Source organism: Delphinus delphis, chromosome 11 (genome assembly GCF_949987515.2).
Source record: "Delphinus delphis chromosome 11, mDelDel1.2, whole genome shotgun sequence".
Lineage (NCBI taxonomy): Eukaryota > Metazoa > Chordata > Mammalia > Artiodactyla > Delphinidae > Delphinus > Delphinus delphis.
The window spans coordinates 69,808,439-69,952,617 of record NC_082693.1 but is presented as its reverse complement, the minus strand read 5'-3'; the positions used below and the strand labels follow the sequence as shown (position 1 = coordinate 69,952,617).

The 144,179-nt window shown below is 35.1% G+C and overlaps 1 long non-coding RNA gene across 1 annotated transcript; it reads left to right on the top strand.

The window, feature by feature from the left end:
• Nucleotides 1-25,299: 25,299 nt before the first annotated feature.
• LOC132433266 (uncharacterized) lies at nt 25,300-128,156 on the top strand. Its single transcript, XR_009521102.1, has 3 exons — nt 25,300-25,355; nt 119,436-119,600; nt 128,134-128,156. It is a non-coding gene; the product is annotated as an uncharacterized lncRNA (long non-coding RNA).
• Nucleotides 128,157-144,179: the final 16,023 nt, after the last annotated feature.

The window sequence follows — 144,179 nt, the reverse complement described above, 5'->3', positions numbered from 1 at the left end:
CAGTTAATGATAGAATAGTAAATGTATTTAAAATAGTTGATATTTAGGATTCAATTTTTCTGTTTTCAAATTAATTTCTGCAGTTTTACATAATATTTGTTAACAGCTTCTCTGGTATCATTTTAAAACAAAAACAAAAAAAAATCTTTAAAGGCATTCCAATATCTATCTATTAAGGTCTATGGTGACTATATACTATGTCAGCTTGGCTGGACTGAACTACTTCCCAGAGTTCCCTTCCTTCTATGCATTCTTAGAAGATTTTGGAGGGTGGAAAGGAGGTAGCAATCATTTTGTACCATTGTTGCTCATCTGCTGACTCACCTTGTTGTGAAGGAGCATTTGGACCAGATATGTGTATTTAGCTCTGAGGCGTCTACAGGATGCCCTCATCACCGAGATAAGAGGCAGCCAAAATGGACACAGGACTCAGACAGCCTTTGGGGGATTGCAGCTCATGCTCATGAGAGTCCAGTCTGTTGCTGAGCTTCCCTTCCTGACTGCTGTCCTGTGGGCTTAAGGCTCCAGCTCACAGACTTAGAGAACAAACTTATGGTTACCACAGGGGATGTGTGGGGGGGAAGGGATAGTTAGGGAGTTTGGGGTTGACATGTACACACTGGTATATTTAAAATGGATAACCAACAAGAGCCTACTGTGTAGCACAGGGAACTCTGCTCAATATTACATAACAACCTAAATTGGAAGAGAATTTGAAAAAGAATCGATACATGTATGTGTATAACTGAATCACTTTTCTGTATACCTGAAACTATCACAACACTGTTAATCAACTATACTCCAATATAAAATAATAAGTTAAAAAAAGAGAGAGAAAGAAAAAAGAAAAGTGGAGAAACCCTTGCAGGGACTGTTGAAGCAGGTCCCTCTGCTGTGGAATGTATAGGCCAATTCCCTGCAATAATCCTTTAGCGTGTGTGTCTGTGTTTCCTAGTGGTTGACTTCCGACAGGGAGTCCGAAACCTCTTTTCTTGGCCATTAAGCATTTCTTGATCTATCCTAAATTGCCTTTTAAGTCTCATACCCATGTACAGTTCTCCACATAATATAAAATTAAACCATGATCATCTACTTATTACAGAAACAGACCAAGATCTCCTGGAACTTTATTAGCCTGGGTGCTTCTTTAACCCCATACTTCCCATTTGGTACCTATGAAAATATAATTCTTTGGTGATGGTGCTGGTTGTTTTTTGTTTGTTTTTTCATTTGTTTTTTGGTGTTGGTTTATTTTTTGTTGTTTGTTTTTTGATATTTTGTCAGCGTAAAGAATTTCTTCCTTTGAATTACATTATTCTAGGTGTTGCTTACTTCCCCACTCTACTTCTAATGGTAAATACCTTTGGAGTATGGCTCACATAATCTCTTTGTATTTCTTTCCATGCAACATTGAACACAGTCACTTGCCCATTAAGTTCTCAATAAATAACTGTTGGATCAAAATGACCCTGTCAAAAACGGTGAAGGGTCTGAGATTTTACCTGACTTCTAAGCTAATGAGTTACCCTGCCACAGTTTCATAGGTTCTGGCAGAAGGCAAGAGACCCACGGGAGAGAAACAAAGGCCTTTATGACTCACTATACAGCAGACAACATGAGCTTCATGTTTTCATCAGGTACCCTTGCCTCCAAAGTCCTATGGGGACCAGGTGGATGCTGCACAATGAGTCTGCATCATAGATTTGGAATCCTGAGCTTAGGTTTTCCCCAATCTTATTACGGAGGGAGGAAGATACTATCTGTATTTTCCTGGTCAAAACACAAATGTGTCCACTGACTCACAGGGAGCCTATTTCTATCCTCTCAGGTTGCTTACTATACAAACATTCTTGAAAAATAGCCTAGACAAAAATTGTCATAATGTGTGGAAACACTATGGAGAATCACCACCCCACCCTCCCCAAACAGAATCATCTACTGGAAAATAGTAACTATTTCTTAAACTCAGTGAAATGACATTTTGAATATCCTTTATATTTAAAATGTAGCTAGGTTTTCTTATAATACAATTTTTGTCTTTTATAGATTTCATCCCCAAATATTTACAGCTTGGGACAAAAATTGACTCATACTTTATAATTTAAGTACCATTGAATCTAGCTTGTTATCCTACTTTAAAAGCATATTGCAAATCACATACTATTAATCTCCATGGAGATAGCTGAGCTGCCGATCACCTCTTAAGTCCACACACACACACACAGAAAAATCAGTGGACTGTGTGAAAGAAATTGGAGCATTTGGGAGTGTACAAAAAGATTCATTTAGCTGAATTGACTTGTATATTTCCAACAACACTGAATGGGAATAGAAGTTCATATGCCAGTAATATATATTTTGGTCCAGTATACAAAAGTTTGTTTCTTTGAAGCAGTACAAATCAGACAGAATACCAATTCTTTCCTTCTTTGTCTTTATTTCCTCTAAGCTAGCCTTCTATATTCAATTTGGATATTTAAATCATGTTAAAGTTTCAGTGCCTAAATATTTCATTTCCATTCCAGTCCCTAAGGTTCATCCATTTTAAAGATGGATGATAAATCTATATCAAGTTGTTCCTGGGAGATATGGTGACCAAAATAGCTTACTTGAGGTTTGAGATGTACATCCGATTTCACTCTTTTTCTATGCTAAATTTTATAACGAGGGTATTCCAAAGGGATGAAAGAAATACGGCACTTGTAGTGAATGGTTGCAGAAATAAACCATTTTGGATTTTTTGGTTTTTTTGAATACATGGTTGATAGTTAACTGTTAGGAATGAGGTAAAATAGCAATGGAAAACACATTTCTAAAAAAGCCAAACCATGGAAAATATTGATATACATGCAAAGTCTGCATATAATTGCCAGCAGTTTGAGTTTTCTTTTTTTTTTTCCAAATATGGATTTATATAGAAAACATCAACTGATTTCATGATTTTAGAGGAAATTTGTGTGTGAAGGAAGATAATAAAATGAATAAACTCTTAAATAAAAGTTCATCTGACTGTATGGCATAATCATATATGTTACCTTATTTTATCATTATGTCAGTTTTATTTGATACACAAGGAATTATGAAAACCTTTATTTTATGGCTATTAAAATGGATTCAGAGAGTTTATGTGTTTTTCCCAAGGTTACAGAGCTATTAAGTAATAGTGTTTTTACTAGAGCTCAGCATTTCCTGTCCAATGTTATTTTCACTATATTATAAATTAACTTTTCATTGATAATATCCATCATTCTTAAACTTTCAATATGTGTCTGGCACTGTGTAAGGAGGTTGCTTGGTCTATCTCATTTAATTTTCCATAATATCTCTATCAGACAAGGTCAATTATTTTCTTATATTATATCTAATAGGCATTAATTAATTTTACAAGGCCACAAAGAGAGTAAAAGCTTAATCCCAGGCTTAAACCCTACATATTTCAGAATCAGGAATCTTCACTGAAATGCAACCGTAGAAATTTAATAGATTCATCAACCTCCCAATCACACATACCTATATCATGCACTAGGGATTTTGAAATACTCTTCTGTCAATAATAAAATATATTTTTAAGATTCCATGAACTACATATACTTTAAGAGAAACTTATTAAAAATGTAAGTTCAAGCATGCTCTTTTAGCCAAAGGTTAAACCTTGGAGGAAAATATCAACAAAAAAATCCTGTCGATAAATAACAATTTCTGTAGTGCATAGTGACTGAAGTATCATCAACCAAAGCAAGGCATCTCTTTCAAAAGTCATTTTGAAATATGTTAGCCGGTGAAATATTTTTATTTCAACTGCAGAGAGTTAACATTACATTCACTTTGTACAGCATCCAATACTTATTTGATCTGGCTGATGATTCAGAGGCAGGAGCTAAGCCTAGGTTCTTTGTATTATTCTCTGCAAATTTCAAATTACTCTGTGATGCTCTGGAAACAACACAATTATTATTCATCTCCCACAGGGAAAGCCAAGCTGTATATAAAGCTGTAGCCAGTTAGCTCTGTTTCTACAGCAGTGTTTTATAAGGAGAAGAGTTTCCTTGCAATTTGTTAAGGAAAGAAAATTAATCAGAATGCATTCAAGTTCAGAATCCTTCAAATCTGTGCCACGTCCACCTAGTAGATCTTGACATCACATTTTAATGCAGTAGGAATTCAGAGAAAATTAGTCTGTCCTGCTAAAACAAACAAACAAACAAAAAAGCCTACAGAAAGATTCTTTGTGTTGGCTTTGCCTTTTCAGAAATAGATAAGACATAATACAGTATTTACAAAGAGCTGCATCACAGAGACTGAGACATTAGATCAAATTCATGGTTAGAGAAATAGAGAAAAATGGATTTTTCTAGTTTTCTATTTGAATGTTAAAATTTGTATTATTGAATTATACTTACGATACTCTTAATTATACCTGTGGTATTCTTTTACATTTTCATGATAAATAATTTACATTTTATGGGAAAAGGAAAAGAAACACTCCAATGGCCCTTTTCCCAATTTATTCTTTGGACCAAACTTTTACCAAATCTTTTACACCGAAGTCATTACACGCTCTTACTTAATGTTTAAATCTACATGTTGAATGAGTTTAGTGATAATTTTCACAGTATTCTTTAACAGATGTGATATAGGTAGAAACATTTCTCATTCTACTCTGTGAATGAACTTATGGGGAAATATTAAGTAAATAAATTTTATTTATTTTTCTTCTTTCTTGTATTCCTAGGTGACAAACAGAATGTCTTTTTTTTTAACATTTGTATTGGAGTATAATTGCTTTACAATAGTATGTTAGTTTCTGCTTTATAACAAAGTGAATCAGCTATATATATACATATATCCCCATATCTCCTCCCTCTTGCGTCTCCCTCCCACCCTCCCTATCCCACCCCTCTAGGTGGTCACAAAGCACTGAGCTGATCTCCCTGTGCTATGTGGCTGCTTCCCACTAGCTATTTTACATTCAGTAGTATATATAAGTCCATGCCACTCTCTCACTTCGTCCCAGCTTACCCTTCCCCCTCCCCGTGTCCTCAAGTCCATTCTCTATGTCTGCGTCTTTATTCCTGTCCTGCCCCTAGGTTCTTCATACCCACAGAATAAGTCTCTTAAGTTAACTTTTATTTATAATAAGATGCTAAATGAATTATTTTATAGTGCTATTAAAACATTCTAATTTTCTAGTGTTGCCAATTTTAAGTTTCACCTGGTTTAGTGATACCTAGTTTTAGTTAGGATTATTTGAATGTGTAGCTTAGTGGAACTAATAGATCCAACTGGAATAATTATGTGTTTTGTTAAGAAATGAAGCAATATTTTAAAAATATGACTGTAGATGGAGCATTCATGATAAACTTCCATTTATTAGGCCACAAAAATCCTCCCAACCCCCAATATATTCTAAAAATAGTAATAGTTAACCATGTTCTCTGATCACAATGTTGTAAAACTATACATCTGAAAAATACAGAAAAAACTTTTCCCCTTCATCTACATCGAAACAAATCACAAAACTGCCTCTTAAGCAACTCAGTAGTTATAAAGAATGTTCAGTCACAAAATGCAAACTCTTTAAAATTATGGCAATTGAAGCCTGACATAAAAAATGCATGGGGCAGCTAAATAGGTCTCAGAGGAAACATAAACTTAATACATACACACGTGAAAAAGAAAAGAAGGAAAAATAACTCAGGCATTTAAGACACAATGATAGGAAAGGAAAAGTAAAGATAATGACAGGAAAGCATAATGAGGAAAATGGCCAATGCTAAAGCAAGAATTAATGAGTTAGACAAATGCAAAGGAGAAGCAAGAGGGAATACTCCTTGTGCTTATTCAGTACCCAGTTTGAAGAGATGTCTGCTGCCTTATCTTGCAAACATAAGAGAAAAATCTGAAGACCAATGAGGTTGGCAGAGCAGAAAGATAAAAGGCTCTGGTTTCTTCATTCATCGAATCCACATTTATTGAGTAGTTCCTCTGCTCTAGGCATGATTCAAAGCCTTGGAAATGCATTGGAAAAAAAGCTGTAAAAAGTTTTGTTCTCATGGTGTTTGTATTCCAGTAACCTTCGGGAAGATCAACCAACAAAGAAAAACTTGATAAAGCAAATTTTACAGTATACAGAGATCTCTGGAAAAAATAAAAGCAGAGTAAGGCACATCACGAAAGCTGTGGATGATATTTATTTTAAATAGGTTGACCAAGGTAAGCCTCATTGGGAAGGTGATTTTTGAGGAGACTTGAAGGAGGTGAGGACATTATCCATCCAAAGGCCTCAGAGGAGTATTTACTATGAAGCTAGCTAGCAGTATGATCATATGGTCACAAGTTTTTGTAAAAATTTCAGAAATTAGATTTTTGTTAGCTTCAGTTGGGTAAGGTCACTCACTGTCAACTTCAAATTCCCCTCCATTATACTCCTATTCTTGTAGGGATGTATCCAAGTGCCATAGTCATTTTTGGAAAACGAGCTAAATAGAAGTTGAACAGAAGGTAATTTAAAATGATTACATATGATATAATTTTGGTGAGATACACATATATAATTCTCAGTCACTTCCATTTATTATTATGTTATGGCTAGCCATCCCTTCATAGGAATAACTTCTAGTAAATAATTCTATTGCTCAAGGAATGATACTTCACATGTTGTGACCTAAAGGTGAAGGGCCAGAGACAATATAATGTTATGAATTATGGTACCCATAGTATCATGTTATTACTCTAGTGCCTAGAGTTTTTCATGTTTGTGGTATTTTTCAGCTTTTTTTTAAGAATTATAATTTGTTGTAAATTCTTTTTTATTCTAAGAAATATTTACTTTTACTTTATTTTATGGTAATAATATTAAATTGTTTTCCTTAAGAAGATTCCAAATTTTATTTGTTTGCACAAAGCTTAAAATTGCCCCTAAAAGTTACCAAGGAGGTGCATGTCTAGTGTTTCTGTGAAAGCAGGAGGGTCACAAAAGTGTATTACAAGAGTTTTTGGTGCACAATGAACAAAAAGGAGGGGCTTAGTAAGAGATTAACTCAGAGTAGTTTTACAGGCCCAGTCATATAGGACAGTCCAATAGAAATATACTGCAAGAGACATATAGTTTTAAAGTTTCTAATAGCCACACAAAAAAATAAAAAGCAAATTAATTTAGCAATATATTTTATTTAACCCAACACATGCGAAATATTATCTTATAAAATACCTTAAATTATCTTAATGTAATCAACATATAAGCTATTAATGAGATATTTTGCATTCTTTTTTGTCATACTAAGTCTCTCAAATCCAAAGTATATTTTATTCTTAAAGCATACCATCATTTGAATCAGGCACGCACCAAATCATCAATAGTTGTATATGGCTGGTGGCTACTGACATGGACAACACAACATTAGAACATTGTAACTTTTAATTAAATGGACAGAGAGTGGAGGGCTGTCAGTAGAGATGTGGCATGATCTGATTTACAGTATAAAGAACAGACTATATAGATATAAGGTTTGAAGTAGAGAGACTGATTAGGAGGCTATTGCAATAGTTCAGCAGGAGAGGTTGGTGCTTTAGATCAAGATGGTAATGGATCTAGTAAAATATAGCCAGATTCTGTGTGTATTTCATAGGTTAAGACATCAGAATTTGCTGATGAATAAAATGAGAGAAAGGGAAAAAATATTATGAGACATGGACAGATGATAATGCCATTATTGAGATAAGGAAGATTATAATAAAAACAGGTTGAGAGGTTTTTTTGTTTGTTTATGTTTTATGGGATTTTTTTCTTTTTCTTTTTTTTAGTGATATTGTTGTCAGTAAACCAACCAACCTTAACTCTTTATGTGAGATTATAAATGTCTGTATTTTGTAAGTCATTTTGAGTTGTACTTCTTTACAGCTGAAAGATGAATGCATATATTATTAAAGGTGGAGATAAGTTTACATTTCGTTTTTCTAGATTTTTCATAACCCTATACCCCAATAAACAAAATGTAAACCTTGTAAATTAAAAAAAAAAAAACAAAATTTTGGATAATGACTGATATTGAATGCTCTATAAATAAGATGACTATATGCCTGATTATACTTGGGCAGAGCCAACTTATACCTGCTTTCTCAGTATAATTATTCATAGTAGCCCCTTTCATTCTCAGAACTCCTCGTTTGTATGATAAATTACATACTTGCTGTATATTATCTATTACAACAATATTGTCATGTTACAAACCACCCCCAAACTTAGTGGCTTAAAATAACAACTATTTATTACTTTTCATGAATACAACATTAGTTGAGTGGATCTGCTATTTGAGCCAGTCTGGATGCTCTTGGCTGGACTTGCTTATGCTTCAGTGGTCAGCTAGCAGCTTGGCTGGTACCTGGCTGGTCTAGCATGAGCTCAGCTGAGATGACTTGTCTGTTTCACTTGATCTTTTCTCCTCCAGAAATACATCCCTAAGCTTGTTCTCATGGTAGATTCAGTTTCAAGAGGAGAAATAGAAGTGTACAAGCTCAAATCTAGCATGCCATCACTTTCACACTAGTATACTAGCATATTCTGTTAGCTAAACAAAACCACAAGGCCAGCTCAGAGTCAATGAAGGAGAGAACAGCTAAGTTACATGGCAAAGGTTGTTAGATATGGTCTAGTCATTAATTGGGTGAATCGATGCAATCAATCAGTTATACGTATGTGGGTGTGTATGTGTGTGTATATATATACATATATATGTATATATATAAAATATTTGATATTTGCCTCTTCCTTAAGTTTCCTCATTTTTCTGTAGTCAACTACACATGCCTTTTCAAAAACACATTTTTAAATAATTATTTAGAATTTTATGTATTTCATGACACTTTATATTCTGCGGTCTCTATGATAGACTCACAGAGATGCACTTGACACACTACTTGTAATATTCATTTCCTTTACATTTGTCTCCAAGATATATTTCCATGAAAACTTACAAATTCCCCTAAATTGTTTTTTATTTTGATAAAGATGGAATTAGATTTCTGCCTGTTCCTTCTTAAAATGTGTTCTTCCTTCCTTTATAAGCAAGTCTTCTGGGAAAATATCAGACACAATCATCTGACAAAACTTGCCAGAGAGGTAGTTTGTATTTTAAGATTTGAATGATTATTATAACCCAATAAGCATTTCTTTGAAAACTACTATATGCCCTTGATTGCAAAGAATAGTAAGACTATTCAGGAAGGCCATATATTGATTTGCATCCCTTCAATAACAGATATAGTATTTTCTTTTATTACCTAGTTTCTGTTCTCATCACTGTTCTTCAACAGCATTGTTCTCTATAATTTTATACTATATAATACCACCTGTTAAAATAGTGCTTAAGGGGCTTCCCTGGTGGCGCAGTAGTTGAGAGTCCACCTGCCGATGCAGGGGACACGGGTTCGTGCCCCGGTCCGGGAAGATCCCACATGCCGCGGAGCGGCTGGGCCCGTGAGCCATGGCCGCTGAGCCTGCGCGTCCGGAGCCTGTGCTCCGCAACGGGAGAGGCCACAACAGTGAGAGGCCCGCGTACCGCAAAAAAAAAAAAAAAAAAAAAAGTGCTTAAGGATCTTGAAATATATTCAGGATCTTGAAATATATTCAATATTAAAACTGTCTACTAAATAAAATGATTCAGTACAATACATATTTATAATACAGTCTTCTAGAGTTGCAATATCACTTTATTGGGAAATTTTTCTACACGGACAAACTTTTTTCCAAAGTATTCTGCTCCTTTAAAAATAGATTTCTCATTTTTTGCTTATTACATTGATGCCACTGGAGCCTCAGAAACACAAAGTCTCCTACGTATACGGATAGATAATCCTAAAATAAAATTTTAAATATTCAGAAAATTGGAACTGAGCACAGGATCACATAAATTATCAGCTGAAGCCAGAACCCTTCTCCCTCCTTGCTCAATGGAAGAATTTTCTCTTCATATTTTTGCAGTGTATTTTGTCATTAAGGGATCCTCATGAACAAACAGTCTCCATGTCAAAAAGTACCTTGAATAAATAGAGATGGTAATTTTTAATTTTCTTCATGAAATGTAATTTAGTAAACTTTCCCAAAGTAAATATGGAAGAAAAAAAAATGAGGCTTCCCTTTATTTCTTTTCAGCTGTAACAATGTCACAGTAAAACAGAGTATAATTATTTTCTTCGATTTTGAATATTAATAATTATTTCTTTACATTTTGATTTTTTTAGAGTAAATGATCCACTAAGCTATCATATAGTTGTGGAAAACCCATAAAAACACTTACATACATGCACACCCAGGTGGAAATAGCTATTTTGTATGTGCCAGTAACCCTTCAGTATAGTAAATGGAGGAATGGAACAAACATATACTTGGTTTGTTTGTTTTTTCATGTGTAAGAGGTGCATACAAGGGAATGTCTATATTGTTTGTGTATTCTTCTATAATGAAGCCATTTGTAACAAAAACAAAAAACTGGGTTAAAATGAATAACTTATTGCTAATACCCTAGTCATCCAATCCATGTTACAAAAATGTATCTGATGGAAGATCACAGTTGCCAAGTAACAATATGACATTCTTATAAGGAATTTGATATTTCCCAGAAATATGATATAATGATATTTAGTAACAAGTGTAATTTTCCTCTCAAGAGCAAAAGAGGTACCTACTCAACATTGTTGAAATTTTATACTTATGACATTCTAGTTATGCAATTACTTTTCACCTCTTACAAACCTAATTATTGAAACTACAAAATATTTTGTTAGTGTAATTGATTCCAGAAACAAGCTATTTGGTTGTGATATTCAAGTGAGAAAAAACATAGAGCTCTAAGTAGCAAAGTATCTATAAAATCAAAATACAGTGATTTACAAATATTTGCTATTACATGAACTTTTCTAGAATGATTGGCATGGCCCAGGATTTTTGGAATTAATATTTCATGAAAATAATCATAATCATTCTCTTAGGTCTTAGAAAAGCCATCCATGGTAATATTAAATCATTTGTTCTCTTATTCTCTTTCCATTATTTTGTGTGTGTGTGTGTGTGTGTGTGTGTTTCTCCTTTTGTGTGGGAATGAACAACCTCTTAGATCATTTGAAATAATTGCAAACACAAGTTTTCGTATTGCTATGTTGTCCTATAATGAACTTAAATTTTTTGTTACACTCTAAGTTTTAACTCTGGTAGCTGATTTGGCAGTTACTTTAAATATCTTGATTCTCTCTGTGGTTTTGTTTGTTTGTTTTAATATTAGGGAATTACTGTTCATTTTTTTGAGGTATGTAATGGTATTGTGGTTATTTTTATGAGATGCATGCCTAAGTGTTTAGGGGTGAAACATCATGTCTGTAAGTTACTTTCCAATTGTTCAGTAAAAAATATGACAAAATGTTAATTTTTAAATCTAGGTGGTAGATATATAATTTGTTTCATTTTTCTTTAACTTTTCTGTATATTTGAACATTTTCATAATGGAAAGTTGTGGAAAATAAGGCTATCTGTTAAAATACTTGAAAGCATGGTTCAGACAACTGTACAAATGGGAAACAGAAAGAATAAAGATATTTAACAGTGTACCATGTCCCTACACTCTTTCCCCTGGACTTGAATTATAAATCTGCCTCAGCATCTATTGGAAGAATATTTTTCTCAGCAATTCTGTGACTTCCAGTTCTAGCAGAACAGCCACCCAGCTGAGTTCAGGCCAAATTATGTAAAATAAGCAAATAAATACTTGTTTTAATGCCCCACATTTTAAGGTGGTTTGTCCTACAACACTAGATAATTGCTAGCTCCCCTCCCCCAAAATATTTGAATTCAGTTTGGCACAAGCATTTTTAAAGCTCTTTAAATTATTCTAATGTGAAGTAAATGTTGAGATGAATAGCCTTATAAAATTGAGATATTTATCCATAGAAATGCTAAATAAAAATATTTGAACAAGTTTTCAATACTAGGAAATACAGAGCTTATATAAAATAAATGGCTTTGGGACTTATTTCTGAACAAAAGGCTTTATATTAAATATAGATTTTTGAATTAAAAAATAGAGTTGTCACTGGTATGTAAGCAATTTTAGAAAAGGATTTAGTGAGTTGACTAAGAACAAACTTGAGGGACTTCCCTGATGTTCCAGTGGTTAAAATTCCGAGGTTCCAATGCAGGGGGGCATGGGTTTGATCCCTGGTTAGGGAGCTAAGATCCCACCTGCGGCATGGCCCAAAATAAATAGATAGATAGGGAAAAAATTCATAGCACAGTCCTTTAAAAAAATAAAAGAACAAACGATCAAAATGAGCTAAGTTGCTTATTTGATGTTTCAGATAGTTAAATTAGCAGGTAATGCTTTTATTAAATTATTGGATATGGTAATATTTTGTTAAATTATTAGGAGATTTTGAACAGGTAGTTTGTGTTTCTTTTTTTGGGGTGAGAGGAGGTTGAATGTCATTCATTTATTACCAATTCAATCCTTGGTTATATTTTCCTAAGATTTTTTTGTTTGTTTGGTTTTTTTGTGTGTTTTTCTTATCTTTGTTTTCATTTATTTTTTAACTTTTTAAAATTGAAATATAGTTAATTTACAATGTTGTGTTAGTTTAAGGTATTCAACAAAGTGATTCAGTTATACAGACACACACACACATTCTTTTTCAGATTTTTTCCCATTATAGGTTATTACAATACATTGAAAATAGTTTCCTGTACTATACAGTAGGTCCTTGTTGTTTATCTATTTTATATATAGTAGTGTGTATATGATAGTCCCAAACTCCTAATTTATTCCCCTCGCTCCGTATCCCTTTTGGTAACCATAAGTTTTTTTGCTGTGTCTGTGAGTCCATTTCTGTTTTATAAATAAGTTCATTTATATCATTTTTTTTAGATTCCACAGATAAGTGATATCATGATATTTGTCTTTCTCTATCTGACTTACTTCACTTAATATGATAATCTCCAGGTCAATCTATTTTGCTGCAAATGGCATCATTTCATTTTTTATGACTGAGTAATATTCCATTGTGTTTATGTACCACATCTTCTTTATTCGTTCATTGTTGATGGACACTTAGGTTGCTTTCATGTCCTGGCTATCATAAATAGTGCTCCTATGAACACTGGGGTGCATGTATTTTTTCAAATTAGGGCTTTCTCTGGATATATGCCCAGGAGTGGAATTGATGGATCATATAGTAACTCTATTTTTAGTTTTTTAGGGAACCTTCATACTGTTCTCCATAGTGGCTGCACCAATTTACATTCCCAACAGTGTAGTACAGGGGTCCCCAACCACTGGGCCTTGAACCAGTACTGGTCTGTGGCCTGTTAGGAACCAGGCCTCACAGCAGGAGATGAGCGGTGGGAGAGCAAGCAAAGCTTCATCTGTATTTACAGCCGCTCCCCATTGCCCACATTACCACCTGAGCTCCACCTCCTGTCAGATCAGTGGCAGCATTAGATTCTCATAGTAGCGCAAACCCTACTATGAACTGCACATGTGAGGGATCTAGGGTGTGTGCTTCTTACGAGAATCTAATGCCTGATGACCTGAGGTGGAGCTGAGATTGTGATGCTAACACTGGGGAGTGGCTGCAAATACAGATTATCATTAGCAGAGAGGTTTGCTGCACAGAGACCATAATAAATCAATTGCTTGCAGACTCATATCAAAACCCTATCAGTAAGTGGCAAGTGACAATTAAGCTGCATCTGGTGTCAGGCTTCATAGTGGCAAGTGAGTTGATGTACTTCAATAGTACAGCTGCATCTGGTGGCAGGCTTTAAGTCAGAATCTGACACCTATTTTGGTCTGTGTGTGGCCCACCCATTATTTTATTTACCACTTCCGTCAGCGCCTCTTTCCCACACTTTGCACTTGTCTCAGTCACAGTTTTGGTAAGGCCGCAAGCTAACCCTAGCCAAAATGAGTGAAAAACAAATGTCGCCAGAGAGCTTCTTTGAAAAGGGGGAAAGACCCAATGATGAGACAGCAGAAGCCTCTAAGACTGCCAACAAAAAGAAAGCTGCATTTAAAAGAATATACCGAGAGACCTACTTAAATTACGGGTTCATTGCAACAGGTGATGCACATTCTCCAAGCCCACTTTGTATAATACGTGGCAACCAGCTATTCAGCGAAGCCATGAAACCTTCAAAATGGCTTTGCCACATGGAGACCAAGCATCCTGCATTAAAAGACAAGCCTTTGGAGTTTTTCAAAAGAAAAAAACATGAGCATGAAGAACAGAAGCAATTATTGAAGGCCACCACTTCATCAAATGTGTCTGCACTGAGAGCATCATTCTTAGTGGCTAACTGCATTGCTAAAGCTAAGAAGCCCTTTGCTATTGGTGAAGAGTTGATCCTACCTGCTACTAAGGACATTTGTCATTAACTTTTAGGGGAGGCTGCAGTTTAAAAGGTAGCACGTGTTCCTCTTATGGCTAGCACCATAACTAGATGAATTGTTGAAATAGCAGGGGATGTTGAGACACAATTGTTAGAAAGCATTAATGAGTCACCATGGTATGCAATCCAGGTTGACAAGTCTACTGATGTTGACAACAAGGCAACAATGCTTTTTTTTGTGCAATGTATTTTTCAGGAGGATGTGAATGTGCATGTGCAAGCAACTCTATGCCAATAAAATGGACAACCTGGAAGAAATGGACAAATTCTTAGAAATGCACAACCTTCCAGGACTGAACCAGGAAGAAATAGAAAATATGAACAGACCAATCACAAGCACTGAAATTAAAACTGTGATTAAAATCTTCCAACAATCAAAAGCCCAGGACCAGATGTCTTCACGGGCCAATTCTATCAAACATTTAGAGAAGAGCTAACACCTACCTTTCTCAAACTGTTCCAAAATATAGCAGATGGAGAAACACTCCCAAACTCCTTCTACGAGGCCACCATCACTCTGATACCAAAACCAGACAAAGATGTCACAAAAAAAGAAAACTGCAGGCCAATATCACTGATGAACATAGATGCAAAAATCCTCAACAAAATACTAGCAAACAGAATCCAACAGCACATTAAAAGGATCATGCACTATGATCAAGTGGGGTTTATCCCGGAAGTGCAAGGATTCTTCAATATACGCAAATCAATCAACGGGATACACCATGTTAACAAATTGATGGAGAAAAACCATATGATCATCTCAATAGATGCAGAGAAAGCTTTTGACAAAATTCAACACCGATTTATGATAAAAACCCTTCAAAAAGTAGGCATAGAGGGAACTTTCCTCAACATAAGAAGAGCCATATAACAAACCCACAGCCAACATCATCCTCAATGGTGAAAAACTGAAACCATTTCCACCAAGATCAGGAATAAGACAAGGTTGCCCACTCTCACCACTCTTATTCAACATAGTTTTGGAAGTTTTAGCCACAGCAATCAGAGAAGAAAAGGAAATAAAAGGAATCCAAATCGGAAAAGAAGAAGTAAAGCTGTCACTGTTTGCAGATGACATGATACTATACATAGAGAATCCTAAAGATGCTACCAGAAAACTACTAGACCTAATCAATAAATTTGGTAAAGTAGCAGGATACAAAATTAATGCACAGAAATCTCTTGCATTCCTAGAAACATGAAAAATCTGAAATTGAAATTAAGAAAACCTTCCCATTTACCATTGCAACAAAAAGAATAAAATATCTTGGAATAAACCTACCTTTGGAGACAAAAGATCTGTATGCAGAAAATTATGACACTGATGAAAGAAATTAAGGATGATACAAACAGACGGAGAGATATACCATGTTCTTGGATTGGAAGCATCAACATTGTGAAAATAATTCTATTACCCAAAGCAATCTATAGATTCAATGCAATCCCTGTCAAACTGCCACTGGCATTTTTGACAGAACTAGAACAAAAAATTTCACAATTTGTATGGAAACACAAAAGACCCTGAATAGCCAAAGCAATCTTGAGAACGAAAAATGGAGCTGGAGGAATCAGGCTCCATGACTTCAGACTATAGTACAAACCTACAATAATCAAGACAGTATGGTACTGGCACAAAAACAGAAATATAGATCAATGGAACAGGTTAGAAAGCCCAGAGATAAATCCACGCACATATGGTCACCTTATCTTTGATAAAGGAGGCCAGAATATACAGTGGAGAAAAGACAGCCTCTTCAAAAAGTGGTGCTGGGAAATTGGACAGCTACATGTTAAAGTATGAAATTAGAACACTGCCTAACTCCATACACAAAAATAAACTCAAAATGGATTAAAGACCTTAATGTAAGGCCAGACACCATCAAACTCTTAGAGGAAAACATAGGCAGAACACTCTATGACATAAATCACAGCAAGTCCTTTTTGACCCACCTCCTAGAGAAATGGAAATAAAAACAAAAATAAACAAATGGGACCTAATGAAACTTACAAGCTTTTGCACAGCAAAGGAAACCATAAACAAGACGAAAAGACAACCCTGAGAATGGGAAAAATACTTGCAAATGAGGCAACTGACAAAGGATTAATCTCCAAAAAATACAAGCAACTCATGCAGCTCAATATCAAAAAAACAAACAACCCAAACCAGAAATGGGCAGAAGACCTAAATAGACATTTCTCCAAAGAAGATATACAGATCACCAACAAACACATGAAAGAATGCTCAACATCATTAATCATTAGAGAAATGCAAATCAAAACTACAATGAGATATCCTCTCACACCGGTCGTATGGCCATCATCAAAAAATCTAGAAACAATAAATGCTGGAAAGGGTGTGGAGAAAAGGGAACCCTCTGGCACTGTTGGTGGGAATGTAAATTGATACAGCCACTATGGAGAACAGTATGGAGGTTCCTTAAAAAACTAAAAATAGAACCACCATACGACCCAGCAATCCCACTACTGGGCATAAACCCTGAGAAAACCATAATTCAAAAAGAGTCATATACCAAAATGTTCATTGCAGCTCTGTTTACAATTGCCAGGACATGGAAGCCACCTAAGTGTCCATCAACAGTTGAATGGATAAAGAAGATGTGGCACATATATACAATGGAATATTGCTCAGCCATAAAACGGAACGAAACTGGTTTATTTGTAGTGAGGTGGATGGACCTAGAATTTGTCATAAAGAGTGACGTAAGTCAGAAAGAGAAAAACAAATACTGTATGCCTATATATATATATATATATATATATATATATATATATATATATATATATATATATAAATATATGGAATCTAAAAAAAGCGAAAAAAAAAAAAAAGGTCAGAATAACCTAGGGGCAAGTCGGGAATAAAGATGCAGACATTTTAGAGAGTGGACTTGAGGATATGGGGAGAGGGAAGGGTAAGGTGGGCCAAAGTGAGAGAGTGACATGGACATATATACACTACCAAACGTAAAGTAGATAGCTAGTGGGAAGCAGCCGCATAGCACAGGGAGGTCAGCTCGGTGCTTTGTGACCACCTAGAGGGGTGGAATAGGGAGGGTGGGAGGGAGGGAGTTGCAAGAGGGAAGAGATATGGGGACATATGTATATGTATAACTTATTCACTTTGTTATAAAGCAGAAACTAACACACCATTGTAAAGCAATTATACTCTAATAAAGATGTTAAAAAAACTTGCTTACTTGTGTGACATATTCAACCTGATCAACGAACTCAATCTGTCACTTCAGTGGAGAATGACAATTGTGTTCAAGTTGGCAGTTAAAGTGGCTGCATTCAAATCCAAATTGGAATTATGGGGGCGATGAGTGAACATTGGGATTTTTGACATGTTTCAAACATTAGCAGAGATTTTTGAAAGAGACTGAGCTAGGGCCTTCTTTCTCCCAGCTAGTGCATTATCACCTATATCAGCTTTCAAAAGAGTTTGAGCATTACTTCCTAACCATAAAAGACCCCCAAACTGGGAAGGAATGGATCCGTGACCCATTTGTGAATAAGTCTGGTGATCGACTTGTCCATGCTAGAAGAGGATCAACTGCTTGAGATTGCAAATGACGGTGACCCTAAAAGTATGTTTGAGACAACTTGATATCTCCGTATATTCTGGATTAAAGTCAAGGCGGAATATCCTGAGATTGCCACAAAAGCACTGAAAAGCCTACTTCCATTTCCAACATCCTATCTTTGTGAAGCAAGATTTTCTGCAGTGACAGCACCAAAACGAGATTACAGAGTAGACTGGACATAAGAAACTCACTTCAGGTATCACTGTCTCCCATCATCCCCAGATGGGACCATGTAGTTGCAGGAGAAACAAGCTCAGGGCTCCCATTGAATTTGCATTGTGTTGAGTTGTATAATTATTTCATTATATATTACAATGTAAAAATAATAGAAATAAAGTGCACAATAAATGTAATGAGCTTGAATCATCCGAAACCATCCCCCACCCCTGCTGGTCCTTGGAAAAATTGTCTTCCACAAAACTGGTCCCTGTTTCCAAAACTTTGGGGACCACTGGTGTAGTAGGGTTCCTTTTTTTCCACACCCTCTCCAGTATTTATTATTTATAGACTTTTTAATGATGGACATTCTGACTGGTGTAAGGTGACACCTCATTATAGTTTTGATTTGCATTTCTCTAATAATTAGCAATATTGAACAACTTTTCATGTGACTGTTGGCCATCTGTATGTCTTCTTTGGAGAAATGTCTATTTAGGTCTTCTGCCTATTTTTTGATTGGGTTGTTTGTTTTCTGGATATTAAGCTGTATGAGCTGTTTGTGTATTTTGGAAATTAATCCCTTGACTGTAGCATTTTTTGCAAATATTTTCTCCCAGTCCATAGGTTGTCTTTTTGTTTTGTTTATAGTTTCCTTTGCCATGCAAAAGCTTTTAAGTTTAATTAGGTCCCATTTTTAAATTTTTGTTTTTATTTCCATTATGCTAGGAGACAGATCCAAAAAAATAGTGCTGCAATTTATGTCAAAGAATATTCTGACTATGTTTTCCACTAGGAGTTTTATAGTATCTGGTTTTACATTTTGGTCTTTAATCAATTTTGAGTTTATTTTTGTATATGGTGTTAGAGAATGTTCTAATTTTATTCTTTCACGTGTAGCTGTATAGCTGACCCAAGCCTACTTATTGAAGAGACTGTCTTTATCCATTGTGCATTCTTGCTTTCTTTGTCATAGATTAATTAACAATTAATTTATGAGTTTATTTTTGGGCTTTCTATCCTGTTCTATTGAACTATATGTTTGTTTTTGTGCCAGTGCCATACACTTTTATTGCTATAGCTTTGTAGTATAGTTTAAAGTTTGGGAGCATGGTTCTTCCAACTCCCTTCTTCTTTCTCAAGATTGTTTTGGCTATTCAGGGTATTTTGTGTTTCCATACAAATTTTAAAATTTTTTGTTCTAGTTCTGTGAAAAATACCGTTGGTAATTTGATAGGAATTGCATTGACTTTGTAGATTGCCTTGGGTAGTATGGCCATTTCAACAGTATTGATTCTTCCAATCTGAGAACATGGTATACCTTTCCATCTGTTTATGTTGTGTTCAGTGTCTTTCATCAGTGTCTTATAGTTTTGAGAGTACAGGTATTTTGCCTCCTTAGGTAGGCTTATTCCTAGGTATTTTATTCTTTTTGATGTGTTGGAAAATGGGATTGTTTCCTTAGTTTCTCTTTCTGATATCTTGTTGTTAGCATATAGAAATGCAACAGATTTCTGTATATTAATTTTGCACCCTGGATCTTTACCTTATTCATTGATGAGCTCTAGTTGTTTTCTGGTAGCATCTTTAGGATTTTCTATGTATAGCCTCATATCATATGCAAACAGAGACAATTTTACTTCTTCTTTTTCAGTTTGTATTCTTTTTATTTCTTCTTCTTCTCTGATTGCTGTGGCTAGGACTTCCAAAACTGTGTTGAATAAATGTGGCAAGAGTGGGCATCCTTGTTTTGTTCCTGATCTTAGAGAAAATGGTTTTTCACCATTGAGTGTGATGTTAACAGTGGGTTTGTCTATAAGGCCTTTATTATGTTGAGGTAGGTTCCCTCTTTGAAGAGTTTTTATTATAAATTGATGTTGAATTTTATCAAAAGCTTTTTCTGCATCTATTGAGATGATCATATGGTTTTTATTCTTCAATTTGTTAATGTTGTGTCACATTGATTGATTTGCAGATATTGGAAAATCTTTGTATCCCTGGGATAAATCCCACTTGCACATGATGTATGATCCTTTTAATGTATTGTTGCATTCAGTTTACTAGTATTTTGTTAAGGATTTTTGCATCTATGTTCATCAGTTGATATTGGCCTGTAATTTTCTTTTTTGTGTGCTTTTTTTTTTTTTTTTTTTTTTTTGCAGTACGTGGGCCTCTCACTGTTGTGGCCTCTCCCGTTATGGACCACAGGCTCCAGATGTGCAGGCTCAGCGGCCATGGCTCACAGGCCCAGCCACTCCACGGCATGTGGGATTTTCCCGGACTGGGGCACGAACCCATGTCCCCTGCATTGGCAGGCAGACTCTCAACCAGTGCACCACCAGGGAAGCCCTGTGTGCTATCTTTGACCGGTTTTGGTATCAGGGTGAAAGTGGCTTCATACAATGAATAAGGAAGTATTTCTTCCTCTGCATTTTTTTGGAATAATTTCAGAAAGATAGGTATTAACTCTTCTCTAAATGTTTTACCTGTGAAGCCCTCAGGTCCTGGACCTTTGTTTTTTGGGAGTTTTTAAATTACTGATTCAATTTCAGTACTGGTAATTGGTCTGTTCACATTTTTTATTTCTTCCTGGTTCAGTCTTGGGAGATTGTGCCTTTCTAAGAATTTGTCACTTTCTTCTAGGTTGTCCATTTTATTGGTGTATAGTTGCTCATAGTATTCTCTTATGATCCTTTGTATTTCTGTGTGTTTGTTGTAACGTTTTCTTTTTCATTTCTGATTTTATTGATTTGGGCCCTTCCCCTTTTTTTCATGATAAGTCAGGATAAAGGTTTATCTATTTTGTTTATCTTTTCAAAGAACAAGCTTCTTTTAGTTTCATTGATCTTTTCTATTTTTTTTAAGTCTCTACTTCATTTATCTCTGCTCTGATCTTTATATTTCTTTCCTTCTATTAGCTTTGGGTTTTGTTGGCTCTTCTTTTTCTAGTTGTTTTAGGTGTAAAGTTAAGTGATTTTTTTGAGATTTTTCTTGTTTCTTGAGGTAAGCTTGTATTGCTATAAAATTCCCTCTTAGAACTGCTTTTGCTGCATCTCATAGGTTTTGAATCATCATGTTTTTATTTTCTTTTTTCTCTAGGTATTTTTTGATTGCCTCTTTGATTTTTTCAGTGATCCATTGGTTGTTTAGGACCATATTGATTAACCTCCCTGTGTTTGTGTTTTTTGCAGTTTTTCCTTGTAATTAATTTCTAGCCTCATGGCACTGTGGTTTGGAAAGATGCTTGACATGACTTCAATTTTCTTAAAATTACCAAGGCTTGTTTTGCGGCCTACCATGTGATCTATCCTGGAGAGGTTCCATGTGCACTTGAAAACGATGTGCATTCTGATGTTTTCAGATGAAACACTCTCTATATATATCAATTAAGTTCATTTGGTCTAATGTGTTATTTAAAGCCTGTGTTTCCTAGTTGATTTTCTGTCAGGGTGATCTGTCCACTGATCTAAGTGGGGTGTTAAAGTTCCCTGCTGTTATTGTGTTATTATTGATTTCTCCTTTTATGTCTGTTAACATTTGCCTTATATATTGAGGTGCTCCCATGTTGGGTGAATATATATTTATAATTGCTATATCTTCTTGGATTGATCCCTTGATCATTATGTAGTGTCCTTATGTCTGTCTCTTGTGACAGTCTCTATTTTAAAGTCTAATTTTGTCTGATATAAGTATTGCTACTCCAGCTTTCTTTCAATTTCCATTTGCATGGAATACATTTTCCACCCCCTCACTTTGTCTGTACATGTCTCTAAATCCAAAGTGAGTCTCTTGTAGGCAGCATATATACATGTCCTGATTTTATATCCATTCATCCAGTCTGTGTCTTTTGGGTGGAGCATTTAGTCCACTTATATTTAAGGAAATTATTGATATGTATGTTCTTATCATTTTATTAATTGTTTTGGATTTGTTTTTGTAGGTCTTTTACCCCTTTCTTCTTTTGTTCTCATCTCTTGTGATTTGATGACTATCTTTAGTGTTGTGTTTGGATTCCTTTTCTTTTTTCTTTGTATATCTATTGTAGATTTTCATTTTGCAGTGACCATGGGGTTTTTGTACAGAAGTGTATATATATATATATATATATATATATACTTAAGTTGCTGATCTCTTAATTTCATATACATTTTAGATACCCTGTATTTGTACCCTCCTCCCCTCCTGATTACTGTTTTGATATATGTTTTACATCTAATTGTTTTGTGTATCCCTTAACTGCTTATTGTGGATACAAATGATCTTATTACTTTTGTCTTTCACCCTTCCTACTAGCTTTTGTGTGGATGATTTCCTCCCTTTATTGTACGTTTGCTTTTACCAGTGAGCTTTTCCATTTTGTAATTTTCTTGTTTCTAGTTGTGGCCTTTTCTTTTCTCCCTGGAAAAGTTCTTTTAGCATTTGCTGCAAAACTGATTTGGTGGTACTGAATTCTTTTAGCTTTTGCTTGTCTGTAAAGCTTTTGATTTCCCAATATCTGAATGAGAGGCTTGCTGGGTACAGTATTCTTGGTTGTAGGTTTTTCTCTTTCATCATTTACGTATATTGTGCCACTCCTTTCTGGCCTGCAGAGTTTCTGCTGAAAAATGAGCTGACAGCCTTATGAGAGTTCCCTTGTATGTTATTTGTTGCTTTTCCCTTAATATTGTCTCTTCATCTTTAATTTTTGTCATTTTGATTACAGTGTGTCTCAATGTGTTCATCTGTGTGTTAATCCAGTATGGGACTCTCTGTGCTTTTTGGACTTGAGTGACTGTTTCCTTTCCAAGTTTAGGGCAGTTTTCAGCTATTATCACTTCAAATATTTTCTCAGGCCCTTTCTCTCTCTCTTCTCCTTCTGGGACCCTTATATGTGAATATTAATATGCTTGATTTTTTTTTTCCCAGAGGTCTCTTAAACTGTCCTCATTTCTTTTCATTCTTTTTTCTTTTTTCTGTTCATCATCAGTGATTTCCACTATTCTGTCTTCAAGCTCACTGATCCATTCCTCTAACTTATTTAGGCTACTATTTATTCATTCTAGTGTATTTTTCAGTTTAGTATTTTAGTCTTCAATTCTGTTCAGTTGTTCTTTATATTTTCTAATTCTTTGTTTAAAATTTCTAATTTCTCACTCTGTGCATACATTCTCCTCCTGAATTCTTTGATCATCTTTACAATCATTGCTCTGAACTCTTTCTCAGGTAGATTGCCTATCTCTGTGTCAGTTAGTTCTTCTGGAGTTTTATTTTGTTCCATCATCTGAAATATATTCCTCTGTCACCTCATTGTATCTAAATTTCTATTTGTATTTTTATGTATGTAGTAGGTTAGTTACATTTCTTGACCTTGGAGAAGTGGCCCTCTATAGAATATGTCCCATGCATCCCAGGAGTTCACTCCCTTCTCATCACCCAAGGGCCAGGGGCCAGCTGGTCCTAGGGTAGTGTCTGGCATGTGTTTGCAGATTTGGCCTGCAGGCTGTCGGACCATAGTTTTCTTGCTTTTAGTGTCTGCCCCCTGATGGGTGAGACTGGTCTAGAGGCTTGTGCAGATTTCCTGGTGGGTGAGGCTGGTGCTTACTGAATGGTGGTTGGAATTGTGTCTCGGCCCTCTAATATGCGGGGCCATGTTTTGGGGCATGTAAAGAGGAATCTGTGGGCTCAGGAAGTCTTTAGACAGCCTGTCTGCTAATGGGTGGGAATGTTTCCCTACCCAGTTAGTTGTTTGACCTGAAGTATCCCAGCACTTGAGGCTACAGGCTGTTGGGTGGGCCAGGTCTTGATGCTAATGATGCAAGCAAGATGTCAGCTTCCAGGAAAGTTCCTGTAGATTAATATTCCCTGATATGTCTTCCACCAATGTCTATGTCCCCAGAATGAGCTACAGCCACTCCCTGCCTCCCCAGGAGATCCCCTAAGACAAGCAGGTAGGTCTGGCACAAGCTCCTATGAAATTACTGCTTTTGTCCTTGGTCCTGCTGAGCATGAGATTTTGTGTGTGCCCTTTGAGAGTAAAGTTTCTATTTCCCCCAATCCTCTGGAGCTCTTGCATCCAACTCCCACTGGCCTTCAAAGCCAAATGCTCTGGGGGCTCCTCTTCCTGTTGCTGGGCCCCCAGGCTGGGAATGTCTGACCTGAGGCTCAGAACTCTCACTCCTGTGGGAGAAACTCTGTAATATAATTATTCACCAGTTTGTGGGTCGCTCACCCAGGGGGTATGAGATCTGATTATTTCACAAGTCCGCCCCTCCTACCGGTCTTGTGTTTCTTTCTTTATGTCTTTAGTTGTGGAAGATCTTTTCTGATAGTTTTCAGGCTTTTTTAACAATGGTTGCTCTTCAGATTGTTATGATTTTGGTGAGCTTGTGAGCAGAGGTCAGCTTAGGGTCCTTTTCTGCCATCTTGGCTGCTCTCCTGTCTGTCTTTAATAAAACATTTTCTTAGAGTTTCTTAGTCTATCCCAGTGGACAAGATATAGAAAATTTACAGTAAAATGGAAAGGGCTTATAATTAGTCTGTGGAATTATTATCAATTGAGACATTGCATAAGTTTCTTATCATTGATCCTATCCTATTCAATAAGTTTATTAAGAACCATGTTAAAGACAAGTAATAGCTTATTAAATTTTCTTAACACTGATAAGAAATAATAGACATATTTGGAAGAGGAATCAAAATTTTAAAGTTTCTTCACTGAATATATATATATACGTGTGTGTGCATACACACACACACACACACACATCTCTACTTGAATATGTTTGTCTTGCACTCTCTTTTTAATTCTGCACAGTGGGGCTAGTTCTTCCAGTGCCTCAGGTAAAACCTTGAGCAAGTGTTACAAATTTTGTCATCTTTCTCTTAGTGAATGTGTCTATAGTCCCTCACTTTATTAATTAAAATGCCCAATATTGGATCAAAATTAGAATTCCAAACTTGATTCAAAGCTAAGGCTTTTGCCTTCCCTGGTTTCAGCCTGCACCAGGTAAGAAGCCAGCAGTTGAATAAGGAGAGTGTAATCACTTCTTTCTTTCCTTATTTAGGCTCTTCCTCTGCTCCCATTGAACACCTTCCTAACTTCTGTTTCTGGTCCTTTCAGGTTTGCAAATTTTGAAAGGAAAGAGAAGAAGGAGAGAAAAAAGAAGAATCCTTCTGACTTGGTAAGTACACTCAGAGTGATCCTGCATTGTCCTGCACTGTTTGCCATTGACTCATTCTCCAATGAGTATCTATCGTATATAGGTCAGAAGACTCCCATGCCCCCAGCAAAGGGAATCTCTCATCTGCTGTTCACTAAGCAAGGGCCAAGAGTTTCTATTTTGTTTGTTACTCCTTCTGTTATTTCTTGTATCCTGGTGATACCTTCATTTTCTTTCTACTAAGGTTTTATGCCTCCCCATGAAATCCCCTGTTTGACAGGACTTGACAAACATAGCTTTTCTTTTATGTGTATGGCTCACATCAGGTCCATGAGAAGCATTTATAATCCCTATTGGGAGAATATTTTCAAGCCACCCCCCAAAAAAATAGTTACTGCTCTTTTGTTCCATGATAAAAACAGCTAACACACCTATCTTTTACTTAGACCTCCCTGATAGGAATAAAACACTAGTTTACTACGTCAGTACAGGGGGCACATATAAAGCTCTCCAAAAATCCAATTAAACCCTCTGTCCCTAGGATAGATCCTCTGATCCTCCTCTCAGTATCAACTTTTGATTCTTCAATAACTTTGATGCTGCCAAGTGGGAGTCATCCTTGACTTCTCCTTTCTCAATTTTTATTATCATATGGTTATAATATCCTATTAGTTTTTCCTTATACATTTTTCTAGATTTGGGCCACTGTTGCTCATTTTCACAGCTCCCCAAATCATCCAAACCATTATCTCCTACTAAGATCTCCTAGCACCAACTCAAAACCTTGCCAGTTGCTCTCTATCCCCTTTTCCTGCTTTCTTTTTCTCTATAGCTTATTACCCATCTATTTTTCTCTTGCCACTAAGATGTAAGCCCCATGATAGTAGGAACTATTTTGTTCACAAATTTCATCTAGCTAATAGTGCCTGGCACATAGCTGGTCTTCAGTAACTATTTGTTGAGTGAATAACTGAACCAATTTTAATTATCAATAAGTGGTTATTACTTTCTGGTCATTTTGATTAGTTTTTATGTGGAATAGTCTTATTCTTGTGAGACTCTAATAAGTCAGTTTGGTCAACTCTGGCTAATACAAATGTGTCCATTATCATGTATCCATTTAAAGCAAAACAAACCCTTGCAGGTATTCCATTATTTTAACGTAAATATTACAAAAGAGTTTGTACTAAGTGATACCTAATAACCTGAGTGGTTAGTGGTGCTATTGCAAGACATATTTCTTTACATCTACAGTCTGTAGTAATTTCCATAAATGCTAGTGACTGATGCTCTTTTTAGCATATATTTTTCATTCCTTTTAAGGTCTGTTACTAAGGTGTAATAAGTATTAGCATGATAAGATGTCCTCCTAACTGCTCAGTCTTACTTGTTAGTCATGGTATTTTTCTTACAGTGTCCAAAAAGGTCTTAGGAAAACTGGTCTGTTTCATGTTTGAGTATTTATTTCTTCATGAGCTGGTGGAGGATGGAGTTGGAGAAAGAGGCAGTGAAACTAGGAGAATGTCATCCTTTGGCTGTATTTCCAATTTCAGATAAATATACAGAGAAATTTAAAGTAGATGTGAGTTTATTTCTGAAGGAGAGACACTAGTAATACAAATTCTCACACTAAACAAAACAGTAACACAGCTGTGTGTATTGGCTTATTTAGCTGTGCTTACCATAGCACTTTGTGTATCTGCCTGTAACGCCATGTCGCACAGTGTCTGACTTTTCTCCCACACTGTGAGTTTCTCAGTTATAGACAGGCTCTCCTTCCTCTTTGTTTCACCATCAAAAAGAAGAGCCCATAGTAGCCATTATGTTAAAGTTTGTAATTATGTTTTCTTGTTATATTCCTATAAATGATTTATACTTTTTAAAATTTGCCATGATGATTTTGAAAAATCATCTGGGGATTTTCTCTTCGGAATTATCTTGTATAATATTTTGTTGCCCTAGAAACTAAGGTATTTTTATTTTACCCATTTTGCTTTTCTGTGTGTTTTTTATTTTTTTATACTAGGCATGAATTACTTTTGTAATTCAAATACAGATTTTAAAAGTCTAAAAAGCATTCTTTATTACTTCATTGTCTTAATATTTGCTCCTAAATGGCATTACACAGCAAATATTTACTGAGTGCCTAGTAGGTTTAAGGTTCGATATTATGTATTTTGAGAAGTACTAAAAGAACATATATGCTATCTTTAGCAGAACCTCTGAAAATATGGTCTGGAACTCATCTGGAATATGTTTGTGTGAGTGTGTGTGGAAGATGGGGACAGGGGCTGGGGGGACAGTTGAAGACATAAAAGAAATGCTATTCAGACCTTTTTTAATAATGTTTATCATGGTAGAAATAGTGACCCCATTGTGATCTTCTGTTACAGTTCGTATGTTATTTGGCATGTTGATGAACAAGTCCTTTTATATTTGTAGAAGTAAAATGGAAAGAAGAAAAGAGCCATCATGGTTTCTAGGCAAAATGTTTTAAACAGAGGATTTGTAGATATAACTTGTAGATGTGTGCAAGTCTCTAGAACTGGCAGATACCTTGGCATACTTTGCTTAAGAACAATACAAAACGGTCACAATCTGCTTATTCCATCTGTTGTCCGTGAGAAAATAATCCATTACACATAGTGATCAGGATTATCAGGTTACATGTTGAGGATTTTATGATGCTTTCCCATGATGTTAAGAAATGTAAAACAGGGCTTCCCTGGTGGCACAGTGGTTGAGAGTCCGCCTGCTAATGCAGGGGGCATGGGTTCGTGACCCGGTCTGGGAGGATCCCACATGCTGTGGAGCAGCTGGGCCCGTGAGCCATGGCCGCTGAGCCTGCACGTCCGGAGCCTGTGCTCCGCAATGGGAGAGACCACAGCGGTGAGAGGCCCGCATACCGCAAAAAAAAAAAAAAAAAAAACAAAGAAAGAAATGTAAAACAAATCAAGCTGAAAGAAAATATGCTTAATGAGAACTAATGTAGTGGGCAGTCAAGTCTGAGATGTTTTTAAATTGCTATTATTCTTTATGGGCCATCAGTGCAGCTTGAAATGAATTATAAGAATGGGAACGACTCCCATGGACCATTGAGCATTGAAAGCAAGGTTGACATGAGTAAACAAGTTAAATAATTAAAACACCTAAGAAAGTTGATGGTTTGGGGCTCAATAATTTGAATTAATAGCAGAAGAGTATAATTTTGGAGGGGAAGACATCATTAAAATGCCAAAGAGTGAGATTAGCTAAATTTAGTCTGGGTATTTGGTTCTGAGGATTTAGAAACCAGGGCAAATCCTAGAAATGCCAGTAAAAAAGGGGCCAATTAAACTGATCTTATAAACTGACTACAGTCATTTCAGATTAAGGGAGTTAATTATTACATCATGCTTGGCTTTAAAGCCAGCTGCCTATGAAAATGTGTACTGTTTTAAACAGCACATTTATGAAGCTTTTGTGAGAGTGGATTCTCAGTCAATTCCCCTTCTCTGTTCTGGAAGTTTATTTACTATGCTCACTGATATTGCTACTTCTTCAGAAAAGTATCATATCTCTGTGCCCATAGTAGATCAATTTGAGGTATTTCACTGTGTTTTATTTTAATCTGAAGAGAAAACATTCCTTTTTTCCTGACCTTCTCAAATACATTTTCTTCCTTGTTAAAAGTCTAAAGGCAATAGAAATTAAAGCACAACAAACTGAGAACTTACCCTGAAATTCCACTATAATACATTATTGTTTTAATAGAGAGAGAGATTTCCCTGAATCTGGAGATTTCTTAGTTTTATTTTTGCTTCTTCTGCTTTTGGTTTTCATACTCTTTCCAATTTTATGTTATGTATATGTATATATTTATATATGTGTATATATATATATGTATAAAATGATTCTGATATTTAAAAGCATTTCTTTAGTGAATCTTTGTTTTTCATTTCACTTAGTTTCCTTCATTTAATTTTTAGAATGAAATAATCTTTAATTTTGATTTGGCAGAACAATGGGTCAATTGTAAAATTATGTATTATTCTATTTTAGTATAAATGTTATTATATTGTGGGGTCACATTGTGCTTTATTTTTGTTTAACATTAAATTTCATACAACATGAATTATATATACATATATATGTTTAATGCTACTGTTTAAAAAACTTTTTTTAAATGCCTTTTAGTGTTTCTAAGTATCTCGTATTAGTCACTTAACTTTTGTTTATTAATCATATGCAATTGCTTTCAACTATTGGCTATAATTCTTAAAAAATAAAAGTAAAATACTTAAAATGAATGAGAAATCAACTATAAATTATGAGACTGAACACCTGCTATTTAAGCCAATGATAATCCCAGGTTGTGCAACCACTGTATTAATGTCTGATTGCTGCTATAACAAATTACCATTAATTTAGTGGCTTAAAACAGCACAGTTACCTTAAAGTTCTGGTAGTCAGAGGTCCTAATGAGTGAAATGGGGGCAACATCAAGGTGTTGGCAGACCTCGTTCCTTCTGGAGGCTGTAGAGGAAAATCCCTTCCTTTGCCTTTTCCAGTTTTTAGAGGTTACCCGTGCTTGGCTTTTGGCCCTCTTCCATCTCAACCTCTCTTCTGTTGTGACTTCTCCTTCTCTGACTCTAACCCTCCTGCCTTCTTCTTGTAAGAACGCTTATGATTACATTGGACCCACCTGGATAATCCAATATAATTTCTCCATCTCTACATCCTTTCATTCAATCACATCTACAAAGCCCCCTTTACCACGTAAGGTAATATATTCACAGGTTCTGGGGATTAGCCACACACTAAGTTCATTATTCTGTCTAACATAGTAACTTAAAAACTTGGTGATAGTGACCAATCAGTTTCTAGACTCAGGTTTTGCAAAACTAATTTCAGAGTCTGTCTGTTTCAGAGTCTGCCTGCCTCACCTTATCTTATTAACTGTATTTTTACTCCTAACCTCTTTCAGTGGCTGGTAACCTAGACAGCCTTGTACTATTAATTGTGTCTGGTTTTGGCTTCTTACATTTTGGGGGTCATGATGGCTAAAGTGGCAGGAAGAGACAGACACTATCGCCAAACAGTAAATCTGCACATAAATGTCACAATATAAATATGAAGGCATAGTTATGAGTCTATTCAGTTGTGGCCCAAAGAACTCCAGAGGAGACAAAAGGACCCTCAGTGTCCGTGTGATCACTGGTTTATTCGGTGTGCCCCTGATTCAGTATCTTTCCCTGCCTAATCTCTCATAGTGTGTATTTGGCCCTGTATCTCTGGTCCCCTGATTACTAGTCTCACACAGAAATCCAGATATCTCTTAACAGATTCTTATAAATTTCTTCACTTGCATAACTTGGGACAGTCATGAGTCTGTGCTGGCCCTGAGGATTATGTTTACATGCCATCACTTTAGTCACAGAATATTCCAGGGCTGCCCTACAGATGCTGCTGCACCTGACCCCTGCTTAGAGAGAAAGGCCCACCGCTGACAGTGATGGACAAATGGCAAAAACTTTTGACAGTCCATGTCCAAGGTATGTTCTGAATGACAGGTACAGCACCCACTCATTTCAGTTATTTTTGCTTTCCCAAAAAGTCCATAGTTGCTGAGGAAGCCCTGCAAACTGCAAAGAGAGAAGAGTTCAAATCTTATAAGGATATGAAGTCTATATACCTTCTCCTGGAATAATTGGAAGTGATTATCTTAATTTACAAATTCATGGACTGTGTCCACAGGAAGATACAATTTGAGGATGACTAAAGTTTATACAATAGGGCGAAGGGAAGTTGCTATTAAAAAGAAGAATACAAAATACTTCTGAAAATTTTACAAAAATATAGGATCATATCCAGTATTGGTAGAGCCTTTCTAAGAAGGACTGTACAGAAAATGAGGGGCTGTGACACACCCCATTAGTTTGACAGTCAATTTACCCCTAGATATTCATCTCCTATTTACATAAAGTTAGCACCTTGCTTTCTCAGTATATAGTAGAAACTAATAACTCTTTACCAAATACGTTCTATGATCTTCCTTATTTTTTTTCTAGAGATGCCATCCATTACACCAGCATTACACTATTGCCTGAGGGTGCTATCACTTCATGTTGCTACTAGCAGCAAAAGCAGACTCTTCCCTGCTCTTATCCCCCAAAATATACAAGCCAAAATAATTGTCAGCACCTCACCCAGAGAAATAAGCAAAGGGTGATTTCTTTAGGCACTAAGATAGCCAATGTTCACTGACATTTAAGCTAAATATTAGGCTCCACTCCCTAGCAAATGCGTACAATGTATAATTTCATGCTGACCTCAGAGTCACAGTTACTGACTGGGAGCCCTTTCAATTTCTGGGTTTCTGAAATAATTGATTATGCTGCCTCTTCACCATTCTGCTCAAGAATTGGCCATAAGTGAAGATCACGTGAAGATTAATGCAACATTAAAACACCTTAATGTAATAGGTTTTGAAGCAACCGATTTAGTATGTGTTTAATTATATAGATGAAGAAACTATTATATCACCTACTTTTTTGAAATCAATGTCTTGTATATTTTCACATACGCTTCTATAATAAAATACCTAGAAATTTTGGATAAAATGCAACAAGCATAGTTTTGAATATATAAGCTGTGCTTGTGAGATAATAAAAGAAATTCTTAAGGGCAAAAGAAAAGAAAACCAAACAAACAAGAAAAGATGATTTCTTTTATAATTGGATGTGTTTTTATGCTTTAAATGGCTTGGATAAGTTTAAAATGAAAAGCAGCTGGAAAATAATTTGTAGTTTTAGGAACAGAGCAACATTTGTCCTGAATCTATAATTTAAGAAAAAGATTTCTAGTTTCCTTTAGGCCTTAATTTCTCCTCTTTTATCCTCCTGTTTTGTAATCCTGAAGGTCTTTAAATGCAGTAATGCTTATTATCACTCCTTGATTGCAGTTCTGTGATTACTTTGTGGAAGTAGAAGCCTCATTCTATTTGCAAAGCAAGGAGGATACAGGAAGGTATCTATGTTAAGTAAGAATGAAAAAACAAAACAAAACAAAACAAAACACTCTGCTTCCTACTCAACTCTCCACTCATGCTACAGAAACTTGCAGAAGCAAAAAAAAGTGATAATAAGATCTATTTCACATGATGTGAAAGGACATTGAGTTAGAAAAAGGGGATATACTTAAACTCTTAATACACTGTTAGCTTATCTGAACAATGGGAATAAAAATATTTGAATTACCTAGCTCATAAAATTGTTATTGACGTACTACCTTGAAAGGTTTTTTATTTTTTTTTATTTTGTCCATGATATCATATGTTTACCACATGCAAGGCAAAAAGTTAATCTTTTTCATCTCACAAACACATATTCATTTAGAAATGCTTTTATCCAAAAGAATGTTGTATCTTTTCTCAGTGATCGTCCAAATCTGGTGTGCAAAAAAATCATTGAAGACCAGTTTTAAATGCCTGTCCTTCAAGTGATTTCACTTCTGGATGAGATTTAAAAACATATCCATGTATTTTTTTTTCAGAAATATACTGACTCATTTTACAGCATATTTCTGAAAGAAAATATATCTTAGGAATAAAATGTTCATGTTGATTAAAAAGATGCAAACCTCTGTTCTAATTATTTGATTCTATTTTATAAAAATTAGCACCTAGGATTCTGGCATGCCTAGATTATAATCCTGTCTTGCAAATCACTTAGGGTGAAATACAGGGTTGTGTAAAGGAGAAATATAGCTATTGTTAAAGTCATTAGCTCTAGAATCTATTGGAAAATCAATGTGCCCCGAGTAAGATGAATAAAAATGGTCTTTGTTATCATAATCTTACAGTTAGCAACAACTAATTTTTTTTTTAACTTGGATAAAATTATACAAATGCTTACTTCTAGAAGTCTTGTAGAGGTGGTATGCAATCAGATATAAGTATATATATATATATGTATATATATATATATCTTAATATAAGTACAACTTTAACATTTTTAATCCTTTATTATCAGGTGGGGATAAAGTAAGTACATTTAAGGATCACAACAGGATGTGAATATTTTGTTTTATATGTGTTTTTTTCTCCATACCATTTAGGTTTAGTTAAAGCTTGAATTATTTCAGGTCCTAAAATGTTAGGTAGTGTGATTGTAGATAATTTATTTTGCTTCTCATATCTTCTATAAATTGGATATTAGCAGCTTACCACATTAAAATTGTGTGCATGATTTCTTTTGATTATCTGTCAATTGATTTAAATGAATTTGGGATAATAAGTGGTAAGAAAAACATTAGCGGCTGTTTTGTAATGCTACCTGCCTACCCTAGGGACACCAGGAATAAAAGAAGAAAGAAATGGTTAGGAAAAGGTCAACTTCCTTGTTGACGTACCAGTCAAACCCAGATGACATTGACCAATAGGAAGACATTGGAAATTCATGATCTATGGAATGATTTAAATAGGTTACCTCTGGTTAGTCAAGGTTGTAAATGGTAAACAAACTTAAACTTTAAACATTTATGGGGCATGATTCACTGAGAGATGTTGGTGTCAACTTTATAATTATCAGAGTATATAATGGATATACTTTATAACTTAAATAGCTTTCTTTGTGGAAATGATTCCCTGCTTACATTGCTTGGAGATTTCATCTGTCAACTCTGGACCAAGATGTGTCCCAGTATGGCAAGAAAGAACATAGGGAGCTGCACTGGTGATCTCAGATTTCTTTGTGCTTTGTTGGCTAATCTGTGGGTTTTGAGTCTTTGTTTATTCCGTATTGAACTCTCCATTTTGACTGATGCTAAATTATCTTATTTTCCCAAATATTTTCAACTCTACCCAGCTGTTTCACTATGAAGTAAAAAAGGGTATCTAATGTGAAATACATCTGCTTTTCTCTCCCTATAAATGTCTATATATTAATGTTTCATTCTTTCTCATATGACCATAGTATTTATTCATTTATTCAATTAAAAATTTGAGTCACTCATGGTATTGGGAGTTGAAGTTATAATGGCAAAGAATACAGATTCTTTGCCTGACAGCATAGGGTTATAGTCTAGGAAGCAAGATGAATTACTGTAATATAATAATTCATAAAGTATCTGCAATTTGCTATCCTCTGACCTAATATAGGGAGTTAGGAACATTTTCCTTAATGAAGTATCATCTAAAGCAAGACCTGAATATCAAAGAGGAGAAGAAGATGAAAAAGATGGTTACAGGCCAAGAGAACAACATGAATGAAGGCCCTCAGGACACTGAAGAACTGAAGGCAGGTCACACAGCTGAAGTGTAGGACCTGATAGGGTGATGAAGTGGAGTGCTAGGCTGGCGCTAGGCAATGGAAGTCCATGCAGGCCATCTTAAAGGACTATGACCTTTCACCTAAGAGAGAGAGAGAACACCATGGAAGGGAGTTTACATTGTTGTAGATGAAACATCACCATCTTTTTTTTTTCCAGATTCAAAATGTTACCTGTATTTTTATACTAATTCCCTCCTGCTATCTTTAAGATCAGTCATCTCCTCTTTCATTTTTATCTTCAAATCCTGCTTACCTGTAACCAACTTTCCCTTCCAAATACCCCCAGGCATAACTAGACTGTAGAATTGTTTTTCTTCACTGTATTAGTGTTTTTACAAACCATTTGCTGAGTACTAAGTATTGTATCAGGCATTGAATGTATTTCCGAAGGGTCATCTGTGATTAAAGCTTCAGCTTATTTGTAATCAGCTACTCACTCCACAGGGTTATCAACATCCAACAACATGATTCTTCCTTTAGTAAATATTTATCGGGTGACTACTAGGTGTGAAATGGGAAATATGGATGAGGTGAAAAACAGACAAGGTCAGTGGCCCTCAAAAAACTTAGAGGTGTTGGAAGTTCAGGTACAGGAGAAGAGATACAGATAAGAAAGCAAGTAAATATATGCTAATTGCACATTATAATATCTGCTGGAAAATTGATTTTAAACTATACAGTAGTTTACATTTGTTCATTAATTTATTTATTAGTTCAACAAATGTCTGTATGGCATCTGCTCTCTGAGTTTACTGTGTTCAGTAGGAAACATCAGTAAGAGAGAGTGTCCTGATCTTAAAGAGCTCACATTGTCAGGGGGGCAAATAAATGAACTAATAAGCTGCTTTACAATGTAATAGGTGATAGAACAGAGATGGGAGTAAGCCACTAGAAGAGGAGACTCAATATACTTAGGGCAGTAGAGGCAGGATTCCATAGAGGAGGTGAATATAGGGAGCTGAATTTTTAAAGTAAAAAGAGTAAAAGCCTATAAAAGATGTGGTGCAGGCTTTAATAGCTGAAAGGTTAGCATGAATACATGGGTAAGTGAAGAAGATTTCGGCATGTGATCTGGTGAGACTGGTTTAGTGGCTGGGACAAAGAACAATTGAGTGGTGGGGAGACAGAGGGCTAGTGGACACAAGAGAAATATTCATGATCTCATGTAGCCCTATATTCCAAGTTAGTGTTATTATTATTATTACATTTTATCAGGATTAAGGCATTAGCCTTAAATCAGCTATTCAGCTCAGTTAGATTATCAAATAAATTAACTAAATAAATTTATAGTATAATTATTTATCCCATTACCTTTCACAGTGAAATCAAGTCTACAATTCAGCAACCAATTAAATCGGATTAGTCTTTTCAGGGGAGACATAACCACATTTTTCTTTATCCTTGGAATTAATGAAACTTCCCATTCAACAATATGTATTTCATCACCAAACTCAAATTCCCACTGGTCAGCAAGCTATTAATATTTGAATATTTATGATGATGTTGAAGTATAGTCAGTGACTGTGTTTTCTGTGATAAAAGTAACAGTAAGAACAACCATTTCTTTTTTGTTGTGTTAGTTTCTGATTTATAACAAAGTGAACCAGCTATACATATACATATATCCCCATATCTCCTCCCTCTTGTGTCTCCCTCCCACCCTCCCTATCCCACCCCTCTAGGTGGTCACAAAGCACCGAGCTGATCTTCCTGTGCTATGTGGCTGCTTCCCACTAGCTATTTTACATTTGTTAGTGTATATATGTCCATGCCACTCTCTCACTTTGTCCCAGCTTACCCTTCACCCTCCCCGTGTCCTCAAGTCCATTCTCTATGTCTGCGTCTTTATTCCTGTCCTGTCCCTAGGTTCTTCAGAACTTTTTTTTTTTAAGATTCCATATATATGTGTTAGCATACAGTATTTGTTTTTCTCTTTCTGACTTACTTCACTCTGTATGACAAACTCTAGGTCCATCCACCTCACTACAAATAACTCAATTTCATTTCTTTTTATGGCTGAGTAATATTCCATTGTATATATGTGCCACATCTTCTTTATCCATTCACCTGTTTATGGACACTTAGGTGGCTTCCATGTCCTGGCTATTGTAAACAGGGCTGCAATGAACATTGTGGTGCATGACTCTTTTTGAATTATGGTTTTCTTAGGGTATATGCCCAGTAAAGGGATTGCTGGGTCATATGGTAGTCCTATTTTTAGTTTTCTAAGGAACCTCCATACTGTTCTCCATAGTGGCCGTATCAATTTACATTCCCACCAACAGTGCAAGAGGGTTCCCTCTTCTCCACACTCTCTGTAGCATTTATTGTTTGTAGATTTTTTTTTTTTTTTTTTTTTTTTTTTTTGTGGTATGCGGGCCTCTCACTGCTGTGGCCTCTCCCGTTGCGGAGCACAGGCTCTGGACGCGCAGGCTCAGCAGCCATGGCTCACGGGCCCAGCCGCTCCGCGGCATGTGGGATCTTCCCGGACCTGGGCACGAACCCGTGTCCCCTGCATTGGCAGGCGGACTCTCAACCACTGCGCCACCAGGGAAGCCCTGTTTGTAGATTTTTTGATGATGGCCATTCTGACCCGTGTGAGGCGACACCTCATTGTAGTTTTGATTTGCATTTCTCTAATGATTAGTGATGTTGAGCATTCTTTCATGTGTGTGTTGGCCATCTGTATATCTTCTTTGGAGAAATGTCTATTTAGGTCTTCTGCCCATTTTTGGATTGGGTTGTTTCTTTGATATTGAGCTGCATGAACTGCTTGTAAATTTTGGAGATTAATCCTTTGTCAGTTGCTTCATTTGCAAATATTGTCTCCCATTCTGAGCATTGTCTTTTTGTCTTGTTTATGGTTTCCTTTGCTGTGCAAAAGCTTTTAAGTTTCATTAGGTCCCAGTTGTTTATTTTTGTTTTTATTTCCATTTCTCTAGGAGGTGGGTCAAAAAGGATCTTGCTGTGATTTATGTCATAGAGTAAGAACAACCATTTCTTACGTATTATAAGTTTGCTGCCTACTACCAGGACCCTTAGGGGAAAAATTCCATTCAAGCAAATCAAATTGATAAATGTGTATCTAGCCACACCATTGGCATTCATCATTTCAAAGTTATAATATCATTTACTTTCTATGATAGAAGTGCAGTTATTGTTATAGATCATCACAAGATCAATGTCATGAGCTTCAAAAATATATGTCTCTTTCGGCTTCAAATTAATCTAGCAGGAGTCTGGTATTACTTCAGTGTATTAATATGAAAATATGTCCATGAATATTCATTCATGAGCATCAGCTTCTCAATTTAGACAGTTAGCTTTTTAGTATAGTTTCTTTCATTTTATTTGGCCAATATCCATTATTACTTTGCATTTACAAAGCAGCTTTCCTCTAAGGAATCTAAAGTACTATAGTTTAATTGTCCAAAAGACATGGTGTCAGGGTAGAGGAAAGGGAGGTAGAAAAATGTGTTTCCTGATTGTCTTAGGGAGTTGGGAGATACTTAATTTTAATTCTGGCTTTAAGCCCAGACAGTGAGTCTGTGTCTACACAAGTGAGGTTGTATGTGAGATTTCTAAATTTTGCATGTACATAAAGTCCCATTTCAAGAAATTCACATTATTCTACTTAAGCCAGTGGTTCTCAACCTGGGGCAATGTTTCCCTTCTCTCCATCCACCCAACCCTGGAGAAATTGGGCAATGTCCAGAGATATTGCTGGGTTGGGGAGGAGTGTGCTGTTATCTTGTGGATAGAGGCCAAGGATGCTGCTAAAATCCTGCAGTGCACAGAATAGCCCCCTACAAAAAGAATTATCCAACCCAAAATTTTAGTGCTGAGATCAGAAACCATGATAAGCCATAATACTGCATATAAACTCAATTTCTTTGTTATTTACTGAAAAAGTCTAACACCAAATAATCATGGCAGGTGCCAAATATAATTCTGATTTTACTGAAATATCATTTGTAATAGGGAGAATTTCCAGGCATGGTATAACTTGTATCCTTAATTCATGTCAAAAATAAAATCAGTTTGGACCCTAGATTCCTGCCAAGTATCTAAAGTAATAAAGGAACTCTTTTCTGATTCCCATTTTATCTGGAGTATCTGAAACCCTCCCTACCTTTTTCTGGAGTCAAGGTAGGTTTCTAACTGATGTTCCCAAAGTTAACCCATACAGGTACTAGGAGGATCTCTTCTTTCCAGTGAAGGAGATTGACTCCAATTATTGTCACTCTCCCTGCCCAAAGAAATCCAGTGCTTTCCTTAAAACCTCCAAGAAGAGAAGTGCACTATAACTGAAGGTTTTATAGGAAAGAATATTAGCCCAGAAATATACACAAAGTAATCATTTCAACTATAGAACTTTCTGTTCAATTTTCACCTCTGTCATTGTTAGCAGAATGTGGTAATCAACCAGTAACATGGCTGAGAGTACCTTAAATCTTTTAGTACTCTAAATATAGTACAGTAAAATATGATGCAATAACTTCATAAAGCATAATTTACATTTTTACTGTTGTCCTTATCTTGCTAAGGCACTTTGCAGTTTCCTCAAAATTTCCCCACTCTTGGGGTTGGTTACCATATATCAACATGATCACCGAAATGAGAAGTTTTAGAGAGTACAACAGGGCACATTAATTAGTACTCTGCCAATTGGGTATGAATCAGAACTGTTTTGGGCATACTCTGACATTTGATTATGCCAACTACAGATACCTCAAGTCATTTACCGTTGGCATCTGTGATTTTATTCCTCTTCCTCTGAGATCACTCTTGCTGATATCAGAGTTTCCTAAACTATTCTGGCCTATGTGCTGAGAGCTGAGAAAAATTTCTATTTTTCTCTGGATGCCATTACAGAATCCACTAGGCACTCACTGTTTCTAAACATTATCATGATTTCCTTTATTTCCTCTGGGTAACTGCTGATTCCTACCATATACTGTGCAATGCCACTGCCATTACAGTTATATAGAGTCCTCATGAAGCCAGATATTTAGAGTCGTGTTAAAAAATGGGAAGAAATGTTTCCATTCCTATTATTTCCAACTTTTGGATAGAGTATATGTGTATAAAATAGATGCTGCTTTTGTCTTATAACCTTCAGATTTTTTTCATCATATACCATATACTGCTGATATAAGTTCATGGATGGCTAGGCTAATAGGTAATTCTGATTGGCATATCATATGCTTTTACCTGCAAAGATAAGCTTTTTATTTTAACTGATTAAGCTTGTGGCCTATGACTCCTTCTAGAATGTGCCCTCCCCACCCCACCACCTCAAGAGATGCCTTAATTCCTTAAGCAAACAGGATTCCTATAGATTTGTCTAACCTAAGTATGAATATGTACAGACTGGTCGATATCCCAGAGGGTGACACAGTTTAGAATTAATCTAGAATATATAACCATATTAGGGCCAAAAGAAAAAAAAAGACTGTATCATTTTAGAAGTAAAAGTAAAAATAAAGAGAGCAGCTTGCAAGCAACTTCTAATCATCCATAAGTAAAACACCTGTTTCCGAATGTGGCCAAATTTTATTTTTCTACATATTTAGCTCTAACACACATACTCCAGTCATCTTTTCTTATATATTTATTTCTTAGAAGCATAAAAGTTAGAACTATTTATGTTTATTTGGTCATTTTGAATATCCATGTGCTATGGACTGAATTGTGTTGCCCCCAAATTCATATGTTGAAGTCCTCACCCCAATGTGACTATTTGGAGCTAGAGCATTTGTGGAGAAAGGATATAGCCTATATTCCTGTATCACATAGCACAATATCATCATTAGGTGCCTCTCAATTATGTTTTAAGAGAAGGATATTTTCTTGAATGTGAATGACTCTTCACCACATTTCCATCATCCTTTTGCCATGGGTTTAAAATACCAAGTTAACATAATAAGTGGAGTACAGCACGTATTTTCCACAAGTATAGCGCTATTTATCGGATGCATTTATCTAAATTGGCTTGCTCAATCAACCTTATGGACACTTTGCAATGTTTAAGGATTTTAAAATGGTTTCAGACAATTTACATCTTGGAATACTATTGGTTTCTGATAGAAATGTCTCCAATGACTTAATGATATCTGGCTGACTGCTTAAATTTCTAATTACGTATTCTTTGGTGTATATGGGTAGATCAGTGCTTAAAATCTAATTTATTCATCTAATTATTTCTTTTTAAAAGGAATATTCTGTAGGGAAGCTATGTAGCATATATATTAGATCTCCATTATCTTCCTCCAGGTAGGGCATTTCTCACTAATGAGTGAATTAAGCTTAAGCTTTTCAACTGTAGCCCTGTATTGCTCTATGATAAGGCCAGTTCACTTTTCTGTGAGCACAAAGAGTGAATGAGCTGCTATAAAAGTCTTTAAGAGCAGAGGAAATACCATTTGCTATGCAGGTTGGGAAAGAACAAAAGGAAGGATGAACTAGGAAGGAGAATGAAAAATAATCTCTCCTAGTGAGATGCCTATAGCAACTGATGAGGCAGTATTGCCAATGAGCTCTTAGAGGTGGTCCAACTGAAGCATAATAAAAATCCAGTCAGAAGCAAACCTATCTTATGTCTTCGGCTAGAATTTCATTAAACCTTTCTGACAAGATGTGACAAATCTGCCTCTATTTGTGGTTGTATAGACTTCAACCTCCCAAACTTGGACATGAGCAAGAGTAATAGAGCAATGATTACAATAGCTACCATCAATTAAATGCCTCCTAGATGCCAGGTACTGTACCAGGCGTTTTATGGCATCATTACAGTAAGTATTTTCATCACCTCTAGGGAGTAAGAATTATAATACTTTATTTTAAAGTTTTTTTTAAAAGACAAAAAGAAGTTACTTGCTCTAACGTACACTTAGGTAGAAATGCTGAGATTTGAACCCAGGTGTATCTGAAGTGCTTTCCAATTAAGAGATTAATACAGTCAGTGAACATTTATTGAGCACAAACTATAATTGAGGTTCCAATTGTACAATTCTGAATAATTTTAAAGACCTTGCTCTACAAAAGCGACTCTAGAGCAAAGCTTATTTCTCCAAAACTGGGAAAGTTATATTTTAAGGAGAAAGTGTCTAGTCCTCCCCAAATTATGAGAAACCTGAGGAATTCTTTGTGTCTGAAAAATTATACAGTTGACCTTTTAACAGTGTGAGTTTGTGCCAGTCCACTTATAAGGAGTTTTTTTTCAGTAATTGTATTGGAGAAATTTTTGGACTTATGACAATTTGAAAAAACTCACAGAAGAACCACTTAGTCTAGAAATATAAAAAAAAAAAAAAAAGGAAAAGGGAGATTTGAGAAGATGGCGGAAGAGTAAGACACGGAGATCACCTTCCTCCCCACAGATACATCAGAAATACATCTACACATGGAACTGCTCCTAACACCCACTGAACGCTGGCAGAAGACCTCAGACCTCCCGAAACACAAGAAACTCCCCACATACCTGGGTAGGGCAAAAGAAAAAACAGAGACAAAAGAATAGGGACAGGACCTGCACCAGTGGGAGGGAGCTGTGAAGGAGGAAAGGTTTCCACACACTAGGAAGCCCCTTCATGGGCGGGGACTGCAGGTGGCAGAGGGGGAAGCTTCAGAGCCATGGAGGAGAGCGCAGCCACAGGAGTGTGGAGGGCAAAAAGAGGGATTGCCGCACAGAGGATCGGTGCCGACCAACACTGACCAGCCCGAGAGGCTTGTCTGCTCACCCGCCGAGTGGACGGGGCTGGGAGTTGAGGCTCGGCTTTGGTCGGAGCGCTGGGAGAGGACTGGGGTTGGCGGCGTGAACACAGCCTGAAGGGGGTTAGTGCACCATAGCTAGCCAGGAGGGAGTCTGGGAAAAGGTCTGGAGCTGCCGAAGTGGCAAGAGACTTTTTCTTCCCTATTTGTTTCCTGGTGCGCAAGGAGAGGGGATTAAGAGCGCTGCTTAAAGGAGCTCCAGAGACGGGCGCGAGCCATGGCTAAAAGCACGGACCCCAGAGACGGGCAGGAGACGCTAAGGCAGCTGCTGCAGCCACCAGAAAGCCTGTGTGCAAGCACAGGTCACTCTCCACACCTCCCCTCCCGGGAGCCTGTGCAGCCCGCCACTGCCAGGGTCCTGTGTTCCAGGGACAACTTCCCCGGGAGAACACACGCGCGCCTCAGGCTGGTGCAACGTCACGCTGGCCTCTGCCGCCACAGGCTCACCCCACATCTGTACCCTTCCCTCCCCCTGGCCTGAGTGAGCCAGAGCCCCCTAATCAGCTGCTCCTTTAACAAAGTCCTGTCTGAGCGAAGAACAGACGCCCTCAGGCGACTTACATGCAGAGGTGGGGCAAAATCCAAACCTGAACCCCAGGAACTGTGCGAACAAAGAAGAGAAAGGGAAATCCCTCCCAGCAGCCTCAGGAGCAGCGGATTAAAGCTCCACAGTCACCTTGATGTACCCTGCATCTGTGGAATACATGAATAGACAACGAATCATCCCAAACTGAGGAGGTGGACTTTGGGTGCAAGATATATTATTTTTTCTCCTTTTCCTCTTTTTGTGAGTGTGTATGTGTATGCTTCTGTGTGAGATTTTGTCTGTATAGCTTTGCTTTCACCATTTGTCCTAGGGTTCTGTCCGTTTGTTTTTTTTTTTTTTACTTTTTTAAAATTTTTTCTTAATAATTTTTTATTTTAATAACTTTATTTTATCTTACTTTATTTTATCTTCTTTCTTTCTCTCTCTCTCTCTCTCTTTCTTTCTTTCTTTCTTTCTTTCTTCCTTCCTTTTCTTTCTTTCTATTCTTTCTCCCTTTTATTCTGAGCCATGTGGATGAAAGGCTCTTGGTTTTCCAGCCAGGAGTCAATGCTTTGCCTCTGAGGTGGGAGAGCCAACTTCAGGACACTGGTCCACAAGAGACCTCCCAGCTCCACGTATCAAATGGCGAAAATCTCCCAGAGATCTCCATCTCAACACCAAGACCCAGCTTCACTCAACAACCAGCAAGCTACAGTGCTGGACACCCTATGCCAAACAACTAGCAAGACAGGAACACAGCCCCATCCATTAGCAGAGAAGCTGCTTAAAATCATAATAAGGCCACAGACACCCCAAAACATACCACCAGACGTGGACCTGTCCACCAGAAAGACAAGATCCAGCCTCATCCACCAAAACGCAGGCACTAGTCCCCTCCACCAGGAAGCCTACAAAACCCACTGAACCAACCTTAGCCACTGGGGACAGACACCAAAAACAACGAGAACTACGAACCTGCAGCCTATGAAAAGGATATTCCAAACACAGTAAGATAAGCAAAATGAGAAGACAGAAAAACACAGCAGAGGAAGGACAAGGTAAAAACCCACTAGACCTAACAAATGAAGAGGAAATAGGCAGTCTACCTGAAAAAGAATTCAGAATAATGATAGTAAAGATGATCAAAAATATTGGAAATAGAATAGAGAAAATGCAAGAAACAATTAACAAGGACCTAGAAGAACTAAAGAGGAAACAAGCAATGATGAACAACACAATAAATGAAATTAAAAGTACTCTAGAAGAGATCAATAGCAGAATAACTGAGGCAGAAGAAAAGATAAGTGACCTGGAAGATAAAATAGTGGAAATAACTACTGCAGAGCAGAATAAAGAAAAAAGAATGAAAAGAACTGAGGACAGTCTCAGAGACCTCTGGGACAACATTAAACACACCAACATTCGAATTATAGGAGTTCCAGAAGAAGAAGGGAAAAACAAAGGGACTGAGAAAATATTTGAAGAGATTATAGTTGACAACTTCCTTAATATGGGAAAGGAAATAGTTAATCCAAGTCCAGGAAGCACAGAGAGTCCAATACAGGATAAATCCAAGGAGAAACACGACAAGACACATATTAATCAAACTCTCAAAAATTAAATACAAAGATAACATATTAAAAGCAGCAAGGGAAAAACAACAAATAACACACAAGGGAATCCCCATAAGGTTAACAGCTGATCTTTCAGCAGAAACTCTGCAAGCCAGAAGGGAGTGGCAGGACATATTTAAAGTGATGAAGGAGAAAAACCTTCAACCAATATTAATCTACCCAGCAAGGATCTCATTCAGATTCCACAGAGAAATTAAAACCTTTACAGACAAGCAAAAGCTGAGAGAGTTCAGCACCACCAAACCAGCTTTACAACAAGTGCTAAAGGAACTTGTCTAGGCAAGAAACACAAGAGAAGGAAAAGACCTATAATAACAAACCCAAAACAATTAAGAAAATGGGAATGGGAACATACATATAGATAATTACCTTAAATGTAAATGGATTAAATGCTCTCACCAAAACATACAGACTGGCTGAATGGATACAAAGACAAGACCCATATATATGCTGTCTACAAGAGACCCACTTCAGACCTAGGGACACATACAGACTGAAAGTGAGCGGATGAAAAAAGATATTCCATGCAAATGGAAATCAAAAGAAAGCTGGAGGGCTTCCCTGGTGGCGCAGTGGTTCAGAGTCCGCCTGCCGATGCAGGGGACACGGGTTCGTGCCCTGGTCCAGGAGGATCCCACATGCCGTGGAGCGGCTGGGCCCGTGAGACGTGGCCACTGAGCCTGCGCGTCCAGAGCCTGTGCTTCGCAATGGGAGAGGCCACAACAGTGAGAGGCCTGCGTACCGCAAAAAACAAAACAAAACAAAAAACTACAAGGATATATCATTTCACACCGTTCAGAATGGGCATCATCAAAAAATCTACAAACAATAAATGCTGGAGAGGGTGTGGAGAAAAGGGAACCCACTTGCACTGTTGGTGGGAATGTAAATTGATACAGCCACTATGGAGAACAGTATGGAGGTTCCTTAAAAAACTACAAATAGAACTACCATACGACCCAGCAATCCTACTACTGGGCATATACCCTGAGAAAACCGTAATTTAAAAAGAGTCATGTACGAGAATGTTCATTGCAGCTCTATTTACAGTAGCCAGGACATGGAAGCAACCTAAGTGTCCATCAACAGATGAATGAATAAACAAGATGTGGCACATATATACAATGGAATATTACTCAGCCATAAAAAGAAACGAAATTGAGTTATTTGTAGTGAGGTGGATGGACCTAGAGTCTGTCATACAGAGTGAAGTAAGTCAGAAAGAGAAAAACAAATACCATATGCTAACACATATATATGGAATCTAAGGAAAAGAAAAAGTACCTAGGGGTTATTCGGGAATATAGACACAGACCTACTAGAGAACGGACTTGAGGATATGGGGAGGGGGAAGGCTAAGCTGGGAGAAAGTGATAGAGTGTTATGGACATATATACACTACCAAACACAAAATAGATAGCTAGTGGGAAGCAGCCACATAGCACAGGGAGATCAGCTCCGTGCTTTGTGACCACCTAGAGGGGTGGGATAGGGAGGGTGGGAGGGAGGGAGACGCAAGAGGGAAGAGATATGGAAATATATGTATATGTATAGCTGATTCACTTTGTTATAAAGCAGAAACTAATGCAGCATTGTAAAGCAATTATACTCCAATAAAGATGTTAAGAAAGAAAAAAAGGAAAAGAGAAAGGTATGTCATGAATGCATAAATATATGTAGATACTTAGTCTATTTTATCATTTACTACCATAAAATATATACAAATCTATTATAAAGAGTTAAAATTTATTAAAATCTGTTCACAAAAACAGATTGTATGTGATGGCATTCACAGTAGAGAGATGTAAACAAATGTAAAAATGCATTAAGTCATAATTGCATAAAATTAACTGTAGTACGTACTGAACTACTGTAATGATTTTTTAGCCACCTCCCTTGCTACTGCGGTGAGCTCATGTGTTGTGAGTATTTGCTTAAGATGCCCTGTGATGCTGATTATCTCTGCCTGAGCACTTTGTCCAGTAAATTGCGAATCTCAGTAAAAGGCGACCTCTCGTGGTTCTCATGTATTTTTCATCATGTTTCGTGCAAAAACGTAAACCTTGAATAAGACCATGGAACTCATACAAAGTGCCACTAGTGATACTGGAAGTGCTCCCAAGAAGCAGAGAAGTCATGAAAATAGAAGAAAAAGTTGAATTGCTTGATATGTACCACAGATTGAGGCCTGCTGCTGCAGTTGCCCACCATTTCAAGGTAAATGAATCCAGTATAAGGACCACTGTAAAAAAAGAAAAGGAAATCCATGAAGCCATTGCTGCAGCTACTCTAGCAGATGTGAAAATCTTGCACTCTTTTCAAATACCTTTTATCTCAGACTGAAAATGCAGCTTTTATGTGGGGTGCAGGATTGCTATAAGAAAAGTGTAACGATAAGACTCTGAGTCGAGAAAAAGTGAAGTCATTATATGACAAATTAAAGCAAAAGAAAGGTGAAGGATCTAAAACTGGAGAATTTAATGCCAGCAAAGGGTGGTGTGGTAATTTTAGAAAAAGATTTGGCTTTAAAAATGTCAAGATAAAGGAGAAGCAGCATCTGCCAACCAAAACCCAGCAAAGTTCCCAGATGCCATTTAGAAAATCATTGAGAAGAAAGGATATCTGCCTGGACAGGTGTTTTTTTGTTGTTTGTTTGTTTGTTTGCGGTACGCGGGCCTCTCACTGTTGTGGCCTCTCCCGTTGCGGAGCACAGGCTCCGGACGCACAGGCTCAGCGGCCATGGTTCACGGGCCCAGCCACTCCGCGGCATGTGGGATCTTCCCAGACTGGGGCACGAACCTGTGTCCCCTGCATCGGCAGGCGGACTCCCAACCACTGCGCCACCAGGAAAGCCCTAGGGACAGGTTTTTAAAGCAGATGAAAGTGCCCTGTTCTGGGGAAGAAAAACAAAATGCCACAAGTTAGTAAGGAAGAGAAGCAACACCAGCTTTTAAGGCAGGAAGGGACAGATTAACTCTCCTGCTTTGTGCAAATGCAGTCAGGTTTATGGTCAGGACTGCCCTTATCTATAAACCTCCTAAGCCCCAACCCTTGAAGGGAAAATATTAACACCAGTTGCAGGCCTTTTGGTTGTACGAGAGGCCTGGACAATGAGAATCCTTTTTCTGGGTTGGTTCCATGGATGATTTGTCCCTAAAGTCAGGAAGTGCCTTGCCAGTAAGAGACTGCCTTTTAAAGTTCTTTTGATATTGGACAATGTCTCTGGTCACCCAGAATGCTATGAGTTCAAATTGAAGGCATCAAAGTGGTCTACTTGCCCCCAAACACGACGTCTCTAATTCAGTCTCTAGATCAGAGAGTCGTGAGGACTCATTATACACATTTTCTAAGACTCATTACACACATTTCTCTATGGAAAGTGTTGACAATGCTATGAAAGGGAACCCTGAAAGAGAGAACATCATGAAAATCTGGAAGGATTATACCTTTTAAAGATGCCATTGTTATGCAAAAAGCCGTAAAAGTCATGAAGCCTGAAACAGTAAGTTCCTGCTGGAAAAAACTATATCAAGATGTTGTGTATGACTTCACAGGATTTATAGCAGAGCCAATCAAGAAAATCATCAAAGAGATTATGGATACGGCAAAAAAGGTGGGGGGTTGTAAGGGTTTCAAGGTATGTGTCTTGGAGAAATTCAAGAGCTAATAGACAACATACCAGAGGAATGAACAGAAGATGACTTGATGGAGACGAGTGCTTCCAAACCAGTGCCAGACTATCAGGAAGAAGACATAGAAGAAGCAGTGCCTGTCTGGCAGAGGGTTCCAATTACTTGAGAGTGCTTTTGACATTTTTTACGATATGGACCCTTCTATGCTAAGGGCACTGAAGCTAAAGTAGTGGGGGAAGAAGGATTGGTACAGTATAGAAACATTTTTAGAGAAATGAAAAAGCAAAGAAGTAATGTAGAAAATACAAGATATTTCCATAAATGTAATCAAGTTTGTCTGCCTCTCCTGCCTCCCCTTCCACCTCCTCCGCTCTTGGCCCTCTGCCACCCCTGAGACGGCAAGACCGACCCCTCCTCTTCTTCTTCCTTCTCAGCCTACTCACTAAGAGAACAGCAAGGAGGAAGCCCTTTATGATCCACTTCCACTTGATAAATAGCAAATAACCATCATGCCATAGAGTTAATAAACGTTATCTGTTGTGTAGTCATGTAAGTGTCATCATGTGAAAATCTAATAATTGTACAGCAAGAACTGTATGAGATGCTTTTGTCATCACCGCCAAAGTATTCATCGTGTAGAAGATTGTGTGCAAGACTCGCATTGAAGTGGATAGCCTATCCTTACACAGGCATGAGATGAGTGATATTTAATAATAATGTGTTAGTTTTCTTGCTGTTTTGTAACTATGCTTTCAAAGAATTACATTACCATACAGTATGACCCTCCCGCTGTAATTGGAGAAACTTCATATCAGCCTTTCATCACAGGGTTGTTTTTTTTTAATATAACAATGTTTCCAATGCTGTATTATGAATTCTACCATAATACTGTATGCCATAAACATCTTATAATGATTCATTCATTAGTATATAGACTAGGCTACTATTGATATAAGCAATTGTATCGATTACCTCAGGCTACCAAAAAGCTATCATATTGCTGCCTCTTCATTTTCAATTCAAGAATTGTTATACCTATAATAAATATAAATTTCTTTTTAACAGTATCTTCATTTTTGATGCCAGTGTTAGTAATACATATAAAATATCTACAGTGTTGTATTATATGGGACAATATCCATGTAGGTACTGACAGACGATTCATCTTGTAAACAGATGATGTAAGCTTACAGTATTGATAAATACAATATAGTACTGTAAATGTATTTTTCTTATGATTTTCTTAGTAACGGTTTCTTTTCTCTAGCTTACTTTATTGTAAGAATTCAGTGTATAATACATATAACATAGAAAATATGTGTTAATTGACTGTTTTACGTTACCAGTAAGGTTTTTGGTCAACAGTAGGCTAATAGGCTGTTAGTTGTTAAGTTTTGGGGGTTTCAAAAGGTATACACAGATTTTCAACTGTGTAAATGTGGGCATCCCTAACCTTTTGTTGCTCAAGAGTCATATATATAAAATTGGCTCCATCATTTTGAAGGATGTTACTATTGAAATACTAGTAACTTGTAAACCCTAATAAGTTATTTATCAAGAGTGATTCACCATCTGTTAATACGATAATATGATACCTGGATTATTAGACTTTTAGATTATAGACCTGGCTGTCTCATAAGGAACCAACAAAAGGGTATACAGTATTGTTAAAATTGTCTTAGTATGAAATCCAATTGTGACAAGTAAGGCCCTTTAAAATCTAGCATCTGTCTTATTCTGTAACCTTATTTCTACTCAGTCTTCTACAGACACCCTCTTACTCCTGCAATACTGAACTGCTTAGAGATCCTCAAATGTGCCATATTCTTTATTGCTTATTTATTGTTTCATGTCTCACTCAATCTGCAACCTTGCTCTGTAGCAAGCAACCCCCATACATCATCCTGTATACATTCAGTAGCCATTCTGACTTAAAGACTTACCTTTTCTAGAACACCTTTGACCCTTACATATTCTTTCTGCCATTTTTGTTTAATTTACCTTCTTTGTGTTCCCGTAATACTCTTTGCATACTTCTATCATAGAATACATAGGCTATTGGTATCATTTACTTTTGTCTCCTCATCACGTAACTATCAGATTTTAAAGTTAGCTTAACAAACAATGATAATAATAATAATATATAACAACCTATCCTCAAACTTAGTAGCCTACAACAACATTTATTCTTCTGCCCAGAAGGAAAAAAAAAAATGAGTGGTTGAACGAATGTATTCTCACACTAGCAGTTTATAAAATGTCCCATTGTTTGGCCAACAATTCATATGAGAGTTTATAAATTTTGCTTATTTGGAAAAGGTAAAATAATTATTAATTGTGGTTTTGATTTAAATAATCTATTATACTTTTTACTATTTTTATAATAATAGTAATATTTATCATAAATAAATTTTATAAGCATATTTTCTATAATTATTAATTAATTGATTTTTCTCTTTTCATTCATTATGTGGTAAATTACATTTATTGATTCTAGTGTTAAGACACAGTTAAGTTACTGGGATAAATCCGCATTGATCAGGACATTTTTTTCTTTATATTGCTATAATTATTTTACTTTGGACAAATGTAAAATAGCATGTATCCACCATTACAGTAGCATACAGGGTAGTTTCATTCCCCTAAAAATCCTCTGTTACCTATTTATTCCTCTCTCCCTTCAAACCTTTGGCAACCAGTGATCTTTTTACTATCTCCATAATTCTGCCTTTCCAGAACGTCATTTAGTTGGAATTATATACATCTTATGGAAATACCCAAACGAACTTTTTGGCCAGCCCAATATTTACTTAGTAATATGACTTGAAATTTCTTCTATGTCTTTTCATGGCTTGATAGCTCATTTCCTTTTAGCATGAATAATATTCTGTTATCCAATATACCGCAGTTTATTTATTCTTTCACCTACTGAAAAACTTTTTTTTTTCTTTTTTGCGGTTCGCGGGCCTCACACTGTTGTGGCCTCTCCCGTTGCGGAGCACAGGCTTCGGACGCGCAGGCTCAGCGGCCATGGCTCATGGGCCCAGCCGCTCCGCGGCATGTGGGATCTTCCCAGACCGGGGCACGAACCCGTGTCCCCTGCATCGGCAGGCAGACTCTCAACCACTGCGCCACCAGGGAAGCCCTGAAAAACATTTTGATTGCTTCTCAGTTTTGGCAAATATTAATACAGCTGCTATACCATACACATGCAAGTAAGGGTTCTTTGACATAAATTTTCAACTTATTTGAATAATATACCAAGAAACGCAACTCTTGGATAGTATGTAAGAGTGTTTAGTTTTGTAAGAATCTTTCTTCCCAAGTGGCTGTACCATTTTGAATTCTCATGGGCAATGAATGAGAGTTCCTCTTGCTCCACATACTCACCAACATTTGATATTGTCAGTGTTTTGGATTTTAGCCATTCTAATAGATGTGTACTGACATCTCCACTTTGTTTTAGTTTCCATTTAGACTATTGGCTCTTTTTTTTTTTTCATCGTATAGTTTCTCATCTTGTTTTGAAGTAAAAACTATAAAAACATTACAAAACAATTTGGAGAACATTTCTACCTTTTTATTCTCTTGAACAGTTTGCAAAAGGTTTTAATTATTTTAGATGTTTTCTTACAAATAAAATTTTGTTGGATAAATTTAATACAATCTAAATATTTTAATCATGTTTTTTTTTTTAACTGGGGGGTTCATAAGTTTTCATTAATTTTAATTACTAACATAGTTTTATTCATCTTGACTTACTTTTGTTGTGTGTTCATTCTGATTTCCTTTTTGTTTTTGGCCACATTTTTCTTGCAGAGCCTGTCACTTTAAAAATAATTTTTACATGTTAAATGAATGAATAAAACAAAGGGTAAAGTTTTGTGACAAGGAGAAAATATGAAATTCAAATTTCATTGATGAAATTATAAGTCCAAAGCATTTTGAGTGCCACATGTATTGCCATACTGGAACTTTCATTTTCATTTTTTGATACCAGTGAATGCTCATCATGTCAAAACAGAAGAGAAAAGTGAGCTTCAAATGTATTGATTGACATTTAGACACAGTAGAGTGTTGTTATCAAATTAGATAGCAAAGCATTGTGTTTATTATTTAATGACATTATAGCTGGGCTAAACAAATAAAATATGCATAAACATTATAACTCTAAGCACCCACAACAGTATCTGCAATCCAGGAAAGCAACATCGTAAATATTACAAAATTTAAAATGAAATATTTTACTACAGCAGAATGAAAATGAGGCTGTAACCAAAGTAAGTTTCCAAGTGGTTCATTTGTTGATATCAGTATAAGGGACTACTTATCTGTGTGAAAAGACATTTCAAACATGAAATATGTAAAATCTTATTACAGATGAGCATTAACAGATGCACATTTTGCAGTCAATTTGGTTGATAGAAAACACTAACTTTGAACTCTAATTAAGCAAAATATCCCCCCAAATTTTTATTTTTCTGTATCACAGACACACACACCCCACATTCATACAAGTATTGTCAATCACTATTATCTAATTTGAACTTCATCAATTAAAACAATTGTGGAAATTCTCTCGTTATATTTCTCTCTTGTTATATAATTATATACAAAGTATCCTCTACTTTGCCTCTTGGCCTGCAAAGCCTAAAATATTTCGTGTCTGGTTCTTTACTGAATAAGTTTGCTAATACCTGTCTAAGGAACATAAAAATATTACTTTCTACAAAGCAGTATTTTTATGCTACATAATTCAAGTATTTTAATTCTGTAGTTGTTTTTAATCCACAGATTAGTCATACTCTTTTATTATTGATTTATACATTTTTAAAAATTCAGACATAACCAAATATTTTCCAGTAGTATTTCTGCTACCATTCCTTCTAAAGCCTCAGACCTTCCTTTTTTGACCCTTTTCCTTCTTCCTTAAATATATCATTTAGAAAGTTTTTAGGATGGCTTCAGCTTTTGCTAATCTTTATTTTGCCTTTATTCCTAATGGATAATTTTGCTGGTATACTTTGAAAGTTATTTTCATTCAGCATAGGGAAGTATTTTCCTGTGTCTCTGGGCTTCCCCTGTGGCTGTTGAAAATTCTGCTATTAGTGCTCTATTTTCAGATACCCAAAGGGTTTCTAACCTTCAAAATAATAATTACCAATCTAGAGGGTATGCCATAGCTAATTTTAATAATAAACTAATTCTTAGTCCATAAATAATTTAATATTCTCAACTCCAGCATACCTTGCCCTCCTTTTAAAATTTTTCAATATTTTTAATCTGAGCTATAGAGAAATTCAAGGTTATAGTGAAATTTTCAAACACATCAACATTGCTGAAAATTCATCAAATTTTTGTACTCTAGATAAGAATGATAACATATAACTATATAATAGTGCTTTTCCTTTGTGCGTTCATATCCATAAGTGATTTAATTTGATTAGTGAAATTAAAATGTTGCAACACTTTTTAGATACCTTGTTCCATTTTATTCTGGCAACAGTCCTATGTGCTAGATAACTGTGGTAGAGTGTATTTTTCAAAATTTGTTGCAGTAATACCTCCCACTACATGCTTGTCTTATATACTGTGACTTTGACCCCTCCTTTTGAATTTGGGTGTGTTTGTGATTATGACAGATATGGCACTGTGATTTCTGAGCTTAGGTCGTAAAAGTGGTATAGTATCTGCCTGGTTGATTCGGGTGCTCATTATTGGACCTCGGCCATAGTGAGAAAGTCCTGGAGCCACAAGGAGGGTCTACATGTTAGGCGTTTCAATTGAGAAACCAATTGAGATTCCTGGTGACAATATCGACCACCAGGCAGAGGGAGGGAGTCTTCAGATGCTTTCAGCCCAATCCATTGTTTCACTCCCCAGCAGGTAATGTCCTGTGGAGCTGTTCTCATTGAACCCCTATCAAAATAGCAAAGTAAATCTTTATTATTTTAAGCCATTATCTTTGAGGTGCTTTGTTACCCTGCCACAAATGACTAGAATAATTATTTTCATCAATGTAAACAAAAATGGTGTGAGTTTTAGAATAATAAGTGAATTGGCTTTTCCAAAATTCACATGGTAACTGAGTAAAGACATAGGATTCCAAGTGAAATTTTAAATTCTGCAAGCTTTATGTATATTGACATTTTAAACTTCATATAGGACTCCAGTAAGATGCATACTGCTATTGTCCCCGTTACACTGATGACAAACATGGGGCACAGAGACATTAAGGCAAATTGTCCAAATTTGCACAGGTTGTAAGTGGCCATAGTCCAGATTCAAACCTGGTAGTCTCCCTGTCAAATATGTTTTCTTAACCACCATACAATCAGGCTTTTTGACCCCTTCCTTTTTCCACTAATCCATGTTATCTTGACAGCTCTAGAATTGTAAAAGTTTAAGAAAGGAATTGAGTTATTTGCTCTAATAGTTGGTTTAGTGGTCTAAAAAAAGCCACAGTTTCTCTCTGCTAACAAATACACATACATACAAAACATGTGCACATTTTTCAGAGGATTACAGACCTGCTTGAAGCCAAAATATTTAATTGAAGGTTTTCAGGAAACTCACAATCTCTTCTTTACACTATAAGTGGACCTCTACATATCTAATGTGAAGGCAAAAGAAGGAAATTTACACTATAATGACCAGAAATTAAGAAATTGATGAATTACTGTAGGCAAAGCAGAGATAAGATGAAAATCAATTTAGTTTTATCAAGATACATTAGACAGTTTCCCTATCTGCATAATCACTGTGGATAACATTCTCCGTTTTCTACATTGTTTACTTGAGGGATGCACTTTGATAATGCTCCTGGCTCTAATTCCTTCTTTATAGTAACAGATTAGCATCCAGGGTTAATTATGTATCTGATGATCTAGGTCTTGGGCCAAAACATTGATATTTAGTAGAATTCAAATAATAAGTTGACATCTAAAGTGTTTAGGTAAAATGAGAATATATAGTTGTCAAAAAACAACCCCTTTGGTTATATAATGGTTAATAAAATGTGTGGGAGTGAGGCTACTGGGTTTGAAACTAGGCTATGGCCACTTACTATTGATGCAAATTTGGAAAATTTTCTTAAAGTCTCTGTACCCTAATTTTGTCATTAGTGAATTGAGAACAAAAGCACTGTATATCTTATGGAAGCCTAGTATGAAATTAAGCAATTTCATAAAATTTCTACAGTAAACCCTGGCAAATAATGGGTTATCAATAAATGATACCTAAACTCTGGGTGTGTGTGTGTGTGTCTGTGTCTGTGTATATGTGTGTGTGTGTCTGTGTGTATTTGAGTGTACTGAAATAAGCTTGTAATATAATCCTGTAACTTCACAATTGTTGCGTTTCATTTCAGTTATACAACCAGTTTTAGTCTCTTTATTTTTTAATGTAAGAAATAAGAATAGAACTTCTATTTTGCTACCCATGAGAACCAGGCAATTTTTTTTTCTTTCTATTAGATCCTGAGGCAAGGAAAAAAGACAAAAGTTAGAGTAAGGTACAGAGACATCTTCCCTTTGAGTGAGGCAGTTCAAATTTTATTCAGAACAGTTATATCAAGCTAGCAATAAAACCCATCGTTTACTTGTTATGGCTACACAATTCAGACTATTAAATTATAAACTAGCAATAGAATGTCTACACGGGTATGCTGATAGGCTAAGATGCAGTATACAGACCTCTAACATATGTTTAAATCCTCTGGTAGATGAAGAATTGTATAGAAACATAAGGATGCATAAATAAACACACATATATACCGGAAACATCTCATTTTCAACTGCCAATTCCATCTATGAGTAGGAATATCATCCTAATACCACGAAGTTAAATTGCATTGCACTTCTCTTTCTCAGCAACTGGCTAATTCAATCATAGCACATACATTTTTCAGCAGTTTTTAATTTGCTTAATTTTTGTGAGCTGGCGGTGTAGAAAATTTCCCATTTTTCAACCCTAAGACTGCAGGGATAAGGCCATGTACTATTCTCTCTCTGTGCCATTTTCATTTTAATATAGATTTTATAGTTCATTACCTGTCAATCAGTTTTAAATGGCACAGTATTCATTTTATCATGTTCTGTAAAACTGTTTTATGCTTCTTTCAATGTCTCACATTCATTTTAGACTGAGCCCTATTTATTTCTCTAAGAGCCGTAGCCATCTCTAGCTGTGCACATTTGAACTTGTATTTATTTTAGCAAATACAGCATTTTGCTTTATATGGTATATTCATTTAGGATATTTATTCAAGCAAGTGAATACTGAGGAAGCAGCACTGTGTAAATGCTTTATCTGTGACAAGCCATTTTATGCCCTATGTTTTTATTTCTCTCAAACTTTGAGGGATACAATTTCAAATACAACTGGACTTTTGACCTACTACATAATGTAAGAAATAATTTAAGAATATATTTATGACCTTCTTTCTTAAAATATAGCAAAAAAAATTTTTCTATTACCTTATTTGGAAACTAATTTCAAGTTATAACAATAACTTCTGTGGAGTGCTGGCAAACCAGCTCCGCAGAAAAGCAAACAAAATCCTGACTTGTAGCATTGGTAGATTTCCATAATGTAAATTTTTCCACTATTGTCAGTTTAAAGACAACAGCATTTAAATAATCAGCTCTTTTGTAGTGAAAACGCAGCTCAGCATACCACTGTTTCCTACAATCTAACCTAAAATTTATTATGTACATGTAAATTAATTTCTTTAAGACAAAAGAATTATTTCCTCACTACCCCAGATGTCCTCAGCATTTTCTCTTTACCAAATAACTAATTTTTCCTTCCAGAATTCACATGACACACTGTCTGTCATACACTTTTGCATTAGGTAAAGTCAACATACTTGCCATTCTCACTTTGCTTTTTTTTACCTCTCATATATTGGATTGCCATTCTTCCTCCCTAATCCATAGCTTCTCCTGTTTTCAAAGTTCGTTTTTAAGCCTGATACTTCCCTAAAAACATTACGGATAGCTATATTTATTCTACTTACAAAGTCACTTCAGGAATTCCATGCTTTATATTTTCCTTATTCCTTTAGCACTTTTATATCTCAGTACCGCTAGTTTATTTTTATAACTTTATTATGTGGTTATATTTATGTATAATAAAAATAGAATTTGAGGGCTTCCCTGGTGGCGCAGTGGTTGAGAGTCCGCCTGCCGATGCAGGGGACACGGGTTCGTGCTCCGGTCAGGGAAGATCCCACATGCCGTGGAGTGGCTGGGCTATGAGCCATGGCCGCTGAGCCTGCACGTCTGGAGCCTGTGCTCCACAACGGGAGAGGCCACAGCAGTGAGAGGCCCGCATACTGCAAAAACAAAAACAAAAACAAACAAACAAAAAATAGAATTTGAGACATTTGTTTGTAGAAATATGATATATGCTTATACCTTTGTGTGTATTATTTTAAGATTTAAAAAATTTTTAATTTTTTCCAATAAAATTTTTTTATTGAGGTATAGTTAATTTACAATGTTGTGTTAGTTTCACGTGCACAGCAGTGATTCAGATGTATATATATATATATATGTATACATATTCTAAGATACTTTTCATTATTACAAGATATTGAGTGTAGTTCCCTGTGCTTTAATAGTAGGTCCTTGTTGAGTATCTATTTTATATATAGTAGGGTGTATCTGTTGATTCCAAACTACTAATTTATTCCTCCCCCCACCTTCCCCTTCGGTAACCATATGATTGTTTTCTATGTCTGTGAGTCTGTTTCTGTCTTGTAAATGAGTTTATTTGTGTCATATTTTAGATTCCACATATAAATGACATCATATGGTATTTGTCTTTCTCTGTATGACTTACTTAGCTTAGTATGATAATCTCTAAGTCCATCCATGTTGCTGCAAATGGCATTATTTCATTGTTTTTTATGTCTGAGTAATATTCCATTGTGTATATATACCACGTCTTCTTTATCCATTTATCTGTTGATGGAAAATTAGGTTGCTTCCTTGTCTTGACTATTGTAAATAGTTCTGTTATGAACATTGGGGTGCATGGGTCTTTTGTAATTAGAGTTTTTATCTTTTCTAGATATATGTGCAGGAGTGGAATTGCTGGATCATATGGCAACTCTATTTTTAGTTTTTAAAGGAACCTCCACACTGTTTTCCATAGTGGCTGCACCAATTTACATTACCAACAACAGTGTAGTAGGGTTCCTTTTTCTCCACACCCTCTCCAGCATTTATTATTTGTAGACATTTTGGTGATGGCCATTCTGAATGGTGGGAGGTGATACCTCCTGATAGTTTTGATTTGAATTTCTCTAATAATTAATGATGATGAGCATCTTTTCATGTGCCTGTTGGTCATCTGTATGTCTTCTTTGGAGAAAACATCTATTTAGGTCTTCTGCCAAGTTTTTCATTGGGTTGTTTGTTTTGTTTTGTTTTGTTTTTAATACTGAATGGTATGAGCTGTTTGTATATTTTGGAAATTAAGTCCTTGTTGGTCTTATGGTTTGCAAATATTTTCTCCCAGTCCATAGGTTGTCTTTTCATTTTGTTTATGATTTCCTTTGCTGTGCAAAAGCTTATAAGTTTGATTAGGTTCCATTTGCTTATTTTTGCTCTTATTTCTATTGCCTTGGGAGACGGAGCTAGGAAAACATTGTTACAATTTATGTCAGAGAATGTTTTGCCTATTCTCTTCTAGGAGTTTTATGGTGTCCTGTCTTATATTTAAGTCTTTAAGCCATTTTGAGTTTTATTTTTGTGTATGGTGTGAAGGTATAATTTTAATCTGTTTTCTTTTTCTTTTTTTGTTGAACACTTCTTACAGCTAGTATTCCTCAGCTAGAGTACTTCTGAGCATATAGTCTGATGCTGTGTACACAGGCAAATTCTTAATAATTATCTGACTTTCTCTAAGTATATCTTTAATGTTTTCTTTACCAGGCTAAAAAACTGTGCTGTCCATGAATGCACTTCCTAAACATTTATGATTTTTTAGTTCTCTATTTTAACCTTTATTTAAATTCCCCAGAAAAAATTAATAAAATGTCCAAAGAAAACTTTTGACTTCCATCATTTTATTAGCTTCCTAAAATTTTGAACTTCTTCTGTTTTCCTGTTCATTGTGAATTTTATCTTTATAATTCACACTAAGGGGGGGCACCAAAATTATAATTATTTGACAATTTAGTCCCAAGAAACATGATTAACACCAATGAAACCACAAAGTAGTATTACATCTGTTACTTTTTTATTCCAAAACATATGGTGAAAGTAGAATATCAAATGTATTTCGTTCAGTCTTGTCTTACCCTTAGTAGATTTTCATATTTTTTACAAATGAAATGTTTTCTCTTTCAAGGAACTCATATTCTGTAAAAGCAGCTTGAAAAACCACTGACCCAGAATATGTTATTGGTAGGGGAAGCTGAGAGGCTTGTAAAATGCAAATTGAGTAAGCAGTAGGAAGAAGTGTTGAGTTAGGAGAAATGCCAAAATTATTAGGAAGCTCTTAACATAGGGGAATAATAAAGATAACCACAGAAACAAAGCTGACTATATACCTCATGTCTTTGGGATGAGTTATTCTATTGGGTGTATAAGAACGATAAAGAACCAGCATCAGTAGATTTCAGCATTTGATAGTGGGAATACATCAAGCCAAAAGCTGTAGGGAAAGATCCTGAGATTTAACAGTGCAAAGAAGCAATCACGCTGACATTTTCTCTCCTCTGAAAAGAGATCACAGAGTTATGAGGATAAAGTGTACCCAGACCCTATAGATCTGATTTCAAATTTTGGGGCCATGATTTACTAGCTGTGTGATCTAGGTATGTTTGCTCGATAATATGTAGGACACTCAGCTAAATTTGAATTTCAGTTCACCAATAGATAATTGCCTAGTATAAGAAGGTCCCAAATATTGCACAGAATATACTTGTACTAAAAAATATACATTCATTGTATATCTGAAATTCAGATTTCACTTGGCATTCTATATTTGATAAATCTTGCAACCCTATACCTAGGTGAGTTACATGATATCTCTACGTCTCATTTATCTCATCTACAATGAAGTAGCAATAATTGTAACAAATGGGACAAAAGTTATGAGAACACACACACTCACACATTATGTAAAAATATTTGTACAATACCGGGTACAAGGGAGTTCTTATAATTCTTACTTAATCAAGCTCTGTTCTTGGTATATCATCCTAAAGGAACTTTATTTTTCTTCCCCTCTATCTGTATATCCTCTGGGGCTAGCCCTTCGCCTTACTTCTGATGAAATTTAGGCAAATCCCATCACTGTGTGATCAAATCATGGCAGTGTTTCTCCAGCCAACAATTAAGTATCATTTTTCACTTAATAGTCTTGATATAGCTCTTGAATTAAAGTTTCCCCTTCTCCAGCTTAGTCCTACCTTAGGTAGAAGCTAGGTACGATGAAATTCTTTTCTCATCATCTATTTTTTCTAATCCTTTTCTCCTAGCTTGCACATCATGATAAAACTAAGGTATGTTCAATGGGACGTAGGGACAGGATGTGGGAAAGTCTAGAAGGGAAGAGAAAAGAGGAATGTGAAAGGTCTTATTTGGTGGTTACTGAAATGTTATGTGTCTATTTTGTGGATATATCTCTGGTCATCTCTATGCCTGGGAAGTGTTTAAAGTGATTACTGCTCTCATGACCATTTTCATAGGCTGTTTGCAACCACCCCCCCCAAAAAATTGTATATCCATTCCAGCAGGTCTGTGACTCCCTCTTCAGTCCCTTATTTCATCTGCACATCTTATTTTAATGGTGGGGCTATGATCTCAACATGTAAAAGTTCATATTGTTGAGACAAAATTCACCTAATAAATTCAAGATCTGAGGATCATTGTTTAATGAAGTACTGTATTATAAAATGTGCATCTTTTTTTTTTTTTTTTTTTTTGCGGTATGTGGGCCCCTCACTGTTGTGGCCTCTCCCGTTGCAGAGCACAGGCTCCAGACGCACAGGCTCAGCGGCCATGGCTCACGGGCCCAGCCCGTGGCATGCGGGATCTTCCCGGACCGGGGCATGAACCCGTGTCCCCTGCATCGGCAGGCAGACTCTCAACCACTGTGCCACCAGGGAAGCCCCGCATCTTATTTTTATTTTTTGCAAGTGACATTTTAAAAAAAACTTTTTAATTGAATGAAAAATTCTTTAGCTTCTACAGTGCTTTACAATTTTCAAAACTTTCACACACATGATTTCATATAATCCCATAATAACCCTTTTTTTAAAATCCCCTACACCTATATTGCCCCTCCCCCTTTCCCTCTCCCCACTGGTAACCACTCGTTTGTTCTCTATATCTGTTAGTCTGTTTCTTCTTTGTTTTGCTCACTAGTTTGTCATATTTTTTTAGATTCCACATATAAGTGATATCATACAGTATTTGTCTTTCTCTCTCTGACTTATTTCACTTAGTATGCTGTTTTCTAAGTCCATCCATGTTGCTGCAAGTGGCATTATTTTGTTCTTCTTTATGGCTGAGTAGTATTCCATTGTGTGTGTGTGTGTGTGTGTGTGTGTGTGTGTGTGTGTGTATATACGCATTCACCTGTTGATGGACACTTAGGTTGCTTCCATAACTTGGCAATTGTAAATAACACTGCTATAAATATTGGGGTGCGTGTATTTTTTTGTTGGTGAGGATGTGGAGAAAAGGGAACCCTCTACACTGTTAGTAGGACTGTAAAGTGGTACAACCACTATGGAAAAGAGTATGGAGATGTCTCAAAAATCTAAAATAGAACTACCATATGATCCAGCAGTTCCACTCCTGGGTATATACTTGAAAAAAATAAAAACACTAGTTCAAAAAGACACATGCATCTTATTTCAAATAACATTCATTATACTTTTTCTTTTGTTTAAGATTTATCACTTACAAGAAGTATTTCATTCATATTTTGAAAGCTTAAAGTAGTGTTTTTTTCTTAATAACAAATGTTTTTGATATATTCATCTATGCCAAAAAATAAAATAAAATTATAAAGATATAGTCTTTTATATGTTATTAACTTAATTTATCTTCAGCTTCCCGACTTGTATTATTCTTGAGTGGAAATTTCAACTTCTTGTTGGTCAGATTAGGAATTGAGCTGTTGAATTCTAAAGAATAGGTGAATTCAATTAATTCAAAGAAAGAGTAGGAGAAGGTGTCTTCTGAACTGTTTTTACTCACAACACTTCTGATACCAGATGTGTGCTTTTTTTCTTCACCCAACAACCAGTTTTTCCATTCTTCTAACGCCAACTAGGTGCCCTACCTTCAGTTCAGTTCTGACACTATGCGAAGTTAGCACAAATCCCACAGGTGAAGGGCTCAGTCCCATAGATTGCCCCTACTTCAGATGCTAATTACAAATCTGGGTCACTCATAATTCTGACCAACTGACTGTAAAGTTGAGTGGTTCCCACAACCCCCTCCTCAGGTTTGATAATTTATTAGAACTGCTTGCAGAACTCAGGAAGGTACTTTACTACTATTGTTTATTATAAAAGATACAACTCAGGAACAGCCAAATGGAAGAGATGCATAGGGTAAGGTATGAGGGAAGGGGTGCTGCATGCAGTCTTTCCAGGCATGTCACCCTCCCAGCACCTCGATGTGTTCACTACCAAGAAGCTCTCTCAACTCCATCATACGGGGTTTTTCATGTTGTTTCCATTATGTAGGCATGGTTGATTAAATCATTGGCCATTGATTACTGAACTCAACCTCCAGCCCTGTTCCCCTCTGCAGGTGGGGCTGAAAGTTCCAAACTTCTAATCATCAGTTGGTTCCTCTAGCAACCGTCCCCCATCCTTAAGCTATCTAGGAGCCAATCAAAAGTCACTTTATTAGTATAAATTCAAATATGGTGGAAAGAGGCTTGTTATGAATAGCAAAAGGATGTTCCTATCACCAAAAATTTTAGAAAATCTGTGTCAGGAACCGGGGACAAAGATCAAATATATATTTCGTAGGGACTTCCCTTGTGGCGCAGTGGTTAAGAATCTGCCTGCCAATGCAGGGGACACAGGTTCGAGCCCTGGTCGGGGAAGATCCCACATTCCGCGGAGCAACTAAGGCCATGTGCCACAACAACTGAGCCTGTGCTCTAGAGCCCATGAGCCACAACTGCTGAGCCTGCTCGCCACAACTACTGAATCCTGCGAGCCACAACTACTGAAGCCTGCACACCTAGAGCCCGTGCTCCACAAGAGAAGCCACCGCAATGAGAAGCCCGCACACCACAATGAAGAGTAGCCCCCGCTCGATAATATTTCTTATTATCACCATGTCTTAGCTCAGGCTACTGTAACAAAATACCAAAGACTGGGTGGCTTAAACAACAAGACATTTATTTCTCACAGTTATAGAGCCTAGGCAGCACAAGATCAATGTGCTTGCTGATTTGGTTTCTGGTGGAACGCTCATGGCTTGGACTGGTGCCTTCTCACTATGTCCTTAGAGGGTGGAGAAAGAGAGACAGAGAGGACTGGTCTCTCATCCTCTTCTTATAAGGAAAATAATCCCATCATGAAGATCCCACCCTCATGGGCTTCCCTGGTGGTGCAGTGGTTGAGAGTCCGCCTGCCGATGCAGGGGACACGGGTTCGTGCCCCGGTCCTGAAAGATCCCACATGCCGCGGAGCGGCTGTGCCCGTGGGCCATGGCCGCTAAGCCTGTGCGTCCGGAGCCTGTTGCTCCGCAATGGGAGAGGCCACAACGGTGAGAGGCCCGCGTACCGCAAAAAAAAAAACAAAAAACAAACAAACAAAAAGAGATCCCACCCTCATGACCTCACGTAAACCTAACTAACCCCTAAAAGTTCTAACTCCAAATGCCATCACATTGAATTTAGGGGGGAGACACATTCAGTCCATAACAAAAGGGATTTTCAGTGTGTCAGAGCGTAAATAAGGATCTTCCAAATTTTCAGTTTGATCTCTTCTTACAATCAAAGCCACATAGGGAATCTGGTAGAAAGATAAATAACAGACAACCTATTCCTTTATTGCCTCTCTCTTGCAAAAAGAAGAATGTTTATTGTCATTAAATATTTACTAACTAAATGTAAGCATATAAGCATGAAACTGTGAATGAATGAATAAAAAGATGGATGATGGAGCCATTTAGGCTCAAAGTTAAATAGAAATAAATCAACTAAAATTTATTTTTAATCATGAACTGTAAATACTAATTATAGAAATTGTTTTTGTTTACTTGTAAAAGATTTTTAAAAACATATTTTATTATACAACATATGTATCACATCTCTGCAAATATTATCTTCTCTTCTTGTTTTGTCCAGTTTGTTTTTCCTCTTGGGTGAATTAGCTTCCTTCAACTTAAATACTAAAACCTAACTTGTTGTCTTCCTACATGCCAACTTGTCGTCTTCCTACACGCCAACTTGTCAAGTTTTAAAACGTTATCCTATTCTCCAAGGTGGCAACCAACTCATCCAAATTAATGTTGTAAGTAATTTAATGAATGCGTTTTCTGCTGTAGCATCCCCAAACCCTGAATACATTTCTCATAGCAAACATGTACCTGAATATCAGTATAATGACCTCTAATCCATAAAAAAGAAGTGTGAATGCAATACCTGTAATTCATATAGCTTGATTATTATCTCCAGGAGATAAAACAGATATATGTTGAACCAAACTAAGTCTCACTAAGACCTCATTTTCTGAGGTTTTTATGGCCTTTGGGCCTGGTCCACCCAGGAACTGAGTATTTGAGATTGTCCCTTATTTACTTAGCTAAGTGGATGTATCTATAATATGTTTCAGGCACTTAACAAACAGATATAATCAGTCCTTAGTTTACCAAAGTTGATGAAAGTTAGTGATCTAAAACACTTGTGTTGGAAAAGAGTTCTTGCTCTTATTGTGTATTATACAGAAGTCCACAAATGCATTCATTTAAAAAAATATTGCAAATAACTTGAATTGTATAAATGTACAGCCATCCTACCCTAGAAATATCTCAGAATTATATTATAGGTTGAAAGATTAAAAATGTTGGTACAAATTATGAAATAGAGGCTTGACCATGCCTTATCACACTTACTATTCTGAAACTGGAGAGGGATTTTTTCGAAAAAACCTTAGGAGGAGAAATATTGATGCTGCAAGACTGATCAAAAAAAAAAAAACCACTATTCTGTAATAAGCTTCCTTTAGAATTCTCATTTATAAAGAAGAATACGACATTGAAGCAAATATTTTTTAAGAAGGAAAAGTTATGAGTAATGAAAAGGAAGGATTTTTACCTCTGTAATTTTAAAGATTTTTTAAAAACAATCATACCAGGAACAGATATGCATATGAATAAAGCAAATTTTTAAGATAAGTGATACTGCATCTGTGAGAAGATTAGGCTAAAGGAACTCTAGTGTTTCAACTAAGGCTAGTATTTTTTTATGATTAGTAGATACGGCACAGTTTAGATAGTTGAAATGGTAGCCAAATACTTTAAATTGTGGATTGTTAAAATATTGTTGTTTTTATTTTTCCTTCCCCATTCCCCACTGGTCTTTGAGAGTGGACCAGAAAAATAATTATGAACAATTAAGTTGAAAAAAACACTCCATTTTAATTTTTGAGTCCGCTTACATTTCAGCTTTTAAGGCCAATCAATTATTCCACAAATAGGTGCTATTCAGTTGCTTGAGGAGTGCCCGGTTTCAACTGGAAACAAACATAACCAAGTACTACACAATGAGAGGGAAATGGAAAGTGATAAAAGTTATAAATCCTGATTCATACATTTATAAACTTAAAATCAAGTGAATGAAGGTAAAGTTATACAGTAATTATGAAACAATTTAGCACAGAACTCTAAGACTAGTTTATGTAAAGGACACTATCCTGCAGACTGCATCAGTTTTCCTTCTGGCTCATCCATTTACTGGCTAAAGTGACCTTGGACTGATTTGCTTAGCTTTTCTGTGCCTCAAGTGTCCTCATCTATAAAAAGTAGGTAATAAGGGTGCTTATCTCATCAAGCTCTAAAGCACTCAGGCCTGTGGACCATGTTCATAATTTTGAAGTATTTGTTGTTAGGCAAGAGGTCTTAACAGTTTTTTTTTTTTTTTTTTAATAGTGGTTGGAAATAAATATTGGAAGTGAAAATTTTGAGTATCTAAAAAGTTAATTGTGACTGGAGTGAAGTATTTTGTTCAGAATGTGAATTCAATTTGGTAGAAATACTGAAATGCTGGATGGTTAAGAAAGAGAGAGTGAAAGTCCCATAATGATTTCATTATATTTATTATTCTTATTGTAAGAACACTTAACATGAGTCTACTCTCTTAACAAAGTTAAAGTGTAAAATATTAGATAGTTAATCATAGGTATATGTTGATTGATTTTTAAAATGATTTAATTCAGAAACACATTCAAATATGAAATTATTTCTAAAGAAATAAAAATAACATATTTGTATACATTAAAGCAAAGTAAAAAATAAAACTGTACATTGATTTTTCTGAACATAGGCAGAATATGTCCTTATTCTTAGGACATATGCATGTCTTTAATCAGTTTCTTATCCATATCTGTCTCTAGTACTATGTCACTAGTATTTTTCTGAAGAATGTATTATTTTCAATATGGACATATTTTTAATTGTTTTCAGAAAATATTTCTTGCAACATTCTTCTAAGTTTTATTTTATAGTTGATTAATTTGAAATTGTTGAGATCTTCAACTGACCCTTCCTAAAATACCATATCTTAACTGAAATAATATTCTCTCTACAGCTACTGAGCAAATGTTCCTAAATGGTAAATATAATTCCATATTTAGAATTAAATTTTATAAATATTTCAGCCCATTTATTTTCACATATATCTACCAGAAGCAAAATTCCTCAAATACCTTGTCTGTGTTAATGAGTCTTTTAAATGTTACAAAAAAGATGCTGCAAAATCATAGGTTTTTTCAATTTCCTTCAGTTTCCAGTTATACATTTATCCAATTAAAAACAGGAATTCCATCTTACTGTAGGTTGAGATATTAAAGCTTAATCATAGAATCTCAAAATTAAATCTTATAAACAAGTTCTCATCAGTAATTCATTCCGTTTGGTCCTTGCTTTTAAAGAATAAATTTCATTATCTTTTTTGTAGACTTTGTTTTCAGTAATCACAATTCACTTAAAACTTCAAAATCTAAAGTTGCCTGGCCTTATTTAATTGATTAATTAAGGATTTCCAACTGGTTATAAATAAGATACAACCAACATTTAGTGGACTAACACTATTGATTTAGAGAATAGTTCTTCAAAGGCTGAAACAGTTATAAAGTCTGTTTAATGATGGGGCAGCAAAGAAATCACTTGCCATGTCAAGTCTTTTTTAAATGTTTTTATTTTAACAGCAGGTTCACCACAATTTTCTAGTTTAATTATGTGTTATATTTAAAAATTATAAATTTTCCAAGTTTGAGTTTAAGATTGATTAAATATCCCACATTAGCTGGTAGCAGTCATAGATTGTGTATAAACTATGGCCAATTCCAAGTGCATTGCTGGCCCACTTTATTTTAATTTAGTAGTAAATTAGTAAAAAAAAAAAAATTTCCACGAAAATAAGGTCTACCAAAATATGTATTCATAACATTACACAAAAAACACGTAAGTGTATCTTCAGTGCTGATGTTTTAAATTGAATTTGGAGCATTCACATAATGTCAAATATTTTACCATTGAAAAATTGAACTTTGAAAGCTTTCTCTATTTGTATAAATTGATTGAGGAAAAACAAATCTATATTGAATCAACTTCACTGATTTTCTATCTGAAGTAATTAGTGTCACTGATATAAAAGCGTTTTCCAAGTTCTTCTGCCAATGGAGCCTACCTATACATGAAGAGTTATTACTTCACTTTTCATAGTTGTACAGGAAATTGTAAATGGGCACAATTAATGAAGAGCATTCTAATTATGACCCTGATTCATTCTTTACTAAATACTCAGATACATGTATGCACACAAAGGGATTTAAGTGTTTACATGATGATTTCTATATTCGGGCCTGCAAATTTTGAGATGTCATGAAATTTAAAACTACTTGTGGATTAAAGCCCACTTAAAATGGCATTAAGTGAGGTGACTTTTCTTTTAGAGTGTTGACTAATGAGAATTACTTGGAAAAACATACTGGCTGAAAGCCTACTTTCTACTTGTGGAAACCTTTCAACACATAAGTAAATGTCAGAAATATTGATAGAATTTTGTTTTCTTTTCCTTTTATAGAAATTGGAGGGCTAAAACTTGATGCTAAAAGAATTGTTTCACAGTTTGTTTTTGGAGGGAATATATATTCATATATATTCTTAAACTCATTCTTCTGGAAGATAGCCTCTAAGAAACACTTTCTTATTTAGTTTCACAGATTGTCACAGACTGTCATGTAATCATCTTCATATCTTTCTCTGAAAAAGGAAAATACAGTTAATTTTTAAAACAACCTAAAACCTATAATGAATTGCAAATGACTGATGATTCAATTCAACTTTGATTTCTGAATGGCAGCCTTACTTTGTCTTTCTATTCTTTCTCCCTTTTGGGTTGTCAATTCATTGTTTTCACTTCTGTGCTAATTTTAAATGAAGCGTGCAATCATCTGTGAAATACTGTGTATTAAAGCAGTACGAAATATTTCATTTTGCGGCATCCTTTCAAAGCCAATTCCCTATTACAGGTAGAAATTAGTATCTATCTCCTTCCATCCTGCCTGGGTCAGTGCCTCTTGGTCATTTCCTTTGCCTATTCAATTTGGAGTTATAAACTGCATTTGACTTTTCATACAACTTCTATTTTCTCAGAACACCTTGCATTAAGTTTTTTTGTCACTACTTGCATTAAGTTTTGTTTTGGTGAACACCATTATTCATTCTTCTAATCTATACCTTGATAGGAGTTAGATTACTTGATTTTTACATCCTTCTAGATAGTAAGAAGGAAGAAAGGAAGGATGGAGAGGGAGGGATAGAGGGAGGGAGGGGGAGGGAGGAAGGAAGAAAGAAAGAAGAAAAGAAAAGTTGTAGATGTGTATTCTGAATTACCAAAATAAGTATCTATAACATATTACACCCTTAGGTCCGAAGTTTATACCAACATTGCCCTCTTCAAGTATCTTAATTTTTTTTGCCATTTGAATTATCAGGTCCTCAGTGCCATTAAGAAAGGGTGCCCAAAGTTCACACCTGGTCATTACTGAGTTATGGTTGATGGAAATGCCTACCTCAAAATTATCTCAGTTCCCATCCAGTGGCTGGGAAGCCTGCAGTCAACTGTGTCATCTGGTTGTGGTGCTTTAAACTCACTTTAAACCCGGGTTGGAGCCTGTGTGAAATCTGTGCCCATTTGTCTCATCAGGGCACCCTATGCTCCCCTACAACACTTCTCCCTGCCCCCTCTTCACACATTCCTTTCGTTGACCTGATAACACCAAGGAGCTCCAGGTCTAATGTCTAAGGGTCATCACAGGCCCTGCAGCTGAGCCCTCATTCCAGGAGCAAGCCTGGTAAGGATCATTCCTGCTAGTTGGAGCATATTATTTCACTGCCAGATGGTGCTGATGACTTGATTTAGGGTCTCTCATTCTCACTGGACTCAGAATCTGAGTCAGGGCTCTGGTTACCCATGTTTCACTGCTAACAACCAAGAAACCTGGACTTTTGCCTGTGGTTTGACCGTGTGCTGCCTCAAATCTGCACCACCTCAGGGCAGTGAAGGTGATGGCAGAATTCCTTTACCCCGTGTGCCAGCCACTGGCACCAAAGGTTGTCTCGTGATCTTCTCCACAGGCTCCACACTGTGCCAAGCAGTCTTCCTATGTGTCTGTGTCTTTTCCTGTGGCTTACAAGATACTTACTTCACAATACCAAATGGCTTTCCCACAGATTTTCTCTCTTGTTATGTGGTAACATCATGCTCTCCTGGGTGGGTCTTAAGCATGTCAGACAAGGGTAGAACAATCTTTTAGCACTGTGGCAACTCTTCTGTTTCCATCCATGGGCCCTTTGTCTGTCCGTCCTGCTAGTGGCAATGTGTAGAAGGCAGAGATGTAGTCATCACTGGATATCACATTCTAGGAATGAAGTGATTACAGCTTAAAATGTTCAAGAGAAGAATGTATGGTTGGAAGATGTATTGTTCTTTGTTTACAAGATTACCAGTGATAAATTTAACATAGTAGGAAATAAATTATCATTCATATTTTCCTCCATAATTTAAGCCTTGCATTTATTGTTATCATCAATGGAGCACAGGTACTGTCTTTGAGAGTCCTTGGAATCCATTATTTCTGGAAGCACAATGGAGGAAGCAATCATAAGAAATTGTGTCTCTAGCATTAAATGGTATTTGGGAACTGCTGAGGCTTGGAGATCTATATTGTTATAATACAACCTGGTTCCAAAGACTCATGTCATAATAAGAGCATTGCTGCCTTTTTCTCATAGTGGACCTTAATGTAAAGAGATGGTGCCTAGGTGATATGAAGAATCTCCATCTGTACTAATAAAACAGAAAAGCAAATAGGTAATTACCTCTTCTCTACCCATATTGTCCCATTATTCTAAATACTCATTAATAAATTACTGTACTGTATATGGGCCCATAAATTGTAATATATTTTAAAATCAAAATGTATATTTGGACAGGGGCCTCACACAGTAAGGCATAATGGGCAGTTTTATCTTCTGTGAATATCATACAATTGATCTATCCCTAACCATATCATTTTTTGGTTTGACTGGTAGTCAGTAATGCTAGACACCCAGTTGGGTCTGACATGGTCCTAGGCATTCCAGATAATTCTGTTTCTTGGGAAGGGTCATATAATACAATGACCCTTACTACAATATCCCTGTGGGTCATTAACATCATTTTTTTAATTATTATTGCTCTTATTAGTGGCAGAAAGAGAACTTGGAATTTCATTAGGAACTGCTGATCTTATTTACCTGTGCTTGTTAGTAAAAATGCCTAGTATGTTAATTTGCTCAAAATTTGATGTTTGGTTTTATGCACTCTGTCGCTATTAACATCTTTCTATTTTCACATCAATTTCAATAATTGAGTAATTTTAGAAGCATTATCTTAGAAATATACAGATGACTGGTTGTCACAGTAAACATCTTGTTTTTCTCTATGCATTGTACAAATTTTTCATTCCTTTTTCCCTTTGCAGTTGGATCTAACAATAAATGTATTGATTTGTTACATCAAATAAACATTTTCTGTGGACCAAAAAAAAAAAAAAAGCAACAATAACTAGAAGCTAGAACAATGTCAATATACACTGGGAACTTAAACAAGTTCCCAGTGTTCATGGGTGGTATTGTAAACAAACTAAGAGAAAAAACTGAACATGAATAATGAATTAATTTTGTCTTTATTTTAATATAATGTTTATGCTGCCAGGTTATTTATTATAATAAGCCAGAAAAAAAAAGGAAAATTTTAATGCAAGGAAATAGTTGTACTACTTGGAATCAGCAGTACTCCCGTTTTTCTAATGTGCAAAGACTTCCTGCTGAGGGCATTCGAACCAAGCACACACTATCTTTTCTTGTTTGTATTTATTTTACCATTAAAAAAAAACAGGTATTTTAAAGCATATTTGACTCAGGCACCATCAGAGAGAGAGAACAAGAGAGAAGGAAATTATGAGGTGGGATGTAATGTTTCCATGGGAGGCTAGTTTTCCATGCTTGGAAAATGAATAAAGACCAAGAGAGGTTCTGAGGTTTGGCAGTACAAATTACAGTCCTTCACTTGTGTGGGTCCTTTGAAAGGAACCATCTGGCCCAATGCTAGCTGTTAGTACTGTGTGGAATCTGAAACAATTGTGTTGCACTAAATCTGACAACCAAAAGTTGCCTCTATTTTTGTATTGGTAACTTAAGCTACAAATACTTGCAGTATGCATCTCATTTACAGAGTTTTGATTATATTCCTGTTCTCTGAATGTATCCGTGAATAGTTAGAGGAACAATAGGATTTCCTGAGCTTTTCTTATGGGAGGCAGTGGAAAAGGGGTGGTTGGAATTACTCTGCTGAAAAGATCATACAATAAGGAATCACCTTCAAATGAAGATGTGGGAATTGAGAGGAAGTTTGGAATGGGGTGAGAGGATGGGTTATAGCCAGCCAAAAATATGACAGATAAATGCCATAGAAGGCAAATTAGTCTAATTAAGTATAGACTAATTTTAGGAGACTTGAGTTATATACCATGTTTTGCCACTGGCTTTGGTAAATTGCTTTACCTTTCTGAATTTATGTTTTCTCATATGTGGAAAGAGGAGGGCTGCAAGCCATCTGATTTATATGCTATAAAAGGTAAATTCTACTTTTAAGATGCAATCTGTTCTATGCCACTTTTCAAACTTTGCCTGGTATTTTCCAAATCCATTCTGTTTATCACATAATGTCAATGAGAAGAGCTGAAAACTTAAGATTAAATTTATATAGAACAAAGACCCATCAATGCAACTTTAATGAAAGGTAAAATCTTGCTTGCATATGCTAATGTGAACTAGGAGTGAATGACTTCTGAGTCCAAGATGCAAGATGTTGTTCCATTTGAATGAAAAAAATAAGAAAATTCCTTCAAGAATTCTTCATTTTTTATGTTATTTAAAAAAGGAAGTCAAAGAATTTTAGAGTTATAAAAAGAAGTTCAAGATACTGACAAACACTGTATTCTTCAATAACCACTGCAGACTATCTGGATATTACTATTTTTATAACACAGTTAGTAAATTGTATTCAATATACTGATGTAGAATTGTTTTTTTTTTCAGTCTTAGTATAGTGCCTAATATATAGCAACAGTCAATATATATTTGTGGAATAAATGCATTTGAAAGAGTAGATCAACAAATTGTTAAATTTTTAATTTGGTCACATTTTCTGCAGACAGAGCAGACAATTTGAAAACATTTTGGTATTAGATTGATATTGAGGGTTCATCTGGATCATTTCCAGCAGGAGAACTTCAGAATGATTGCTATGAAACTGTTGCTCTTTATACAACCATTAAGCAAAAGACTCATTTAAGAAATAGTAAGAATATTATAGGTAATGGGGAAATGAAAACAGTACTGTTCTTTTGCAGTATAAATAGCATGAAATATGTTCAGGAACTAGTCCCTAGAAATTATTCTGGGATTAAGAAGCAGATCAAGGAAATCACTGGCAACACCTGCAATTTCCTACCAAAAAGTTTGTCGTTATGGACAGACCAAGCCAAGAAGCATGAGAGCAGATGGTGAAATGCCAAGTATGAAAAAATTCATGTCTCTCCTAGTATCTTAAGCATAAGGACTTGGATATAGACCAACACTTACTACTGTGGGCCCACTGAGGAGCAAAAATTATTCAGCAATCATCACAGTGAGGCATAGAATCCTGAAGAGAAATTGCAACCCTTCAGCCATCTCCATTACAAAATCCGTCATGGTCTCTAGAAGGCCATTTGGAAGGCAGGGAACCTGCCAATGCATTTACTTAAAGTTAGCTCCATCTCTGAAGAAGCCTCTAGAAAAGCCATTCAGACAGAGCATTTCATTTTTCCTTTCTAAATTTCCTATTCATCTATCCCCATAGATTAGTTTGATGATTTAGTAAGATATTTAAATCAGATTACTTTGAAAAATGTGAAATGCTATTTGAGTTTTTTATTTATACTACTTTTATTATCACAAGTTAAAATGCCCTAACACTGCCAAAGCTTTTCAAAATGAGGTTGCTTAGAATGGTGATGTTTGTGGATATATTTTCTCTTTTTTTCAAGAAAAACATTTTGTTTACAGGTAAAGATTCCAAATATTTTCTAATGTACTATAACATTTAAAATGTAACATTATACAGGCAACTTAATTATCTTTTATATTGATTATGTTTCGAAAGTGATAACTATATTATGTGAAATAACTCAGGCCCTTAATTCATTTGATTCTACAATAGAGAAATATATAAGAATCAATCAACTTAAGAGTGAATATAGTAAAATAAGCCTAAAAGAATCAATGGAGTAAATAATGATTATAAAATGATGTTTCACCTCATAGAAACTAGGCCCATCATTGCAAATTATATAATTTAAAAATAATTTTCCAAATTGGACCAATAATACAATATCTAAACTGAGAGCTACCATGTAAATGGGAGAATAATAACTTAGCCATGTAGTTTTATTTAAGGAAACAGTTACTCTGGGGTATAGATTTCCCATTTACTAATGAATTTAATGATTTTTAACCACTTAATCAACAAATGATCCTTGTTTACTTTTTGTTATGTCCTGTGCTAGGGGCACTGATATAATAACATAAGGGTTGATTTCAAATAGAGTTTCAAACATTTGCATATATCTGAATATATACATAAAGAAACTATATATTGATTTTTAATATTATGGAAAATATAAAAGAAACATTACCAATAAATTTAAATGCAATGTTTTCGTTCATTTTATATAATCTCATAATTTTTCTTAATTAATTCTTTACAACTTTAAATTGGAAACTAATCCTAAAGTCTTACTTTGGGATAATCTAACAAAATTAGTTTACCCTACTAAATGCAAAGCTAAATCTTCTGAGAATAAAAATTTCATAAATATTCATGAATTATCGTGTGTTGTCTGTGTTGAGCTACACTGGTTCCCAATCCATTGTACAGTGGTACACTCATGTAACAACTCTTCATTAAATTTCTGTCATGTACCAGGCACTGTGCTGGACATATACAAAGATATGATACTACTCTCAAGGAGCTTTCAGCCTAGTTGGGAGATAATTAGTTTAATAAGGTAGCCTGAAATATATAAAATTAAGCATGGGAATTATGGGATGTTTAAGTAGGGCAATTAATCATCAATGGTATCTCAATCTACTGTTTCATTATTTAAATACTAAAGTGATCCACCAGTATATATCTGTTGAATGAAAACAAGTTCTGATTAAGAGTTCTCTGTAGGAATGCTTATGACTTCAATGCAGAAATGAGTATTGTTTCTATCAGTGGTATTTATCCTCTGCATATTTTTATTGACATTAAGCTTCTTTATTTGATTTGATTTTTTTCCACAAGATTTGAAGTACTTACCTTAGAACATGCCAAGGAATTATTATTAACTGGTCTCAGTCCACCTAAAAAAAATACAAACTAGGTAATGCTTAGTTTCTTAGTAGTTTCCTACTTTTGCCATTTTTCCAAATTTTTTTTATTTGGGGGAAGATGTATACCTATAGAAGTACACTACTTGAAATGTCCTTGGCCAAAACAATTTTGAGCTAGTTTGAATGAATAAAGAAATATATGATATGGTACAGTCAAAATGTGCTCTAGGTTCCTTTAACTTCAAAAGACTGGGAAAAACTATATGTAACAAATTTTTCCCAGCTTACGAAACAAACAGAATTAAGGAGCTATTTTAATTGATGTGTACTTTCTTTTTCAACATGTTTTCCTAGAATAGAAATGAGGGTCTCTTCTTTCTTTGGATTATTTAGACATTTAATCACAGATTCTTGTGTGTGTATATGTGTCTGTGTTTGTGATATATACCCATATATCACATAGAAATCATATATATAAAACCATACACAGATTTATGTGTGTAGTTATTGTCTGATGTGTATTTGTATGTTTGTGGAAGACAATACATTATTGATAGATTATTGTAGTTCTAACTCACTTAAATGTTAAAATGCTTTATCACTAGTGTATTAAAGTATGCAAATACCTCATTTGATCAGCCTAATTGAATACTAGAATTAAGTTCGATATGGAACAAAGATGAATGAGAATCAATCTAGGTCTTCCCTTATCCTTTTGTTTATAATAGTAAATGAGGACATTACAGTGTAACGGTTTTGCAGAGTGTTTGGAGGAAGGCTTCACTGATATTTATCTGCCTCATTTCTTAAATACTGACATATTTTTTAAATGCACCAAAAGTGAATTTAAACTTAACAAATTTGCTAGGATTGCCTCACATCTTTTGTTTTAGAGAAATGGAATTTTAAAATAGCGGTTGAAGCCCCCTTGGCAGCTCTCCTTGATTCCCTTCCCTCCCTTCCTCCCCAAGATAACTGCATCTAGTCTGAAGTCAGGGAGCCTGATTCCTCCAGCTCCGTTTTTCATTCTCAAGATTGCTTTGGCTATTCGGGGTCTTTTGTGTTTCCATACAAATTGTGAAATTTTTTGTTCTAGTTCTGTGAAAAATGCCAGTGGTAGTTTGATAGGGATTGCATTGAATCTGTAGATTGCTTTGGGTAGTAGAGTCATTTTCACACTGTTGATTCTTCTAATCCAAGAACATGGTATATCTCTCCATATATTTGTATCATCTTTAATTTCTTTCATCAGTGTTTTATAATTTTCTGCATACAGGTCTTTTTTCTGCTTAGGTAGGTTTATTCCTAGATATTTTATTATTTTTGTTGCAATGGTAAGTGGGAGTGTTTTCTTAATTTCAGTTTCAGATTTTTCATCATTAGTGTATAAGAATGCCAGAGATTTCTGTGCATTAATTTTGTATCCTGCTACTTTACCAAATTCATTGATTAGCTCTAGTAGTTTTCTGGTAGCATCTGTAGGATTCTCTATGTATAGTATCATGTCATCTGCAAACAGTGACAGCTTTACTTCTTTTCCAATTTGGATTTCTTTTATTTCTTTTTCTTCTCTGATTGCTGTGGCTAAAATTTCCAAAACTATATTGAAGAAGAGTGGTGAGAGTGGGCAACAGCACTGAAAAATTTAACCTTAAGCTATATTTGACATCAAAACTGCATCACAGAGTGCAAAAATCATATATGTATTATTATAGCAATATCACTGTGATGTGGAAAAGGTTCCTCCTAAAGTGAGGTTCCTTTGTCAAAACTGATGACAATTAGCCTTTGGGACCATCAAAGAACATATTATATTGATTCACATGGCTGGGATGTCCCACAGCCAGGGGCAGAGGATGTGCTTCCTGGGAGGAAGTCAGGAAAGAGGCAAGCAAAAGTACACCATCATTTCTGAAGGAAAATCTTGTTGGTGGAAGAACTGACTTTCTGTCTGGCACCAAATGTAAAAGAAACAGCAACAGAACATAAATGCTTGTGTGTGTTTGTGTGTATTCAGGGGGGCTTTATCAGAAAGTTGGAGAGACGATGGACCTGGACATAGAGAGGAAATGAGGCTTAAAGTTTGCTGGTGCTAAATCAAAAAGTCAGTGGGGATCCTAAAATATTCCATTGATCTCCATATGCATATTTTAATTATAATGATAGTATTACTAATTTAATAATATTAATAGCAATAGTGTTACTGATTTAATGAAAAGAAAGCAAACATAGTTGTGTACCACTCAGATTGTGAAGCAGAACCTTGCCCATATTTTAGAAATATTCTATGTTCCCCTCTTCTTTCACTACCCAGTATAAATCACTGTCTGAGTTCTGTGTTGAATATTTATTTAGTTTTCTTTATTATATTTTCAATATATAGTGATATTATAAATAATCTCTATGAATTTCATATAGTGCTATAATATTTTATGAAAACTTGCTCCTTTCCTTTAACATTATGTTTTTGAGTTTCAACCACAGTGATACATGCAACTGTAGCTTATTTATGTCCTTTGCTATATACTATTCCACTGTATGAATACACCAGGATTTATTTACTCATTCTAAACTTGACGAACACTGTGTTGCTTTCAGTATTGAGCTATTTCTTTTTTTAACCATTTTTTTAATGGAAGTATAGTTAAGTTACAATGTTGTGTTTCAGGTATACAGGAAACTGATCCAGTTTTATATATATATATAAATATATTAATTATAAATATATAAATAAATATAAAAATATATTAAAATATATATATAAATATAATATATATATAATATATATATTAATTATAAATATATTATAAATATATATATATTCTTTTTCAGATTCTATTCCATTATAGTTTATTACAAGATATTGAATATATTTCCCTGTGCTTTACAGTAGATCCTTATTGTTTATTTTTTCATATGTAGTAGTTTGTATCTGCTAATCCCAAACTCCTAATTTATCCCTCCCCCCACCCTTTCCCCTTTGGTAACCATAAAGTAATTTTCTATGTCTGTGAGTCTATTTCTGTTTTGTAAATAAATTCATTTGTATCACTTTTCTTTAGATTCCACATATAAGTGATATCACATGATATTTGTCTTTTTCTGTCTGACTTACCTCACTAAATATGATAATCCCTTGGTCCATCCATAGCCTCATACACTAAGAGAATAAATTCTCTTGGCTATATATTTGTCTTCCAAATGACACTTCCTTCTTGATCCTGCCTGATTAGATAAGGAGATCTAATCAGCCAGGGCTAAACAGTTTCTTTACTGAGAATTTGCAATGAGAGAGAAGTTAGGACTTGCATGACATTAATGGTGAAGCAAGTCCTAACTTCAAAGTTAAGGATAATGACATCCTGTTGCTAATGTTATGGTAGCTGACAATTTATGCAGTCTTGTTGTTTAACTTTTTCTTGAATTTTTTTTTGAGTTATATGCAATATCTTCCAATAAAATCTTATTTTTTCTGGAAGTTTTATTGAAGTGGATTTGTGTTGCTTTCAAGTAAAAAAAGTCCTGTCAAAACCAAAGAACAACAAGAAAATCTTTATATAAAATATAAATATATCTTTATATAAAGAAATTTCAAGACAGAATGGATTTAATAGCAGGCCCACAGAGAAGAAAATATCTCTAAGTTTAGAAACAATTGAAGAAATACTATTAAAAGATGAATATATATAGCAACATAAAATTAATTAAAGGAACAAAATAATATTTACTCATATAAATTGACCAGATAAAATAAATTTAATAGCAGGCCCACAGAAGAGAAGGTATCTCAATATTACAAATACTTAATATTGTTTTGAATATATCAAGTTATATAAAAGTATCAAAGGAGACAAGCTAAATGAATTGATAGATATATCTGTACTACATTTGGAAATATTCTAGGTTAAGTCTTTGAGTTTGATGCTTATTAATTTTTAAATTATTTTTTTATCAGTTGTTTAAAATGCTGCCAATGCTATTTCATTGGGAATTCTTTCTAAGAAATCTGGGAATCTAAAATTATAAAAAAACTAGAGAAAATAAGATTAACTTGTACCAATACAGGTTAATATGTCTAGGGCATTATAATATGAAAGAGATTACATGAGAGGGAATTGTTTGGAAAACAGTGATGCCAAAAATTTTTTCCCTCAAGGATGATATGTAATTCACACAAACACATTATAATACTGTGCCAATTATAGCCATTAGTTGGAGGAATAGCAAGAGAAATCATGGTGAGCACATCATGAAGAGCAAAGAAATGGATTGTTTTATAAAATGGGCAAGTAGTGGTAAATAATAATGATTAAAATATCACTTATTTTAATTTATATAGCATCATTCCTCTAAGGACATTATATAGCAACATAGTCATTCATATTGTTTTATTTATCTTTATTATAAGAAAAAAATGATCAACTTCATTGATACATAGAAAACTGAATCATACAGTGAAAATTCAAATGTCTTTTTGTGTGCTGACAAAGTTGTCTTCACTATATTATATTGCTTCCAATGACAAAGCAAAATGAAAACCAAAAGAGTATTAATAGCAACAACAAAATCACAGAACCACCATTTATAAGTATATCATGTAATATCAAGAATGAATGTAGAATGTAGTTCAATAATAAAAGAATGTAGAATGTAGTTCAATAATAAAATGTAGTTTTATAATAAAAATGTAGTTCAATAATATGTAGTTCAATAATAAAAGAATATAGTTCAATAATAAAAGATCTAACTTATACTTTACTTGGGGTTTACCTTAAAAAGTGAATCAGCCCTATCTTACTTCCATAAAATATTTAAGAATAGTTATTAAAAGAAAAAAAAAAGACAGTGTAAATAAAGTGTTGAGACGGCTTAAATTTAAAAGATAAACATAAATAGTGAAAAGAAAGAAAATGTTTTATTAAATTACTAAAGTCACAAGAAGAGCTTTGTAATAAAGAGATCTTTGCTAGTAGAAATCTAAGACTTTATGTATAGAGAGATGAGTGTGTGTGAACCATGAACCTAATCCATAAATGGTGGACAGGAAGAGTTGATGTATTTTAAATGATTAGAAATATCCATTCTGCTTGAAAAACAGCAGTTTGAATGTGAGCCATGAAGTTTGTGTGTTAAACATGATTTTCAACAATTTATTGCTTTGAGACTAACAATACAGATATAGGTAAATCTCTCTTTCTCTCTCATTCTATGATATTGGACATGATTGTTTTCATGTCTGTTACCCTTTAGTTTATGCTCTGAGACATGCTGTGACTTTTATCATTGTTGGTGCAGAACAGAGTCCATCCAATAATTGCTTATACCGTTGATGAATATTCTTTTGTTCCTTCTTAGTTAATTTTATGTTGCCATATATATTGATCTTTTAGTAGTATTTCTTCAATTGTTTCTAAATTTAGAGGGGTATTTCCCCACCAAATTTGTAACATTAATTTTATTTCTTTCATTTTGGGGTATGCTATTTAAGTTTGTTATTCCATTTGTAATTTGCTTTGCTGTAGGAGTAAAGTGACGTTCTCATTCTTTTTCATGACTGATAGTATGAGAGGATGGTGTTACACTTCCAAAATCATGTTTCTGACCCATTCCCCCTATCACAGTAAAGTTAAACAAAAAGTGAAGGAAGTGACAGATAAGGGGAAATGCTACAGCTGCGGTTTCCTTAATCACAAGGGAGTCATTGTCCCTTTTCTTGCTTTTGACTTTCTCTGCCTCCTTAGATTCATAATTTGTAAATTAATGTTCACTTAAATTTTAGCAGTAAGGATCTTTAATTAGTAGAAAAAATCCTTGAAATTCTAAAGAGTATCAAATAGAAAAATCACCTAAGAGAATGAAACACCACTCTGGTAGAGGAATATTTACTTGAATAAAAAAGTTATGAGCAAATGTATTAGTGGCTTTGTTTTTAAGGACCTGAGCTTTAGGAATTGGCTTTAGGTAATGTGACCATGAAGACTATCACTCAAAGAGGGACACTATTGAGAGTGAAATGTGTTGTTACTTTGAACCTTGGCACTTTCTATCCAGGAAACTGAAATAATGATTACTTTTCTTTAGGGGATGGCCTTGACCTTGTGAGCTTTAAAGGAATTCATTTATTCTCAGGTCACAGCACAATGCCTATGGAATAGAAAGTACTTAAATATTTGTAAAAAAAATTAACGAATGTTGCCACAGGATTCAGCAATTCTATACATATGCAAAGGAAATGAAAGCAAGGTTTCAAACATGATAATAGCAGCATTATTCACAATAGTCAAAAGGTGGAAGCAACCCAGGTTTTATGGATGGAAAGCTTCGCTCCTCCCCAAATGTCATAAGTTTAAGTCTTAACCCCCTGTGTGGCTGTGTTTGGAGTTGAGTATTCTAAGGAAGATAATTAAGGTTAATAGAGGCAGTAAGTGTGGGACTCTAATTCAATAGGATTAGTATAAATATATAGATACCAGAGAGCTTCTCTCTCTCTGTCTCTCTCCATCTCTCTCTCTCTTTCTGTCTGTCTCTGTCTCTCTTTCTTCCTGTTTCCCTATGCATGACTTGAGGAAAGGCCATGTGAGGTATAGCAAGAAGGTAGCCATCTGTAAACCAGGAAGAGAGCTCTCCTCAGAAACCGAAAGAGCCAGCACCTTGATCTCAGACTATCTTCTAGAACTGTGAAAAAATAAATTTCTGTTGTTTAAGCCACCTAGTCTAAGCTATTTATTTATGGCAATCCAAAGAGACTAGTACAGATTTTGGGTCCAGGAAGTAGAGCGATGCTTTAACAAATACCTTAAAAAAGTGGAGGTGGCTTTTAACAGGCTGATGGGTTGAGAACAGAATAGTTTTGAGATACCTGCTAGAAAAAGCCTAGATTACCGTGAAGGGACTGTTCATAGAAATATGGACACTAAAGGCAATTCTGTTGAGGGCTTAGGAAAAAAAAAGAGGAGAGCCATAGAGAAAGCCCCTATAATTTTAGAGAATACATATATCATCCTGAAGAGAATACTGGTAGAAATATGAAAATTAAAGGCCATTTTGATGAGGTTTCAGATGGAAATGAGGAATAGGTTACTGAAAACTGGAGGAGAGCTGATCCTTGATATAAAGTGGCAGTGAACTTGGCTGAATTGTGTTCTAATATTGTATAGAAGGTATTAAAACCTACAAAAAAGGAGGTTGGATATTTAGCTAAAACTATTTCTAAGCAATGTATTATAGGAGCAACTAGGTTTCTCCTTACAGTTTATAGAAAAGAGTGAGAAGAGAAAAATAAATTGAAGGAATTATTGGTCAAAAAGAACCAGAATATAAGATTTGATAATTTCTTAACTTATCCAAGTTATAAAAAATGAGAAAGTGTGTTACGAAGAGAATGTTAGAGGTGTGGCTGAGCAACCATTTGATAAGGAGATTTGTATGAGTATGAACTGGAAGTTTAATCAGCTGTGTCAGCAGAAACCAGGAATAGAGATGGGATTATACCAGCAGAAAAACTGTTAGCTGGGAATAAAAGAAGAGAGAGAATGGGACAGAATGAAAGATGGTTGCTAACATACTTTATCCTTCAGAAAAAGGAAAGAATGACCCCAAAGGTGATTCAGAGACTTTTAGGGCTGTCACTGCCACTACAGGCCAAGGAATCAAGGTTGCTTCAGTCTCAGTTTCAAAGACCAGGGCCCGTGAAGACAGTTTAAAAAGAGGGGCCACCCTGGAGAGCACTGAGAGATACTGCTGCTGCCCCTGTGGGCCTGAGGGCAGAGCATGGAACCAAAAGATTATTCTCCAGCCTTAATATCTAATGGATTGGAGGACCTCAAGATAGCAGAGGAGTAAGACATGATCACCTTCCTCACCACAACTACATCAAGAATACATCTACATGTGGAACAACTCCTACAGAACACCTACTGAACACTGACAGAAGACCTCAGACTTCCCTAAAGGCAAGAAACTCTCCATGTACCTGGGGTCTTGGTGCTCCAGCCAGGTGTCAGGCCGGAGCCTCTGAGGTGGGAGAGCTGAGTTCAGGACATTGGACCACCAGACACCTCCTGGCCCTATATAATATCAATTGGTGAGAGCTCTCCCAGAGATCTCCATCTCAATGCTAAGACCCAGCTCCACTCAACGACCAGCAAACTCCAGCGCTGGACACCCCATGACAAACAACTAGCAAAACAGGAACACAACCAGACCCATTAGCAGAAAGGTTGCCTAAAATCATAATAAGTTCACAGACACCCCAAAACACACCACCAGATGCAGTCCTGCACACCAGAAAGACAAGACCCAGCCTCATCTACCAGAAAACAGGCACCAGTCCCCTGCACCAGGAAGCCTACACAACACACTGAACAACCTCACCCATTGGGGGAAGAACCCAAAAACAACGGGAACTGCGAACCTGCAGCCTGCGAAAAGGACACCTCACATGCAGTAAGTTAAGCAAAATGAAGACAGAGAAATATGCAGCTGATGAAGGAGCAAAGTAAAAAGTCACCAGACCAAACAAATGAAGAGGAAATAGGCAGTCTACCTGAAAAAGAATTCAGAGTAATGATGGTAAACATGATCCAAAATCTTGGAAATAGAATGGAGAAAATATAAGAAACGTTAAACAAGGACCTAGAAGAACTAAAGAGCAAACAAACAATGATGAACAACACAATAAATGAAATGTAAAATTCTCTAGAAGGAATCAATAACAGAATAACAGGCAGAAGAAGAGATAAGTGATCTGGAAGATAAAATATTGGAAATAACTACCACAGAGAAGAATAAAGAAAAAAGAATGAAAAGAATTGAGGACAGTCTCATTAAACGCACCAACATTCGAATTATAGGGGTCCCAGAAGAAGATGAGAAAAAGAAAGGGACTGAGAAAATATTTGAAGAGATTATAGTTGGAAACTTCCCTCATATGTGAAAGGAAATAGCCAGTCAAGTCCAAGAGACACAGAGAGTCCCATACAGGATAAATCCAAGGAGAGACACACCAAGACACATATTAATCAAACTATCAAAAATTAAATACAAAGAAAAAAAATTAAAAGCAGCAAGGGAAAACCAAAAAATAGTATACACGGGAATCCCCATAAGGTTAACAGCTGGTCTTTCAGCAGAAACTCTGCAAGCCAGAAGGGAGTGGCAGGACATATTTAAAGTGATGAAAGGAAGAAACCTATACCCAAGATTACTCTACCATCAATGATCTTATTCAGATTCCACAGAGAAATTAAAACCTTTACAGACAAGCAAAAGCTGAGAGAATTCAGCACCACCAAACCAGCTTCACAACAAATGCTAATGGAACTTCTCTAGGCAGGAAACACAAGAGAAGGAGAAGACCTACAATAACAAACCCAAAACAATTAAGAGAATGGCAATAGAAACATACATATCGATAATTACCTTAAATGGATTAAATGCTCCAAGCAAAAGACATAGATTGGCTGAATGGATAAAAAAACAAGACCATATATATGCTGTCTACAAGAGACCCACTCCAGACCTAGAGACACATACGGACTGAAAGTGAGGGGATGAAAAAAGATACTCCATGCAAATGGAAATTAAAAAAAAAAAAAAAAACTGGAGTAGCAATTGTCATGTCAGACAAAATGGACTTTAAAATAAAGACTATTGCAAGAGACAAAGAAGGATACTACATAATGATCAAAGGATCAATCCAAGAAGAAGACATAAAAATTGTAAATATTTATGCTCTGAACAGAGGAGCACCTCAATACATAAGGCAGATGCTAACAGCCATAAAGGGGGAAATCCACAGTAACACAATAATAGTCAGGGACTTTAACACCCCACTTTCCGCAATGGCCCGATCAACCAAAATGAAATAAATAAGGAAACACAACCTTTAAATGATACATTAAACAAGATGGACTTAACTGATATTTATAGGACATTCCATCCAAAAACAACAGAATACACTTTCTTCTCAAGTGCTCATGGAACAGTCTCCAGGATAGATCATAGCTGGGGTCACAAATCAAGCCTTGGTAAATTTTAGAAAATTGAAATTGTATCAAATATCTTTTCCGACCACAAGGCTATGAGACTAGATATCAATTACAGGAAAAAAAAAAAAAACTGTAAAAAATACAGACACATGGAGGCTAAACAATACACTACTAAATAACCAAGAGATCACTGGAAAAAATCAAAGGGGAAATCTAAATACCTAGAAAAAAATGACAATGAAAACACAATGACCCAAAACCTATGGGATGCAGCAAAAGCAGTTCTAAAGGGAAGTTTATAGCAATACAATCCTACCTTAAGAAACAAGAAACATCTCAAAAAAGCAATCTAACCTTACACCTAAAGCAATTAGAGAAAGAAGAACCAAAAAAACCCGAAGTTAGCAGAAGGAAAGAATCATAAAAATCAGATCAGAAATAAAGTAAAAGACATGAAGGAAACAATAGCAAGATCAATAAAACTAAAAGCTGGTTCTTTGAGAAGATTAAATAATTAAACCATTAGCCAGACTCATCAAGATCAAAAGGGAAAAGACTGAAATCAACAGAATTAGAAATGAAAAAGAACTAACAACTGACACTGCAGAAATACAAAGGATCATGAGAGACTACTACAAGCAACTCCATGCCAATAAAATGGACAACCTGGAAGAAATGGGCAAATTCTTAGAAATGCACAACCTTCTGAGACTGAACCAGGAAGAAATAGAAAATATGAATAGACAAATCACAAGCACTGAAATTGAAACTGTGATTAAAAATCTTCTAACAAACATAAGTCCAGGACCAGATGGCTTCACAGGCGAATTCTATCAAACATTTAGAGAAGAGCTAACACCTATCCTTCTCAAACTCTTCCAAAATATAGCAGAGGGAGGAACACACCCAAACTCATTCTATGAGGCCACCATCACCCTGATACCAAAACCAGACAAAGATGTCACAAAGAAAGAAAACTACAGGCTAATATCACTGATGAATATAGATGCAAAAATACTAGCAAACAGAGTCCAACAGCACATTAAAAGGCTCATACACCACGATCAAGTGGGGTTTATCCCAGGAATGCAAGGATTCTTCAATATACGCAAATCAATCAATGTGATACACAATATTAACAAACTGAAGGATAAAAACCATATGATAATCTCAATAGATGCAGAAAAAGCTTTTGACAAAATTCAACATCCATTTATGATAAAAGTCCTCCAGAAAGTAGGCATAGAGGGAAATTACCTCAACATAATAAGAGCCATATATGACAAACCCACAGCCAACATCATTCTCAATGGTGAAAAAATGAAGCCATTTCCACTAAGATCAGGAAAAAGACAAGGTTGCCCACTCTCACCAGTATTATTCACCGTAGTTTTGGAAGTGTTAGCCACAGCAGTCAGAGAAGAAAAAAGAAATAAAAGGAATCCAAATCTGAAAAGAAAAAGTAAAACTGTCACTGTTTGCAGATGACATGATCCTATACATAGATAATCCTACAGATGCTCCCAGCAAAATACTAGAGCTAATCAATGAATTTGGTAAAGTAGCAGGATACAAAGTTAATGTACAGAAATCTCTTGCATTGCATTCCTATACACTAATGATGAAAAATGTGAAAGAGAAATTAAGGAAACATTCCCATTTACCATTGCAACAAAATGAATAAAATACCTAGGAATAAACCTACCTAAGGAGACAAATGATCTGTATACAGAAAAATATAAGATACTGATGAAAGAAATTAAAGATGATACAAACAGATGGAGAGATATACCATGTTCTTGGATTGGAAGAATCAACATTGTGAAAATGACTCTACTACCCAAAGCAATCTACACATTAAATGTAATCCCTATCAAACTACCAATGGCATTTTTCACAGAACTAAAACAGAAAATTTCATAATTTGTATGGAAACACAAAAGACCCCGAATATCCAAAGCAATCTTGAGAACGAAAAACGGAGCTGGAGGAATCAGGCTCCCTGCCTTCAGACTATACTACAAAGCTACAGTAATCAAGGTAGTATTGTACTGGCACAAAAACAGAAATATAGATCCATGGAACAGGATAGAAATCCCAGAGATAAACCCATGCACATATGGTCACATTATCTTTGATAAAGGAGGCCAGAATATACGATGGAGAAAATACATCCTCTTCCATAAGTGTTGCTGGGATAACTGGATAGCTACATGTAAAAGAATGAAATTAGAACACTTCCTAACACCATACACAAAAGTAAATGCAAAATGGATTAAAGACCTAAAGGTAAGGCCAGACACTATAAAATTCTTAGAGGAAAACATAGGCAGAACACTGTATGAGAAAAAAACACAGCAAGATCCTTTTTGACCCACCTCCTTGAGAAATGGAAACAGAAACAAAAATAAACAAATGGGACCTAATGAAACTTAAAAGATTTGCACAGCAAAGGAAACCATAAACAAGACAAAAAGACAACCCTCAGATTGGGAGAAAATATTTGAAAATGAAGCAGCTGACAAAGGATTAATCTCCAGAATATATAAGCAGCTCAATATCAAAAAAATAAACAACCCAATCCAAAAATGGGCAGAAGACCTAAATAGACATTTCTCCAAAGAAGATATACAGATTGTCAACAAACGCATGAAAGGATGCTCAACATCACTAATCCTTAAGAGAAATGCAAATTAAAACTACAATGAGCTATCACCTCACACCCATCAGAATGGCCATCATCAAAAAATCTACAGGGCTTCCCTGGTGGCGCAGCGGTTGAGAGTCCGCCTGCTGATGCAGGGGACACGGGTTCATGCCCGGTCCAGGAAGATCCCATATGCCATGGCGTGGCTGGGCCCGTGAGCCATGGCCGCTGAGCCTGCGTGTCCAGAGCCTGTGCTCTGCAACAGGAGAGGCCACAACAGTGAGAGGCCTGCGTACTGCCAAAAAATAAAATAAAATAAAATAAACCTACAATCAATGCTGGAGAGGGTGTGGGGAAAACGGAACCATCTTGCACTGTTGGTGAGAATGTAAATTGATATAGACACTATTAGGAACAGGATGGACATTCCTTAAAAAGTAAAAAAGAGAACTATCATATGACCCAGCAATCCCACTACTGTGCATATACCCTGAGAAAACCATAATTCATAAAGAGTCATGTACCACAATGTTCACTGCAGCATTATTTACAAGAGCCAGGACATGGAAACAACCTAAGTGTACAGTGACAGATGAATGGATAAAGAATATATGGCACGTATATACAAGGGAATTTTGCTCAGCCATTAAAAGAAATGAAATTTAGTCATTTGTAGTGAGGTGGATGGACCTTGAGTCTGTCATACAGAGTGATGTAAGTCAGAAAGAGAAAAAAAAAAAAACACCATATGCTAACACATAAACATAGAATTAAACAAAAAAATAGGTTCTGAAGAACCTAGGGACAGGACACAAATAAAGATGCAGATGTAGAGAATGGACTTGAGGACACGGGGAGGGGGAAGGGTAAGGTGGCACGAAGTGAGAGAGTGGCATTGCCACATATACACTGCCAAATGTAAAACAGATAGCTAGTGGGAAGCAGCCACATAGAACAGGGAGATCAGCTCAGTGCTTTGTGACCACCTAGAGGGGTGGGATAGGGAGGGTGGGAGGGAAACGCAAGAGGGAGCGGATATGGGGATATATGTACATGTATAGCTGATTCAGTTTGTTATACAGCAGAACTAACACAACATTTTAAAGCAAATGTACTCCAATAAAGATGATAAAAATCAAATGGATATTAATCAAATAAATCTTAATGGACCTTAATCCTAAAAGCAGTAAATGATCCATTGAAGGATTGAAATCTGATTAACTATATAGGTGAAGATTCCCTCTGCTATAAGAAGGGCATATAGATTTGAAGGGAAATGTTCTTTTCTGACTGTGCAATGTACTCAGTTCCCGGATTGCTAAGAAAACTGAACAGACTGTTTTCATGGAACAAAGGATTTTATTCAAGAAAAAAAAAATCAAATAGAATTTAACTTACTAGGTTTGGGACTTTCATGGGACCCCTTTCTTCCTTAAGTTTTATATATTCAAAGATTTGTCACCTGTGTCTCTAGTCTTCTTGTTAATGAATACAAATAGCACGTTCATGCCTAATGTCCATAAGACAGGGAGGGGCAAGCAGGCCCTATGCCTGGAAAATGGAGAAAGGTAAATATTGGAGAAAGTCACTAATGACGCAGTAAATGGGTTTGGAAGGAAAGGAGATGAGATCTCGTGAGATCATCTATCATATTTCATTGATCAACTCAATCCATAATATTTAAATGAATGATTAATATTCATAGTCTTACATATAAATAAAGTCTCTACAAGATTATATAATTGAAAAGATCACAAAGCAGTGGCAATTTATTAAGTACTGTCAAGTAACGTCTCAACTCCACTTGGCTCATTATCTGCTGCTCCCAACTCACTCCAAATAATTATAATCTCTTTACAGACTAGCAGGTAACCTCTAAACCACATTCATTACCATAATGGTGTATCCCCTGCACATTTTCAAAACATGCATTTATGTAACTTTGTGGCATAAACATTTAGTGGCTTACCAATATTTTAGGACTGAGACCAACACCCTGCATGGACTGCATTTTGCCTTCTAAACTTCACGTTGTATAACTTACTTTTCCCATTCCCCATTCTGCTTTTAGTTTCTTAAATATGTCATATTCTCATAACAAAGTATTTACATGTGAGGTTCATAGTCTCAACAGACTTTTTCTCCCTCTTTCTTTGCTCACTTTATTTCTTTCTCATCCTTCAGACTTTATGTCTAGGGCTGCTTTCAAAGGCATCTTATCTGAACCACTCCCCAGGCAAGTTTAGATTCCATTAGATATCTACATAGATGTATTTCCTTTCATTATGCTGTTATTTGATTAATACCTCTCTCACATGCTAGATAGTAAACTATGGGAAGAGGGATGTTTACTAATTATATATAGTCTATAGGATGCTGTTTAATGTATAATAGATACTCAATAATCTATTATTGAATTAATAACAGAGCCAGTAAAAGAAAGTATATTTCAGTGCTTATTATTATGCTCTGCCTGTTGTAGAATACTGCCTCAGAATAATAAAAATGAGAGTAAGTGGGAATTTAAAAAATAAAATATTTCATCAATTCCATATTAAATTTAGGAATAAAATATCACATTTTCATTATTTCACAGTCTTATTTTAATCTGTTATCGTATATCACTGCTATACAATCTATAAAAACAAGATCCCTTCCAAGTTACATAACAATGTTCATGTAATAGCATGATTTCCAGGAGCATTCAAATATAATTTTTGGACAACAGAATCTTTATAGTACCTGAAGCATTTTTAACTATTAACTGATTGTTTTATATTTGTGATGTACTTGAAAAGAAATGCAATTGAAATTACCTTATTTTCTAGATAAAATCATAGTACATTCATGAGATACACCATAGACTGTTCATAAATGGTTTTGTTGCCCAAAGTAGCTACCTTGGTTGGATAGAAAAATAGAAACGTTGAGAGGAGTTTAAGTTGTACTACGCTTTTTGTCATTATTAACTATTCTGCATGCCACTCCCTTATTTATATTTCCAATGCCTCATTAGCATAGACATAATGAAGCTTTAGATTTGTTTTTGAATTTTATTTATTATTTTATACAGCAGGTTCTTACTAGTTATCCATTTTATACATATTAGTGTATACATGTCAATCCCAATCTCCCAATTCATCATACCACCCCACACCTGCCACTTTCCCCCCTTGGTGTCCATACGTTTGTTCTCTACATCTGTGTCTCAATTTCTGCTCTGCAAACCGGTTCATCTGTACCATTTTTCTAGGTCCCACATATATGCGTTAATATATGATATTTGTGTTTCTCTTTCTGACTTATTTCACTCTGTAGGACTGTCTCTAGATCCATCCACATCTCTAAAAGTGACCCAATGTCATTCCTTTTTATGGCTGAGTAATATGCCATTGTATACATGTACAACATCTTCTTTATCCATTCCTCTGTTAATGGACACTTAGGTTGCTTCCATGTCCTGGCTATTGTAAATAGTACTGCAATGAACATCAGGGTACATGTATCTTTTTGAATTATGGTTTTCTCTGGGTATATGCCCAGGAGTGGGATTGCTAGGTCATACACTAGTTCTATTTTTACTTTTTTAAGGAACCTCCATACTGTTCTCCATTGTGTCTGTTTCAATTTGCATTCCCACAAACAGTGTAGGAGGGTTCCCTTTTCTTCACATCCTCTCCAGCATTTATTGTTTGTAGATTTTTTGATGATGGCCATTCTGACCAGTGTGAGGTGATACCTCATTGTAGTTTTGTTTTGCATTTCTCTAATAATTAGTGATATTGAGCAGCTTTTCATGTGCTTCTTGGCCATCTGTATGTTTCTTTGGAGAAATGTCTATTTAGGTCTTCTGCCCATTTCTGGATTGGGTTGTTTATTTTTTTTAATATTGAGTTGCATGAGCTGTTTATATATTTTGAAGACTAATCCTTTGTTCGTTGATTCATTTGCAAATATTTTCTCCCATTCTGAGGGTTGTCTTTTCATCTTGTTTGTAGTTTCCTTTGCTTTGGAAAAGGTTTTAAGTTTCATTAGGTCCCATTTCTTTATTTTTGTTTTTATTCCCTTTACTCTAGGAGGTGGGTCAGAAAAGATCTTGCTGTGATTTATGTCAAAGTGTGTCCTTCCTATGTTTTCCTCTAAGAGTTTTATAGTGTCCAGTCTTACATTTAGGTCTCCAATCCATTTTGAGTTTATTTTTGTGTATGGTGTTAGGGAGTGTTCTAATTTCATTCTTTTGCATGTAGCTGTCCAGTTTACCCAGCACCACTTATTGAAGAGACTGTCTTTTCTCCATTGTATATGCTTGCCTCCTTTGTCATAGATTAGTTTACCATAGGTTTGTGGGTTTGTCTCTGAGCTTTCTATCCTGTTACATTGATCTATATTTCTGTTCTTGTGCCAGTACCATACTGTCTTGATCACTGTAGCTTTGTAGTATAGTCTGAAGTCAGGGAGCCTGATTCCTCCTGCTCCGTTTGTTTTCCTCAAGACTGCTTTGGCTATTCAGGGTCTTTGGTGTCTCCATACAAATTCTATGATTTTTGTTCTGGTTCTGTAAAAAATGCCATTGGTAATTTGATACAGATTGCAGTGAATCTGTAGATTGCTTTGAGTAGTAAAATCATTTTCACAATATTGATTCTTCCAATCCAAGAACATCGTATATCTCTCAATCTATTTGTATCACTTTAATTTCTTTCAACAGTGTCTTATAGTTTTCTGCATACAGGTTTTTGTCTCCTTAGGTAGGTTTATTCCTAGGTATTTTAGTCTTTTTGTTGCAGTGGTAAATGGGACTGTTTCCTTAATTTCTCTTTCAGAATTCTTATCATTAGTGTATAGGAATGCAAGATTTCTGTGCATTAATTTTGTATCCTGCAAATTTACCAGATTCATTGATTAGCTCTAGTAGTTTTCTGGTGACATCTTTAGGATTCTCTATGTAACGTATCATGTCATCTGCAGACAGTGACAGTTTTACTTCTTTTCCAATTTTGTACTCCTTTTATTTCTTTTTCTTTTCCGATTGCCATGGCTAGGACTTCCAAAACTATGTTGAATAATAGTGATGAGAATGGACATCCTTGTCTTGTTCCTGATCTTAGGGGCAATGCTTTCAGTTTTTCACCATTGAGAATGATGTTTGTTGTGGGTTTGCCATATATAGCCTTTATTATGTTGAAGTAGTTTCCCTCTATGCCCACTTTCTGGAGAGTTTTTATCATAAATCGGTGTTGAATTTTCTCAAAAGGTTTTTCTGCATCTATGGAAATGATCATATGGTTTTTATTCTTCAATTTTTTAATATGGTGTATCACATTGATTGATTTGTGTATATTGAAGAATCCTTGCATCCCTGGGATAAATCCCACTTGACCATGGTTTATGCTTCCTTTAATGTCTTGTTGGATTCTGTTTGCTAGTATTTTGTTGAGGTTTTTTGCATCTATATTCATCAGTTATATTGGTCTCTAATTTTCTTTTTTTGTAGTATCTGTGTCTGGTTTTGGTATGAGGGTGATGGTGGCCTCATAGAGTTAGTTTGGGAGTGTTTGTTCCTCTGCAGTTTTTGAGAAGAGTTTGAGAAGGATGGGTGTTAGCTCTTCTCTAAATGTTTGATAGAATTCACCTGTGAAGCCATCTGGTCCTGGGCTTTATTTGTTGGAAGATTTTTAATCACAGTTTCAATTTCAGTGCTTGTGATTGTTCTGTTCGTATTTTCTATTTCTTTCTGGTTCAGTCTTGGAAGGTTGTGCATTTCTAAGAATTTGTCCATTTCTTCCAGGTTTTCCATTTTATTGGCATAGAGTTGCTTGTAGTTGTCTCTTAGGATGCTTTGTATTTCTGCGGTGTCTGTTGCAACTTGTCCTTTTTCATTTCTAATTTTATTGACTTGGGTCCTCTCCCTCTTTTTCTTGATGAGTCTCGCCACTGGTTTATCAATTTTGTTTTTCTTCTTAAAGAAACAGCTTTTAGTTTTATTGTCTTTGCTATTGTTTTCTTTGTTTCTATTTTATTTATTTCTGCTCTGATCTTTATGATTTCTTTCCGTCTACTAACTTTAGGTTGTGTTTGCTCTTCTTCCTCTAGTTTCTTTAGGTGTAAGGTTAGATTGTTTACTTGAGATTTTCTTGTTTCTTGAGATAGGCTTTTATTGCTATAAACTTCCCTCTTAGAACTGCTTTTGCTGCATACTATAGGTTTTGGATCATCATGTTTTCATTGTCATTTGTCTCTACGTATATTTTGGTTTCCTCTTTGATTTCTTCAGTGATCTCTTGGTTATTTAGTAATGTATTGTTTAGCCTTGATGTGTTTGTGTTTTTTATGTTTTTTTCCCTGTAATTGATTTCTGATCTCATAGCGTTGTGGTCAGAAAAGATGCTTGATATGATTTCAATTTTCCTAGATTTACTGAGGCTTGATTTGTGACCCAAGATATGATCTATCCTGGAGAATGTTCCATGCATCCATGAGAAGAAAGTGTAATCTGCTGTTTTTAGATGGAATGTCCTATAAATATCAATTAAATCTATCTGATCTGTTGTGTCATTTAAAGCTTGTGTTTCCTTAGTAATTTTCTGCTTGGATGATCTGTCCATTGGTGTAAGGGAGGTGTTAAAGTGCCCCACTATTATTGTGTTACTGTTGATTTCCTCTTTTATAGCTGTTAGCAGTTGCCTTATGTATTGAGGTCCTCCTGTGTTGGGTGCATATATATTTATAATTGTTATATCTTCTTCTTGGAGTGATCCCTTGATCATTACGTAGTGTCCTTCCTTGTCTCTTGTAACATTCTTTAGTTTGAAGTCTATTTTATCTGATATGAGTATTGCTACTCCAGCTTTTTTCTGATTTCCATTTCCATGGAATATCTTTTTCCATCCCCTCACTTTTCAGTGTATATGTGTCCCTAGGTCTAAAGTGGTTCTCTTGTAGACAGCATATAGATGGGTCTTGTTTTTGTATCCATTCAGCAAGCGTGTGTCTTTTGGTTGGAGCATTTACTCCATTCACTTTTAAGGTAATTATCAATATGTATATTCCTATGACCATTTTCTTAATTGTTATGGATTTGTTTTTGTAGGTCCTTTTCTTGTGTTTCCCACTTAGAGAAGTGCCTTTAGCATTTGTTGGAGAGCTGGTTTGGTGGTGCTGAATTCTCTTAGCTTTTGCTTGTCTGTAAAGCTTTTGATTTTTCCATTGAATCTGAATGATATCCTTACTGCGTAGAGTAATCTTGATTGTAGGTTCTTCCATTTCATCACTTTAAATATGCCATGCCACTCCCTTCTGGCTTGTAGAACTTCTGCTGAGAAAGCAGCTGTTAACCTTATGGGAGTTCCCTTGTATGTTATTTGTCATTTTTCCATTGTTGCTTTCCATAATTTTTCTTTGTCTTTAATTTTGCCAATTTGATTACTATGTGTCTCAGTGTGTTTCTCCTTGTGTTCATCCTGCCTGGGGCTCTCTCCGCTTCCTGCACTTGGGTGGTATTTGCTTTCCCATGTTAGGAAATTTTCGACTATAATCTCTTCAAATATTTTCTCAGGTCCTTTCTCTCTCTCTTTTCCTTCTGGGACCCCTATAATGCGAATGTTGTTGCGTTTAATGTTGTTCCAGAGGTCTCTTAGGCTGTCTTCATTTCTTTTCATTCTTTTTTCTTTATTCTGTTCCATAGTAGTGAATTCCACCATTTTGTGTTTCAGGTCACTTATCCGTTCTTTTGCCTCAGTTATTCTGATATTGATTCCTTCTAGTGTATTTTTTATTTCAGTTATTTTATTGTTCATCTCCGTTTTTTTGTTCTTTAATTCTTCTAGGTGTTTGTCGTTTAATTCTTCTAGGTCTTTTTTAAACATTTCTTGCACCTTTTCAATCTTTGCCTCCATTCTTTTTCTGAGGTCCTAGATCATATTCACTATCAGTATTCTGAATTCTTTTTCTGGAAGGTTGCCTATCTCCACTTCATTTAGTTGTTTTTCTGGGGTTTTATCTTGTTCCTTCATCTGGTACATAGCTCTCTGCCTTTTCATCTTGTCTGTCGTTCTGTGAATATGGTTTTTGTTCCACAGGCTGCAGGATTGTAGTTCTTCTTGCTTTTGCTGTCTGCCCTCTCAGTATATTCTTAATATGTTATGCATGTAGGCAGTGTTGTTCCTCAGTACAAGTACTGCTGTTAGTAGTCATTGCAGGAAACTGCTTTAATCCTTAGGGATCTGCTAGTGTTGGAGGCTCTCCTGCGGGGGGGGGTGGCTGTGGCTCACCATGAGGACAAGGACACTGGCAGCAGAAGTTCTGGGATGTGGCGTGAGCCCTCCCAGAGTCCACCATTAGCCCCACAAAAGAGATTTAGGTTTTTTTTGATGTCTAGGAAACCCTGCAGGACAAAGTAGAGTAATACTGGGTTTAAAACACAAACTTTTTTTTCAAAAGGCCACAACATTACAACACCATTTACTTGTTTTGTATTGAAACAAAGATTGTTTTGATATAAACTGAATTGTGTGTGAAAAATATATATAGTGTCTACTGCTATGAAAAGAGATGTGTAATTTTCAAATGTAGTAACAAACTATGTCACCTTTTTGAAAAATGGGTCATTTCTATAATGAGTTTATGTCAACAAAAAGTGCCAGATGGGTAAGTCTAAGGAGTGAAATACTGTTTGTCCACCTATTTGCATCCTATTTTTGATCTTTAAAAACAGACTGAAGTGACATGTGCGTGGTATGGTCCTGTGGCTCTGCTATCTCTGACACCTTGCCTCATACGTACTTCTCAATAAGAAGGATATCAGAAAAAAAAATTTCTATTCATTGTAAGCAGCATCAGTACCTCTGTAAATGCTATGGGAAAGAAAAGTTAAAAAATAAAATCTCTGGACTTCTCACACAAAGCCCTTATTTCCTAGACATTCACATTTTCTTCTGCTTTGCCTAGAGATAACAGATGGCTAGATGGTGATATGGGATGCTAATTAGGCTGCTGTGTTTTTCAGCTAACCTTAGGTAGACACAGTCCTTTGAGGGCTGATTACCACCATGCCATTTAAAAATGCTAGCAGCTAACCATTAAACACCCTTTCATAATGAACTTTTTATAAACAATAAAACCATGATTAACTCTAGTATAAAAAAAAAAACCCTATATCAGCAAGACAGTAATGAAATGCACTGTGGCATTGTAAGAGTGATTTCAAGTTTTAACTGAGCTCCAGAACTAGTAGGTAGAAAAAATAAAAACTAGTATGTAGCATTTTTGTATGATTCATTGAACTCTCTATAATGTGGTGACACAAACGGAACTCCAGTGGCAGTAGACAGATTCTCCAGGGGCAAAGTTAAGAGATGGGAACATTGAGTCTAACTCAGTCATCTTGAATAAAACATTGAAAGCTGGAGGGAAAGAACATGCACATTGTCTTTGGTAGGATGTGTTAGGAAAGAACTAGGATTACATTCATGAATAGGTAATGATATTCTATACAAAGGAACATCTATATCCAATTAGAGTATGCAAGTTTTTAATATACCACCAGAATTGTAAATGATATTTACATCAGTATTTTTATAGCATCTTATATTTATTAATTGATAAAAATGTTCATGTTATACATGGAAAACATACTTATTTCAAAAATTGCTACATGTTGAAATGTAATGTCTTTTCCAGAGCCCAAAACAATATTTTTTAATAAACATGAAAAAAATTTTTTGAGAGTTGAGATGAAATTATTTAAAATTTAAGCTTGAACTCAGATCTGAAATAACATTTACATGTGCAGAGTTGTTGCAAATCTGACACTGAATGTTAGCCTAATATCTGAATCACTGCTGATTTAGTAGTAGTATTAAATGACCTTAAGTCTGCCATACAATGTAATTGTCTGCCCGGAAGAAGGAGCAGAGTAAGGAAGTTAAAAGAAAACTTTCTGGAATTAAAATCCCTGGTTCAAATTCTGTTCCTACCATTTGTTATCCTTGTGAAATTGCTCAGATTCCGTAATCCAATTTAACTTCACTGTCCTCGAGGGACTTAACTCTATATGGCTTATGTGAAAACTAAATAAGACAATTCACATTAAATATTTAACTCTCAGCCTAGAACATGGTAAATAGTCTATAGATGATGCTAAGTATTATTATTATCATCATTGCCTTTGGAGGGATGTGAGAGGTAAAATTATGTGTAAGTGTAATATGTATTCTAATAGTAAACGCAGATTAGAAAAATAATGTTTTCTTGGAATTTTATAAAAATTCCTTCTATGATTGATGTATTTTGGTATGTGTTTGGTGGTGGTGTTCAATAAGAATTAGAAAAATTTAAATATACATTAACTGGATTTGGATTAGGAAAAACCTTTCTTTCTTCCCAGGGTACTAAGAAAACAGGCCACTTTTCAGTAGACTTGCATTGGACATATTGAGCTATGTTTCCAATATATGGAAAATTTCAATGATCGGATGTGTTTTAATTTATATTTCCTATCTGTGTTAATATGCTCTCCTTCTAAGACTTGTGTTGCTATATCAAACACAATTTGACCAATATCCACTGAAGGCCAAACCTATGGGATCTAACAGAGTTGATAAATAGCTTATCTTTTTATAACTTTGGAATAAATTCATTGAAATCAGGAAATTAGGGATTCAGTTCTACATTAGCACTAGTATTTTATCTGTGGAGTCTAAAGGAGAATTTGCCTTCCAGTGTATCTTTTTTTATATATTGATACATAAATTGTATACATGTAAGTATACATATATATTAAATATGTTAATGTGTTTCCTATTTTAAATTAAATTAGTGTATGCTAACACAGAATTTCATTGTTTCAAGTGAAATTTCACATGTTATCTCATGTTATTTTCCATAGGATTATTACCCGTGTTCCAAGATGATTTATTTGAGAAATTCTACCCCATTTTAGAGATTAGATTTCTCTGAGAGGTACAGCTTCATTTTTAAGATAATTATAGCTCAAAGGAGCTAAATGACTTTTCCAAAGAAACAGTAAATTAGGGGCAAACCCACAATTACAGTCCAAATGTTTTTAGTTCCATACTATTCTTATATTGTGTAATAATATTCATGAAATACCTCAAAGCTTGAGAAAATTGCTCACCTTCTCTTTATATGTCACTTGTTTACTCTATGCGTCATCCACTCTTCTTGATATTTTTCAGTTATTTTGAAATTTTGATCAATACAAAACTCACAAGAAATTTACTAATTTACTTCTTTAAAAAAAAAGAGAAAAATTTAAAAATAGGCTCAGACTGATATTCAGTCCAGTCCAGGATTCTGAGTTTGACAGTAATACCAAGAAGCAACTGAAGAGTATGGTGTTTTTTATGAAAATGTTCAAAGATCTTTAACTTCAACTTTTCTATGAAATTAGCATAATATGAATGTATCTTTTCTCTGTTTCTTTGTGTTGTGACTATATTTATAATAAGCATGTAAGAAATGCTTATAAATAAATGACTACTTACTTTGGCTTCCAGTCACCATTTAAAAAATTCACCCTGCCAGTTAGTTAGGTCCTGAGGTTTGGTGAACTTGACAATTAGTAAGACTCAATCTCTGACTTTAAGGGACTTAAATCTAGTGCAATTGAGGAGATTTAGACATATTTTTGTGATGCAATGATTTAGGAATATTAATGACGAGTGTAGTAAATTTGTCAGCAGGCACACTAATAAGTAGAGTGCTATACCAGCTAAGATAAGATATCAGGATTCAAACTCTAGTTGTGGTAGTGCAATGGAAAAAGAAGGATCATATTAAGGGTCATTTTACATAACTTTTAATCCATCTCATGAATGTTTAGTTAAGCCTTGTTTGTTTCTTGTTTGTCTGTTCCCTGAGGGGAACATGTATTCTAGCATTTCCCCCTACATTACCAAAAAATAACCTTTAGACATGAAGGCAAAAAAAAAATTGGCTGATTTCCAGTTGTTTTACCTTTAATTTTTAATTTTGATATTTCCAGACTTACATTAAAATTACAATAATAGTATAGAGAACTCATATTTTCCAAATACTTTCCAAATTTACTCTTTGTCACTTTTATTTTATCATTTTACTCCTTACATACACACAGATACATACGTGTACAGACACACATATACATACGTACAGACACACAAACTTTTTTTTTTGAGAACTTTTTGAGAATGAATTGTAGATATGTTGTCTCTTTCCCCGTAAATACTTCTCTGTGTGTTTCCTTAAAACTAGGACAGTATCAGCACAGGGAACTCTACTCAATATTCTGTAATGGCCTATATGGGAAAATAATCTAGAAAAGGAAGCCACTAGGCTTCCCTGGTGGCGCAGTGTTAAGAATCTGTCTGCCAATGCAGGAGACATGGGTTTGAGCCCTAATCCGGGAAGATTCCCACATGCCACGGAGCAACTAAGCCCGTGAGCCACAACTACTGAAGCCCGTGCACCCAGATCCTGTGCTCCACAACAAGAGAAGCCACCGCAATGAGAAGCCCGCCCACAGCAACGAAGAGTAGCCCCCGCTCACCACAACCAGAGAAAAGCCCGTATGCAGCAACAAAGACCCAACGCAGCCAAAAAAAAAAAAAATATATATATATATATATATATATATATATATATATATATATATGGATGTGTATAACCGATTCAATTGGCTGTACACCAGAAACTAACACAACATTGTAAATCAACTATACTTCAATAAAAATTTAAAAAACAAACAAACTAGGACAGTATCCTACCTAACCACCATACAATTATCAAATTTTCTCATTTGTTTCAATGTTTCCAATCTAGTCTTCAGCCACTCAGTAGTCATTCTCAGGATAAGTTCTGTTTTTCCTCATCTTTTCTGTGCTTATCCATTTATTTATTATTTCATAAGTTTGGATTTCTATGTATAAACTTCTACCTAACTTCCAATGAATGATTCCTGGCCCTAAATAGGACCATGACCACTCCTAACACATTCCACAGAAAAATCTACCCTGACAAGTAGAGACTCTGAGCTCTCCATCGAAGACTGTGAAATGGAACCCATAGTCATCTGACCAGAAATGATGCTTCAGCCTCTGTGGGTTTCACCTGCCTTAGGGAGGAACGCTTTTCCCACAATAGTGTCCTTGAAGAGGAACTATGCTAAACCCTGTGCCCTTGAGCCTAAAAAAGGGAAATAAGGAAGGTGATTTACTCAGTGAAAGTCCAACTGCTGCCATAGGAAAAAGTTTTTTGTGGAAGAGAGTATGGTAAAGATATGCTATTTTTGTTCTCTCTATCATTCCACACACTCCCAACCCTGAGAATTATTTTCATAATAAAACCAAAAGAAAATATTGCAAATGCAAACAGTAATGGTCTCTTAAAGAAAGCTCCTTTAAAAATGCAAATACAAAATATAACTATTTATATATCTATACAGCACATATTCTCAATAATCTGTAACATGAATAATTATACTTTAAACATGCATCTTATATAAATGTATTCTTCAATAGCAGAATATATCTTTCTCTATTTAAACATGATGTAACTATTCACATATTTATACAGGATATATTCTAAACACTGTGTAGCTTGAATAATTATACATTAAGCATGTACTTTACATAAATGTTTTCCACTGGTAAAACACCATACCTATATAAAAATGAGTGTAATGCCCTTTCTCATACAGTTATACATGAGTTTTTAGTTGTTTTTAAGGTAGGGAGAGAGTACCTGTGGAACTGGTTATAGTCAGAAATCAGTTCATGTATTATGTCTATTGTGCTTAGTGTCTAAGTCTATTAATTTGATTCTAATGTCTGACTTGTTGGAATATCTTAGAAACTAGTCTTCTCACTCCCAATTTGTATGCCGTTAATTGGTAGCTACATTTCATTGCAAGAAATAAAATAATGGTCTCGAGTGTGATGCTGCTTTTAGATGTTCCTACTATTTGAGTTCACAAAACTTTAATTCACCAATTTATGACTAGGTTGTATAATAAAGTTGATAGGGAAAAACACCTCTTTTCTTACCTATTTTCTACATAGAGAAATGAAGTATTTCATATCATTTTACTTTAAAAATAACTCATGTATATGGTGTTGAAAGTGCCCAGTATCTTGACTGTGGTGGTGGATACAAGAAACTACACATGTGATAAAATTTCATAGAACATAAAAACACACAGAGACACACAGCAAAATGCTTACAAGTAAAACAGAGTACATCTGAATAGATCAGAGTATTGTATCAATATCAATATCTTGGTTGTGATATTACAGTAAAGGATTGCAAAATGTTACCATTCGGGGAAACTGAGCAAAATGTATAACGAATCTCCTTGTACTATTTCTTGAAACTTCATGAAAATCTAAAATTATTCCAACAAAATTTTTAATTAAAAGAAAAAACTTTGTGTTACTCTTAAACAACTTTGTTCCTGTTGAATATAACTAAGAAAACTTTTTGACATCACGTACATATTTATTTTGTGTCATTTTGAAGTTCATCTCAAGAAATTTTAAATTTATTTAGTTTGCCGTGACACTCTAGGCAAATTAATATCATAAAATATTTATATTCAATATCTGATTATTTAAAATATGACACGACTATTATTTATTATATTTTGGAAGAAAAGTAAAAATGTTCATTTGCCTTTAGTATTGAAGGAATATATTGTATTGCTAATAGGGCTTGTTTTGGGGGGAGAAAGATAGACATTTTCTTTCATGTGTTTTAGTCTCATTTCTCTAGCTTTTTTTCCCTTTGTTTACTTCCCAACTTCTATACCTACATTCCAATCCATTCTCCACAGCACATCTAGAGCAGTCTTTTTTTTAAAATGCAAACTCTTCCACTCCTACTCTGTGCCAAATTTATCAGCAAGTCTTGTGGCAAGAAGCACATTTGCCATGAAGCTAAGGAAGTTTAAGCTTCAGGGTGCCTGAAATGCACGGATTTCTCCCAAGGCCTCATGCTTATTTTTATGTTTTTAATTTTCTGTTCTTATAGAGGGCAAAATATGATTATACTTCAAGTCTCATGAAGCCGGGAGTCAATGTTTTCTGTCATTTTAATTTCTAGGCTCTTTCTCCCATCTTTTTATTTCTCTGTATTGCTAGTGGTACCCTTCCAACCCCTCATTTTCCTTTTGCCTGGATTATATTAATAGCCAAATTATTTTGTCTTCCTGTGCCAAATAGGCCAAACCTCCCTCACATTTTCTAGTTCTAAACCCGTATTCCCCTTCCTTAAAATTGGAGAAGCCCCTTCCTCCCTAAAGGTAATGACTTGGATCTTTCCACTTTCTTCTCTCAATCAATTTACTCATTTATCATCCATGTGCTCAAATTTTCCTTCCATTTTAAATTTTTATATGCGTATTTCAACTTATTCTAGTTTGTTTCTTCTCAAACACTGTAGCAGCAACACAACTATGAAGGACAAACAAAAAGTCCTTGGAATTCCTGTCCTTCCTTCAAGAAGAACCCAGCTACTGTTCATGTTACAGACCTTTCCAAGCTAAGCTATGAACAATTTATATTTCTCAGTTCTCACGTCTCCCATTAATTCTTTGAAATTCACTCCCTAGACTATTAATAATCTTTATGCTAAATGCAATGGCTTTTCATCAATCCTAGTTTACATTTGCCCTGTGTCATGTGTCATGACTGATTTCTCCCTCAAACACTCTTCCCGTGGCTTCTGTGACTCAACAGAATCCTGGTTTCCTCTTACAGCCTGAGTGTTCCTTTGGGTTCCTATTTCATTTTTCATCACTGAAATGTTCCCATACCATGCATATTTTTCTAACAGACTTTATTTTTAGAGCAGTTTTAGGTTTACAGCAATACTGAGAGGAAAATAAGGAGATTTTTTCATATACTTTCTCTCCCTACATGGCCATAGCCTCTCCTATCATCAACATCCTTCACCAGAATGCCACGTTTGTTACAACCAATGAACCTACATGGTCACATTATTATTATACAATGTCCATAGATTACAGTAGAAATCACTCTTGATCTTGTATATTCTATGAGTTTGGCCATATTTGTAATGACGTGTATCCACCATCATAGAATTATACCTAATGTTTTCACTGATCTAAAAATTCTCTGTGCTCTGCCTGCTCACCCCTCTCTCCTCCCTTACCTCTAACAATCACTGATCTTTTTACTGTCTTCATAGTTTTGTCTTTTGCAGAATCTCATATAGTTGGAATCATACAGTATGTAGCATTTTCAGATCAGTTTCTTTCATTTAGCAATGTGGATTTAGGGATTCTCCATGTCTTTTTATGGCTTGACAACTCATTTCTTTTTAGTGTTGCAAAATATTCTGTTGTCTAGATCTATCACAAATTATCCATTCATCTGCTGAAGAACACCTTAGTTGCTTTCAAGTTTTGGAAATTATGAGCAAAGTTGCTATAAACATTTGTGTGCAGGTTTCTGTGTGGACATGTTTTCAAATCCTTTGAGTAAATACCAAGGAGCATGATTGCTGGATCATATGGTAAGAGTATGTTTAATTTTGTGAGAAACTACCAAACTGTCTTTCAATGTTGCTATACCATTTTACATTCTTACCAGTAAATGAATGAGAGTTCCTGTTGCTCCTCATCCTTGTCAGCATTTGGTGTTGCCGGTGTTCTGGATTTTAGCCATTCTAATAGGTGTGTAGTTATATCTCAGTGTTTTAATATGTATTTCTCTGATGACATATGATGTGGATCTTTTTATTTGCCATCTTCTTTGATAAAGAGTGTGTTAAGGTCTTTGGTCCATTTTTTAATGCAGTTGTTTGTGCTCCTACTGTTGAGTTTTAAGCGTTCTTTGTATAGTTTAGAAAACAGTACCTTATCAGATATGTCTTTTGCAAATATTTTCTCCTCTTTGTGGCTTGTCTTCTCATTCTCTTGATATCATCTTTTGCAGGACATAAGTTTTTAATTTTAGTGAAGTCCAACTTACTAATCTTTCTTTCATGGAAGGTGGCTTTTGTGTTGTATCTAAAAAGTAATTGCCAAAGTCATCTAGGTTTTCTCCTATGTTATCTTCTAGAAGTTTTATAGTTTTGCATTTTACATTCAGGTCAGTGATACTTTGGGGATTTGTTTATTGAAGAGTATAAGGTTTGTATCTAGCTTCTTTCTGTGTGTGTGTGTGTGTGTGTGTGTGTGTGTGTGTGTGTGTGTGCCCAATTGTTCCAGTACCATTTGTTGAAAAAACTATCTTTGCTCCCTTGTATTGTTTTTACTCCTTTGTCAAAGATCAGCTGACCATATTTGTGTTGGTATATTTCTGGGCTCCGTATTTTGTCCCACTGATCTATCTATTTTTTCACCAGTACCACACTGTCTTGATTACTGTAGCTTACTCTGCACAAACTACTTAACACAGCATTCACCCTTATGATATCAAAAACACCCATATGCTTATTTATTTATTCAGCTAGTGTACGTTGAACACCTACTTTGTGAGAAGTATTGTGTTTGGTAATGGGAATACAATTTGAAAAAAAAGTGATGTGTTCATTAATCCCAATCAAATAAGTATATGAGTAAATTGCCAAATACAATCTGTGATCATTGTTATGTAGGAAAAGTGCACTAGACTCAGTGAATATATCAAAGTTAGAATTGATATGGGAAGGGTTTTTTGGGGGGACATATATTTGAGATAAGCTTACAAGCAACAGCAGGAATTAACTTATTAAAAGGAAGATAGAATATTGTAGGCAGTGATGACAGCAGAATAAAAGTCCTGAAGCAGTATATAGGGCTCTTAAAATTTTGGCCGTCTATCATAAATTGCAGACTGTTTTGTAATAGCCCTTTAATTTGCTTATGGAGGATTATCTCCCCTCCTCTGTAAGGTGTTAGCAGTGTTGTTGAACAAGTTTTCCTTCTTCCCCTTGCTAGGGAATGTATATGTACTCCAAGTTAGGCCAGTCACATGTTCTCTTCTGGAAACATGAATTTTGAACAGATTTTTTTAAAATATGAAAATAAAATTGGAGCTCATTCATTCTTGTATGGACACTGATATGAAACTGTTGAATTGATTATACTGTGTAGATTCCAGAGAATCACTTTTTTTCTGTTTTATTTTGCACCTGTTTCCCTGGCCTTCTTGTCAGTTCTGTGAGCTCTCCCATATAGTTTGTGATAATTTATTTTTCTGCTGAAGGTAGCTCAATTCAGTTTCAGTTCTTTACATTGAAAAATCCCTAGTGATATATATATAGAGAGGAGCATGTAATTTTTGAATGAAAAATTGGTCATTGTGGGTGAAATGAAAGAAAGAAGGAGTGAAACAAGATAAAATTAGGGCATAGGCAAGTATAGGTAATACCCAGTTTTAGACCAGTTTAAGGATTAAGTCTTTATCCTAAGATCACAGGGTTGCCATTATTATAAAATGTGTAAGCAGAAGAGCTACATGATCAGGTTCATATTTTAAAAACTTAGCTCTAGATTCAGTTAGGAAAATACAATGTGAAGAGAAAGAGTAAAGATAAGACCATTTAGGAAACTATCACATTATAATAAAATAAAAGTTGAGAAGGAGAAAGCAGATGGATTTCATAAGTATTTAGATAATAAAGCTGTCAGATCAGTCTCTCATGGTAGCAGAAAGGAGAGGTGAGTATGTAGGAGGAAACCCCTAAATGTCAGAGATGGCTTTCAGGAAAGAGTGCATTAAAAGTCTCCGGCTTATAGAACTGGATGTTTAGAAATGCCATTTGTAATGAAACAGGGAATAATGGATGATAATTAGATTTAGGTAAAAGAATATTTTGGGTTAGGCATTGAATTTACTAAATTATTAGTGATTTTGAGACATAAAAGAAGTCCAGAAGGCATTAACAATTTGTACCTGAGGCCTAGGAAATAGTTTTGGGGGTCATCTCCAGCCTACACTTTTCTGAGTCCCAGATGCATGTAGCCAACTTCTTATTTGGCATCTCTAATTGGAGGCCTACAATGCACCTCAAACACTATTTGTTAAAAAAAATGAACTGTGTTTGCCACCCCTCAAAAATCACACTCTGTTCCTCTTTCATTGTTGCTCATCAAAGTGAAATTTATTACTATTCACTTAGTTGCCAAACCTAGTAACCTAGGGATTATAATTGTTTGTTCTTTCTTCTACAGTTCCATTTCAAAAACAATCAACAAGATCTCTCTACACTGAAAATTGCTGTCAAATTAAGTTTGATTTTTATATCCTTCTGTCATACCATAATTCTTTGCATTTATTATGCAATTGTGAACATTAAACTTTGCATTTTATCTAGAAGTTGAATATGTTCCAAAGAGTGATATGTGTACTCCTTTTAATGTCAGTCATTATTTTCTCCGGTTTTACTATTGTTATTAGGTTGCTATATTTAAATTTAATGAAGCATTTTTTCTCAATCAGGAAGACCATTGAGATGATACAATTCTATTAGTCTGTGGTGTGAAATCAGAGCAATAAACTTTATTTGGTGTGAGATGAGAAATGATTAAATATGCTTTCTATTCATTAAGTTTCTTTTATTCTTCCTCTCTGATATTTATAAGTGAAGTAAATAATAAAAGGTGTAAGATTTTTTTTTTTTCCCTAATCTTCTCTGTGAACTTCTGATAAAGTGTTAAAGACAAAAGTTCCTGGACAAGGACAATCTGTTCTCTTTTATGATTCCTAGGATTCAACAATATAATACAGAATTCACTTCTGACATCCCATAGTAAGGTCAGTCTTCATCACAATAAGTCTACTCCTCCTAAATATGTACGTTTCTTTAAAGAATAAGGTAAGGGACAAAATGAAACAAATTACCATATGTTGCTTAATAAAGCCTAGGTTTTGAAATAGTTATTTCAAATGCCAACATGGGAAATTCAGAAATTTTGTAACCAAATAAAGTAAAAACTAGTGCATGATTTGAAATATATAAAATCCAGATGATATGTCTTCTACTGTTTCTGAATTAACTAGAATAATAAAAAACAAACAAAAATCTTAATTTTTATGCAACTGTTTCTCATTTTTCTCTAAGCAAACAAGCAAAAGGCATTTAGTTCAGTGGATGAATAACATTTTGAAAATTATTCATTCACTGAACTAAATATTTTTAGTTCAATAGCCTTGCATATTGCACCTTTTAGAGTGTCTTTCACATGCTAAATATTTCTTAGATTTGATCCATGAACCACTGCACTTACTTAAAAAGAAATAAAATCAGACTTCTGATCCCTGCCCAAAACATATTATAACAGAACTTATAGGTACAGAGCCTAAGAATGCATTTAAATAGCGCTGTTTAGTGATGCTAGTAGTCTTTAAGTTTTAGAACTAGTGCTGAGAAGACTAACAAAAAGTTATTTTTTGGTCATTCTGAGAGTAATACATAGAGTAATCAACAAGCAAGAAAAGGAGTTATCAAGCTTACATTACTAAGAAGTAAAACTGATAATGATAAAAGCAATATTTTGGACTTGAAATCTAGTGGCCTTCCAAATGAATGCAAATTTCATGGTGAACATAATTTTTCCAAAGAGAGAAGGAAAACCTAATAGAACATATGTCGGTGTTAAATTTTACGTTTTTTGCCCAGTTTTTTCTTTTGCCTTTCCAACATATAATGTAATTTTCATAGCCATAATATAGATGTTTTAAAAGTATTGATTATTATACAATATTCTATATTAATTTCAATCTTCATTATTCATTTGTATGTGCAAATAGAGTACATTTAAATAAATAAATTTAGAAAGATAGGTCCCGCTTTTGTCATAGTGTAGTGAATTGATTTTGACCAACCAAATATTTTAAGAGACTAGATTATATATAATGCAGCGTTTTTGCATCCTCACATATAAATTAATCCTCTAATATATATTTTATCATTAAGATTAAAATTTAAATTAAGAAATAGATATTAAGAAGAAAATCTGGTCAGCCTATTTGCTTCATTCTGGGAGAAGAAGTAGCTAATTACCTTTCTATGAAATGTACTGAAGTAGTTAGTGATTTCACCCTTTTTTTTGGTAATTAAACTACTTTAAGAAAACGAGCTATAAAGTGTTTCTTGTTAGTGCATGCCTGTCACTCATATTCTAAGGTTCAGCAAATGGTGACCAGGGGGCTAAATCCAGCATGCTGCCTGTTTTTTTTTTTCTGTAAGTCAGGTTTTATTGGATAGCAGACACAACCATTTGTGTATGTATGTTTATGGCTAGTTTCATGATTCAACTCCAGAACTGAGTAGTTGTCACAGAGACAGTATGGCCAACAAACCCTAAAATGTTTACCATCTGGCTCTTTATAGAAAAGTTTTCCAATCTCTGTGGGGTATATCTAGAGTATTGAACAGCTGAAGCAGATCAATTTTTATTTCTTCCTATTATGACACATGTATATTCAGTAATAACTGTGAAATGAACTGAAAATAATGGCTAGAAAGTAAATGCAGGCAGTGAAGTCTTTGTTTTGTTTTACTTTATTTTTATATTCATGCCAGTAGAAAAATAATTAAGTAAAAAAATTTTAAAGTAAACAATGAAATAGTATATCATAACACACAAAAAAGGAAAGAGTACTACTTTACTTTTCCATTCAATTAATTTATTTTAAAGTGGGAAAATATCTACCTACAATCAATCCATCACAGCCATCAAAAAACAGCTTCACAATAATTCATAAGTGAATTTTAACAAAACTGGAATATCTCTGAAAGATATATTTTAGGCAAATAGCAAATTGTACCACTGATGCATGTTTTCTTAGTTTCACCAAACACAGAGGGTAAAAAGAAGGAGAAATTTAAATGTTAAAGAAATTACTAAAATAATCTTTAGCAAAGGAAAATATTGCACCCACAGTTTCCACTCACTGCTTTAAATTTTAAACACATGTAAAACCACCATGTGGACTCAGAATAAAAATTAAGTAACACAAATTTTGTTTCTTTGTCTTTACAATCACTGTGTGATCATTGTTTACTTCTAATCTGTTATTTAAACACTGGAATACCACAGGAGCTGGAGACACACTGTGCCCAAAGCAAGACTGAATGATTTTGAACTGCTATGAATTTGTTCTTGAATGAGTGTGCTATTCTTCTAGGTAGAATACAAAGTTTTTTTAAAGTATAAGTAATAAAAATGTGTTAGTTTTAAGGTTATATATATTTTGAAACTCAAGAGTAACTTTAGCAATTATGTAGCAATTATTTAAGTTCTCTACATACTGCACCTTCTCATCACCTACACTGCTGTAGACGGCTCCTGTCTCCTATCACCCTGTCTATTCTCTGCTGAATCTTTGCAAGTGTCTGTATTTTCTTACCATTTTCCTTTTTAGCTCTTTAATATTTATTTTTCTTTACCTACAAAATGAATAAATCTGCCATAAATCCTAAATGTTCTTCCTTTTCATTCCATGTCCTTTCCTTTTACACTTCCTTTTCAAATTTCAAACCCCAACACGTGTCATTTCATTTATTGGTCCTTTATCAACCTTCACAGGCAGAACTAGCAGCTTTCTCCTTGTTCCTCCAACACTTCCTTCATACTGCAAACATACTAGTTGTCATATTAAGACCATTCTCTCTCTCTCTTTCTCTCTTTTTGCCTTCTGAGGCTAGATAATGTGCTATGAGCAAATGGTCTTCGCCAGAGCCAATGCAGTGCTCAGACTATAAATAGGCACTTGGGAAAATTTCTGGAGATAAATGGAATCAATCTGTGAAAAGATTGCAAGTTGATGTTATGGTGGCAATTATACCTCTGTAATTTGCAGTATTGAATCTTTAATTTTATAGCAATAGAAGTTGCTACATATTTGAAAAGATAATGTACCTCTTGAATTCTGTTTGAAGAATAAGAAACAGCACAAACCCCAAAAAACAAAAGAAATTTCTTAGCTTCTTATTCTAATTCAGTACTCCCAAATTTTCTTTTTTTACCAGCTGAGAAACTTGTGTTAAAACTTTTGCCATGGGCTTCCCTGGTGGCGCAGTGGTTGAGAGTCCACCTGCCGATGCAGGGGACACGGGTTCGTGCCCCGGTCCGGGAAGATCCCACATGCCGCAGAGCGGCTGGTCCCGTGAGCCATGGCCGCTTAGCCTGCGTGTCCGGAGCCTGTTGCTCCGCAACGGGAGAGGCCACAACAGTGAGAGGCCCGTGTACCGCAAAAAAAAAAAAAAAAAAAAAAAAAAAAAAAAAAAAGTTTTTGCCATGAACACATATTTAGTCTGTTAATTATAGGTGACAATATTAATAATAACTATTTAATTATAAGTAGTATTATTATTGAATATGTTTATTATGTATATAGGTGGCTGCATTCATTTTTTAAATAATTTAAAATAATTTTATTCAGGTAACTTTACTGATGCCTATTTAGGAATTCCATGAACAAATGGGAAGAAAGTAATTACTTGGCTACAAGAAATTATGTATCATTAAAATAGTACAGACTTATTATGTATTAGGAACATGGAATAAAATGATGCTTATTATGGAAAAAATAAAGGAAAAATACCATTTCCTTATTGTTTTAGAAGCTTATAATTTACTTGATTTTTTTTTTTCTGGAATTCATTTTGTCAAATTCTCTGTTCTTATCTCCTTTGTTATCCCTTATTTTCCTTGGAGAATAAGGTGAGATATTTTCTTTTAGATGGTAAAGATGAAAAGAGATAAGAATACTCTGTTACCATTGGTATCCCAGCCCTGGTCTAATTGTGAAAACTAATTTATAATAATGTCTTACCATTTGGCCTAAAATATATTTTTTTTCTTTCTGAAATATATATCTATCTAAATCTAGAGAATGTAGAAACAAACAAAAAAAAAACATCTGTCTTTGGATTATGCTAGAATATTAGGGAACTATGTCACTTTAATGCTCAAAACAATCCATTTCCTTGAATTGTACTTTGGTGTTTTTCCATAGCCTGTACTGAGGGAAATGTGATTTCATGTTTTCACTTTAAGGTAGAAGATTCAGCAGGTAGAAAGTTGGTAAGGTCATAGTTGAACTCAACAACATCATTAATCAACAGGACATAATTGACATCTATAGACTACTTCAACAACAGCACAATACACATTCTTTTCAAGTTCACATAGAGCATGCAGGAAGATATATTGTATTTTTGGACATAAGACACATCTCAACAAACTAAAAAAATAGAAACCATACAATGTCTGCTCTCAGATGTTCCCTCAGAGGGAATACTTTCTAACTCATTCTATGAGGCCAGTGTTAGCCAAATATCAAAACCAAAGATATTACGAGAAAACTAAAGACTTAGATTTCTCCTGAACATACCTGCAAAAATCCTCAAAAAAATTTAGCAAATTGAATCCAACAATGTATAAAAAGAATTATACACCATGACCAAATGGGATTTATCCCAGGTATGCAAGGCTACTTCAACAGTCCAAAATCAATTAATGTAATACATCACATCAATAAGATAAAAAAGAAAGTCACACAGTCACATCAATAGATGCAGAAAAAGTATTGGACATAATCCAACACCGATGCATGATAAAAACTCTCACTAAACTAGGAATAAAAGGGAACTTCCTCAACTTGATAAGAAATATGTACCAAAAATGCTACAGCTAACATCGCATGTAATGGTGAGAACTTTGAAGTTTTCTCACTAAGATCAGGTGAGAACATATTTTCTTACCACTTCTTTTCAATGTTGTGCTTGAAATTCTAGCTAATGCAGTAGGAAACAAGAAAAGGAAATAAAAGGTATACACATTGGAAAGAAAGAAAGAAAACTGTCTTTGTTTGAAGATGACAAGATCATCTATGTAGAAAATCCAGAAGAATTGATCAAAAACTCCTGGAACTAACAAGCAATTACAGCCAGGTTGTACGATACAAGGTTAACAAGCAAAAGTCAATTGTTTTTCTATATACCAGTAATGAACAAGTGGAATTTGAAATTAAGAACACAATACCGGGCTTCCCTGGTGGCGCAGTGGTTGAGCGTCTGCCTGCCGATGCAGGGGACGCGGGTTCGTGCCCCGGGCCGGGAGGATCCCCCATGCCGCGGAGCAGCTGGGCTCATGAGCCAGGGCCGCTGAACCTGCGCGCCCGAAGCCTGTGCTCCGCAACAGGAGAGGTCACGGCAGTGAGAGGCCCGCGTACCGCAAAAAAAAAAAAAGAGGAAAAAAAAACCCCACAATACCGTTTATATTGACACCCCCCAAAATGCATACTTCAGTATAAATCTTATCTGATGCTTGTTGTGTCTCTTCAAATTGTGGGTTTTTTTTTTTTTTTTTTTTTTTTTTTTTACCATTTTGGTATGCCTTATAATTCTTTCTTGATGGCCTGACATGATGGGCTGGGTAAAAGGAGCTGCTGCAGACAGGCCTTTCATAATGTGGTAGTAAGATGTGGCGGGAGGGGAAACATTCTATAGTCCTATAATTAAATCTCAGTTTTTACTTAAGCCTAAACCTCTGGACTGTGAACATAACAAATGTTTTCAAATTTTTTTCCCCTTCCTCCGTAGGTGGGATAGGATGGCTAGAATAGTCCGGAGTTGGGTATTTCCTTTCCCCAGCTCAGTTAGCCTATTGGGTTAGGCTTTGGTTAACTAGTTTCCCCTGAGAGCAGTCCTTGTTAAGAACAGCTGTGCTCTGGCGTTTTTCAAAATGGTTCCTTTCCCCTCCACTACTGAAAGCCTGAGGGAATTTTTCTCTGACATTTACTGTGGAGTCAGTTGAAGCTGTAAGAGGTGAATCTCACAATATTATAGGGGTTCCCCCTGTTAATTGGGTATCCCAGAGTTTTTAATCTCAGAGGTACCTACGCTGAATCTCCAGCAATTACAGTTCGGGTTTTCCTAACCCGGCATGGGTTCCCGTGGTGGTTTCCTCTCAGGTAAGTCATGATTTTCCGTATTTGTCTGTCTGCCCGTCTCACCAATCTTGGGGGCAGCAGTTTGCCCTGTGTTCAAACCTTTCTAGTGGACCCAACCCTTTCTAGTTGTTGATTTTTCAGTTTGTTCAGCTTTTTACTTGTTAGGAGAGAGTGGCAGCTTTCAGGCTCCTTACATGTGGAAACAAAAAATGGAAGTTTAATTTCTTCTTGAGATGTTAATATGTATAACTTAGGAAAAGGGAATTTGGCTACAGTGTATGTTAGTTATAACAGCCATTAAGTAATAATGACAGCAGCCATTATTTAGTGAGCACTATTTTAAGCCAGGCACTGTGGTAAGTGCTTTCCCTGGGGTTTCCTATTAATAGAAATAGTGATACACCTGCTCTGAAAGTTCTCTTGTTTGAGGTTAAAGTGAACAAACTTACTTTTAATACAGTTTTGCAGTATTGTAATAAGAAATCATAAAATCAAATTTTAATTTCATTAATAAGGGAGCAACCGTCTTGTAGAGAGAGTTACACATAGTTTTTCTGAAAGTGTCAAACTTGTTCCAAGTCATTTCATTTAAAGTAGATTGTTCAACATTAAAACCTTGGTAACTAGCTCATGGCAATGCATTTATCATACTATGTTCTTATTAAAAATATTTGCCTAGCAAGATTAACATGTCACTTAGACGATAAATCAGAATCAATCTTTGCCCTCAAACCTAATACACCTCTCCGTAAAGTAGAATGTAACTGGAAAATACTTACCACTATGGAAAAAACAAACAAATAAACAACAAAAACAAATATCTCCTAGAACACTTGCTTCTGACCACGTTTTGTTAAATGCTGCTTAACAATCTTTGCAAATATTATAAGCTTTGATAATATACCATGGTGATTTCCTAATGAAAGTGATTTTTTTTCAGTGTCAAACTGCAAATCATATATTTAACTCAGATCACATGCATTCTGTTGATAAAAATATCTGTGTTCATAGAAGTTAGCAATCTTGGGGGAAGAGAATTCATAGAACTATTTCTATACTTGCTTTCTTTGTGCATTAATATTTACATACATTATGGAGCTTACATAAATGATCCCAATAATTTGCAGTAATATAAAAAGCTCAATATACTTCATTGGGTAATATATGCCTGTGGAAATAATTTTCTGAGGCCTAAAATGATATAGTTCATTGGTGTCCAAAAGCAAATGTTTCTTTGTCTTTTACTCCTTTCATATAAATAAAATGTGTTTAATATAAAAATAATCAACACTTAAATGTAACAGTGTTTTAAATCTATAAACTTTTATCTTGTTCTGTGCCATGTTATTGTCCCTAATCACCACCCATCCAACATTAATCAAAAGTACTGCTCAAAACATGTTGGAAGAAAAAAAGATGGAAAATATGAAGATAATAGACAAAAATAGCTAATAACTCCCTCCCTCCCCCCGCCCAAAAAGCCAGCAGTGACCAAAATAAATAAGAATGTTGTGACTTATCTTCTTTTCAATTATTCTTAATAAAACAAACAACTGGCTACTTTATGTGCTTTGCAGATGGTTCAGTAGTGGCTCACATACAGAGCAGATGTATATCACTAGGACACAGGTCTATACACTGATTCTTATTTGCCTGCAGTCCTCAAGTATTTAAGGAAATAAGTATCTTAGAATTAAACTTTTACATGCACACAGAGATACACGCTAGTTTTCATTATCCCGTATTTCAACATTGCCAGATATTTTGCTAAAACAATTAGAAAGAACACTTTGTTGAAATAAGTAGAGATTTAAAAAAAACACTTCTACAGAGTGTCCACCTGCACAAACATATGCATTTTTTAATATTTTTGTCCATCTCTGTGCATGTTGTAATTTTCTACATCTAAAATCTCTTCACATTGGAATTTTCAAAACATGCAAACCACCTCTTTGTGCCTGGAAGCTTGATGCTGATCTTCTAGCTTCATGTCTTTTTCATTCCTCACCCCAATCACAATCAAATTCTTCATTCAGTTCCGTGATTGGCTTGAGAACAATTTGGATTGAAATCAGACGAGCAACACAGATGGTATCTAATGTTGCATCTCAGTTTTTGGCTTGACTGTGTAAGCTGCTTACTCAGTGGTAGAGGAGAAGGGGAAAACTGCTGACAAATGACTCTATTAGGACCATCACAACCAAGCTAGACTGGCACCAGTAGAGTACTCAACAATCTGTTTTACATCTCTGTGTTTCTAAGTCCATATTATTAAACAAAGGTGTCCTTTTTACACGTAACATAACACCTGGGACAGGAGCCACTTTTTACTCTTGAGATGGCTTACTAAGCAGAATGACTTTTAAGGATATTTATATCGAAAGAGAGGCTGCCTTCAAAATATGGAGATTAACTATGTTGTAGTAATTATTAACTTCTATTAAATCTCATTTTCTCATTTAAATCTATAATATACATTTATTTGACATATTTTGAAGGCAAAAACATTGTTATATTTAGTTGTAGACTCATGCAAGCTAAGGGTGGACATAGAATATCAATAGTTGACTATTGATTTTTAATAGTTATGCATTATGATTCACCATGGATATCATTTTGAGAAAATGATAGGCTTTTCAAAAGGCTATTTCTTTCAAATAAATTATAAGTAGAGTATCTCTTTTCTGATTATGAGATTAATTATATGTAATGCAGAATAGTTTTTTTAAATCAAAAGTACAAAAAAGAAAATACAAGTCAAACATATTTCAATCACACAAAGATGAGTGTTAATTTACTGATACAGTTCCTTTTGTTTTCTTTGCCTGTTTCTTAATATGTATGACATATAATGACACTGTTTGTTTAGGAATATTATCTCTATTTGTAAGATAAGTTGGAAGGTGAGAGAAATTAGTTGTGAAAATGTAGCGATTTATACATAATATAATAATGGTTGCAACCAGAGTTATGAGAGTCTGAAAATAAATGACTAAATGACTAAAAAGTCAACACTTGTGTTTATCATTTACTAAGAAATTTTTCATATTCATCTCATCTGATTTTGATAGGAACTCTCTGACATACGCATCAGATTTTTCACTTTTAATTTGAGAAACCTCTTTTCTGAAAAGATAAATTATTCAAGTTGATGTAGGCCATAAATAATGAAGTCAGAACATGATGTTGGCTTTTCCAAATCCAAATACTATGTGCTTTCTCTACACCTTTGTGTAAAAGAATTGAGTAAACTATGTGAATTTTGAAAAATATATCAGCAAAATGAGCTAACTGGTTAAATGCTTTAGGGAGTCCATTAAAGAAAACAATTAAATGTCTCTAATTTTGTGTCTGGAAATTGTACCGTTGGTTGGAATGACTGAAGATAATGAGCTTCTTTCAGTTTTGTAGGTACAATCCAGATTTGATTTGATTCCACTGAAGTGATTCTACTAATTTTCCTGAAGCTAGGTTATTATAATGGCTTGTAATATTTTTCTGTCTTAGCCAATGAACAATCAGCATGAGTTGCTTTAATGAGCCATTTTTCAAAATGAAAATGATGAAGACTCAAATTGATCAGTTTGCCACAAAAAATTTAGTCTGCTTAAGTGCTGAATTTAAATGTCTTCTATTGGATATTGGAAATTATATAAAAACTTGATAATACCTGATGCCTCTGTTTCAATATTATCTTGAAGCTAAAGTTTGATTTTTCCCTCCTAATTAACATTTTAATATTATTTTAAAGAAATATTTCAAAGCAAGTTTTCAGTGGCATATGAAATAAAACTTCATTCTTACACAGAAGCTAATATTGTCTGGAATATCTGTCCCTTTTAATAGTTTTTCCATTTACTTATTTCATTGATACTATTTTCATATAATTACAAAGTGAATAATTGGAACAATTATTTGTATAATAGATAAGATTCCCTTTTGTATGAACAATGTATACATTTTATTTTAAAATATGTATTTAGAAAATAGAATTAGAGAATTATATTTTATAAGTGGTAGTTATCAAAATTAAAATATCTTTATAAATTTATTCTCAAAGGTTTTATTTTCATGAAGCTAAAGGAAGGAATAAGACATTTTTAAATTAAAAATAATTAAGAGAAATTCCCAGCAAGGGATTCTGTGGATACTGACATACATAAGATGTTCAACATCATACTCATCAAGTACAGGTTTCCCCTGCTTTCCAAAAGCAGGGCATTCCTGTGAAAACTTATATAAGCCAAAATAGTGTAAAACAAAGAAACAATAACTTTTATTATAAAAGTGAAAATCCTCTTGGATTTCTTGCAGTTAGCGAAAACAGGTACTAATGTAGATCTTTTGTGAAAAGCATAGTGGTTATGTAAAGTGAACCTTCAAAAAGTGGAGGATACCTGTACTAGCAAATTAAAACATCAAAGAGATATGACTGCACACTTATTAGAATGGCTAAAATTGACATCACCAGATGTTGGTGATGTGGGGCAATAGAAATTTTCATTCATTTCTGGTGGTAATGCAAAATGGTACAGCCACTCTGGAAGACTGCCAGTTTCTACAAAACTAAGTATGCTCTTACCATAAGAACCAAAAATTGTGCTCCTTGGTATTTACAAAAAGGAACCGAACACTTATGTCCACACAAAAACCTGCACATGAATGTTTACAGTATGTTTACTTATAATTGTCAAAACTTGACAGCAATTAGGATGTCCTTTAATAGGTGAGTGGATACATAAACTGAGGTACATCCATACAATGGAATATTATTTAGTGATAAAAATAAATAAGCTATGAAGCTACAAAAAGACATGGAAGAACTTTAAATGCTAAGTGAAAGAAGCCAGTCTGAAAAGACTACATACTATATGTTTCCAGCTGTATGATATTCTGAGAAAGGCAAAAGTATGGAGACAGTTTAAAGATCAGTGGTTGATAGGAACACAGTGGAAGGGATAGAGGGATGAATAGGTGGAGCATGGGGGTTTTGGGGGCACTGAAACTACTCTATATGATACTATAATTGTGTATACATATCATTACACATTTATCAAAGCCCATAGAATGTACAACACCAAGAGTGAACCCTAATATAGACTATGGACTTTAATTAATAATAACTGGTTTATCAATTGTAACAAATGTCTAACTAATGCAAGATGTTGCTAATAATATGGGGAAATGTGTGTGGGGTTGGTGGTAGGAGGATATATGGAAATTTTGTGTGATTTCTGCTTAATTTTTCTGTAAACCTAAGACTGTTCTAAAATAAATTCTATAAGAAAAATTAGGGGAAACATCATTTTAGGTTAGAGTTAGATTATAAATTCAGTGATCTAGACATATTGTAAAGTTTTTCTTGATATTCCACATCATGTTTCAACAACCTTTGATTGCCCCTGTTTTTCTATTTTTTAAATTGAAATATAGTTGATTTACAATATTTCAGGTATACAGCAAAGTGATTCAGTTGGACTTTTTTTTTTTTTTTTTTTTTTAGATACGCGGGCCTCTCACTGTTGTGGCCTCTCCTGTTGCAGAGCACAGGCTCCGGTCGCGATCTTCCCGGACCGGGGCATGAACCTGTGTCGCCTGCATCGGCAGGCGGACTCTCAACCACTGCACCACCAGGGAAGCCCCAGTTGGACTTTCAACCTACACAATTGTAAGCTAACAAATTTGTTTTGTTTTATGTTACTAAGTTTAAATATATACACTTATGTATTCTTTTTCAGATTATTTTCCATTATAGGTTACTATAAGATATTGAATACAGTTCCCTGGGCTATACAGTAGGTCCTTGTAGTTTATCTATTTTATATATAGTAGTGTGTATCTGTTAATCCCAATTCCTAATTTATCCCTCCCCCATCCCTTCCCTTTTGGTAACCATAAATTTGTTTTCTATGTCGTGAGTCTATTTCTGTTTTATAAATAAGTTCATTTGTATCTTTTTCCTTAGATTCCACATATAAATGATATTATATGATATTTGTCTTTCTCTGTCTGACTTCACTTAGTATGATAATCTCTAGGTCCATCTATGTTGCTGCAAATGTCATTATTTCATTCTTTTTAATGGCTGAGTAATATTCCATTATATATATATATATATATATATATATATATATATATATATATATATATACATACATACATACATACATACACATACTACTTCTTCTTTATCCATTCATCTATCAACAGGCATTTTGTTTGCTTCCATGCCTTTAGCTATTGTAAACAGTGCTGCAGTGAACATTGGGGTGCATCTTTTTGAATTAGAGTTTTTGTCTTTTCCAGATATATGCCCAGGAATGGGATTGATGGATCATGTGGTAACTTTACTTTTAGTTTTTAAGGAACCTCCATATTATTCTCCATAGTGGCTGCACCAATTAACATTCTCACCAACAGTGTAGGAGGGTTCCCTTTTCTCCACACCCTCTCCAGCAGTTATTATTTGTAGACTTTTTGGTGATAGCCATTCTGACAAGTGGAAGATGATACCTCACTGAAGTTTTGATTTGCATTTCTCTAGTAATTAGTGATGTTGAATATCTTTTCATGTGACTGTTGGGCATCTCTATATCTTCTTTGTAAAAATGTCTATTTGGGTTTTCTACCCATTTTTTTTTTTCTGCTGTTTGTTTTTCTGTTATTGATCTGTTAGGAACTATTTCTGTATTTTGGAAATTAAATCCTTGTCAGCCGCATCATTTGCAAATATGTTCTTTTATTCTGTATGTTGTCTTTTCATTTTGTTTATGGTTTCCTTTGCTGTGCAAAGATTTTAAGTGTAATTAGGTCCCATTGGGGTTTTTTTTTTTCCTTTTGGCTTTGCAGTGCGGCATGTGGGATCTCAGTTCCCCATCCAGGGATTGAACCTGTGCCCCTGCAGTGGAAGCGTGGCGTCCTAACACTGGACCTCCAGGGAAGTCCCCCCATTGGTTTATTTTCACTTTTGTTTACATTACTCTAGGAGGCTGATCCAAAAGAATATTGCTGTGATTTATGTCAAAGAGTGTGCTGCCTATGTTTTCCTCCAGGAGTTATATAGTATCTGGTGTTACATTTACCTCTTTAATCCATTTTGAATTTATTATTGTATATGGTGTGATAAAATTTCTAATTTTATTCTTTAACATGTATCTGTCCAGTTTTCCAAGCACCATTTATTGAAGAGACTGTCTTTTCTCCACTGTACAGTCTTGCCTCCCTTGTTATAGATTAATGTGCATGGGTTCACTTCTGGGCTTTCTACCCTGTTCCATTGATCTATGTGTCTGTTTTTGTGCCAGTACTATGCTGTTTTGATTACTGTAGCTTTGTAGTATAGTCTGAAGTCAGGGAGCCTGATTCCTCCAGCTCTATTCTTCTTTCTCAAAATAGTTTTGGCTATTCAGGGTCTTTTGTGTTTCCATACAAATTAAAAAAATTTTTGTTCTAGTTCTGTGGAAAATGCCATTGATAATTTTATAGGGATTGCATTGACTTTGTAGATCTCCTTGGGTAGTATGGTCATTTTAACAATATTGATTTTTCCAATTCAAGAATATGGTATATCTTTTCATCTGTTTGTTTCGTCTTCAATTTCTTTTATAAACATCTTACAGTTTCCAGAGTACAGGTCTTTTGCCCCCTTAGGTAGGTTTATTCCTAAGTATTTTGTTCAGTTTCATGTGATGGTAAATGGGATTGTTTCCTTAATTTCTCTTTCTGATATTTCATTGTTAGTGTATAGAAATGCAACAGATTTCTGTATATTCATTTTGTATCCTGCACCTTTACCAAATTAATTATGAGTTCTAGTAGTTTTCTGGTGGCATCATTAGGATTTTCTATGTGTAGTATCATGTCATCTACAAACAGTGACAGTTTTATTTCTGCCTCTCCAATTTTTATTCCTTTTATTTATTTTTCTCCTCTGATTGCTGTGGCTAGGACTTCCAAAATTATATTTAATAGAAGTGGTGAGAGTGGGCATCCTTGTCTTGTTCCTGATCTTAGTGGGAATGATTTTAGCCTTTCACTATTAGCTGTGTGTTTGTCATATACAGCCTTTATTATGTTGAGATTTGTTCCCTTCATGCCCACTTTCTGGAGAGTTTTTTTTAATCATAAATGGATGTTGAATTTTATTGAAAGTTCTTCTGCATCAGTTGAGATGATCATATGTTTCTCATTCTTCAATTTGTTGATGTGGTGTATCACACTGATTGATTTGCCAATACTGAATAATCCTTACAGCCCTGGGATAAATCTCATTTGATCATGGTATATGATTCTTTTAATATATTTTGGATTTGGTTTGCTAGTATTTTGTTGAGGATTTTTGCATCTATGTTGATCATATTACATATTACGTATTGACCTGTAATTTTCTTTTTTTGTAATATCTTTGCCTAGTTTTGGTATCTAGTTGATGGCAGCTGCATAGAAGGAGTTCAGAAGTGTTCCTTTCCCTGAAATTTTTTGGAATAGTTTCAGAAGGATAGCTGTTATCTCTTCATTAAATGTTTGGTAGAATTCACCTGTGAAGTCTTCTGGTCCTGGACTTTTGTTTTTTGGGAGTTTTTAAATTACTGATTCAATTTCAGTATTGGTAATTCATCTTTTCATATTTTCTATTTCTTCCTGATTCAGTCTTGTGAGATTGTACCTTTCAAGAATTTGTCAGTTTCTTCTAGGTTGTTCATTTTATTGGCATATAGTTGCTCATAATGGTCACTTATGATTCTTTGTATTTCTGTGCAGTCAGTTGTAACTTCTTTTTCATTTCTGATTTTATTGATTTGGGCCATCTCCCTTTTTTTTCTTGATGAATCTGGCTAAAGGTTTATCAATTTTCTTTATCTCAAAAAAACAGCTTTTGGTTTCATCCATCTTTTCTACTGTTTTTTTTTTTTTTTTTTTAGTCTCTAATTCATTTATTTCTATTCTGAGCTTTATGATTTTTTCTTCTACTAACTTTGGGTTTTGTTTGTTCTTCTTTCTCTAGTTGCTTTAGATATAAGGTTAGGCTGGTTTTTTGAGAGTTTTCTTGTTTCCTGAGGTAAACTTGTATTGCTATAAACTTCCCTCTTATAATTGATTTTGCTGCATCCCATAGGTTTTGGAGTGTCGTGGTTTTGTTTTCATTTGTCTCTAGGTATTTTTTGATTTCCTCTTTGATTTCTTCAGTGATACATTGGTTGTTTAGTAGCATATTGTTTAGTGTCCACATGTTCGTGTTTTTTGCAGGGTTTTTTTGTTGTTGGTTTCAATACTTATGGCATTGCAGTCAGAAAAGATGATTGATATGATTTCAATTTTTTAAATTTACTGAGGCTTGTTTTGTGGACTAGCATGTGACCTATCCTTGAGAATGTTCCATGTACACTTAAAAGAATGTGTATCTGCTGCTTTCATATGGAACACTCTATATAAATCAATTAAGTGCATCTGGTCTAATGTGTTATTAAAGGCTTGTGTTTCCTAGTTGATTTTCTGTCATGGTGATATGTCCATTGATGTACTTATGGTGTTAAAGTTCCCCACTATTATTTGTGTTATTGTCAGTTTCTCTTTTTATGTCTGTTAATATTTGCCTTATATATTGTTGCACCCCTATGTTGGGTGCATATATATTTACAATCATTATATCTTCTTCTTGGATTGATCCTTGATCATTATGTAGTGTCCTTCTTTGTCTCTTGTAACAGTCTTTATTTTAAAGTCTATTTTGTCCAATACAAATATTGCTACTCTGGCTTTCTTTTGATTTCCATTTGCATGGAATATCTTTTTCCATCCCCTCACTTTCAGTTTGTATGTGTCTCTAGATCTGAAGTGAATCTCTTGTAGGCAGCATATAAAAGGTCTTGTTTTTGTATCCATTCAGCCAGTATATGTCTTTTGGGTGGAGCATTTAGTCCATTTGCATTTAAGGTAATTGTCGACATGTATGTTCTTATTACCATTTTGTTAATTGTTTTGGATTTGTCTTTTTAGGCCTTTTTTCCCTTTGTTTCTTTTGTTCTCTTGTGATTTGATTACTATTTTTGGTAATGTTTGTATTCCTTTTTCTTTTTTGTGTGTATATCTATTATAGATTTTTGTTTTGCAGTTACCATGAGATTTTTGTATAGCAATCTTAATATATATGATTAAGTTGCTGATCTCTTAATTTCAAATGTGTCTTAATACCATGCATTTATATTCCCCTCCCCTCATAATTACTATTTTTTGTATCATATTTTACATCTAATTGTTTTGTGTATCACATCTGCTTATTGTGGATAAAGATGCTTTTCTACTTTTGTCTTTTAACTTCCCTAATAGCCTTTTCTAACTCTTTGCTAAAAACTTCTAACTTCTTGCTCTGTGCCCCCATTCTTTTCCCGAGTTCTTTGATCATCTTTACAATCATGACTGAACTCTTTCTCGGGTAGATTGACTATTTCCATGTCATACAGTTCTTTTTTCCAGGGTTTTATCTTGTTCCTTCATCTGGAACATAATTCCTCTGCCACCTCATTTTGTCTAAGTTGCTATTTTTATTTTTATGTATGTGTTAGGTTAACTATGTTTTTTGACCTTGGAGAAGTGGTTCTCTGTAGGTGGTGTCTTATGCATTCCAGCAGTTCACTCTCCTTGGTTACCTAAGCTATATGCTCTTGGGATTCCCTGCAACAGTGCTGTGTGAGTCCTCCTTCTGTTTGGGCAGGCTGACTATGTGGGCAGTCTGGTAGATTTGGTTGGCCCCTAGTCTGGTTGGTTGCCAGGCCCTACCTTGTGCAGATGCTGCTGTTTAGCAGAACCTGCTCACAAGACAGCTGGTTTCAGACTCCCAGGGGGCCCCAGGGCTGGCTCACTGGTGGTTGAAATCAGGGTCCTGAAGACTCTGGTGCTGTTGCCCTCCCACTGGTGTGTGAAGTCTGATGCTGGGGTTAGTGCCAGACTACTGGCAGGCAATAGTGTTTCCTGGAGTCTGGCTTCAGGTCCAAGGGATCCCAGAGCTCATTTTAGGTCACTGTTGCAGGGGAGGGCCTGTTCCTGACACAGTTAGGTATGGGGTCAGTGTTGTTCTAAAGCTTGTATTGGCCTGCTAGTGGGCAGTGTCAGGACCCTGCTGGTCCCAGGTTAGGTCTGGCCTGCTGTAGGCATTCTGGACCCCAGGCTGTGAGACTGTGTTTTTTTTATGTCTGATGTCTGTCCCCTGGTGGGTGAGGCTGGTCTAGGGGCTTGTGCAGGCTTCCTTGAGGGAGTGGCCAGTGCCTGTCCCTTGGTGGGTGGAACTGTTTCTTGGCCTTCTGGTGGGCAGGGCTGTGTGAAGGGGCACGTCTTGAGGCAGCTGTGGGCTCAGGAAGACTTTAGGCAGCCTGTCTGCTGATGGGTGGGGCTGTGTCCCCACCCAGTTAGTTGGTTGGCCTGAGGTATCCTAGCACTGGTGCCTACATGCTCCTTTGTGGGGCCAGGTCTTGGTGCTAACGAGCCAATATAGCAGCTGCTAGGAGTGTTCATGCATTTGAGTGTTCCCCACTATGTCTGCCACCAGTATGTATGTCCCTAGGGTGAGCCACAGCAACCCCCCGCCTCTCCAGGTGACTCTCCAAGACAAGCAGGTAGTCTGGCCCAAACTCCTATCAAATTACTGCTCTTGACCTGGGTCCTGGTGCCTGTGAGATTTTGTGTGTACCCTTTATGAGTGAAGTCTCTATTTCCCCCAGTTCTTTGGGGCTCTTGCAGTTAAGCCCCCAGCCTTCAAAGCCAAATGCTCTGAGGGTTTCTCTTCCCAATGCTAGATCCCTGAGCTGGGGAGCCTGACATGGGCCTCAGAATTCTTACTCCTGTGGGAGAACCTCTGAAATATAATTATTCTCAAGTTTGTTGGTCACCCACTCTGCAGGGTATGAGATTTGATTATATCATGAGCCCCCTCCCCCATGAGTCCTTCTTTATGTCTTTAGTTGTAGAACCTGGTAGGTTCCTTTTTTTTTTTCATTGTTTGTTTTTCTGCAGAGATGAGCTCAGGGCCTCCCTACTGTCATCTTGGCCCCACCTCCTCTACCCCTGTTTTTCCTATTAGCAAAACTCCTAGAGAGAGTTATCAATATTCATTATCTCCATTCTTCTTCTGTTTTTCCCTTTAACCCGTTTCATTCTAACACTTAACCAACTCTTTTCAAAATCTTTATTAATTATATACTGGAAAATACATTGATCAATTTTCAGATCTCATCGGAAATATTTGAGCAGCATTCCTGATTCCTTGAAATGTTTTCCTTACTTGCCTCCCACAAACTTCTGTTTTTCTTCCTTCCTCACTAGAGTGATCTTCTTAGTCCCATTCACTGGTGCTTCTTCATTTCTTTGACCACTTAAGGTTAAGAGCACATTGGAGCTCTTAATACAGCTAATTCATCCAAATTTTTACTCAACATTTTCAACCTTACCATGTCTCACTTCAAGACTACTGAATTTGCCATTTCATCTTCTTAAGCCTGTCTTCTCGCTAACTACAAAGCTCACTACTTTATCTTCTTCAAGTGTTTGCTTGAATTACAGTGATACTGCTACCTCCCTAATTCCCCCTATAGCATCTCAATTGCATCTGGAATAAGTCTACTTTTCACCATGTGAAATTATTAACTCAATCATTTTCCTATATATATGTGTATTTATGTATGTGTATGTATAATGTGTGTGTGTGTGTTCAGTTTGTCACTAAGTCCTAGAATTTAAGCTGCATGAAGGCAAGCATTTTTGCCTGTGCAATTTGTTATCACCAACACCTGGTGCAGTGATGGTTTATATTAAATACTCAATAATTAAATATTTAACAAATAGTTGTAAAATCCAAAGGTCTAGAAATTATTATAAGTTAGAAATAACAATACAGTGTAATACTATATTTAATGAAAGCAAACATTTCTGGAAACATTTAGCTAAATGTGTATATTTACTTATTCCTGGGCAACAAATCACCTCAAAATGTAGTGGCTTAAACTAGGGGTCAGCAAATTTTTTCTGTAAATGACCAGATGGCAATTATTTTAGGCTTTTCAGATCATAAGGTCTTTACTGCAACTAGTTGGCTCTACTGTTATAGTGAGAATGCAGTTGTAGACAATGTATAAACAAATGGATGTGGCTGTGTTCTAATAAAATTTCATTTACAAAAACAGGGGCCAACCTGTGGGCCCTAGTTTTCCAAGCCTTAAAACAACAATCATTAATATCGCTCATGAGTCTGTGGGTCAGGTGGTTGGCTCTGCCCATCTAGCCCAGGCTTGGCTGATACCAGTTTTTTATGTGTCTGAGATCCATTGGCAAGTTACCTGAGCTGACTGTCTAATCTGGCCTCACTCATGTGTCTGGTGTTTGGCTGTGAGCTGAGGCAATATGAGTAACTGGACCAAGTATCTTCCATCTTCCAAAAGGCTAGGCTGGAAATGTTCATGCGGAGGACTGGCAGTGATCCAGGGAAGAGAGTGGGAGCAAGGAAGGCCTCTTGAGACCACATTTGACCAAAGAAAGTCACAAGGCCATCCCAAATTTAATGACTAGCCTATTAGATTTTTATTCTTGTTGGAGGAGCAGCAGAGTAAAACAGCAAAGAGGTATGGATACACAGAAGTGAAAAATGACATCCTTTTTGCAAGCAATCTACCATTACATGAATTTCATATTTTAAGCCAAACAAACTATTCCTATGAAATGGTTCATTATTAGAAATGTTCTGTCAGTGTCAAGTAAATAAATATGAACCCAAGATCTTTTTCTACTTAAAACAGTTACCATTGTCCTAGCTTAGAGCATTGCTTGAATCTCATGAATATTTATCTTTGCCAATACCTGTAGTTATCTCTGTACTGATTTAATCATACTTGCCCTATTCTGACTGTTATTTGACTGAGCAGAACCATCTGGACCTGTACTGTGACTTTCAATTTGTCATTTCAGCTAATGATTGTTAGGATTTCTGTTTTATTATTTACATTATGATATCTGAAACCCTTCTCGTATCAAGTATGTTAGTTAATTATCTTATTTTGCTAGAGAATGCTGAAATTTCAACTCCTGAAAATAGATAATTCTAGATTTTAATCTCTAGTGTTAAATATCACCATGATGCCTTTTATTTTGGTGGTACCCTAGAGGTAGTGATTCAGTCAAATATTATATTACCTGCTTATCTCTGTTTGCTTCACCAGGCTGTTTGGAAAATGAAAGCAGATGGACCTGGCCAGAAATGTAGTTCATAAATGCAGTTACTTGCTCATTAAAGTTTGTAACAGATCTAAACGGGTAGTGAAGAAAGGACTTGTTTTCTATGGTAGAAATTAATTTTCTTCATACACAGCCTTATCCCCAAAGTGAAGAATATACTCTCTAAAGTTATTTTCAGAGTAATTTACTCTTCATAAATAGTTTAAAACTAATAAAAAGGTAGCATATGTTTTAATAAATTTACATTTTAATCATAGGGAAAATCACTAAATATTATTTTCAAATGAAGGATATTAATCTAATTAATAGAAAGGTATCCAGCTATATTCACTCAAGGCACATTTATATTAAGAGAAATGGAATTAAGGTGAAATGGAATTAGAAATTAATTATGCAAGTAATTCCAACTTATCAAGGCAATTTTTTTCTCAATAATCTAAATATTTTGAGTAACTTATTTTGAAAACTGTCACATTTCTCCTTATGATTTTGAGTTAAATTGACATTTCTTTCAATTTAGTGACTTGATATACATTTGAGATGCACTTTGGTATATTGTCTAAGTGTCCTCAGCTTGAATGGTGAATGATGAATATTACAGTTATTTATGGAAACGTGAAATTAATTTACTCTGCAAACATTTCTGGTTCAAGGAAGCCACTGTAGGGAGAGAATGATTAGAACTGAATGTACTATTAAAAAATTCACATTAAATATGTATTTTCCATTAAAAAAAGTTTGTGAATTTAATTCTGAAAGCATGTATGACTTAGAATTTTCCTCAAAGTTTCTTTTATATAAATGCATCATTAGTAACATCAGAAACTTTATATTAGGAAATTTTCTCTAGGAATAAATGGTTAAAAATTCTTGAGAACATAAATTCCCCAATTATTCTTTACTCAGGAACAGTGGCTTTAGCTTCAAAAGGCCTCAAGCGCTCCTATGTTCACATATATACAGGCACATGCACACACACACATACAAACCACACATACATATAAACCACACACACACATACCCACACACCAAGATAACAAAACCTGGCATATATTGTATGTTACTTTCATAGTTTTGAATTTGAAAGAATAGAGTTCCTAAGGCTGCAGTTTTAATTATAGTATTTTTAGTTTCTCACCCTATGTAAAATGAAAATATGTCTTTATTGAAAGAGTTAATTGGCTTATTTAAAGTTGACCCATAATATTACAGTAAGATGAAAAGGAATATAATCATAAAATACTATTCTATAATAATGTTTACTCTCAAGCTTGCTTTGTTTCTTATTCCTTCATAGACTTAAGGACAAATAACGTTAACTTCTCTCACCTGATTATAATTTTTGTGTTAAAAATCCTCTGACTTTGGGTCTTGGGGATTGGATTCCACTTAAAAGCCTTTCATCTTCTTTAGCTTGGGTTGGCTAGCTACTCCCTGACTTAGCAAAAGCAAAACAAAACAAACAACCACCTCAGGTTAAAAGGAAGAAATATAAAGAGAAACTTTCCTTCCAAGATCTTGTTGTTTGCTTCCACTGCATCCTATTAGCAGTAAACCAGAGGAGAAGAGTATGGTTACATATTATTTCTGTTTATCAGTTATTCGAACCCCTGAGACAAATCTTTTCCATGGAAAGCACCACATTTCACGTCACAATGCAGAAAACTTCCAATTCTCATTAGATATCTGTCTATTTCATTTCACTCTGTGTTAGCAGTTACTGATTAAACTATAAAAACTGTAGATTTTCAAGAATTTCTAGATTAGGACCTCTGCAACTGATTTGTTTAAAATGAAGTGTTCAGATCTCTTTCAGTAGAATATAATTCACTATTAAAAAGTGAAACATAATTACTTAATATGCTGAAATCAAATAATCATTCCACATTTAATCAGCCTCTATATGTTACAGAAATATCTATGTATGATCTCACAAGTAATAGTATAAGCAATCTTTTAGGTAGTTTGAACTTTCAGAAACTAAAAATTTTTAAATCTCATTAGTCTTGTCTCTCCATGATTTCTGTTAGTTTGCATATCATTTAATGTCCATGAAACTTAAAAAGCCAATGGCTGTGCATTATCACATAATTTATATCATGAATGTATTGTTCAAACATTTGAGTCAACATGTAGGAAGAAAGATTCTTCTACTAGTTTTAAGCAAAAGTAGTTACCAAAGAGACAGAGACACCATGAAACTGAGCAGGAGAAGAGTTACAAGAATCAGCAGAAATCCTGTTTTTAGTTACTACATTCCCGGAGTAGACTGCCAATAGCAAACAGACACCCTATCGCCATTTATAACTTGCTCAGCAGGAAGCCATGATACTTGGTAGATGTTCAGTGAATGTTGGAATACTGCTGTGCCCTGAATTAGTTTTATCCTCTTACTAAAACAGGAGAGCAAAAGAGTACATAGTATGAGGGAGAGAAATGAGGGAAAGATGGTGTGACTATTAGTGAATAGTGCTACATATGGTTCGTGCACACTGCTGTTATTTTAAATACATGGATTATTTTACATACTTTATTATATATACATATATTAGTTTACATACATTTGTGATACTTATACATACATCATGTTTTATTTTGCTATTTACCTATTGTTATTTTATAATGGGTTATAAAGGGAATTTAGGAGTAGAATATTCCACTTAAAAATATGCTATTGCATTGTTTTAGGGTTATGATACTATAAAATGTAAGCATTATTCTTTCCAGTAAGGTGGAATCTCACTAACTTGACTACATAGAGCCCAAAGAAATCTAGAACAAGAGAGGTGGGCAGTAGACTAGAAGCAGAAAGGAAGAGAGCAGAGGGACTTTCTGATTAACTATCCTAAATGAAGGTGAGCCAAATGACTGCTCTCAAACACCATTTTATCTACAGAAAACACATACAGGCTAATAAGAAGACACTTGGTAAATAGACAAAATGAAAGAGCTGGGGTCAAGAGCACCAGGGAAATCTGCCTTTTTCCCTTCACAGAGTGACTGCAACATTTATGTAGCTGTTGTTTTTCTGTTTATTTTCTTTTCCTGCTCACCTCAATAATTTCTTCCTTTTTATTTGTTGTCCTTCTAAAATAATCTATTGAGGGCCTCTTTTCTCTTTACATCAACCAGTTTTTTTCATTTTTATATATACCTATTTTTTATATTTACCTACTTTCCTTCTCCACCTTTAAATATTGCCTGCTCCTTTTTTTCATTTCTCTTCCAAAATGCAATATAAAATAGCAAAATTTGTTGTTTTGTAAGTAATATTTTTCCAAAGCATATGAAAAGAATTTAATTTAGAACAATTTTCCCTTATTCAACTTCACAATTTCATATTATGATGCTTAATATGAGGTGCAATACACAATATTTGAAACTGTAGGTCAGAAAGACTTCCCCAAAAGAACCATAATTCTTATATACTGAACTTTTTTGAGCTCTAGCATATCATTATTTATAGAGTAGTGCCAGATAAATTGTCTCTACAATTTAACATCTTTTCTCTTAAGATGTACACTTTCATAGTAATACCAGGACATAGAAGAACTTAAATAAATGTTTAATGAAGAAAATATATCATATATATTAGTATTGATATCTTGACCATAACAGTTAGTCACTATCTTGATTGACATTATTAAAAATATTGAGTGCTACAGTTTACCTTTTTTCTTTGGATATCATATACAGCATAAAAAATTTCAATAACTCTCTATTTTATTTGATGTTACCTCAGATGATTTATAAGACTTAAAATTCAATAAAAACAATAAGTGATAGTCAAAAAGAAAAAAAGGACATGATTCAACATAAGATTAAACTGATGTAGATATGAAGGGCTAAGGAGTAAATACATTGACTACTTAGTGCATAATAAGCACTTCATAAATGTTGACTAGTAATAATTATTATAAAGATAATGATGATCAAAGACCTACTATTAATGAATGTTCAAGTTAATCACCCTTAAAGGCGATGAAATAATGTGATAAAATATATCCTATTAGATAAAGAATATAATCTAAGTATCTAAATAAATGGCATACCTTGTAAAAGGCAGTAATATCAAGAAGTTTGAGAATTTAACATGGTCCTGGACTATGTGTTGCTGTTGTTGTTGTTTTATTTCCTAAGTACCATGGTTTGCTTTTAAAATTAATGTATATGCACACATATCTATTTTTTTATTCTCCTGTTCCACACATTTTACTCAGAGGTTATTTTTTTCTCATTGATTTGGAAAAGCTGTATTATAAAAATGAAAGTCTGGATCTACTTTTTTCAACATTGTAACAATGATATAAACTTCAGTATTAAAATGATAGACCCAACACTTTAAAAATTCATACAACTGCTTAATTTAATGTTAAATAAAGGACAAAGAGATATTACTAATCATCATTTTACTATGCATGCTTAGAATGCTAATACTTATAAATCATTTCAAATAGAGAATTTGCTGTTTTTTTTTTCAAATAGAAGGTATCCAATCTAATTCTGTTTCATAAACTAGCATTTTGTTGATTTTTCTCTAGTCAGACCAAGAGTTGTCTATAGTTGCTTCATATTTAAAGTCTTAATGTCGTTTCTATTGACCAATCTTTATCATTAATTATTGAGTAAATTGGTGTTATTTATTTTTTCTAATTAGCTCTAACATTAATAGCCAGGAAAATAGATTTTTGTGGTTTTTTGGAGTCAAGTTTATAGAATGGCTTGATGAACATTAAATTAAAACTATACAATGCCTTAGAGTTAAGATTATATTCCGGTGTGTGTAGTTCAAAATCATGACATTCCTTGAAGCAGTTACTTCTGATGGAATAAAATGTATGACTGGTAATAACTATTATAGTAATGAGATAAATTTTAAACAATGCTAAGAGTAATTTGTGTTTATCTTGTTGCAGCAACATCTTTCAAATTTGCCTTCCAAATTTAAATTTGCAACTTAAAGCCTAGAGCATAAAATGAAAACCAGACTGCTAGTATTGATATTTCTGGAATATTCTGATTATACCAATGAGAAATAAAAAACTACTTTGGATTCAGGTTGCACCCTTTTAAATTTCAAAGGTCTTTCCAAATTATTTATGTCAAATATCAACATTAAACATGTATTCACCAAATGACTAAATGATATCCAATATCAAATGATACTTCAAAATACCAGTTTTGGGATGATCATAAAACAAACTACTTGGGTCTGTAAATATGCTATACACTTTCCTGCCTTGGTGCTCATTCATTATCCTTTTTTTTCCCAGTGTTCTCTCCCAGGTAAGCTTATCCTTCAAGGTCCACTCAATTACTAGCATTTTTATTAGTCTTTTTTGTGATTTTCTTCCCTAGAATTAATTGCTTCTGTTTCTATAAAACCTTGTAGTTAACCTCTATTATAACACATTTCACATGGTGTTTTAATTATCTCCTTAGGTATTTGCCTCTCCATAAGACTTCCTATTTGTTGAAGATAAGGTCTAATTTTGACATATTTTGTATCCTCAGCTAAAATCACATAGCCTAACATATTTTGATTACCTGATTCATATTTGATGAATGCGTAGACACAACATCAGTCAAGAGAGTAGACCAATCTCTGATTTGAGGCTGGGATGAATGATCATGCTGTGACCTAGAAAGGTTGTTAAGCATTCCACATGGGAATGTTTTACCGGGTGGTGGTTCTTATCTAGCTTTTAGTGGATGTTGTCTATGTGAACCACTTGACCTGGACTGCATATAAAATTAGTACTCCTTGCTGTTTCTTATGTGAGTCACGCTTCTATGCTGCCTAACAAGCATTCTGAAATATCAGGCCTGACACTTTCTCCAAGTTAATGAAGATAACTCAGTGTATAGGTGCATGTATTTTATGGTTCTAAGTTCATTGATTTAAAAACTAGAATGAAACTTTAGTTAAAAAGTCTGATGTGAGAGACCCATCGGAATAAACATATTGAAGGAAGCTATCAAAAGCATGTTACTTTCTGAGTGCAAGTCCTTCTCTAAGGTGTTTTAACTACATAGGTCCCTAGAAGAGCACTTACAAAATTAGTATTGTAACCCCCCTTCAGATCTAAAACACCAATGTGTTGGCTATATTCTGACAATCTATCTTTTTCATCTAACACATAGGGGTTGAAAATATTTCTTCCCTGAAAGTTTTGCTTTATCTGGGTAGAACTGTATTTAGTCAAGAATATCCTTGAAAAGCCTCTTGGATTTAAAACTGAGATTTTATATTTCTGAGAGCGTTACTGAGTCTTCATGTAGCCCCAGGTTAATCACATAACTTCTCTGTACCTAGATTTATTCTATGTTGGACGAGTAGTGTAGTATAAAACTGTCTTTGAATTCACAAATTAAAAGTTTTTACAGAGTAAAACCATCTTAAGTTACTTACAAGCAAGAGAAAGTTTAGACTCGTTAATGTGATTTGTCAGCTCTATGGGCTTTCCAGCAATCTCAAGCCAGGTCTCTCCAGTGGGCCCCTGGCTAACTTTGCTTGCCCCGTTCCAGTCCATGACTTCTACTTCTATTTCTGGCATGAGTATATATACTCAATGAAGATTTTTTGAATAAAATAATTAATTCACCATTCATCCATTTATTCAAAAGACATTTATCAAGTGGCAAATATCAGCCCATTGATATCAGAATCTTATATTCCATTAATTCTAAGGGTTATTTTTTCCCCAGTGTTTTAAAAGGTGAATTAAAAATTTTATTTTTTACTGAAGTATAGTTGACTTACAATATTATATTAGTTTCAGGTGCACAACACAGTGATTCAATACTTTTATAGATTATATTCCATATAAAGTTATTACAAAATAGTTGCTATGTTCCCTGTGCTGTACATTACATCCTTGTATGTATGTGTTTATGTATCTACCTACCTACCTATCTATATCCAAAGCAGGATATTTGTTTCCTTTACTTATTCAAAACATTATTTATGATAATTCAAATAGAAATATACCTAAATCTTCAACAGAGGCTAGTGTTCACTGGTTATTTAAACAAATTATAATAATACATATGTAACCAATTAAAATATTAATCAGGGGTTTTTATTCACTTTGGAAGATTTTTTGCAAAAAATATAGAACTCTGCATTGTCTGCCCAGTATGTACTCAATGCATAGAAATAGTTTTGAACCCAACATCCAAAATATGATTTCTATGAGTGATGGTATTATAGGCAAGCTGCTCTTTATTCTTTTTTTATTGAAGTATAGTTTACAATATTATGTTAGTTTCAAGTGTACAACATACTGATTTGACATTTTTACAGATTATATTCCATTGAAAGTTATAAAATAATCCCCTTCACCTCTTTTGCCCCACCCCCATTCCTCTCCTCACTGTTAATCACTAGTTTATTCTCTGTATGTGTGAGTCTGTTTCTGTTTTGTTATATTGTTTTTTATATTTTAGATTCCACATATATGTGAAAATAAACAGTATTTGTCTTTCTCTGATTCATTTTACTAAGCATAATATCAGGTCCATCTATGTTGTTGCAAATGGCAAATGGCATTCTTTTTTATGGCTGAGTAATATTCCATTATTTGTGTGTGTGTGTGTGTGTGTGTGTGTGTGTATACATGTAACACATACATGTAACACCTCTTCTTTATTAATTCATCTACTGATGGACATTTAGGTTGCTTCCGTATCTTGGCTATTGTAAATCATGCCACTATAAACATTAGGGTTCACATATATTTTTGAATTACTATTTTTGTTTCCTTTGGATATATACCCAGGAGTGGACTCACTGAATCATATGATAATTCTATTTTTAATTTTTTGAGGAAACTCCATACTGTTTTCCATAGTGCTATACCAATTTACACTCCCACCAAGAGTATACTAGGGTTCCCTTTTCTCCACATCCTTGCCAACACTTGTTATTTCTTGTCTTTTTGACAATAGCTATTCTGACAGGTGTGAGGTAATATCTCATTGTGGCTTTGATTTGCATTTCCCTGATGATTATTGGTATTGAACATTTTTTCTGTGCCTGTTGGCCATCTGCATGTCTTTTATATGCTTATTCAGGTCTTATGCCCACTTTTAGTCAGATTTTTTTTTATATTGAATTGCACGAGTTCTTTGTATGTATTTTGGATATTTACTCCTTATCAGACATAACATTTGCAAAAATCTTCTCCCATTCAGTAGGTTGCCTTTTCATTTTGTTGATGGTTTCCCTCAATATGCCAAAGCTTTTAAGTTGGGTTAGGTCCATTTGTTTATTTTTGCTCTTGTTTCCCTTGCCTGAAAAAACAGAACAACAACTAAAATATTGCTAAGACTTATGAAAAAAGTGTACTGCATATGTTTTCTTCTGGGAGTTTTATGGTTTCAGGTCTTACATTTAGTGCTTTAATCCATTTTGAGTTTATTTTTGTATATAGTGTGAGAAAATATTCTAACTTCATTATTTTACATGTACCTTTCTGGCTTTTCCAGCACCACTTATTGAAGAGACTATCTTTTCCCCATTGTATATTCTTGCCTCCTTTGATCTAGATTAATTGAACATATGTGCATGGGCTTATTTCTAGGCTCTATATTCTGTTTCCTTGATCTGTGTGTCTGTTTTTTGTGCCAGTACTGTACTGTTTTGATTACTGAAGTTTTGTAGTGTAGTCTGAAGTCTGGGAGCATGATACCTCTAGCTTTGTTCTTTTTTCTCAATATTGCTTTGGCTATTCAGGGTATTTTGTGTTTCCATACAAACTTTAGGAGTACTTGTTCTAGTGATGTGAAAAAGTCATGAATATTTTTATAGGGATTACATTAAATTTGTAGATTGCTTTGGGTAGTATGGACATTTTAAGAACAAATTCTTCCAAACTGAGCATGGAATATCTTTCCATTTCTTTTGTATCAAGTTCAATTTCCTTCATCATCAATATTTTATAGTTTTCAGAGTACAGATCTTTCACCTCCTTGGCTAAATGCATTCCTAGGCATTTCATTGTTTTTGATGAGATTTTAAACAGGATTTTTTTTTTTTTTTTTTTTTTTTGCTTTCTTTTTCTGATAGTTATACTGTATGGAAAAGCAACAGATTTTTCCATATTAATCTTGAATCCTGCAACTATACTGAATTCTTTTATTAGTTCTAAGAGTTTTTTGGAAGTCTTTAGGGTTTTCTATAATATATATAGGATCACATCATCTGCATATAGTGAGTTTTACTTCTTCCAATATGAACACTTTTTATTTCTTTTTCTTGTCTGATTGCTGTGGTTAGAACTTCCAATACTGTGTTGAATAGAAATGGTGAAAGTAGGCATTGTCTTGTTTTTGATCTTACAGAAAAAGCTTTCAGCTTTTCACCCTTCAGTATATTAGCTGTGGGTCTGTCATATATGAACTTTATTATGTTGAGGTATGCATCCTCTATGTCCACTTTGTTGAGAATATTTATCATTAATGGATGTTGAATTTGGTCAAATGATTTTTTTGCATCTATTGAGATGACCATATGATTTTTATTCCTCATTTTGTTAATGTGATCTATCATGCTGATTGATTTGAGGATGTTAAGCCATCCTTGCATCACTGGAATAAATTCTACTTGATCATCATACATGGTCCTTTTACTATATTGTTGGATTCATTTTGGTAATATTTTGCTAAGGATTTTTGCATCTTTGCTTGCCAGGGATATTGCCCAGCAATTTTCTTTTTTTGTGTAGTGTTTTTGTCTCACTTTGGTATCAGGGTAATGCTGACCTCATGGAACGAATTTGGGAGTGTTCTTGTCCTTTCATGTTTTTGGAATAGTTTGAAAGAATAGGTATCAACTGTTCTTTAAATGTTTGGTAGAATTCCCCTGTGGAATCATCTAGTTTTGGAATTTTATTTGTTGGGAGTTGATTACTGACTCCATTTCAATACTAGTAACTGATCTGTTCAGATTATCTGTTTCTTCTTCATTCAGTCTTGGAAGACTGTATATTTCTAGGAAGTTATCCATTTCCTCTAGATTGTCCATTTTGATGGCATATAACTTCAAATTTTTTCTTATGATTATTTATATATCTGTGATATCAGTTTCAATATCATCTCTTTCATTTCTAATTTTATTTGTACCCTCTCTCTTTTTCTTAATGATTCTGGCTAAATGTTTATCAAATTTGTTTATCTTTTCAAAGAACCAGCTGTTAGTTTTGTTAATTTTTTTTTTTGGTCTCTATATTGTATATTTCCACTATGATCTTTATTATTTCCTTCCTTCTGCTGACATTGGACTTTGTTGTTCTTATAATTCCTTTAGGTGGAAAGTTAGATTACTTCTTTGAGATTTTTCTTGTTTCTTAAGGTAGGCCTGTATTGCTATAACCTTATATATTTGAACTACTTTTGCTGCATCCTATAGGTTTTGGAAAGTTGTTTATATTTTCATTTGTCTCAAGATATTTTCTGACTTCCTCTTTGATTTCTTCTTTGACTCATTTGTATTTTAGTATCCACGTTTGTGTTTTTTCCATTTTTATTACTGCAATTGATTTCTAGCTTCATACCACTGTAGTCAGAAAATATGTTTGATATTATTTCAAACTTCTTAAATTTATTGAGACATGTTTTGTGGCCTAGCATGTGATCTATCCTGGAGAAAGTTCCATGTGTGCTTGCAAAGAATGTATATTCTGTTGTTTTTGGATGGAATGTCCTGTAGACATCTATTAAGTATATCTGGTTTAATGTGTCATTTAAGGCCATTGTTTCCTTACTGATCTTCTGTCTGGATGATCAATCCATTGATGTAGGATTTTAAAAGACCCTACTATTAATTAATTTATTTATTTTTGCTGTGTTGGGTCTTCATTTCTGTGTGAGGGCTTTCACTAGTTGTTGAAAGCGGGGGCCACTCTTCATTGTGGTGCGCGGGCCTCTCACTATCGTGGCCTCTCTTGTTGCAGAGCACAAGCTCCAGACGCGCAGGCTCAGTAGTTGTGGCACACGGGCCTAGTTGCTCCGTGGCATGTGGGATCCTCCCAGACCAGGGCTGGAACCCATGTCCCCTGCATTAGCAGGCAGATTCTCAACCACTGCGCCACCAGAGAAGCCCCAAAAGACCCTACTATTACTGTATTACCGTCAATTTCTCCATTATGTCTGTTAATATTTATATATTTAGGTGCTTCTATAATAGGTGCATATGTTTATAATTGTTATGTCCTCTTCTTGAATAGACACTTTAATCATTATAACGTCCTTCATTGTCTTTTATTTTAGACTTCGTTTTAAAGTCTACTCTTTCTGATATGAATATTGCTACCCCCTCTTTCTTGTTACTTCCATTTGCATGAAATATCTTTTCCATTCCCCCACTTTGTGAGTGTATTAGCTCTGAAGTCAGTCTCTTGCAGGGAACATATAGATGAATCTTTATATTTTTATCCAATGAGCCACCTTATGTCTTTGATTGGAGTATTTAATCCATTGACATTTAAAGTGTTTACTGATAGGTATATATCTATATATTTGCCTTAAACAACACCCATTTATTATTTCATGATTTCTCTAGATCAGAAGTCTAGTAGGTGCAACTGGGTACTCCAACTGGTTTAAAATCAAGATAAGGCTGGGGCTGCAGTTCTTATCTTGGGCTTGAAGCTGTAAGGAGTTATGTGGAAAGCATGAGAAGGAAGAGATTGGTATGTTCTTATTGCTATTTTTCTACTTGTTTTCTGGTTGTTTTTGTAGTTCTTCTCTGTCCTTTTTTTCTTCTATTAGTCTCTTCCCTTATAGTTTGATGATTTTATTTAGTGTTATATTTGGGTGCATTTCTCTTTAATATTTGTATATCTATTGTAGATTTTTGATTTGTGGTTACCATGAAGTTTATATATGACGAACTATATCTAGTTGTTTTAAATGACTGTCAGTTTAAGTCTGAACACATTCTAAACATCTACATTTTTTACTCCCTCTCCATGTTTTGTGTTTTTGATGTCATATTTTACATATTCATGTCTATCCCTTAACTGTTTAAAGTACTTATAGTTGATTTTATAATGTTTTTCTTTTAGCCTTCATCCTAGCTTTTGTAAGTGGTTGATTCACTTTTTTCTTGTTTTTTGATTCACTGTCTTTACTATATATTTGCCTCTACCAGTGAGATTGTTTCCCTGTCAGTATTTTCTTATTTCTTGTTATAGTCTTTTCTTTTTCAATTAAAGAAGATACTTTAATATTTCTGATAAAAATATGGTGATAAATTTTAGATTTTGCTTCTCTGGGAAACTTTATCTCACCTTCAATTCTAAATTAAACCTTGCTGGGTTGTTTCCTTTCAGCACTTTAAATACATCATGCCATGCAAAGTTTCTGCTGAAAGATCAGTTCATAACATTATGAGGTTCCCATCGTATATGACTCTTGTTTTTCTTGTTTTTCTCTCGCTGCCTTTAAGATTTCCCCTTTCTCTTTAGATTCTGACATTTTTATTATAGTAAGTCTTGTTTTGGATCTCTTTGGGTTCATTTTGTTTAGGACCCTCTGTGCTTTCTGTACCTGGATAGTTGTTTCCTTCCCCATGTTAGGGAAGTTTTCAGCCATTATTTCTTCAAAATAAGTTTTCTGTCCCTTTCCTCTTCTTTCTCTGAGACCCCTACAATGTAAATGTTAGTATGCTTGATGTTGTCCCACAGGTCCCTTAAACTCTCATTTATTAAAAAAATTCTTTCTTCTTTTTGCTGTTCTGATTGGGTGACTTTCACTATTTTGTCTTCCAAGTTGCATATGCATTCTTTTCTATGACCTAATCTGCTGTTAATTCTTCTAGCATATTCTTCATTTCAGTTATAGTATTCTTCACCTTTCATTGGTTCTTTTTATATTTTCTACTTCTTTGTACTTCTTTGTTGAAGTTCTCACTGTGTTCCTTTATTCTTTACCAGAGTTCAGTTAGCATTTTTATTACCGTTGCCTTGAACTCTTTATCAGGTAAGTTATTTATCTCCATTTCATTAGTGTTTTTTTTTTTTTTTTAATTGCGGTATAGTTGCTTTAAAATGTTGTTAGTTTTGGCTGTACAAAAAAGCAATTCAGATATATGTATACCTATATCCCCTCCCTCTTGGACCACCCTCCCCACCATCCCAGCCATGTAGGTCACCACAGAGCACCAAGCTGAGTTCCCTGCACTAAATAGCAGGTTCCCACTGTTTTACAAATGGTAGTGTATATATGTAAATCCCGATCTCCCAATTCATTCCAGCCCCCTTTCCCCCCATCGTGTCCACATGTCTTTTCTCTATGTCTGAGTCTCTATTTCTGCCCTACAAATAGGTTCATCTGTACCATTTTCCTAGATTCCACATATATGCATTGATATATTTGTTTTTCTCTTTCTGACTTCACTCTGTATGACAGACTCTAGGTCCATCGACGTCACTACAAATGATCCAATTGCATTCCTTTTTATGGCTCAGTAAAAGCCATTCCATTGTGTATATGTACCACATCTTCTTTACCTATTTCTCTGTCAGTGGATATTTTACATTGCTTCTGTGTCCTGGCTATTGTCCATAATTCTGCAGTGAACATTGGGGTGCATTTGTCTTTTTGAATTATGGTTTTCTCAGGGTGTATGTCCAGTAGTGGGATTGCTGGGTCATATAGTAGTTCTATTTTTAGTTTTTTAAGGAAACTTCATACTGTTCACAATAGTGGCTGTATCAATTTACATTCCCACCAACAGTGCAAGAGTGTTCCCTTTTCTCCACACCCTCTCCAGCATTTATTGTTTGTAGATTTTTCGATGATGGCCATTCTGACCAGTGTGAGGTGATATCTCATTGCAGTTTTGATATGCATTTCTCTAATAATTAGGAATGTTGAGCATCCATTCATGTGTTTGTTGGCAATCTGTATATTTTCTTTGGAGAAATGTCTATTTAGGTCTTCTGCCATTTTTTGACTGGGTTGTGTGTGTTTTTTTGGGGGGGGGGGTACACGGGCCTCTCACTGTTGTGGCCTCTCCTGTTGTGGAGCACAGGCTCCGGACGCACAGGCTCGGTGGCCATGTCTCACGGGCCTAGCCGCTCAGTGGCATGTGGGATCTTCCCGGACCGAGGCACAAACCCGTGTCCCCTACATCAACAGGCGGAGTCTCAACCACTGTGCCACCAGGGAAACCCTGTATTTTTGATATTGAGCTGCATGAGCTGACTGTACATTTTGGAGATTAATCCCCTGTCAATTGCTTCATTTGCAAATATTTTCTCCCATTCTGAGAGTGGTCTTTTCATCCCGTTTATGGTTTTCTTTGCTGTGCAAAAGGTTTTAAGGTTCATTAGGTCCCATTAGTTTATTTTTGTTTTTATTTCCATTTCTCTAGGAGATGGGTCAAAAAGGATCTTGCTGTGTTTTATGTCAAAGAGTGTCCTTCCTATGTTTTCCTCTAAGAGTTTTATAGTGTCTGGCCTTACATTTAGGTCTTTAATCCATTTTTAGTTTATGTTTGTGTATGGTGTTAGGAAGTGTTGTTCTAATTTCATTCTTTTACATGTAGCTGTCCAGTTTTCCCAGCAACACTTATTGAAGAGGCTGTCTTTTCTCCATTGTATATTCTTGCCTCCTTTATCAAAGATAAGGTGAACATATGTGCATAGGTTAATCTCTGGGCTTTCTATCCTGTTCCATTGATTGATATTTCTGTTTTTGTGCCAGTACCATACTGTCTTGATTACTGTCGCTTTGTATTATAGTCTGAAGTCCAGGAGCATGATTCTTCCAGTTCCGTTTTTCTTTCTCAAGATTGCTTTGGCTATTCGGAGTCTTTTGTGTTTCCATATAAATTGTAAAATTTTTGGTTCTAGTTCTGTGCAAAATGCCACTGGAAATTTGGTAGGGATTGCACTGAATCTGTAGACTGCTTTGGGTAGTAGAGTCATTTTCACAATATTGGATTCTTCCAATCCAAGAACATGGTATATCTCTTCATCTGTTTGTATCATCTTTAATTTCTTTCATCAGTGTCTTATAGTTTTCTGCATACAGGTCTTTTGTCTCCTTAGGTAGGTTTATTCCAGAGTATTTTATTCTTTTTGTTGCAATGGTAAATGGGAGTGTTTTGTTAATAGGAATGCAAGAGATTTCTGTGCATTAATTTTGTATCCTGTGCCTTTACAAAATTCATTGATTAGCTCTAGTAGTTTTCTGGTGGCATCTTTAGGATTCTCTATGTAATGTATCATGTCATCTGCAAACAGTGACAGTTTTGCTTCTTCTTTTCCAATTTTGTACTCCTTTTATTTCTTTTTCTTCTCTGATTGCCATGGCTAGGATTTCCAAAACTATGTTGAATAATAGTAGTGTGAGTGATCATCATTGTCTTGCTCCTGATCTTAGAGGAAATGCTTTCAGATTTTCACCATTGAGAATGATGTTTGCTGTGGGTTTGTCGTATATGGCCTTTATTATGTTGAGGTAGATTCCCGCTATGCCCACTTTCTGGAGAGTTTTTATCATAAATAAGTGTGCAATTTTTCTGCATCTACTGAATAAGTGTGCTTTTTCTGCATCTACTGAAATGATCATATGGTTTTTATTCTTTAATTTTTAATATGGTGTCTCACATCGATTGATTTGCATATATTAAATAATCTCTGAATTCCTGGGATAAATCCCACTTGATAATGGTATATGACCCTTTTAATGTGTTGCTGGATTCTGTTTGCTAGTATTTTGTTGAGAATTTTTGCATCTATGTTCAACAGTGATTGGTCAGTAATTTTATTTTTTTGAGATATCTTTATCTGGTTTTGGTATCAGAGTGATGGTGGCCTCTTAGAGCGAGTTTGGGAGTATTCCTTCCTCTGCAATTTTTTGGAAGAGTTTGAGAAGGATGGGTATTAGCTCTTCTCTAAATATTTGATAGAATTCTTCTGTGAAGCCATCTGGTTCTGGACTTTGTTGGAAGTTTCTGAATTGCAGTTTCAATTTCATTACTTGTGATTTGTCTGTTTATATTTTCTATTTCTTCCTG